General features: G+C 44.0%; 1 protein-coding gene and 1 non-coding gene across 2 annotated transcripts; both read right to left on the bottom strand.

The window, feature by feature from the left end:
• Window positions 1–35357: 35357 nt before the first annotated feature.
• On the bottom strand, window positions 35358–109862 carry BARX2 (BARX homeobox 2). The gene is made up of 4 exons (XM_032868920.1): window positions 109407–109862; window positions 50322–50622; window positions 45661–45745; window positions 35358–36100 (listed from the first exon to the last, which is right to left on the bottom strand). The coding sequence occupies exons 1-4, from the start codon at window positions 109591–109593 to the stop codon at window positions 35834–35836; spliced, it is 840 nt and encodes a 279-aa protein (XP_032724811.1). The 5' UTR covers window positions 109594–109862; the 3' UTR covers window positions 35358–35833.
• On the bottom strand, window positions 40288–40394 carry LOC116874419. Its single transcript, XR_004383992.1, has one exon. It is a non-coding gene; the product is annotated as a U6 spliceosomal RNA (small nuclear RNA).
• Window positions 109863–144179: the final 34317 nt, after the last annotated feature.

The following is a 144179-nucleotide window of genomic DNA, read 5'->3' as shown; positions in this document are numbered from 1 at the left end:
CATATCGTACTAGTTCAGAATAGGCTCTGAACACTGAAGATATATGACAGGAGAGGCAGGGGACTGATAACCAAGAATAGCCTTGAATACTGTAACTAGGGAGTTTGGAGATTATTCTGAAAGCAGAAGGGAGCCACTGAAGCCGAAGAGAAACATGATCCGGTTGTGTAGTACAAAGAAAATCCTGGCTGTGCTTTGCAAGTGAGAGTGAAGAACAACAATGTATTAGAAGAGATAAATGAAGAACATTCTTATAATGCAGGCAAGAGAGGATGGGGCCTAGATCATTGGCTGTGGAGGTTTAGTCGACAAGCAAAAGGAATTAGTGACGTTCTCCCAAGTGTCTGGCTTGAACAATTAAGTGAATGGTGGTGCCATTTGCTTACATAAATAATAATGGGAGTATCTTCCCATTTTCCAATTGGCTTTAAATTGCTCTTCCCACTTCCCATCCAGCCACCTCTGTTCTTCCTCTCTCTTCCCACTTCCAGACAATGAAGACCAGCAGAGCAAAGCCTTTCCTATCTTCATTGCATAGGAGTCTAGACAAAAAGAGCTCAGAAAGGATCTTCTAACTTCAAGACTTCTCATTTCTTAATCCTTAAAATGGTGACTTGATGGAAATAGAGAAAAGGTGGGGCATAATGGGATATGGAGAAAGATCTACCCGTGGGGTAAAGAGTGATTTGGATGGCAGGTGAGAGATAACTGCAGTCCTCCCCTTTTCCTTGGTAACTCAAATTCTGGGATGCCAACTTCCTTGCTGTTCCCAGTTTCTCCATGTCAAAGCCTTCCTGGTGATGGCTCACCTTGGCCATGGTTGCCTCATCTTCTTCTTCTTCTTCTTTTTTTTTTTTTTTTTAAGATTTTATTTATTTTTTTGACAGACAGAGATCACAAGTAGGCAGAGAGGCAGGGAGAGAGAGAAGGAAGCAGGCTCCCTGCTGAGCAGAGAGCCCAATGTGGGGCTCAATCTCAGGACCCTGAGACCATGACCTGAGCCAAAGGCAGAGGCTCAACCCACTGAGCCACCCAGGCACCTGATGGTTGCCTCATCTTACTCAGAGTGTCAAAGGTCTATTTCACCTGACAGGAGACTGCCACACAAAGAGCCATTGAGAAAAGGGAATCTAACACGTGAAACCTTGAACATGATGGATTCCTCCTGACCCTTCCCTTTTTGGTTATAGACCAAAGGGCATACATGAATCCCAGGTTTTAGGATTAAGAGATTACCTTTAAAAAAAGAAAGAAAAATAGATAGTGTTAATTAATTTTTATTTGAGGCCTCCACCCTTTTTCTGCTCTCTATTCCTCTTTTGTCTAGTCCCAGGGAAAACCTGTGGGAGAGGCCCAGCCCGTCATCAGAATTTGCTCTTTGGCAGCAGGGGTACTAACTGTGGCCACTGTGAGCCACCCTGCCCCAGCCACTCCTCTTCCCCTTCCAGCTCTTACACAACAGCCGAGCAGACAGATGGGGAGTCCAGTTTGTGCTTTTCCTTCTGGGCTCCCAGGCTCTTCAAAGAATCCCTTTGTTAGTTAATGTCAACCTTTCCCCAAAGGCCTGAAGTGGGAGCCAAGGAGGCTGAGCCCAGGTGAGGTGGAGGCTTCTGTGAGGGGTGCCGGAAGGATGGGGATTTGCTGGTTGCCTCTGGGGTCACCTTGGCATCTGTGTGTTTTCCAGGGTGAGAGTGGACTAGGACTTTCGAAGTTGTTTATAATCTCACCTACTAAAGGAAGCCCTCCTAATTATTCCCATTCCTGCTCCAAGTGTCTCTTCGTTGGGTGTCCTCTCAGGCTGGTCTGCGTGTAATGCCTCTTCCTGAGGCATTTCAAAGACCACTGAACACACACGAAAAGGTAAATGCTTGGGTCAGAGACAAATTCAAAGCCAAGACTCAATCAAAAGTCTGTGCTCTTTCTACCTCACTAAGTTCTCTGGCCCATTCAATACTCTAGAATCAATTACATAGTTTCAGGTGCCCAGTGGGGAGAGGCCGAGTCCTCTTGTAGGACATATACCACTCTATTGCGATGCTCAGTGTCCACTCATGACCTGAAGTTGCTTAAATACAGTGAACTCTTTCTTTCTGGAATCCTGAGCAGTTTAAGAGTATTTAAAAGGAGACCCTCTCTCCTCTAGGCCATAGCATGCCTCTTTTCCAAGCAGACCCTCTCAAGGACTCCTGACATGGTGACGTTCGGGTTAGGGTGCAAAACCACTGGCCCCAAGAAAGACAGTGGGATGGGAAGCTAACATAACTTATATTATATTTTCCATCTTTGATGCATTCTCACCGACAGGAGTAAAGAAAGAGGCAGCTAATGTTGGAGAGACTGCACAGAGGAGCATTTCAGAGAATGAACTTGAAACTAGATGGCGCAAGTGGACCTAAATGCTGGTGCTATTCATTCGTTGGATGAACTTGGAAAAATTTACTTCTCTCTCTCTCAACTTTATTTCTTCCTCTTTAAAATGGGATTTATAATATATTTACCTAAGTAAGTTGTCGTGAGGATTAAATGCAGTAGTGTAATTAGAAAGTACTTAGCATATAGTGCTTCTTCAATAAGTGGTAGGTGGTATAATGAAAGAATTCTGTACTGACCAGCGCCGGATTAAACCTGAATTCTGTCTCATTTGGTTCTTTGACCTTGAGCAAGTCACTTAAGCTCTTTGGAACTTAGTATCCTCTCTTTTAATGAAAGATTGGACTGAGGACCTCCAGGTTCCCTCCCAGCTATTTCAATTCCTTCCAGAATTTTGAAAAATCAAAATTCTTTGATTTTGTGTGTCTACCTGCCTCATACCCATGTCTGACTCCCAACTCACCAGTAAGCTTCTCAATGGCAGGGACCATTTCACTTTTAACCCTAGAGCCAACAGCAAAAGCAAGGTTTAGTGGACATTTGTGTTTTTTCTAGTAGGAAAAACCTAGTGCTAGGTGTTGGGATTCTCTTTCTTGGTGCCTTAGGGATCCACTGAGGGAGGCTTATCAGCTGCCCTGAGCTTAGAGGCCACAGAGACATCCTGTCAAGGCCAAATTATCAAACATGCTGGGGAAAGGCTGGCTGAGGGCTGGTGACTTGGTGCCTGGTGGGCCCCAGCTCATCTAACTGGGCTTGAATCCAGCCAGAATGAAGGAATACCAGGCCATATTATGCTGGAAGCCTGACAATCTGCTCCCTCCTCCTTTTACTTTCCAGACAGGGCTAAGCAGGACAAATCTCTGACCTGGTTATTCTGTCATGCAGGAGGCACAAAAAAGTTAAACGCTCACCCTGTTCTCTCTCCTCAGTTCTTTTTCAAAAACAGACAAACAAATTCACAAAACCCAGAAACTCCTCCAAATTCAGATCTACTGGAATTCTAATTCATCCCTTCTTTCTAACTTTTTCTGACCGGGTGATTTTAGTTATACTACCTCTGTTGGCTTCAGAAGAAAAGATTTATCTTCAGTTTGATTCCCGAGTATGTCTCCTTAGGGAAGATGGGTGGACAGATGCGGGATTAGTAGATTATAACAGGAGCCAGCAAGAAGATTTGATTCTGGATATGAGACCAACTCAGGGCTTTTAAAAAGGGACAACAAGTGACAACTCAAGATGCCTAAAAGCCTGGTACGCTGACAGACATGACCACTAATCATGGGACACACTTCACGTGTGTGCAGTGTAGACACAGCTTTGAGATCTTCAGTTTTGTGGGATAATAGGAACATTCAATTAGTCACGAAGACTTGTGGGTCTCACCTTCATAATTTCCTTCGCCACGTTCCATTCCTTCCTGCTGCTCCCCCAGTGACCTGCCCCAAGAGGGGGAGAGAGTCCTACGCACATTGGTACATTCAATCAAGAACCTGGGGTAGGCAGGAGAGGTCTAATGTTATTTCTCAGAAGCATCCAAGTCCACTGTGGCCAACCAAAGATGTCCCATTAGAGCAGCTGAACCACCATTATCTTCTGTTTGAATTATTGATTACCAAATTCTTCCTGGTTATCAGTCTCTCTTTTTTCTAGTATACCGCCCACACTGCTTCTAGAGTGTGGAAGCTTCTAATCCGGCAACAATTGACCATTGTTCACAGAACAAAGAGTATGTTTTTCAAGGACCTGCCAAATCTAATGATTGGCAATGCCACCAATACTACCGCCAATACCACCTCCTCTGCACCCCAGAATCCAGCCACTCGGTTCTCTTTCCAATTTCCTAAATAAGCCAGGTGTTGTTGTTTCTTGATCTTTCATTGACTCTATTTTTCACTTGAACTCCTCTCCCAGCTAACTATCCATACACTCTCTAGTTGATTAAATCTTACTGAAATCTCAAAGCCCAGCTTATATAGCATTATGAAGAAACTCCAGCTTCCTCTTTCCCCGAGAACCAAAATTCTTAGAAATGTTTGGGGCTTGGAATTGGGGAATCCCATGTTCACATCCCAGTTCTTCTGTTTTGTAGCTATGTGAAATATTTAGCAAGTTATAAACTCTATAGGCTTCAACTTTCTCATCTGCAAAATGAGGATAATAACCTTTTTTCCTGGGAATATTTTACAGATTAAATATATATGTGAGATACATGAGATAATATATGTGAAGTGCCTGGCAGAAATTCTTGTGACTATCATTTATGAGTTACCTTCTCCAAGCTTCAGTTCCTCATCAACTAAAGTGACTAAAATACCAAAAGTGAATGTATTTTTTTTTAAAGTGATCTATCAAGTGCTAAATGCAATTCACTAATTTCAGTATTTTTGACTTACAGCTATAGGTGTTTTATCCTTACCTGCCTGTATTCTTGTGGTTTGCTGAATGATGCAATACTTGGTTCTGCAGTTAAGTGTTGTCCCTGGGTTTTTCATTTGTGTTCTACAGTTTTGTCTACTTTGGGGGGAAGATCAGAAGATATTCAAACTATGGTGTCACTACTGCCATTTTCCCATTACAACGACACTCCATTTTTTTTTTTTGCAGCTTTATTGAGGTGTAATTGACAAATAAAATTATAAGAATTTAAAACATACATCATGATGATAGGCTATACATATACATTGTGAAAAATTTCCACCCTCCCACATTCATCCCCTCACTTATTTGATCTTTTTTCTTTTTATGCTTTTTTGTGAGAACATTTAACATTTGTGTCCTACTTTCTCTGCAAATTATAATTAAAATGCAGTGTTATTAACTTCAGTCAACATATTTTACATTAGATCTTCAGACCTTATTCACCTTCTAAGTGGAAGATTGTACCCTCCCTTTTACTAACCTCTACCCACTCCACCAGCTCTCAGCCCCTGGAAACCACTTTCCTACTCTGTTGCTACAACTTCAACTCTTTGAAATTCCACATTGAAGTGATAACAGGCAGTATTTGTCTTTCTCTCTCTGGCTTATTTCACTTAGCAAAATGCCCTGACGTTCCATCCATGTTGTCACAAATGGCAAGATTTCCTTCTTTCTTATGCCTGAGTAATATTCCGTTGTGTCTATCTTCTTTATCCATTCATTGATCGATCGATTCTTAGCTAATGTAAAATGCAAATAATGCTGCAATAAACATGGGAGTGCAACTATCTCTTTGATATCCGATTTTAGTTTCTTTTAGATATATACACAGAAATGGGATTGCTGAATCTTTTTTAAAAATATTTTATTTATTTATTCATCAGAGAGAAGGAGAGAGAGAGAGAGAGCACACAAGCAGGCCGAGAGGCAGGCAGAGGTGGAGAGAGAAGCAGGCTCCTGCCGAGCAAGGAGCCCATGCGGGACTCGATCCCAGGACCCTGGGATCATGACCTGAGCCGAAGCCAGCAGCTTAACCCACTGAGCCACACAGGCATCCCCTGAATCTTATGGTAGTTCTATTTTTGCATCACATCACATGCCCTCCTTAATGCCCATCCCCCACTTACCCTATCCCCTTCCCTGGTAGTTCTATTTTTAATGTTTTCAGGAACTGTTACACTGTTTTCCATAGTGGTTGCACCGATTTACATTCCCACCAACAATGCACAAGTGTTCCCTTTGCTCCACATTAACACTTGTTAGATCTTGTCTTTTTGATGACAGCCATTCTAAGAGGTGTGAGGTAATATCTCATTGTGGTTTTGATTTGCATTTCCCTGATGATTAGTGATGCTGAGCACCTTTTTGTATAGCTGTTGGCCATCTATATGTTTTCCTTTGGAAAAACATCTATTCAGATCCTCTGTCCATCTTTTAACAGATCATTTGCTTGCTAAAAGTTGTTTGAGTTCCTTATGTATTTTAGATATTAACCCCTTATCAGATACATGATTTGCAAGTATTTTCTTTCATTTAGTGAATTGCCTGTTCCTTTTGTTGATATTGACCCACTACTAATATCACACTTAATGGCAAAATATTAAACACTTTGCCCTTAAGATTAAACAAGAGGAGGATGCCTACTTGTATCACTTCTATTCAACACTGTATTGGAAATCCTACCCAATGTAATAAGGTGAGGAAAAAAAAACAGGCAAAGATTAGAAAATAAGAAATAAGATAGTATCTATTTGCAAATGATAATTATTTATTATTATATTATATTATTATTATAATATATATAATATAATTATATGTTATAATTATATAATTATATATTATTATAATTATTTATACAGAAAATTCTAACAAATCTAGCAAAAAAAAAAAGAACCTTAGTAGAAAAAGTAAATTTCCTCAATTTGCAGGATACAAGAAAAATATAAAGAGCCAATGTGTTTTTATGTTACAAGCAAAAACTGGACAATGAATTTTTAAAATACCATTTATAGTTATGTAAAAAAAATGAAATATTTAGGCATAAATCTAGCAAAGAGCATTCCAAACCTATTAATGAAAATTACATAACACTGCTGAGAGAAATTTTGAAAGACCTATACAAATGGAGAGATACACTATGTTTGCAGGCTGGTGGATGCAGTATTGTTGAAACAGCAATTCTCTCTAGATTGATCTGCAGATTTAATGCGAAAACAATTGATGCAGGGCCTTTGTATACACTGAGCAACTGCTACTAAAACTAATGTGATAATGCAGTAGACCTAGAACATCCAAAAGAAGCCTATAAAACAATGACCCTGGAGAAACGAAAATGTGTTCACACCAGAACCTTTATTTTCTAGCAGCTATATTTATAATTGTCCCTGAAATGGAAATAATCCAAATGCTCTTTAATGCATTGGTGGTATAGTGGTGAGCATAGCTGCCTTCCAAATGCTCTTTAATGAGTGAGTGGATAAACAAACTGCATTGGGTTCATAAAATGGAATATTACCCAACAAATAAAAGAAATGTTATTGATACATACAACACCTTGGCTGAATTTCAGAGACATCTTACTGGATGAAAGGAGCCTGTCTCAAACGTTTACACATACTATCTGATTCCATTTAGATGACATTTTCTAAAAGACAAAGCTATAATGACAAAAACTAGATCAGTGGTTATCAGGGTTTAAGAGCAGGGAAAAGGTGTCAGTGTTCTGAATTCTGAGTGTGGTAATGGTTACAGATTTACATATGTGTTAAAATTAATATAATGATACAGTTTTAAATTTGTTTTTCCTAGATGTTCATTTTAAAAATCAAATCTTAAAGAGGAACAAATTTAAAAGTCAAAATATCTAACTTCAGAACATATTATAAGTTGTAATGATCAAGACTAGTGCTACTGGCATGAGAATCAATAAAATAGGTCAATAAAATGGTACAGAGACCCACATTTATATAGCAATCTGCTTTTCCAAAAAGACATAAAGTCAAGCCAATGGGAAAGGACAATCTTTTCTACAAGGATGTTGGAACAACTACATACAGAAAATGATAAACTCTGACTGCATTTCCTACACAGCAATTAATTCAAAACAAATTAGAGATCTAAACATAAAAATAATTAGAGATCTAAACATAGAAACTATAAAACTAACAGAAGAAAACTTCAGAGGCTATCTCTATGACCAAAAGGTAGGTGGAGATTTCTTCAGCAAGATTCAGGAAGAATAACCATAAAAGAAATAATTAATAAATTAGAATTCACAGAAATTAAACACTTCCCTCAACAAAAGAAACCATGAAGAAAATGAATAATCCAGACACAGGCCAGGAGGAAATGTTTGTAAGGCACATACATCTGCTTAAGGAATTACACCCAGGATTTCCCTTTAATGGTGGAGGATCTTTCAGAGACCCAGTGAATGTTCCCACTATAAGCCCAGTTTGTATAGACAGCCCAAAAAATGGTGTGAAGTGTCTATAGAACTCAGAACATATCCTGAAAGTTCCTTCTTGCCTAACCTCTACTGTGTTTTTGTTTTCTGATAATCAGAATCTCTCTCTCTTTTTTTCTTACTGGGAAAGACACAAATGCTAAACCCCTCCATGGAAGGCCTGATTTAAATGCATACCAGAAGCTTTGTTGCATCAGTCAGGTCTGTGTTTGCAAACAACAGCGACCAGCCTGGCTAGTTCATTAAAAAAAAAGAATGTGCGGAATTGTTAAGGGATATTATGAGCTCACCTATTTTCCAGGGGAGCCAAAGAGGCAGAATCTGGGGCTGGGCAGCAATCACACTTAAGGCCTTCTCTAGCAAAAACATCTCCACAGATGCTGCTGGGCATCTGTAATGCCTGGAACCAGATGCCAGAAATTCCACCAGTGTCACCGTGAAGACTCAGCCTTCTTCCCCAGCATGCTCCCACACATATAGACACCTCCTCACATGGCCTATTGTGGAATTCCAGCAGAATCTATATGATTGACAAAACCTTGATTGCATTTTTGCACTTTAGCTGGCTTCTTTCTAGAATAGGAGGTCTTAAAATATAGGAAATTAGGGGATGCCTAGCTGGCTTCGTGGGAAGAGCATGCAACTCTTGATCTCATGGTCATAAGTTCAAGCCCTACATTGGGCCTGGAGCCTACAATTAATTAATTGGGGGACATGATAGGAATCACCATATCTGCATCTTTTAAGTCTTTAAAGTTAAACAAATCTTTGTAATTTCCCTAGGACTGTAGAATTTCTTGTGTTTCCAACTGTGAGAACTGGGAATTTGGTGAGCGCCCAGACCCTCTATTGTAGTTGCTAGAGATACACCTCTGTTTATCAGACCTAGGAATTTTTTTTAAATCTCTTCTAGAGTTGAAATAAAACACTAATGAACTGACCAACTATTTCAGTCCTTGAGAATGTATGAGCAATTAGTAGTGCTAATGATCATTCTAGTTACCATGTTAGGCCTGCTAAATTATGGTGGTTATTATGATGGTTATCCCTTTCACCCTCCTTCCTGTACAACAAAGGCTGGAAAACTGAAGGCTACATTTCTTGGACACCTTTATAGCTGGACTCTGGATGGAATTTAGGTTCCATCAAATGATGTTTTTTGCATAAAACTTGGAAGGCCTAATTGAGGAAGAAACCATGCTTTTGCTGCTTCTATTGGTTCTCCTAGCATAGTTACATAGCTTGTGTATGGCTGTATTGAGTTTTTCTTTGTCAGGGTTGTCTGGATTCCCAATATTCAATCCTTAAATTTATGGATTTTAAGAGGTGGGACAGGGGAGCATTTTGTTTTGCTAGTATGGGCCTAGTGGGCATCATTTCATTCTGGAGTTAGCTATTACATGATGGTGGCTTATTATTCTATGGATGGTGGGTATGGTGGTATATTTCTAGAGCTATCACTTACAGTGGTGACTTTTGATTCTCTATCTTCCTGATTCTTGAAAATGTAGGAGCTCAACTGACTGGCAGTATTTCTCTAAATGTCAATCCCTCAACTCTTCTAAGGATTTTTGTAAACACTAAATCGCTATACTTAATCTCTTTCTGGCAGAGTGCTTTCTGTGACTTCTCATTGAGCCTTTTCTAATATAGATGTTAGATGAAGTTCCCTTTACACACTGCGTTAGCTGCATCCACTAAATTTGATACATTGTGTTTTTATTCAGTTCAAAATACTTTCTGACTTTTCTTGTACTTTGTTTTTATATCCTATGGGTTATTTAGTTGTGGTTAGTTTCTAAATATTTGGAAATCCTCCTAGTATGTTTTTGCTATTGATATCTAATTTAATTCCATTGTAGAGAGAGAACAAATTTGACTTGAATCCTTTAAAATTTATTGAGATTTGTTTTATAGCCTAGAATATGCTTTATCTTGGTAAAGGAGTGTTGTATACCTTTACTGATTTTCTATCTCCGCTTTTACTTTTAACTTAGTTGTTTCTTTGTATTTTAAGTGGGTTTCTTGAGGCAGCATATAGTTGGATCTTGGTATTTTAACCAGTTTTAGAATCTCTGCTTTCTAATTGGAGTGTTGTGATCATTTACATTTAATTGAGTCTTTCATCTTACTATTTGTTTTCTATTTGTTCCACCTGTACTCTGGTTCATTTTTCCTCTCTTGATGACAATTTTAGATTGAGTATCTTTATAATTTCATTTGAGAGTCATCTCATAATGACAAAGCGATCAATTCATCAGAAGACATGAGAATCCTACATGTTTATGTGCCTAGCAACATAGCTGCTCTCTCTCTCTACCAATCTCTCTCTCTTTCTCTCTCTCTATATAGACAGATATTGATCTATAAAATCCTTTAATGTATACACATACATAGATAGATATAGATATCTATATAATATATATGTATATATACATCTGTAACTATTAACTATCTTAGAGGTTGCTTTCAGGTTTATAGCACATATCTTTAAGTTAACACAGTCTATCTTTAAATAATATTATACTACTTCACATAAAGTATAGGAGCCTTATGATGATATACTTCTATTTCTTTCCTCTTGGCCCTTGTACTATTGTTGTCATACATTTTTCCTCTTCCATATGTTGTAAATTCCACAATGCATTGTTATTATTTTTACTTAGTCAGTTATTTTTATTTATTTAAAAAAAATTGTTAAAGATTTTATTTATTTATTTTGAGAGGGAGAGAGAGTGTGAGAAGGGGGGAGAGGTGGAGGCAGAGGGAATGAGAGACTCTCAAGCAGACTCCACACTGAGTGCAGAGCCCCACAAAGGGCTGGATCTTATGACCCTGAGATGATGACCTGAGCAGAAATCAAGAGTTGGACGCTTAACCTACTGAGCCACCCAGGTGCCCCAATTAGTTACTTTTAAAAAAGGTTTTTTTAAAAAATGAAAAAAGTCTTGTATATTTATCTACGTAGTTACCATTTCTAGTCCTCTTTAATCATTTGTGTAGATTCAAATTTTCACCTGGTATCCATATTTTTATTTATACACATACAATAAACTCCATAATACATTGTGATTAATTTTATTGGCACTGTCAATTTTCTTTTTAGAAGGTTAAATAATAGACAGAAATATTTGTTCTTGATCCATGTAGTTATCATTTCACTCATTTGTATAGATCCTCATTTCCAACAGGCTTCATTTTCCTTCTGCTTGGAGGACTTCCTTTAACATTTATTGTAAAATAGGTCTCTATCTTAGAATGATAAATTGCGATAAATTCTTTCAGCTTTTGGATGTCAGAAAAAGTCTATTTCACTTTCATTTTTGGACAATTGCTGGTTACAGAATTCTAGAATGATTTTTTTTTTCCTTTCAGTATTTTAATAATGTTACTCCACTGTCTTTGGCTTGCATTGTTCATGACAAGAAATTTACAGTCATTGTTATTTTGTTCTTCTGTACATGATTTTCTCTATCACATTTTAAGTAAGTGATTAACTATGATATGCCTTGGTGTAGTTTTCTTCATGTATCTTGTGTTTAAGATTTATTAAATTTGGAGCACCTGGGTGGCTCAGTCATTTGGGTGTCCAACTCTTGATTTTGGCTCAGGTCATGATCTCAGGGTTGTGAAACTTAGCCTTATGATGTGTGTGGAGCCTGCTTTGGATTCTCTCTCCCCCTCTCCCTCTACCCCTCCCCCGCCTCTCTCTCTCTCTCATAAATAAATTTATTGAACTTGCTGGATCTGCGGACTTAAGGATTTCATCAAATTTGAAAAATATCCAGCCACTATTTCCTCAAATATTTTTTTCTGCCACCCACCCTTTCTTTCCTTCTGGGGCTCTAATTACATGTATATTGTGCTGCTTGACATTTTCCTACACCTCACTGAGGTGCTGTGCGTTTGTTTAATCTTTTTCCTCTAAATGTTTCATTTTAGATAGTTTCTATTCTAAATGTTTACTATCTTTTCTTCTGTAATACCTAATCTGTTGTTAATCTGTCCAGCAAATTTTTCATCTCAGACATTATAACTGTTATAACGATTGTTTTAATAACTCTGTTTTCTAGGGGTGGCTCAATCGGTTAAGCAGCTGAGTCTTGAGTCAACTCAGGTCATGATCTCAGGGTTGTGAGATTGAGTCCTATGTCAGGCTCCAGGCCTAGCACAGAGTCTGCTTGACATTCCCATTCTCTCCCTTTGCCCCTTCCCCTGCTTGTGCTCTCTCTCTCTCTCAAATAAATAAATAAAATCTTAAAGAAAAAAAACCCTTGTTTTCAAATTCCATCATCTGTGTCAGTTCTGAGTCAGTTTCATTCAATTAACTCACCTTTCCTCATTATAGGCTATATTTTTCTGCTTATCTGTATGTCTATAAATTTTGATTGGATGCTAGACATTTTATATTTTACTATGTTTGCTGCTGAATATTTTATACTTCTATAAATATTCTGCAGCTTTGTTTTGCAATCCAGTTAAATTGCTTGGAAACAGTCTGATACTCTCTAGTCTTATGTTTATGTTTACTTTGTTGGTGTCAGAGCAGCATTTAGGACAAACACTTCCCCATTACTCAAGCAAAAACCTTCTGTAGACTCCATCGGATGCCTCATGAATTATGAAGGTTTGCGCTCGGACAGGTAAGAACAGGAACTATTCTCAGCCCTGTGTGAACTCCAACCTTTCTTCATTCTAAATCTTTAATGCGGTTCTTTCCCTGGCCTAGGGTAGTTTCTTCACAGGCATTCGTTAATCTTTACTCTTATTTACCCTCCAGGGGGATCTTCTACAGTCCTGCAGTACTCTCTCTCCATGTAATTGTTTCCTCTTGGTCCTTTGCTCTGCAAACTCTATTTTGTACTTCCTACCCTCCCAGCTTTGTCTCCTTGATTCAAGGACATTACAAATTCTGCCTTGGTCTCCCTCCCTGCATCAAAGGAGAGTTCCCCAGAAACTGTCTCCAGAATGTATATTAGTATCATCATAAAAATTCCTTGATTTTTTCTTATTTCTCAGGGATAATTTGCCTTTATTACCTGATTTTTAATTTTTAAACCATTGTTTCTTATATTTTCTTCTCATTTTTTGATATTTTAGGTGGGAAAGCAAATCTGGTTCTGACTCTTTCATCTTGGCCAGGAGCCAAAGTTCTTGTTATGTACCATTGAACCTTCACTCATATATACACCAACCTTGCCTTGCCACTTTTTGGGTAAATTCTGCTACCTCTGCTCCTATACTACTCCATAATTTTCATTCAATCAAAGTGACGATTTCAATAGAAATATCTCCTGTATATATCCCCAGCCTGAAGATAGCAATGACAATAAACACTGATCCATTGGTGTTCTCTTCACTAATGTTATATCTCAGGGCCTTAGAGAATGGAGTACCTTCTGGGTTCTTTCAAGGACATAGTTAAGGGCTAGTGAGTGGGTCATATATGATAAATCCACTCCAAGATTCTTTCTGTAATCTTGGGAATTCTTCCTCCCTACATTTTCCCAGTGATGTCAAATATCTCAAGTTTTATTTGGCATAAATCCTTGCTGACTAAATTTTAACCAACTAAATGAGAAACCACTAAAGTTACTCTCAACCATTTGAACTAACACATTCAATTCAAAATCTCCACTAAGTAAAACCATATTAACCAGCTTATCCCTATCTAAGTTTACATTTCTACTCTTATCTCACCCAGCCTCTTATATCTATTTCCATATATATTTCCCAGTTTTTTTTTTTTGAGGAAACACTTTTGTATTTCTTAACCAACACTTATTTTTTTTTAAATTAATATATAATGTATTGTTTTACGGGTACAGGTCTGTGAATCATCAGTCTTACACAATTCACAACACTCACCATATCACACACCCTCCCCAATGTCCATCACCCAGACACCCCTCCCACCCTCCTCCCCTCCAGCAACTGTTGGTTTGTTTCCTGAGATTAAGAGTCTCTTATGGTTTATCTCCCTCTCTGGTTTCCTCTTCTTTCATTTTTCCTTCCCTTCCCCTATGATCTTCTGTCTTGTTTCTCAAATTCCTCATATCAGTGAGATCATATGATAATTGTCTTTCTCTGATTGACTTATTTTGCTTAACATAACACCCTCTAGTTCAATCCATGTCATTGCAAATGGCAAGATTTCGTTTCTTTTGATGGCTGCATAGCATTCCATTGTGTATATGTGTGTGTATATACACACACATATATATATGTGTATATATATATATGTGTATATATATATACACACACACCACATCTTCTTTATCCATTCTTCTGTTGATGGACATCTAAGCTCTTTCCATAATTTGGCTATTGTGGACATTGCTGCTCCAAACATTGGTATTTTCCAGTTTTTAACCATAGAAATTAGGAAAATCTTATTACTATTTGTGTCACTTCCACAGATTAACTTTGTAATTGCCTCCCTGGCATATCCAAGGATTTGACTTTAGTTCTAGATCTGAAGGAAGTGCGAGGTGGTTAGCATAGCCCATGAAGACAAAATATTACTTCTATTATAACATCATGCAGAAACAATAGACTGAATGAGAAAGAGAGAAAGTCCTCTCCTCCTGAGACTTTGGGAATTGTGATAATTCAAACTTCCCCATACCAACTCTTCCTGCCTTACTCTTCCCCAGTCAGTGTTCTGACTTCCACGTAAGAATCTTCTTAAAGCAATGAATTCAACCTATTTTAGACATTGGTGTTCCACTGTGAATTTTATTTTCAGTTACTTCAGCCCTGTGACTTTAAGAGAGAGCATAGAAGCTACTTGATTACAAGATAGTCTCCTGTGCTACAAATTTTAACTTTTGACTTAACATTTTCTTTCTTTAAAAGTTTCTTTCTTTAACTTTCAGCAAAGTTAAAAGCGCCAAGCTCAGCCCAAAGTACTTGCATTCCTCAAGCCCTCCAACCTGAAGGCCATCAAAGCCTTGGGTTGTAGGTAGGTCATAGGTTGTATGGTAATTTATGTAATTGTTTCCTCACTGTCCCTGAGGGGCTACCTGAATCCTCAAACACCAGCTAAACAATCATTGCCTTGCCATCAAATCCAACCACTTCAGACAACCAACCATTAGGTTCCCATTTCCTTGAGCATTTATCGCTGGTAACCATTCCAACTACCGATCGTGCATCTGGCAGGGTCTTTATTCTTTATTCTGGCACTTTAAGCTAAAAAAAATTTTTTTTAAGACTGTTAGATAACTCATCAAATCTCCTGGAGGCCAAGAGACTGAGACTCTGAAGGTAAGCAGTCAAAGCAATGTCCATCCATGTAGTCTCACAGCAGTTAGTCTCACAACAGTTCACAACCAGAAACTCCACCACTCCCAAAGATCTGGAGACTTCTGCTACTACACCTGCTTGAGGATTGATCACTCATGTGTGGCTCTCTCCTCATATTTCTGACTTCTGAATCCAAGCCTCAAGAGGGTGTGCCTGATTTCCAGAACCTAGATCATATGACTGCATCATAGTTGGGTGAGGTCTGTAGTTGTGAATTTTCTGGCTTCCACCTTGGGAAGAAGGGCTTCATAATATGGTAACTTACCAAAACACAAGGCAGAATTGAGAGCTGCAGGATGGCCACAAGTAATTAATGTCCTTTTTATAATATTGTAATTTATAATCATTGGTGCCCATAGTGAACAATTATGAGTCAATATACACAGATATGCAATTTTAGTTGCCCAAAGATCTCTGAGATTTAGGGATCAGTCAAAGCCTCAATCTAGATTGTGTATCCATGAACTACTTTCCTCCACTAAAATGGAAGCGTGGGTGATACAGAAAGCAGCCAAATCAGCCCACAGTGCAGTCTTGCTTAAGACAAGCAGTCTAACTCCTAGAAATCCCATCCCTCTATCACCATGCAATATGCTTCAGTGACCCTTGCTGCAATCTTGCACACGGGTTCCTCTATTTATAGGATTTTTGGGTAGAAGAGCCTTGGCGAACGTCAGGTTGCCTCTGTGCCAAGATGGGATTAGGGTTCTCTGCATCTTGGTCACACCAATGGCTCCCAGAAGACACATAGGCAGGCTGTAGCTAAAATTAAGTGTTCAGCCCCACCTGACCCCCAGTAGCCAGCCCATCATGCCCACTTTTGGAACAGCTAATGTTCCCTGTCTCTTCTGGGGATCAGGTGGCTGGGGGACGGCGGCCAGGGCTCTTCTGTATGGTAATGCGGACTCCAAGGTTTCCCGTGGAGGCAATAGCACCTGGGATTAAAGGATTGCTGCCTCTTTAAATCTGATCTCTCTCAGGATTATTTGTAGGCTGCTCTTTAGACCTATTTCTCGATCAGCATTCATTTGGGACAATAATTGGATCCAGAGAAAGAGATCTCTGGGTTCAGGGGGATCTTTTCAAGCCAGACGGCTGTTTGGGAAGATCACCATTAAGTAGACACATTCATCAAAAACCTGATTTCCGGGGCGCCTGGGTGGCTCAGTGGGTTAAGGCCTCTGCCTTCGGCTCGGGTCATGATCTCAGGGTCCTGGGATCGAGCCCCGCATGGGGCTCTCTGCTCAGCAGGGAGCCTGCTTCTTCCCTCTCTCTCTGCCTGCCTCTCTGCCTACTTGTGATCTCTCTCTATCAAATGAATAAATAAAATATTAAAAAAAAAACCACACCTGATTTCCAGCTGCTCTCTTGGACTCTGCAGAAAAAGAAGAGAAACATCCCCTGCTTTGGGGGCAATGAAACTCAGCACAGATACGGGGGCTCAGACAGCTCTGTAAAGGGTGGACACGTGACAAAAAAGAGCAGGGAGCCTCTGACTCATAGCCAGACCACAAACTATGGGGCTGACATCAGAACCACGGCTGTTCACCTCCGTGCAGCTCCTCAGGACCTCAGCCCGGAGCTTTGTGAGCAGCTTCCTCACTGGCTCCTCTCAGTCCAACAACTCCCTTCCTCCACCCACTCTGAGCTCCCGGAAGTCTTCTCAGAAGCCTCTGGGGGCGCCCCTTCTCCCACAAGCCCTTCTCAATCATTCTGCCAAAGAAATTTACAGCTTTCCCCATCCTGGAAGTTGTACCATACGATCTGCTGAAAATAGCCCAAAGCCACTTCCTATTCGGGAAGTCTTTCATATTAAGTTATAGTTTATCAGCCCAAACAACATCACACTTGCTTCTCCATGTCTTCACCTTTGCTCATGCTTTTCTTGTTCTGAAGGCTGTTTCCTACTCCTCTCCTTCCACCATCATCTGCTCAAACTGTCTCAATTGTGTGAGGCATGATTTGAATGCCACCCACTATGAGAATCATCTGCATGTCTTTTTTTTTAAAAACATGGATTCCCCAAGGCCCTCATTTTCTATTTCCTTACTTCTGGGACAAAGCCCAGGGATCTATTTTTTATTTCCCCAAACGATTTTTACATCCCCACATTTAGGAACCACCTACTAGGACCATGGATCCTAAACTTTTGGATTTCAAGAACAACAAGATTTACACATGCATGTGCACACGTATGCACAAATGCAATCGAAGGACTCAAGGTAGGCTGCCAACTTTATGTTTTGTTCAATAAGGATATTATAAAATATCAGGAGAAAAGCCCATTGTTTTTTACGTCTCCAGAATAAAACCATCAGCTCAGAAGCACTAGTTGGTGGGACCTGAGCATGGGCTCAGCCCTAGCCCCAGGTACTGGAGGTTTGGGGACACTGGAGGATGGTTCCTGACTGAGGGGCCTACAACCTGGGGGGTGTGGGGGGCACAGAATAAGAATCATCAACTGAAAAACGATTCCAGTCCATCTCAATCAGTACTAGAGAAGGTGGGAGGGGGAGCTGACTCCCTGGGGCCAGGACCTTAGGAGAGGTCTTGGCGGGGAGGGAAGGTAGAAGCCAAAATCCCATGAATGGGAACCCAAGGGAGGGGAGAGGAGGGCTGTGATGGTGAGGGGGCAGACTGCATGAGAATTACCATCCGAAAAGAACTTTGTTTCCTCAAGACAGGACTTCAGTAGCCTCGTCCCAAAAAAGAACTTAACCCAATGAGGAGGGAAATAGAGGCAAATATCAGTGTTATCAGCTGAGCTTTAAAATCGGGCTCTACAACTCTGCTAGGTCTCTATAATTTAGCAACCTGTGTATGGGTTGTAGAAGTGTAATGGAGCAGAAAGGGTAGGGAGCTTGGATTCAACTCCCAACTCTGCTTGGAAAACAAGTCATGTGACTACACCAAGCCTCAGCATCTTCATCTGAATGGTGGAAATAACATGTGCCTGCCTGGGATGTTGTCATTAGCTAAGAGGAGTGATGTGTCTCAACTATTATGCTTTCTGTGAAACTTCTCTCTTCTCAGCCTCCTGATCCCAAAGTTGGAAACAATCACTTCGTGTTTTATGCCCTATTGTGCTTTATAGAGATTTCCAACACATCTTCCTCCATGCTTACATCCTTCTACCAGACTAAGAGTTCCTGGAGAAAAGAACTATATCTTACTCATGTGCCTTATGCATTCTTAATACAACTAAAAACTCAATCAATATCCATTTGATGACAGACAAAAATGAATGTGTTTTATAACATAAATAGATATTAAGTATATATATATATGTTACATATATATATATGTTACATATATATATATATATATATATATATATATATATATATATATAGTGTAAAACACTATAAAAATGGTAGTAACTACTTCCATTCCTTTTAGGAACTTCCTACATTTGCAGTATTTTCTTGTGCTTGTAACGGCCGAGTGGTCATATGACAAAGGTAGTTAGCTAAAAGAGAATTCAGCTTTAAGAACTGTAACAATAAGGCCTTCCTGTAAAGAAAACAGCCCCCCTGAATTCTTGGAGTGGTGAATGATCATCTTTTTATGAGACCCCTGACATTTTGTCACTATGGGTCAAAGACTGCTATACTAAGGCAGCTCCCACTCATGGCGTGTTGTTAACAACATGGCTAAGGGTTCAACAGAGGCTGGTAATTAGTAAATGTATTCACTGTGCTTTTGTTTATATTTTCATTCCCAGAGGCAATTGTTGAGTAAATATTTTGACCTGATTATAGATAAAAATAAACCAAAGGGCACTCACATTTCCTCAAGTATGTCTGAAATTCACAGGTCTAGCCAGGATCACTAGACATTTATTATCACCTCTAATCACATTAAGAACCTTATGTAAACAGCTAATTGGCCTTCAGAATAGAAGGGCAAATGGGACTGTGATTTTTTGAAGATATTAATTTATCTTTTTTTGTTGTTGCTATTAGTTGACTTTGAGTCTTCCTCTCTGATCACAAAGCTGGTAGACACCTCCAAGATCATCTGGTCCAACTTGCTCCAAACATATAATTGCCTTTCCTCTACTGGAGAAATGGTTATCTGCCTCGAGAACTTTCAGTAACAATGTGCTCTCATTTTTAGGTATTTGTAATAATTATGAAAATTGTTCTTGATTTGGCAGATTCTGGCTAAATGCTCAGTAAACCAATTTCCTCTTCTTCCTAGGAACACAGCAAGACTGTATCTCCTGGGTTTCCTTCAGTGAGATGTGGCATGTGACTAAGTTCCAGCTACTCTTGGTGGAAGCATGTATCCCACCTCCGGGCCTGGGCCACTGAAACCTCTACTGTGTTGCCTGCCACTCATCCACCAGCTGGAGGCAGAGGATTCAGAGAGGCATTAAGAGAGGGAGGGCCCCAAGGGAAAGGAGCAGACAGTTCTCCAAAGAAAACATCCAGAGGACCAACAGACACAGGGAAAGGTGCTCAACATCATTCATCACCAGGGAAATGCAAATCAAACCTACAAGGAGATGTCAGCTCATACCTTTCAGAATGGCTAAAATCAACAATGCAAGAAACAACAGGTGTTGGTGAGGATGTGGTGGAAAAAGGAACCCTCCTGTGCTGTTGGAGACAATGCAAACTGGAGAAGCCACTCTGGAAAACAGTGTGAAGATTTCTCAAGAAGTTAAAGATAGAATGCCCTGTGATGCAGTAATCACACTACTGGGTATTTACCCCAAAATACATAAAAACACTAATTCAAAGGGATACAGGCACAGTTTCATCTGTTTATTGCAACATTATTTACAATAGCCAAGCTAGAGAAACTGCCCAAGTGTCTATCGACAGACGAATGGATAAAGAAGATACGGTGTGTATATATATGAAGGAATATTACTCGGCCATCAAAAAGAATGAAATCTTGCCATTTGCAATGACATGCATGGAGCCAGAGAGTATAATGCTAAATGAAATGAGTCAATCAGAGAAAGACAAACATCATATGATCTCACTCACGTGAAATTTAAGAAACAAAACAAAGAAGCAAAGGGGGGCACCTGGGTGGCTTAGTCAGTTAGGTGTCTGTCTTCAGCTCAGGTCATGATCTCAGGGTCCTGGGATCGAGCCCTGCCTCTGGCTCCTTGTTCAGCAGAAAGCAAGCTTCTCCCTCTCCCTCTGCTATTCCCCATGCTTATGCTCTCTCTCTCTGTGTGTGTCAAATAATTAAATAAATAAATAAATCTTCAAATGACAACAACAGCAAAGGAGCAAAGGCAAAAAGACAAATCAAGAAATAGACTGTTACCTTAGAAACAAACTGATGGCTACCAGAGGGGAGGTAGGTGGGAGGATGGGTGAAATAGGTGATAGGGGTTAAAGAGTACACTTACTATGATGAAAAAAAATTTTTTTAATCGATTCAAATAAGACAATAAAACCATGGGAAAGATCAAAAGAGAGAGAGAGATGGCTGAGCCCCTAGAGTGAGGTCTCTGATGCTCAGTTTGGAAGAAAGCCATGTGGGAAAAGCATGGGACTGGGAATATACGGATTGGACCACTGCAGGAACAAGTGAGTTTCCCTGTGCTATGTGATAGAAACTGGGGACTGTCTTGTAAAGCAATTAGCATACCTTGACTTTCACAACACTTTGTACCTTGAAATAGAGCTCTGCCATTTCAAAACCCACAAAAGGGCTCCTGGGTGGCTCAGTCATTGGACGTCTGCCTTCGGCTCAGGTGATGATCCTGGGGTCCTGGGATCGAGTCCCAAATCGGTCTTCCCTGCTCAGTGGGGAGCCTGCTTCTCCCACTTTTACTACCTCTGCTTGTGTTCCCTCTCTCTCTCTCTTTCTCTGTCAAATGAATAGATAAAATCTTAAAAAAAAAATACTCCCCCCCCAAAACTCCATGATGACATGACATTGACTTAGCAGCATGATGACAAGAGAACTGGTAATGAGGACTGGGAAAGGTTTATATAATGGCAAACTCTTTGGTACTAATTTGCCTGTGCTAACTCAGAAGGCAGCCCCATGGGTACCGAGTGTACAGCTCCAAGGGTGATGGCTGGAAAGAACCCAAGCATTAGCGTATGTCAGTTACTACGGGCTGCCTTTAACAAATACTCCAAGAAAGAGATATGCTACGAAAAGAAATTGACCTTTAGTAAAGATGAGATTAAGTGTTGTGGCCTCTTCACCTAAGCCAATGAGCACAGCTAGCTTCAAAGGAACAAATAAAGTTGGTGAGGAAGCAAAGTAACTAATCAAGGTTGAGAATTATGCTCAGGGAAGAAATTTAGGTATAGTTACTGGCACAGGGCGCTGACTAGAAGCACACAGAATGGAAACCCTGTGAACTTTTAAGGATATTATATTACCAAAGAAGCCACAAAACCATACTAAAAAAAATCCTTCACTGTTCCAACTCAAAACTATCCTTGGGCCTCAGAACTTCTACAGGCATGAATGAGGTACCAAGGAGATACAGGGAGTGACGTCACAATTTCTTTGTCACTTAAGTAAAAGGAATTATTTGCCTTCCACTCATCTCCTTCGCTTATATACAAAATTTGTGTTCTGTACAGTAGCCCCCCCTTTTCTGTGGGGGATGTATTTCAAGACCTCCAGTGGATTCCTGAAACCACAGATGGAGCAAAACCCTCTATATATATATACTGTGTTTTTTCTCAGACATCCATACCTACCTATGGTAAAATTCAATTTGTAAATTAGGCACTGTAAGAGATTAAACAACAATAAATAGGAAAAATAGTAATTATAATAATAATGCTATAATAAAAATTATATAAATGTGGTTTCTTTCTTTCCCTCAAAATATATTACTTTGTTGTTATATTATTTTTAAACCCCATCGAATCAAACATCCCCTGGGAGACATAGCAAAATTAACCTCAGTAATGGGTCAGAATAATTATCTAATAGGAAACGGTAGTTTGCCACAAAGTGCTAGGATAGAAGCAATATATGAAATACGGAGCATGACGGGGTGGAAAGGGTCAAGAATACTTTCGGGTTTCTGACCTGTCTAACCAGATGGGTGATGATGCCAAAGGGACGCAGCATAATCTACTTTTGCTGCCTTTGATTTTCAAGAAGGAAGGAAGGCCAAGTTTGGGAGGATATCATGAGTTCAATTTTCATACGCTGAGTTTACGATGCATTTTTTTAGCAGCTAAGTGTAGATGTTGAGTAGGCAACTAAATTATATTTGAAGTTGTGGATTGTTATGAGATGGACTGTAGCCAGGTGCAGGAACCCACCTGATTCTGGGGTCCCAGACGCAGGTTCCGCCACTCCCTGCTGACAAAATCCACAGGCAGAGAAACGAGCAGTGGTAAAACAAGAAAGGGATTTATTTTGGTGAGTCCTACACGGGGAAAGACAGCTGATTAGTATTTCAAAGACTGTCTCCAACGTGCCCCAAATACTTCCCGGTTTCAATAAGGAAAATATGGGGCAAAGGTGGGTGGGTACGCACAGGTGGGCAGGAAAGGTCAAGTCAATCATTGTCTTGGAGTCAGTCACACAGGGTATTGTGCCTTGCTGGCTCGGGTCTGTCCTTATTGCTTGAGGGGGTAGTTTCAGTTCCCATCAAGGTATGCTTTCCCTGAAGGGTCTTCGCCTGAGCCAAGAGAATTGCCGGAAAGAAGAACCCATCTAGAAAGTTTAAGGTCCAAATGGAGATTGCCAAAGTCTTCTTTAAAGACAAGGGAGCTAATATAGATTATGGAGAAAATAGGGGCTCTGTGTAGAACCTAGAGAGATGCAAGGATTTACTGGCCTTGATAGATGAGGATAAGCCTACAAAAGAGATATCAACCTGAAAAATTAAGTGTTCCTTAACACCCATGTAAACATTTCTGGAGATTCATATGAAAAATAAATTCTAGGCTCAAAAAAAAAAAAAAAAAAGAGATATCAAAAGACAGACAGTGAAAGAGCATGGTATCATCAAATCCAGACTGAGAGGATCCAAGAATGAGAGATTGGTCAAACAAGAAGAAAGACCAAGTTAGACGAAGGCTGAGAATTGTCCACCAGCTTTAGAGACATAAAAATCTTAGCTCTTAATTTAAAAGGTGCTTCAGGACACTTGGCTGGCTCAGTGGGAAGAGCGTGTTGCTCCGGATCTCAGGGTTGAGAGTTCGAGTCCCGAGTTGGGTGTTGAGATTGCTTAAATAAACTTAAAAACAAAACAAAACAAAAACCTTCAGTGAGGGGAGAGCAGAAGCTAGATTGGAGTCAATGGAACAAAGACATGGAATATAGACAATTCTTCCAGAAAAATGTGGCTAGAGGAAGAAAAAGATCAGTAGCTGAAGATTAAGATATATTTTTAAATGCTGGTTGTTTTTTAAGATGGGAGAGTTGATATTTAAATATGTATGAGATAGATTTCTGCTTCTGCCCAGGATGGAGTCACAGTGACCAGATCGACCCTCTGCCTGAAATAACAGTCACCGGATAAAGTATACAAAACAAATTATAGGAAATAAGGACAGAGCTTGCCCTGAGAGAAGGGCAAACAATGAGCCAAGCCATAAGACTGCCTCAGTTTACTGCCTTGAGAGAGTTTCCAGGCTGTGGTTCATGGATGGGAAATTCAGGCAACATCTGGTAGACCCCGTCTCCCTTTAAACAGGCAAAGCCAAGGGTTCGGGGATACCAAGAGAGCTAGAGTTGGCAGGCCAGAGTACCAAAAAAGGAGAACATGTCCCACAGGGAGAATCCTGGAAAGCTGAAGATTGTTCCCTTGAGTGTTTAGCAGAAACTGACTATTAACAATAATATCAGATTATAAAATACTTAGGGATAAAATTTGCTAACAATAGGACAGACTTGCACAACCAAAATGACAAAACCTTGCTGAAAGAAATGAAAGAAGACCTAAATAAATGGACAGGTGGGCCTTAGTCATGGGTGGGGAGATTAAATATTGTTAAATTGGCGAGTCTACCCAAGTTAAATGCATTTCTGATCAAAATCTCAGCAGGCTTTTCTGTAGAAATTAACAAGGTGATTCTAACAGTCATATGGAAATGCAAGGAACCTAAAACAGCAAAATGAATTTTTCAAAGGAAGAAAAAACTTGGAGGGTGAATGCTAGCTGATTTCCAGAATTATTATAAAGCTGCTGTAATTAATATAGTCTGGTATTGGTTTAAAGATAGAAAATAGATCAGTGAAACAGAATAGTGAGTTCAGACTTACGTGAATGAATCTAGATATGTATAGACAAATATTTTGAGAAAAAAATATAAAGCAGAAATCTACCTCACTTATAATTTTCTCAATATAGTTATGAAAATACTGGCTGTCCATATGCAAAGTGAGAGAAAGAAAGATTAAAGTAATGATGAAGAACTTTGATCCATTCTTCACATTTTTCACAAAAAATGATCTAAAATGGATCATAAACCTAAAGACAAAAATCTGAAATGAGGGGCACCTGTGTGGCTCAGTCAGTTAAGCATCTGCCTTTGGCTCAGGTCATGATCCCAGAGTCCTGGGATTGAGTCCCTCATCGGGCTGCTTGCTCAGCAGAGAGCCTGCTTCTCTTTCTGCCTGCTCTCTCTCTCTCTCTCTGACAAATAAATAAATAAAATCTTTAAAAAAACAAAAACAAAAAACAAGTATGCTGAATGAATACCAGGCAAAAGTATGTGAGTTGATACCATCAGTATGAGTGGATATGAGATGATACCATCTATCTAAATCTTCAGAAGACACCTAGTAATGTCCAGCAACAGAAGGTAGGTCAGTGTTTGCCTGGGGACGAGGGGCAGGAGGAGATTAGCAAGAGGCATGTGGCAATCTTCTTGGTGGTGGACATGGTTACTATCTTGATTGTGATAATGGTTTTACATGTATATTCACACGTCAAACTTGTCAAATGACACACTTTATGTGAAGTGTATTGCATGCCAATTGTGCCTCAATAAAATTATTTAAAATAATACTTATGTGATAAATACAGAGATTGAAGAGTTGAGAAATGAGAAGGTGTAACCGATGTGATAAAGTACCAAAATTTGGAGGTGGGCATCCAATACACAGGTCAGAGATGTAATTGTGCATAAATGTAGGGACACTTCTTCAGTAGCAAGAGGCAGGAAAGAGAGACTGGGGACGGAAGTATAGGTTTAAGGCTTAGGTAGCAGGGTGTTGAGGGAGTCCCATCTACTGGCTGCTTTTTTTATTGGGAAGTTGGAGGCATCATTGCAGATGCAACACAGTGTGTCTTGTAAAAAGAAGAATGGGGGATACCTGGCTGGAGTGCCTGTGTCATGATTTAAGCTCAGGTCATGAGTTCAGGGTCGTGAGATTGATCCCTGCATCTGGCTCTGTGTTCAGCGAGGAGCTATTTCAGATTCTCTCTCCCCCAGGCCCTCCTGATCATGCGCGCTCTCTCTCTCTCTCAAATAATACATAAATACATCTGTAAGAAAGAAGAATGGAAGTCGCCATTTGAGAATAGTTGTAGGGGGAAAGGCTGAACTAGGAATGGGAAGCATTAAAAGTCATGATCAAGAAGCAGAGAGTAAAACGTTTCAATTAGTCATTTTCCAGGTAGGTAAGTGTGGGGTAGTGACAGGGTTCACAGTGTGACTGTTGAGGTAGGACATTGAGGGTGACCCAGTGGGGGACGTTAAGAAAGCCCACTTGAATGCATTATTGGGGAAATCATCTGGATTTTGCTGATTGAATGTTTCACTGGAACATCGTTTAACATTTCCCTGTCCATTTTTTCCCTATAAAATTGGTATCTTCAGGTAGGAGCTCAATCAGGTTCAGATCCAACTTGTTTTTTCCTTTGCAAGATTCCCTCATAGGTAGTGGTGTGTACTTTAATCAGGATACAGAAAATGTCTGCTTGTGGCTCTTTCTGTAATACTAGCATGCATCAGTGATCTTCACCCAGATTCATTCATTCCACGAGGTTCTGAATGGTGACATTAGAAATCAGTCATTCCTTGCTCACTTACTGTTTTTTCTAAAAAGAAACTTCCCTCAATTACTTCACTACCTGGGGGCATAGTTCATGTAGGGTAAATGCTTGATGCTTTCCCTCTTATTCACCAGTTTTCAAAATCATAAATGGGTTTTCTAGAATCCCTTCAAAGGTGATGAATTCATTTTATTTTTAAAATTCTGGACACATGAATTTATATATATTTTATATACTCCATTGCAATTATTATTCTTACTGACATTCCCATGGCCCCACTTTTAGTCTGGGAAAGCTTGTTCAAGTTAGCCCCTATGGCCCCTCTATCCTTTTGACGTGACCCAGCCATGCTTGATAGCTTCACTGCCTTCTAGAACAAGACATTCCAAACCAACCTAGTGCAGTTTCTGCCCTTGACCTGGAATGAGTCGTTTCCAAGGAGTCCCTGTTCCTTTTAGTGGAAAGTAAGGTTTTGAGATCATCATCTAGGTGACAGACATTTCCACTGCCACTGGGCTAACCGCTGTTTCTGGTCTTTTCCAAAGGCAGAGCTAGAAAACACTCTTTAAAAAGAAAGTAAAGATACTATACTTCATGAATTCATACTGATGGCAATATCTTTAAAATTCATGGAAACAATATGTCCAATATTTAGGCAATAAATTGGAGGTGAGGAAAAAAGAAAAGGGGAACCTATAGACAAAAAAAAGAGACTTAGGGACCCACCAGCTCTTAAGCTCAGACTCCTATTTATACCCTAGAAAGGTGAAGAACTGGGCATTTCCCTTCCTATAGTCCCATTTACCAAAAGAGAGTCAGATTCTTATAGTTACAAGATGACCCCAAATAACTTTAAACTAGAACCTTCCTTCAGCGTATGTAAAATAATATGTAAAAATGAAGAAGATCCATTTTGAGCATGTATTTATAAATGTTGTAAGATGTAAAACTATAAGGTGAATTGAACACTGGAGACTCAGGTGAGCTAAACTCACAAAAATTCTCTTACATTATTTCCATAAATACTTTTTTCTTCACTGTTAGGAATTAAAACTAGTTGCTTCGGGAGCACATTCTGTATCAGCCAGTGTTTGAAATAGTTAGAATCTGACTAAAAAAAATCAGTCTAAAGCCAGTCTGATTCTGGAAAGTAAGTCTCGTACAGCTGCCTGTATGCAGAAGCCTTTTTTTCCCGCCAGGAATAAACACTCATTGAATTGATTGTCATGACCCCACATGTGTTCCAGGGTCCAAATAGGCACAATGGCCTTGATTATTTAATAAAAGCCAATGTTTGCCATCCTTAGAAAGCACCACAAAACAACCAGCTCCAACACATCTCCAGCTTTGGTATGTGTGGATGAACCCTGCTTCTTGCTTCATATTTGCATGTTGAACATCTGCTTTGATTGTACATGGTATCTGGGTAACTATGCTGTGATTCAGAGTGACTTTCTCATATGGAATTTCTTTGCATAGTGCACAAACTTCAACTAAAAAAAAAACAAAACAAAACTGGCTGAAAGGGAAGCCAAGAAGAAGAAGAAGGAGAGGGCGATGGCAAGGAACAGGAAAAGGAAGACTGGCTCTAGGGTGTCTGAGGGGCAGAAGCATGATGAGGTGTGTCCAGAGCCAGGCTCCAAGGCTGGCTTTGGCCTCAGAGGTCGCTGCGAGAGCTCCTGGGAAAGAGCAGCCTCTGCGATCCGAGCTAGAACAGAGGACGTGGCATTCTCAGAAGCTTCTACCCAGCATCCTCAAGCTTCTAAGGAGGCCGCTCCCCTTCTGGGATGGAAGGCAACATCCTCTAGCAGTGCTTGCCGTTCCGAAGTGAGAATGCCGTCCTCAGAGTATGTTCCTTCCTGGGGCCAGCGTTCCCTTCCAAAGTCACTGCAAAGGACAACACTATGCAAGGACTATTCCCAAGCCCCTGGATCCACAATAGAAAAGTTGGGAGGGGCCTGGACTGCTTGCTGACGCGAGTGGGTAGAGGGAGGGGCAGACGGAGGACTAGGGTCTGCAGGCCAAACAGGAGGTCGTGCTGTGAAAGATGCCCCGGCTACAACAGCATGAGAATGGGGGGCAGAGCCCCCTGCAGGGGAAGCTGAGGGACAAAGGGGTCTAACCTACCTCCCTGCTCTGCCCTGAGATCTGCCTCAGTCCACTCAGCCTGGGGAGAAGTAAGACTAGCCCAGTTCGGGGACAAGCAGTCCTCCTAGCCGTGTCGGGCAATTTTGTGTTGGTGACTTATGTCATCACACGTTGTCTCAGCTTCCCTGTGTCTGAAGTGGGGCTGGTGACAGCACCTCCTTCACAGGGCTGCTGAGATGAGGCAGTGTGATGATGTGACGAGCTCTTGTGACCAGGCCGCGTGCACGGTCAGGGTGCATGAAGACAGCACCCCAGAGTCTGGCAGCTTCCAGCAGAGCTGTGTGTGTGTGTGTGTGTGGTGAGGTGCTTGGGAAGAAATGCCACCTGAGGAAGGGACGCCCTGGCAGAACCAGGAAGGCTCTCAGACCAAGGACGTTATCTACGGATCCCAAAGCGGCAGGGACTCGGCCTGACGTGCCTGCTGGTTCTTGGCAACCATTTTAAGCAGGTGCACCGCCGCCTCTCAGCCCTGCCCCAAGCCGTGTCCTCTCAGGCAGCCGAGACAAAGGAATGAACTCTAGACCCCAGAGTCCTGCGGGAGAGATGACACACGTCTTGACGGGCAGGGTGAAGTCAAGGCTGCTTGGAGGGCCCGGGCGCGTCCTCGAGCTGCAGGAGAGGCCGTGGTTTAGGTTTTGGTTGTTCTTGGCCTCCTCGCTGACCTGGGGCACTATTTCCTCCTCCTCTCCCCCGTGCCTCCCCACCTGCTTTTTAAAAAATGTTTAAAGGGTTTTGTCAGTGAATGATCTTATTCATAAAGCAGGCGCGATGACAGTTTGCAGAGCTAAATGGGCACTTAACTGCGTGTCTAATAAATCTGCAACAAAAATAAACAGAAGGGAAGAGGCTTTGGGGAAGAAAGGAGGTCAGGTATGAAAGGAGCCTGTCACAGTGATTTACCACCGCCCCCCTCAGCAGGCCGTGTCTGCCCGGTCCCCGCCTGGCCACCGTCGACCTGGAGATCCAAGAGGCTGACGACAGACAGCCCCAGGTGGAGGCTTCTCCAGAGCTCGGCGGGTGGACAGGGCCTGGGCGTGGGGTGGGAGAGGACACAGGCAAGGCCACTGCGGCTGCTGCCCATCGGTGAGGCGAGCACAGAACGCATGGAGCCAAACGTGAGCTGGAGTCAAACCTCCCTCCTTCGGGCATCCAAGCACAGGTCACAGATGTACGATCAGCATCTTTCTGCCTGCCCCAACCCACCCAGGATTTGGGTGACAATCTCTGGGATTAGAGGCATATATATTCAGGTGAAACTAGCAAACACCTGTTGTTCCAGTATTAATTGCCCTTCCAGGCGAACAAGGGGCCTACTTAAAGCATTAGCCCTTCCCTAGTGGGACTAGCCTGGTGAATGACAAGCACAGGGACGTATTGTCCATAAATCACCTTCCTGGCTCTGAAAGAACTATCTCGCAGGGAAGGGCAGGCGTAAATACCTCACAGACCTAGCTGGAATCCGTGCCGCTCCTCCAAACGCACTCAAGTAGCAGTTTCTCCGATGAGATGTCAGCTTCTGTGAGGACGGGGCCGTATTGCATTCACCCCTCCTCCCCCCAGCCTTCCCCACCCCCACGCTAGCACAGTGCTAGGCACAAGGGTTTGAACAGTGGCTAATGCTGCTTCTGGGGGTAGAAGCCCGGAGCGCTCGGCTTCCTGAGGGCCGGCTGGGGGCCCTCTCTCCGTTTCCCCCTCTGTGGGTGGAAAGGACGTTTCTGGCTCCTGCCCACCCCAAGGTTTTAGACTTGCTGCATTCCTCAAAGCTGAGCCCTGGGGTCCACTGTGACCTTCGGGCTGCAGCCTCCCAGCCATCCTTGAGGATGAGTTCACCTCCCTCCAGCCCTTTTATATCACCTCTTGAATCAGGTCAAACAAATTCACCAACCCACCACCAGCTACCGACCATGATTCGGATATAGACAGGATGTTAATTTTCGTTTTAGACAGATGTCTCAGGAGGCAATCATCTTCCTCCCAGCCTGCCCCTGGCAACACTGCCTGTGATCTTGGGGAGAAATCGTCTGAGGGCATCTTCTTCAGAACCCTGTCAGCAGTTTTTCCAAAAGGAATTAGCAGAATGGAGGGGGTGGAGTGGGGAAGGATTGGTCCTTGGCCATGAGGGTCTTCAAGTCTGGGCTCCTCTTCCTCCTTTGCCTTCTTTGGCCCTGGGGAAATGGGCCCAGCATTACTTCCCTTGGGTGACGGGAATGTTTCCGCAGACAACCAAGATCTTTTGCTCTGCCTTCCCTCTTGTCTCTGAAAAGTGCTGGCAGCCCCAAGCCCTGTAGCCAAAGAGTGTGGCTCTGACAATGGCCAATGCCCAGGAGAGTTGCTTCATGATTTGGGGCCTCAAGGCTTCATGACAGTGGGCTGTACCCACCATACTGCTGAGAACTCAAAACCTCTGGGCCTCCAAGAAAGATGTCAGCAGGAGACCAGGAGCATCCAGGTCCTCTCATTACCCACCCGTGGGCCTTCGGAGCTCTGAGCACCGGAAAAGGACGTCAGAACCCGTGAACTGAAAAACAGCCTCAAGGAATTTAGGCTCTATTTAATAGGGAAACAAAATTAATCCATCGCCTCTTTGGAAAGATGGCAGGCCCACGGTGTTAATGACAAAAGGTGCATTAAGAGGAAGAGGTGGAGAGGAATTAACAGGTTAGATTGGAGAGGAGGTGAGGTGAATAAGGAACAGGAAGATGTGGCTGAGAAGGGTAAACGAGAGGGGAGCCAAGGCAGGTAGGAGAGAGGACGTTGTCTCTGCGGCACAGAGCAGGCTGGGGGGCAGCCCCTCGGAGCGGAGTGTGACTGGAAGAGAGAGGATCTCTCGTGGAAGGCGCGATGCAAGGCAACACAGTGGAGAAGAGAGTAGTGAAGGGGCTGAGGCGGTGCCTGTCCACACAAGGAGCCACAGCAGCTCCTCAGAGCTTTAGGCAAACATAAGCAACTCAGTGCACAGAAATCCTGAGAAACAAGTTTGCTTTTTTTTTTTTTTCCTACAAGACTCATTTCAACCCTCTAACCCAATACTTCCTGCCCTTCAAAGATCCTTCAGACCTTCAGATACAGTCCAGGGCGAGACTGAGGCGGCAGCTACAAAAAATGGCCAGAGGATCAGGCAGTGACCTAGTGGCTAACCCAGGCCAGGGAGAGATGGGGGAGCAGCCCTTGGGACACGCTTTAATCTGGTCCTGCGGAGTCCCTGCTCCTTTTCTCTTGAGTGGACACCACGTGACCAGGGTGACAAAGCACAGCCTACTGAGGAAAGCGTTTCATTTCCAGCAGCAGAGCTCCAGCCCAGCCCAGCCCAGGGTGTGGGGCGGGTGGTGTCAAGTTGAAAGGTCGTGAGGAGGACAGGGAACTCGAAGCGCCTGGGGAAGGGAAGAGGGGCTCACAGAGGTCCCCACAACCCCTTCTCTAAGGCAGCTTTATAACTGACTCGTCTCTGAGAAAAACCTGAAAGCAGCCTAGTGAGGGTTGGTGTCTGATGGATCTGTTCAGACTGGTTTGAAGACTCCAGGCTCCCAGCAAGAGACCCATTTGGTTGTTGTTCTGAGTCAAGCTTGGGCTGAGCGTTGGGTCTCAACCAGCCCTCGTAGACTCTGGAGAAGCAAATCTGGGTACAGTGACTGAGAACACAGACCCGTTGTTAGACACTTGGATGCTTACTGAGGGTCTAGAACTTGCTCCAGGAATCCTTGCGAACATAGAAGATGCAGGGGGCGGCCTGAGGGGGTTATGTTTGTCTTGGGGGTGGGGGTGGGCCCCAGGGCGGCTCAGTTGGTTAAGTGGCTGCCTGCAGCTCAGGTCATGACCCTGGGTTCCTGGGATAGAGTCCCGCATTGGGCTCTCTGCTCTGCAGGGAGTCTACTACTCCCTTGCTCAGCCGCTCCCCCTGCTTGTGCTCTCTCTGTCAAATAAATAAATAAAATCTTTAAATAGATAGATAGATGGTAGATAGAAGATTCAAGGGGTGGGAGCACAGGCGGTGGCTCCTGGTGGCCTCACCTACTATAGCCTGGAAAGCCCCCATCCCCTCCTGATCCCTGCCTAGGACAAAGCACTCATGCTCTCCGGGCAGACCGTTGCTGAAAGCCCCCTATGTCCCCATCCCGCTGCAGCCTCAGGAGGGACAGCAGGCTAGCACTCACCTTGAAGGTCCCCACAGGGAACCTGCCCCGGGCTCGGTTCTCAGCATGGCTCCTGACCAGCTACCTGACCTGGGGAGAGTCAAATTAACCTCTCCCCGGTTAACAGGCTTCCTATAAAACTGGAAGAAATAGCCCATTTCACAGCCTGATGGGGCGGCATCAGCTCAAAGAGCTCATAAAAGCATTCTCCAATGCTCAGAGCAGAGACACTACAAACAAACAAACAAACAAACAAAACGGTGGGTGGGGGGAGGGCGGTGGGAGGGCGATGTCTCAGTGGTTGGCTTCCTGTTTGGGCAGTTGGCTTTGGCTTGCTCCCTTCCTCTGGAAAACATCAGAAATCATCAAGTGACCAGAACCGACAGTAAGACCCTGAACCCTCATGGGGTCACCATCCTGGATGTCAGACAAGGGAGGGAATGCTTTTGTTTAGTGAGGCCCACAAAGGTGAGTGAAGGCCCAGAGAGAGGCCTCCTAGAAAGCAGCTGAGAAAGCGAGCAGACTGGGCTTGGTGCAGGAGAAACCCTGGGGTCTGGGGTCCCTGAACGGCTCCGCTCCAGACGTGCGCTGAATGCCACCTCCTAGTCACAACTCAGAGACACCCTGTGGAGCTGGGTTTCTGGGTGCCATCACATGTCTCGGGAAGTAGAGGGTAAATGGGAAGACTGGAGGGGAAAAAGGGAAGGTGAAGGATGAGCAGGGCTTGGTGTGGAATCGATGCCCACTCACATGCCCGCAGCCCAGCCCTGACCCGTCTTGCAGTTCCAGAGCAAGGCTACACAGAGCTGAGGCCCCAGGACAAGCCCAGGGCTCCCAAGCGGAGTTGACCTTGAGCTCAGGGCTTCCAGAACGCAGGAAAGATCAGGGGAGGTCTGAGACCAGGCACTGAAATACCTCCAACCCCTAGAGACACTATAGATGACAGGCCACGGACAGGGTCACAAGTCAGAAACAGTGCCCGGAAGCCTAGCTCAGGATTAATTGTGCGTGACAACAGTCAGTGTCAGACCCCTCAGAAGGGGACGTTGTGAAAGCCCATGACAAGAGACCGAAAACCACCACAGGAAAACAGCATCCTAATGCAGTCTTTCCAGGATGGGGCTGGACAGGACAGAGCAGTTCCTTAGGACTGAACCCCGATTGGCACAGACCCACCTGCTTCCTGTGGCCAGGGGTACACGCCAGCTCACTGGGTCCCCCCTTGGCAGGCAGATCATAAACCTGTCCTGGGGGGGGAGTGGGCTCGAGGTGCGGGAGGCAGCGCCCCACGTGCACAGCCTCAGAAACCTCCAGAAACCTCACCTGCAGCTGGGTGTGGTCTGCACAAACCGGTTCTCAGAGGCCAAATCCTCAGCTCCTTTGTTCGCAAGAGGCAGGGAAATGACTGGCTTTTTGCTGATCTTGAAAGCAAAGGGAAAGGAGGCGCTGCCTAGCCAAGTCGAAATCGCAGTCACTCTGATTGGCGGTGTTAACGGGGGCAAGCCAGCAGCCTGATGGTTGAAAACAAGCAGGTCATCCCTGTGTGACTTTCCAAAAAATGACATGAGTTGTTTTACAGAACCAGCAGCAGGTTCTGCTCCCTAGTTGCGGCCATTACGAAAGCGGGTAGATGGCTCCGGAGCCCACAACTGGGCAGAGTTACCGTGTGATCAAGAATTGCTAGTCAACAAGCCTGGCGCTCTGCCCCGCAGGCCGTCTGTGGGCTCAGGGGCCCCCCGGCACGACAATCAGACAAGAAAGGGTCAGAGTTTTCCTCCTTCAGCGAGTCCGGGGCTTCCCTCTTTCCTGGTCTTCCTGAAAGTGGGACATCGTTTTAAATTTAAAATTGCAGAGCACCTCTAGCCAAGAAGCTCTCAAATCTTCTTTTGCTAAAAGCTGCGGAGCCCATCACCCAAATGGATACTTAATAAGGATAAACAAGAAACCCATAAAAATGGTTACCTGTGCAGGATGGGGGGGAGGGGGGTGCGGGAGTTGGGGGCGGGGAGAAGCAAGACTTCTTTTTGTTTGACTTCGGAAGCATGTACATTTATTATGTGTTCTTCAAAAGAGTGAAGCCGTTTTTAAAGCTGGAAGCCCACGGTGGAAAGTGGCTGATGGCAGAGCGGCTCTGGCAGAAGGCGGTGGGAGGGGTGATGGGCAGAGACCCATCTTCTATTTTATAGTGGGCAAAATGAAAGCCTGCGGAGCTGGGCTATCTCTCTGGGTCTTACCACAAGCCGTATCCAGACAGGGCTAAATATACTCCCCAGAAGACACAAAACACCCGATCCTTTTGAAAGATTTATTTTTGATTAAAAAATAGAAGTTATCTTAACAGAATCTGCTTGGCAGCTTCAGGGAGGGCAACTCAATAAAGCGAGAAAACCAGGGCTTCTCTGCTCTTGGGTCACCTGACTTAGAATGGGTACAAAGGCACACGGGTCTTCAAACGAACTTTATTCAGAAACAATTCTAATAACTCAGAACTTGCTTCCCCCACCCTTTTTTGCCCACCCTCACCAGCCTGGCCCCACGCCCCCGCCCCCACCCCCAAAAAACAACCAAAAACATTAAATTCTCTTTTAAAACGACAGAAATAAGTGCTGAGTTAGCAAGGAGGCCAGGCTTGCGGCCCGGGCTCCACCATGATCTCTCTGCTTTGATGACGGGCTGTGCAGGGGCTGGAGGGAGAGAGCCGGGGCAGCCCCCCACCGTGCCAGCCCCGGGGTGGGCTCTGGTAACCCAGCCCTGCAGCCCTCGCCCCAGCAGGGGCAGGCAGTTCCAAGGCACTGTCTCCCTTCATCAAGGGCATCCCGTGGCTAAAACGGCCTTTCAGGAAGAGAAAGGCCTAAGGCAAGCTGGTCTTCATCAAATGCTTGTGATGAAAACCACTGAGACCCGTGGGGGCTGGGAGACGTGGATCTCTTCTCGCCAAGTTTACCAGGCTTTGGGGAGCGTATCTCTCTCTATTCTCCCTGACTTCCCTCTTTCCATTCCTCCCCATCTTCCCCTTCCCCCAATTGAGTTTTTATTTTAGCTTGATGGTGGGGGTTCCGAAGAGGCTACTGGCAACTCCTGGGGCTGGCCGGGGGGCTCTGCCACCTCTACAGAGACATCGCATGCTTCCAATTCCTGTGGGTCACAGAGCTCTTCCTGTCCCTGGGAGGGTGCAAGGCGCTCCTGGCTCTGGGCCTGGCTGTGCATTTTCTCTTCAGCTTCAATCTCTTCTGATGTGGGGATGGAGTTCTTCTTGGGACGACCTTTGGGTTTTGTAGGTGCTTCCTGTCCACCTTTAAGAACCTTCATGGGAGAAAAAAAACAGTCATTAAATCTAATAACTCCCTCCCTCCACTTTCCCACTCAACAGGGTCTATAGGGTTCCTTCCCAGCAGTGATGGCCTGGCAAAAGGTATTTTCAACCCATCAACTCTAGAGTATAAAGACATCTTCATTTTTTTTTATTATTGTCATTATTATTATTTTAGAGTGACTTTTTTTTTATATTTTAAAAGATTTATTGATTTATTTCAAAGACAAAGAGGGAGAAAGAGAGCAAGAAGGGGGAAACTTAGAAGGGAGAGAGAGAAAATCTCAAGGAGACTCCCCACTGAGCACAGAGTCCAACATGGGACTTGATCCCAGGCCCTGAGATCACCACCTGAGCCAAAACCAAGAGTCAGACATTCAACCATCTGAGCCACCCAGGTGCCCCTATGAATTTTTTTTTTTATAATTTTATTTTTTATAAACATATATTTTTTTTCCCCCCAGGGGTACAGGTCTGTGAATCTCCACGTTTACACACTTCACTAGAGTGACATTTTAAAGAGGATTTTTTAAAAAGATTTTATTTATTTATTTGACAGAGGGAGAAAGAGCACAAGTAGGCAATGGGAGGAGGGGAAGCAGTCTCCCCATTGAGCAGGGAGCCTGATGCGGGACTCGATTCCAGGACCCTGGGATCATGACCTGAGCTGAAGGCAGTCGCTTGACCAACTGAGCCACCCAGGCACCCCTTTTAAAAGGATTTTATTTACTTATTTGAAAGAGAGAAAGAGAGAGAGAACATGTGCTAGCAGGAGAGGGAGGTTAGCAGAGGGACTCCCCACTGATCAGGGAGCCCGACATGGGGCTTGACCCCAGGACCCCAAGATCATGACCAAAGGAACACACTTAACTGACTGAGCCACCCAGGCGCCCCAAGATACGTCCATTCTTTAAATGTTCAATGTACTTTCAGTGAGTATCGCATATTTTGGCTTTAAATAAAATGATCACAAACACATTAAATAAGCCAACTTCAACAGTAAGGAAAGAAATAACAAAATATTAAAGCAGTACCTATCAAGTTGACAAGTTAAAAAGCCAATATTTATAGCAAGCAGGAAAATAAATACTCCAGTGTGGAAGTGGCATTGGTATAACCTTCTCAAAAGGGAAACTGAGAATTCAAATCAAGTCTTGTGCATACTCGGACAAGAAATTTCACTTCTCATAATTTAGCCTAAGTAAGTCATCAAAGACTGAGATGAAGACTGATCTGTAGAAACGTTCATCAAAAAGTTGGTTATAACAGCAAAAATTGGGGGGGAGGATACTTAAGTTTAGTTATATGATTGAGTAGATAATTATAGCATATCCCAGAGAGAGAATACTTGATAAACATTACAATCATTTGTGTAGAATGTTTAATGACATGGGAAATATCATTAACGTACTTTTGTGGAAAACAGGTTATAAACCAGCATAACCCAATCTGGAGGACGGATGACCTGTTTTCAGTGTCAAGATCATGAAGAATTTTTAATTTTTCTTTCTTTCTTTCTCTCTCTCTTTTTTGTAGTCTCTATTTTTTTGGTACAATGATCACGTGTAAGTATTTCTGTAAGAAAAAATGTTACAAGAGATATACAACTGAATGGCTCAAAGACGGAGTAGAGAATAATAGTAAGTTCCAGCCAGTTTCGAAAGTCGAATCACTACGGTAGTTGAATTCTTACTCTGCTCCTTAGCAGCTGCGTCTTTGGGAGAGTTCCTGAAAGACTGAGCCTCAGCTTCCTAGTCTACAATACTGACATGATCCCACCTCCTCTCACAGGGGGATGACGAGGGTGACCAACAGATACAACGTATGCAAGAGAGCAAGAACTCTTCCTGCTCTGCAGAACCCGACTCCCCACCCTCTTCTCCTGAGGAACTCAGCTTGGATGGTGCTCCTGTGGGGAGCCTTCCCTGACCTCCCAGGTCCATGCCAGAGGCCCTCCACCAGGCGCAAGATGAGCTCTTCCCCTTCCTCTGTTAGAGCACCTTTCACAAACCACTGTCCCTGCACACTGACTTGCCTGCTCCTCCCACTCTGCCGCTGCAGGGAGCAGGCATTCAACAACTGGAGGGGAAGAAAGATACAGAGCAAGAAATGTAACAGCGCGCCAAACAGCTTTGGCTGATGGCAATGGACTTGCACATTTATTGTCCCAAGGTGTGATGTCGAGAATACTGTAACTTACAAAGACAGAACTTTAAAAATATGTGTATGTTACTTTAGAATATCACAGACAGTCCCTTCTTCCATTGGTTCTGAGCTCTGACTTGGTGTCCTTGTGGCTTTCCTGGGCAGCTAGTGCCACGCACTGCAGGAGGACCTGGATTAGCACGGATAATTAGGAGTGAAATGTATTGTGCTACTTACATAACCCACTTAATCTTATCTTCTGCAGTTGAACAGAGGTTCCTTGAAGGTAAATCCTGCAACTTTCCCTTGCTTTGTGCTCCAGACAAATCACTTTCAACTAACTCTACACAGTTACTAAATACTTATCAATCGATGACACCTCTTTCTTTCAAGAGAAGCACAGGACCTCCGGGTGCTGAACTATAAGAATGAAGGCAGCAACTCAATAAGCCAGAAATTCTTGTTTTAAACAGCTTTATTGAGATAAAAATCACATACCATACACTTTCTAGTGACAATTAAGTGATCTTTTAGATAGTCAGAACTGTACGACTATCACCAGAATCCAATTTTATTTTGTTATTTTTTAAAGATTTTATTTATTTATTTGACAGAGAGATCACAAGTAGGCAGAGAGGCAGGCGGAGAGAAAGGGAGGAGGAAGCAGGCTCCCCGCAGAGCAGAGAGCCCGATGCGGGACTCGATCCCAGGACCCCTGAGATCATGACCTGAGCCGAAGGCAGGGGCTTAACCCACTGAGCCACCCAGGCACCCCAGAATCCAATTTTAGAACATTCTTAGCACCCCCCAAAAGAAACCCCATACCCATTAACAGTCACCTGTATTTTGCCCCAGGCCCTGCCCCCCCAACCCTAGGCAACCACTCATCTGCCTTTTGTCCCTACAGATTTGCCTGTTCTTGCTATTTGATATGAATTGAGTTACACAATATGTCATCCTTTGCCATTGGCTTCTTTTCACTCAGCATGAGATGCTTTCAAGGGTCATCCATGCTGTAGCCTAGATCAATACTTCAATTCCTTTTTATGGCCAACTAATAGCCATTGTGGGAACAGATCACATTCCATTTACCCATTCATCAGTGGAGAGACGCGCAGGTTGCTACTACCTTTTGGCTGTTGTGAACAGTGCTGCTGTAAAGAGGGTACAGAAACATCTGTTCACTTCTTTTGGGTGTATCCGTACAACTGGGATTGCTGCATCATATGGTAACTCTGTTTTTTTGTTTTTTGTTTTTTGGACCTTCCGGACTGTTTGCCAAAGCAATTGCACCATGTTCCAATCAGCAGTCTACGAGGGATCCAATTCTCCATATCCTCACCAGTATGTGATGGTATGTCTTTCTGATTCCAGCCACGCCAGAGGGAAGGCCATGGTACCCATGCTTGTGAGTTACATTTCCCTGAGGACTGATGAAGAGGAGCATCTTTTCCTGTGCTTATGGGCCAACCATATGTTTTCTTGAGACAGAGGTCTATCCAAATCCTTCACTCATGTGAAATTCGGTCACATTATTATTGAGGTGTAAGGTTTCTTTTTTTTTTTTTTTTAAGATTTTATTTATTTACTTGACAGAGAGCACAAGCAGGTGGAAAGGCAGGCAGAGAGAGAGGAAGCAGGCCCCTTGCTGAGCAGAGAGCCCGACTCAGGGCTCGATCCCAGGACTCTGGGATCATGACCCAAGCCAAAGGCAGAAGCTTTAACCCACTGAACCACCCAGGCGCCCCGAGGTGTAAGGGTTTTTTATACACATTCAGGATACAAGTCCATCATCAGATACAAGATTTGCAAAGGCCCTCTCCTGTTCCGTGTGTTGTCTCTTCCCTCTCTTGGCAATGTCCTTCAGAGCATATAGGCTTTTAGTTCTGATGAAGTTCAATTTATTTTCTCTTTCGTTGCTTGGGCTTTGGTGTGCTCAGGAGATTTTGCCTAATCCAAGGCTGTGAATATTTACTCTTAAATTTTCTTTTTTCAACTTTCCTCTGGCTATTCGAGGTCTTTTCTGGATCCATAAAAAAATATGGAGCGCTTCACGAATTTGCGTGTCATCCTTGTGCAGGGGCCATGCTAATCTTCTCTGTATCGTTCCAATTTTACTATATGTGCAGCAGAAGCGAGCACTACTCTAAATTTTCTTTTAAGAGTTTTACAGTTTTAGCTTTTACCTTTAGGTCTATGGTTCACTTTGAGTTATTTTTTGTATATGGTGTGAGGAAACCCAGAGGCTCTCAATGAACACCTCTTTCTAGCTGGGGATCTGCTCAGCCACTGCACTTTCCACAGCAAACACACAAATAGGAAGGGGACTTCTAACAAGGTAGAGACGCTGACAGAATGCACCTCTGGGGAGAAGGCGTCCCTATATTCCTTTTCACATAAGTCAGCATCTGATTTTTATTTCAGTCTGAGTGCAGGCTGTTGAAAGTGCCCAGATGTGCCAAGATGGAATTTATGTGTTGAAAGCAGCTCCACTTGGTATGAAAGAGGTTATACAAAATTAAGTTGCCCCATATAGTAATCAAGTTATAAAAGGGCAGGTCTAAGGAAGCCACCTAATTGGCAAAAGAAAGTCCAGCCCAGCAATTAGAGAACACCACCCACACAGCTTGGATAGACCCCACCTGGCTGTTTTCCTACTGCACAGAGGAAAAAAAAAATCAAAACAATCAAGCCATTTTCTAAATGGGATAAAACATTCCAGCGCAAGCAATAATTAGGAGATAACTACCCTCTTGGCTGCTTCCCGCACTCGACCTCTGGCCCCTTGCCTCCCAGCACACCTGAGACAAGCAATTATCTCATAACCGCCCCATGCCAGGAGCTGTTCGTTCTCATGCACCCTGTGGCCCTCCTCCCCGGGGTCCCTTCTGCCCAATTATTCCTAAAGCCAATTTAGTCCCCTTGGTCGGGGGAGTCCAGACAACACACCGCACCCGAGGTCACATGCCTCTTTGAGAAACAGCTAGACACCATATACCTCCATTAGTCGTGTTTGCTGCTAGCCGCAGCTCCCCTCACCCCCCCCAAAACCCTTCAACTAGATATTCAAATATGTTGTGGCTGAAGATGTCAGGACAGGCCTGTTTCCTTTCCAAGGCACTTGGGTGGGAGACATGCAGTTAGATGGCAGAGCACGGACCATGAGCGCAGGGAGGGGCCCTCTATCTCCCCCATTACTCAGACAGGAAACTGAGCAGGCACAGTAATCTGCCATGGGCCAAGAGCAAGCCAAGGGCAGGGCTGGGATTTGAACACAGCAGCCCTGCCCACTTGACTCTAACGCTCTTACCAATATCTCATTGTGCATAATGAGCGAGGGATATGTCAAATGTGCCTCTGTGGTTTCTGATTCTAATACCGCTCTGCAGTTTCCCACTCTCCCGCCAGACCCTGGGTCACGGGCGCCTTCCCCAGGGGTGCTTTCTGCACCTTTTTCTGTCTTCATCTGCGGCTCTCTGGAGCAGGGAGAGTCAGATCAACTGATGGCTATTTCCATGAAGCTGAGAAGTTGGGATTCCCTGGCACAAATCTTTTTCCTGCACCCTGCTCAACAGCCTTTCCCTGCCGGAAGACGCCATGCCCCACATGCTAGAGCACTGAGCCGGAGCAGGCCCAGCGAGAAAGGACAGCCAGCATGGTTCTCATCCAGAAGACAGTTTCGGGGCCCCAGAAACCTGTAGAATTCAGTTTCTGCTTATATGTTCTCTGGCCTCCCCAACTGGATTCTCTGAAGATGTGAATTACATGGCTAAGTAAATAATAATAATAATAAAGGAGGAGGAGGAAGAGGAGGATGGTGGTTAACACTTCTCAGCTGCGTTCTATGCAGGAAGCCCTGCTAGAAAGCGCTCACAGGTATGAGCTTATTTAGCACCACAGCCCTATAAGGTGTTTATGTATGAGGCATTTTACTAACGGGAAAACAGGACCCCAGAGGTTAAGGAACCTGCTCAAGATCACATAGAGAGTAGCCATTTCACGGAATTGTTAACTATCTGGAGATATGCAGCGCCCCAAGATGAGGACGGCATCTGCTCTGTGGCCCACCCAATCCTGTGACCAGGGCAGGAGGCTGGTGTCCATTCGGATCCTCTCACTGAACTGGGTTTTAGAGCTGAGAGAGATCCCTGAATGATGAGGCACTTTTGGCCCGTTGCAAAACTCTGGGTCCTCCTGGAACTCGAGCCAAACAGAAATGGAATAGAGGGTGAGCGTCCCATCTCGTGTGCTAGATGAAATTTACCCAACCCGCTAGAAGTTACCAATGCTGACCGGTAGGAACTAGTCTGAGATGCTATCTGGCCTCTGGCAGCGCTCTCCTTGGCCGCCCTGTGAGTAACTCTTGAGAACCGAGTGCTAATCTTTTTCCAGTTCCAATTAGGTGACTAGCCTTGAGACATCTTTATTACCCAATTAGCTTTTTCTTTTCCTCCCAGTACTTGAAGAGATAGCCTTGAAAGAGTTCTACCAGGAAAACATATGAGGCAATCTGGATCCCAACAATGCCTCGCTGTTGAGGGGGAGTCAGAATTCAGACCCGCAATGGAACTACCACCCTCCCCTTTGTAGCTCTGGCCATTCTGAAGTCGTTCAAAGAGCCCCGGGTGCTCTGGCTCCTTCCTTGTGACCGTGACACCCTCCCCACCTTTGCCTGGCCCTCTTCTATTTGTCTGCTAAAACCATTTTAGACGACACCTCTTCCCTGATGCCCTCCCTTTCTCTATCCTGATTTCAAACCCAGTAAAGTTTGTGGACTGTGGACCTGATCCCTCTGAATAATTACTAGTTTCACAGGTCAGTCCCCTCCCACCTGACGGGGTACTCTTTCCTCATTTTATTTTGAAATGGACATGTTCGTGACTTATTTTGGCATCTCCGTTGCCCCGGTGCTCCATTCCTACGCTCAACATTTAACTGCTAGAGCGGACACAGCGCTTGGCACTCCTGCCTCTCCTAAAGGGACCTGGATTCAGCTGGCCCGTGGAATGCTCTCTGAGGTTAAATCTGCTGAGTGACTTCCATTTTGCTTTTGGTGACAGGGCTGACCCCCTCACTAACCAGCTCGCACTTGTGCCAGCAGCCCAGTGGCTGGTGAACAACAGGTGACGTCAGAGGCAAAGGCACACGCTCGTCCCACGGGCAGCGGGCGGAGCTGGCGGGGATGGCAGGCTGTCAATTCCTTAATCGTCTGACTCATGAAGAGATCGCTGATAACTGATTTCAACAATGCCTCTGCCACTCAGGAGACATTGATTTCGATGATGATGATTGACGAGGAAGGAGGTGGGTGGCGGACTTGCCCGAAATCAGCCGGGGAGGGACAGGCATGGGAACTCGGCCCAGAGTTTCTAACTCCCAGATCTGGTTCTTTCCGAGATCAGTTCCCCGGGAGGTTTCCGTCATTATTTTCTTCTTTCTTTCTTTCTTTTTTTTCCCCCCTAGATTTTATTTATTTGTCATGGAGAAAGAGAGCAAGAGCGTACACGTGCGAGCGCACACACAAGCAGGCAGAGAGGCAGGCAGAAGAGAAGCAGGCTCCCCGCTGAGAAAGGAGCCCCATGCGGGGCTCAACCCCAGGACCCCAAGATCACGACCTTAGCGGAAGGCAGAGGCTTGACCCATTGAGCCACCCAGGTGCCCCTCAGCCATCATCCTCATGTACCTGTAGCATTCTTAAGGTTTTGGAACAACATATTTCACCAAATCCCATTTATCCTTCAGCTTTTCCTTACACCCTTCTCAAATACCCAACCCCTGAACACTTCTGGTTCATATACCTACAAGAATTCTAATTCACCATCACATGCTCCCTGGATGCTTTCTGGATCTTGACTCTCCAATGGGGTCACAAATGCCATGAAGGCAGGCTTACATCTTATTTCATTACTTCCTACCGTGCCTAGGATAAGGCATGGTTCATAAGAGATGTGAAGACACACAAGTGGAGTCATTCAGGATATGTGTGTTTGTACTGACATCTTGGCCTCTCTTTGCAAGCTCTCCGGGGGCCATGCCGCCTCCCCCTGAACATCCTTCCCTGGCAGGCTCAGGTCCCCCCAGAGGAAATGATGAGATTTGCCCAGGAATTCCCTTCCAGGAATATAATAAATGCTGCCTGGCTGGCTTTTTTTCCTGTTAAGAATTAATTTACAATGTATTTCTTTTTCTCAGATGACAGCAAGGACTAATGTTTTCAGAAAAAAATTATTAGACAAAAGCACAAAATTGAGAAAATGTCTCCGTATCTAGTAGCTATTAAAAATAGCTATTGACTCACCTGTTTCCCCGAAAACTAGGGGCCAGAGAAGGACCTCAGTTTTAGTAACTGTAAAAAAAAAAACCCATCATATTCTAGCTCTTGAACACCAGGAAAGATGGCTTGTGGCCAGATGGGTTAGCAAATTAGAGTGTCGTCCACGCAGGTCTGGACCACCTGGTCCGCACCAGAGGAGAAAGGGCCAGTAAGTTTCAGTGAGGGTGTGATGAAGGCCCACGTCACAGGCCATGGTTGTACCTGGTCTTTCCAGAAAACAGGCTGCTTCCCACCCTCTCGTCCCAGCTCACCTCTTGTCTCTGGGCTTTGACCTTTTCCCTTGTGGTTTACAGAACTAGCAATGAAACACGCAACCACTTTGGAAAATCCAGATTTAACAGATTTTTCATAGTTGCTCTTTTTTAAGAAAAAGTGAACTATGATGAAGCTGAATCCTTTAAAATATGGAGATGTCTATTTGGTGTTTTTGTTTGTTTGTTTTTAGCAAGGGGTGTTTATGCTAATAGGTCCATTTAGAAACCAAAGATGGAATGCTTGATTAGCAAGGTAATAAAACAACGTTAGGGAAACCACCAGGGGAACCTGGGAGCTTGCGATCACGTGAACCCCCAGCCCTGTCACAGACCTCTGCACTCAGGATCTGGGAAGAGCCTCGACTTCTGTATTTGTACCTGCAATCCAGGTTCCTCTGATACCCACTGAAGCCTGACAATGCCTACATTTCAGCCCATGTAGCCCAGGAACAGATGTGCCCTATATGTCATCATAAACAAAGAGTCCTGACTTCTAATCTTAGCACCTGGTGGGAGGGGGAAGGAAGTTCTTTGAAAAGGCCAGCAGGTGGGGTGAAAACTAGCAACTGAGAAGCTTGTGAGCTTTCTTTTATTTCCAAGGAAACTATGGAAAGGAATATCCTTCTGGTCAGGAAATCCAGGTCAGAAGGAATGGCTTATCTGACCGTTCCAACGGCCTCCCTCCCAGCCAGCATCATAAAAGGCCTTCCACTCTCCAACACCCAAACCACCAGTGGTCCCTCCTGTCTTCTTCCCAGCTCTGTGGTAAGAATTTTCCCCATCATGGTGGGCACGCGGTGAGACTCACTCTCTTCCTTACCATTTTCTTCCACTTCATTCTGCGGTTCTGATACCAAGTCTTCACCTGCAGTTGAGTGAGTCCCAGAGACTGGGCCAAGTCCAACCTAGAAGGTGTGAGATGCAAAGGAAGGATGAGGAAGGAGGAAAGGGGCAGAAGGGATGGTGTCCCGCGGACTAGCTCCAAGCACCGCTATCAGAGTGTGGACGTCCCCCATTGAAGCAGTACTTCCCCAAAAAGCTTTACTTTCCTTCCAAGTATCTCATGGATGAAACTCTGGGAACCTGAGAAATGGATGCCTACAACCCAAGGGCACCTGGGGCCATCGTCCTGGAAACATCCACTGTCTGCTCTGGACCTGAAAAGGATTTCTCAGCCTTGATTACAAAGTTCTCTTTCTGACCTGACGGAGTCTTTACGTGGATCCCATATAAAATGAGGACGCTGTCCCCAAATCCAAACTGGAAAGGAAAAGTAAAGACCTGTCATCCTTGTCAAAATCCTCATTAACCCAGATGCAGCACAAGCCCCCCTCCTGCAGGGGGACCATCCCACCCCCACGACACCTCCCACAGCTTCTGCCCTCTGGACCTTCCCACCAGTCAGCCATCACCTGGGGGCGCTCCACATTGTCAAGGGTTCCCTGTTTCCCACAAGTACTTTCTGTCTCCCTGATTCAACAGCAAGGGCCTCTTTTCTGTCCACAGATGTGCCTATCAGGTACTCAGTCCAGACCAAGGGCTCAAAAATACTTTCTGATAGATTCATTCATCGTAGCTGCCCTGAACTATTAAAATTTGGGTTCCAGAAGACACATTCAATCTGTAACCCCTCCTGCTTCCCATTCGATCGATAACCATGGTTCTGCATTTCTCTGTAGCCTTCTGTGAATCCCTGAATGTCAAAGCCATTCCTGGGAAGTGTGAGGTTGGGAGCTACTTCCAAAGATCCAGCAACCCTTTCCAGGGAACTGCGGTGGGATCCCAGCCCCTAGCTCAGCCCCCAACAACCCATGCTGTCTTATTTATTCCTTTCTACGATGCTGTGAAGTAGGTATAATTATTCCCATTTTACGGATGAGAGATCTGAAGTTTGGAAAGATTAGAATCTCTCGGTAACCACGGTCAAATCCTGTCTGCTGCCTGTTTTTGTAAATAAAGTTTTTATTGGCATATGGACACGCATTTGTCTGCCTATGTCCATGGCTGCTTTCCTGCTCCAGGCTTGGAGGCGAGCAGCTGTGACAGAGACTGAAATGACTTTCTTTCTGGTCCCATACAAGAAAAACTTTGCTGAGCCCTGGGAGATGATCCTAGAGTGAGAGGTGCAGCTATGACGTGAACCTACTTAAGTCTGGCTTGTCTGCCTTCTCCTGTATGAGGCTCCCCTCCACCCACCATGTTTTTACACAAGTTCGATTTATCCAAGGGAAGCTCTTGCTCAAAGCTTTTGAAGAGAAAATGCAAACAACCCAACTGGAGTATATTGAATGTGAAAGAGAGCCAGGTTTCCAAACTCAATCCTCAAGACTACAACTATGGACCAATGTTGAAAAGAACCCCGAGTCTACTACCTGAGCACCAACAGGAAGGACCCCCTCCTTGAGCTAACATGAGGGGTCTCCCTGTGACTTCTAGAGTGACAACCTGGGCCAAGCACCCTTGCTACAGGGAGTGATGGTCACCACTTTCAAAGTCCAAGGTTTCTGAAGATTACAGTCTGTGGCTCTGAGGATCCTCCTGTCACACAAACCTTCCCACCCACAAGCCTGAGCCACGGGGATGCCCGAGAACGCGTTCTCGGCCACAACTTTCCTTCCCCAACATCTGACCGTGAGCAAGACCAGCGGGTATTGGCAATGAAGGTTCCAGGTGCCCCTTGCTGGCACTGCAGCTGCCCAGCTCCCCTGCTCTGACCAGAGGGCACGATTACAATCTCCAATAATAAAAACAGTCTTCCTTCCCCGAAAACCTCAGAACCTGTCTCACATCGGCAATTCACATATCTCCGGTTGTCCCAGGGAAAGGGCGACTGGAAGCTAACAGTTTTATTGAAAGTGATTAACAGACCGAAGCTAGTAAATTCCCTGTGCTGAGAGCACTCAGCCCTCCCCACTAATGAAGCATTGCTTCCCAAGCAGCCGTTCATTAGGAACCAAAACTCCAGGGGGTTGTCCCACAGGCTTCTGGTCTCCCCGGCTCCCACCGCGCCTGGCAGCCCGGTTCACCTGAGGCCATCAGGTGCATGAGTCAATGGCAGGCTCACTTCACGGCTCCGCATTAGCAACTGGTGTTAGCTCACTTGGGAAAAATGCACCCCTGACTCACTCTGGCTACAGAAAGGCACTTCACTGTCATCGGCTTTCTCTCATTACCTGCCACCGTTACAAATTCTCACTTCCCTGTGTATTCGCTCAAATGGGGTCACCTAGGAAACTGGAGAAACAAACAAAAGGGAAGAGGGAGAAAGCTGTGGGAGGAGGGAGTGCTCATGGCCCTGGTCACGTAGGGAGGTGAGGAACACGGGAGAGGGCGGGTGAAGGCGGCAGCTCCTATGCCAGCCAGATGGTGTCCTTCTCCCCAGGCAAGTGAATCAGTCCTGCGTAGGTCACCTGAGAGGTGCCTGAGCAGGTATCAGGAAGTCCCAGGAGCTTGATGAGGAACGTACAGTTCTGTTAAAACATTCTCTGACTTCCAGAAAATAAGCCAAACGTTTTACCCATGCTTGTTGAAGCCCTTTGGGTGTTACTACCACACAAGTCATAAACAATGGCGCCCACCTCCACTGGCTGCCCAGCTCCCTGAGGCCCTCCTTTACCTGCTGGGGCCACCAAAACACCAGCTGATAACTGGGCATCCCTTCTGTCACTCCCCAATTCACAGCCGTGTCTCCACTGTGTGGCCAAAGCCTTCCCCAGAGGCTCACGTCCCAACAGGACTCCCACCTTCCCCCACCAAACCCATTTTGTCCTCTGCCGTGCAACTTCGGTCGTTGTATCCCTGTCTATGCGGTGACCCAACCCAGGAGGAACAGGCTTCCCAGCTCTCTCTTCCCTTCCCCATGCCGGTGTCAAGCCTGGCCATGCCACCTTCAAAACTGTTCTTCAATCTATTCCCTTTGCTCGGTGCCCACTGTCACCGCCTTAATTCAGGTCTTCAGGGACTATCCCTGGGCTTCCTCCCACTCCCCTGCTCCATCACTTCCATCTCAGATCAGACACTGAGGATGCCACCAGGACAAGGAGTCTAAAAGGTAAATCTGGCCACATCCCTCCCCACTCTTAGAGGCTGCCAATGAAATCTAAATCAGCAGTCTTTAACCAGGCACATGAGCCTTCCCACCTCTGGCCTCCTCTCCTGCCACACTCCCATTTGCACTGTCGGGAGCCTGCAGTTCCCTCAGCGTGCCCAGCGAGCCGTGCCTCAGTGACCCTGTGGGCCATTCCCTCTGGGCCATAAGAGTCAAAGCTCTTCTGAAATGTTGCCTCCTCTGAGATGCCTTCCTGAACCCCATCTCTCACATACTCCACGATGTCTCTGGGCTCCTCCAGCCCTTGGTAACATACCGGCACCAGGACCCGTGCCTTGGGTCGTGGGTACTTGTTGTCCTGCCCTCCCCTAGCATCTCCTGCACAGCAGAACTCTTTTCTCCTACTTTCTGGATGCACACTCGGACACAATGCCCGGCCCCCAGCAAACGCCCAGCACCCAGCTGATGGGGGCTCGATTAAGTGAATCGGTAGCCAGATGCTCTTTAGTGAGGGATTTGTACACACCTTTCTCACTTAAATTTGTGTCAAATAGCTACTAACTAGCTTAAGAGATGCATGACAGTTTCCTTCCCTTTCTCTTCAATAGGACTAGGATCAAACCTAATACAGACAAGGAAGTGAGCAAAAGAACAGAAAAAGGACCTGGAAAATCCTCCCAGTAAAGAGGATCACATATTAGCTCAGCCCTCTCCAGAGCGCCTGAGTGAGTTTGAAAGAATAAGGTAAAACATACATTCTTACATATTCTACAGTTAAGATACTAAATTAAAGAAAGGAGGTGAGAGATGAAGGTCTTTGAGTAAATCAGGGGTCACAGTCCCCTCACCTGGATTTCAAAAGGGTTTAAAGAAGGAACCCACATCTGGGTCCTGCTCGTCTCTTAGCCAAGTGGTTCTGACTTAATATCCATCAAATCTACCCCAACATCTAGCGGCTCCTGAACCAAATCCGCCCAGGCCTTCCCAGTCAAGGGCCAGGCCTGCAGCCTGAGTCAGCTGGGAATTGCAGGGTGGGGAGAAGCCTGAGAAGGTCCCGGGTCCCCATCCCACAGCTAACCCCACTGCGGCTAAGCCTACGTGTAAGCGGCTTTAAAAACCAAACCTGTTTGCCAGCTCAGAGCCTGGGCAACCTATTCACTAAACTTGACTTTGATTCTCACACTGGAGTAGTTAAGTCAAATATGGGGATACAGCTGGGGCTTAAGGATGATGAGCACCAGTGGGCTGGGTGCTGTCGAACAGGCTGTGACGTGCGCCAAGGGTGAGACTCCTGCCATCGTGTAGAACCTAAAACAGTCCTTGACCCTCTCTCTAAAGGAGTCCCTGTGGCTCTCCATCCCGGACCGAGAGCAAAAGGTGTCACCCCTTCCCGAAGGCCTTCCCCATGGACAGTCCCTTCCCCGGGTTCTCACCTGTCCGGGGTGGACAAGTACTTCTGCTTCTGGAACTTCTTCTCCAGGCCCATGAGCTGCAGCTCGGTGAAGATGGTACGGCTCCGGCGGGGCTTCTTCTGCCTCGGCGTGGGCTGCTCCGTCTCCGACTCGCTGCTGCCCAAAGCCTCACCCCCTGGGGCCTCATTGGAAGAGGCCTCGGAGGCCGGGTGGCAGGACAAGGCCTGGGCAGCTCCCGGGGGGGCGGGGACCAGGTGGGAGATGACCGCGGGCTGCCGGGTGATCACTGAGAGGAGAGGGTATGCCCGAAGGGAAGCAGGGCCTGGAAGACAAATAGAGCGCCAGGTCATGAAAGGAGCCGGGGTGGAAGAGAGACAGGGCCCCTCAGAGGACCACTGGCCCACGCCCGTCTGCGGGTAGGGCCTCCTGATCATAAGGCGGTAGAATGGAAGAAGGGGAAGAGGACCTAGAACTGCTTGGGGGCGGGCAGGTGAGCGTTGCTCAGTCTGGGGTGTAAGAACATTTAAGTTCCCCGAAGGTAAGAGGAGGTTCCTGCAATTCGTCTGGTTTTGAGCGGGCATGTCCCCGCCTCCTCTCCTTGAAACCCCTAAATTCTGGTTTCAGAGATATAGGTCAATGGTCTGAGCTAATGAAAAGAAAAAGCTCAAAAAGTCATCAGAAAAAGCTACAAACACATAAGGAAGGATACAGAATAGCTTTGTAATATACAAACTGCCTAAAATCCCCCTGGGTCTTTATAAAAATACATAGTTGCAACTATGAATTCCTCCTGAGAGGTCTCTAGACATTGAATCATGACATTTTTCAGAGCTGGAAGGAAGCTTAAAGGTGATTTAATTCAACTTCTTCATTTCAGAGACAAGACTGAATGAAAGGCTAAGTGACTTGCCCAAGATCACAGAGCCAGGAGCAAGAAAATCCAGCAGTCAAACCACGTTCTTCTGGCTTAATGTCCAGAGGTCTTATCACATCAGGAATCACAGGGATACACCAATCATTAGAGGGGAGGTGCAAACAGAAACAGATTTTAACTCACATGAAAACTCAGATCCTTTCTGACCTGCTGCCTCCAGCGCTGTGTGAAGGAGGATTGTCCGGCTGGGTCAGGGCTTGGTTGAGGAAAGAGAGCTGGGGTTGACTGCCGACATCTGCTGTGGGCATTTGCGGGGGTGTATGGTGGCACGGAGGCCAGTTATGTGCCACTCCTGCCTTAGGAATTTCTAGGCAGAAGTACCATTCCACCAAGAATCTGTTATGTCTTTAAAGTTCAAGTACAAGAGCTCTTCTTTTTCATTATTCAATAGGATCGTGCTTAAAACATGATGATCCTTACCCATCTAAGTCATTTTATCTCACTGGGCCTCAGTCTTGCCATCTATATAGCGAATAAAAGCAGGTAATTTTAAGGAATTCTTCAAACCCTAATATACTGATGCCATAAAAGTGCCTCTCATCCCAAGCCCATCTTGACACCTGATGAAAGATAGAGAAGACTCAGGGGTTGCCGTTTGGGACCCATCCCAGCCCTGGCAGCTCACTACCAGGGCAAAGGCAAGCCTGTGAGCTAACCAACGATCCCACTAGCTCTGGATTAAAACCAACCCAAGTCACAGAAACACCCGGGTGCTACTTGGGCTGTACCTCCCTCCCCTGGGTTGGCATCTGTCTTCGTAGTCATGCCTGTGCTTCTGTTTTGGGCCCCAGTCATAGTTATTAAAAAGGATAACTGCTCTTGTTCTTTGAGTCCTTCTCATAAGGCCCAGTACAAACCACAGACTTGTTAAATAGTAAATCACCAATGGCTATGTCTTTCATTAACTCTCCAGCCAATGCCAACATTTGAGGTTTTGTGCTGTGGATTCTTTCTCAGGGGGGAAAAATCATCCAGGAATGAATTACAGCAAGAAAATGAGGAAACCTGGGCCTGTGGTTTTGGATCTCCCAGGACACATTATGAAATATGTCTTCTCGTGAAAACAGTATCTGAAAGTTTTTTTACAGGTACAACGTACTTCTCATCTTGAATCACTTTATTCCTTTAATTCTGACATTTCTTTTTAAAAGGAACTATCTTTACGAAACAGGCTAACCTAGAATCCAGAAGCTTAGGAGCTTACCAGGAAGTGGCTGGTTATCTACCGGCCTGTAAGATTTTCAATCACCAGAGTTTAGGCTTTCTCTTTTGTAAGAGAGTAAAACTTTTTTCCCCCAACATTAAAAAATATTTGGGATGTGGGGTAATACCTGGTGTTGGCCAGGATATGGGGAAATGGGCCCTCATATATTGTTGGCGAGATTGTAAATCAGTATAATGTTTTAGAAGGACAAATTAAGCAATACCTCTCAAGTACTGATCCAGGCGGTTCTATAATTTGAGACCAATTTTCCCATATGCACCAAGATTTAAGGACAAGCATATTCACTGCAGCCTTGATTATAATAAGGAAACAGGGAAAACAACCCACATATCAACAGGAAAATGATTAAATAAATTATGTATCTATAGTATGAACTACAATGTAAGCACTAAAAAGACCTATATAAATACATAGATTACATGAAAAAATAAACTAAAATGGAAAAAATTCTGAAGTAAATTACTGAGCGAAAATAAAGGTATGGAACAGTTTGCATTCCATTAAAAAAAACTGGATGTGTGTCTGCATTCATAAATGCGTTGTTTTTAAGCCCAGGAAGTTAGTCACCAAGCTATTAACAGTGATTAGCTCCAGAGAAGATGTGGGAGTGAAGTAGGTCGAAAAGTAGTGTACATGTATGACTCTAATCCTGTATTTAATCCTGCCATAAATGTTTACTGAACATCTACTATGGGCTGTACTCTGTTCTTGAAGTTGGGGATAGAGCTGTGACCCACATCAAGTCCCACCTTCAGGAAGCTTACATTTCAGTCGGGAAGGCAGACAGCAAACAAACAAATATATGATGCCAGGTAGTGGTAAATTCTCTGAAGAAAAACACAGCAGACTGAGAAGATGGGGGAGGGAAGGAGTGGGCAGGTATTTCTGAGAGGGGAGGCAAGGCAAGGCAAGGAACAAATAACAGTTCTAGTAAATGGGTGACTCAGGGGAGAGGAGAACATTGGGAAGGGCACCCCGGGGGCAGAGAACCAGCTCAAGCAAAGCCCTAAAGTGGGAATAGGCTTGTGTTCAAACAGTAGCAAAAAGGCAGAGTGAACCATGTGGGGGCGGGGGGAGGGGGAAATAAAGGTTCCAGGAAATAAAAATTTGGAGAAATAGGCTGTAGCCAGATCACATACGGTCTTGAAGGCCAGGGCAAAGATTTTCTTCAGAATGTGATAAAAGCATTAGCGAGATCTGAGCTGGAGAAGGACATGATGTGCTTTGTGTCCTGAAGAGCCCCATGGCTGCTGTGCGGGGGGCCTGACTATGGCAGTGAGTGTGGAAGCAGAGAAGTAAGATGGGAGGCAAGGCCACCTTCTAGACCAGGCACCACTGTGGCAGGAGCCGACAGGGAGCAGCTGCGTAGTGAGAGGGGGGTCTGCGCAGCGTGTTATTTACAGTGAGGGGTGGAAGAGCCGACAGGATGCTGAGTGGTCATGTCCAAGCTACTGAGAGCTGCCATCTCAGGTCTGGGTTTCTGGCCTTGGTATATAAAGGAATGACGGTGCCATTTGCTAAGGAGGGAAAGACGGGGCAAAGAAGAGACCAAGATTTCTGTTTTATTTTTTATTTTTTAAGGATTTTACTTATTTATTTGGAGAGAGATTTCGAGAGAGCACAAGTAGAGGGAGGGGCAGAGGAAGAGGGAGAAGCAGGCTCCCTGCTGAGCAAGGAGCCCAACATGGGACTCGATTCCAGGACCCTGGGATTGTGACCTGAGCCAAAGGCAGATGCTTGACCGACTGAACCACCCAGGTGCCCCAAGATTTCTGTGTCAGACAAGCTGCTGTTACACGTGGTAGATGTTCTGAAGAGGCAGCTACCCGTACTGGTCTGGAGTTTGGAGAAGAGCTTAGGCTGGAGACACAGCCTTGACTCCTGGGAGCACATGTGGTGCGCAGAACCACAGGATTAAACGACATCACCTAGAGAGCTAGTAAAATAAAGAAATAAAGAGATCCAAAGATGGAGCCCTGGGGTATGCCAACATCTGAGGTCATAAAAAGGGAGAGAAGCCCATCAAAAGGACCAAGGAAAGGGAACCGAGAAGCAATAGGAAACCACTATGCCATGTATCCCAATTTCTAGATGATTCTTCTGTAGTACAGCTGACCTTTGAGCAATGGGGGGTTAGGGCACTGACACAGCAGTTGAAAATCCATGTATAAATTCTGACTCTCCATAAACGTAACTGCTAATAGCTTGCCAGTGATCAGGGGCCTTACCAATAAACAGTGAACACATATTTTTTATGTTATTGTATTTCAGTATACCATATTCTTACAGTGAAGTAAGCTAGAGAAAAGAAATGTTATTAAGAAAACTATAAGAAAAAGGAAATACATTTGCAGTATTGTACTCTATTTATTGAAAAAAATCTGTAGCTAAGGGGACCATGCAGTTGAAATTCGTATTATTCAAGGGTCACCTGTATTTAGATTTTACGTTAAGCATGTATTATTTTTCTAATTCAAAAAAGGAAAAGTTAGACTAAACAAACTTCAGTTTTGTTCTCATTGTTAAGTTTTAGTATACATCCAATTTGTCAAAAAAAGAATTTTTGTGCCCATAAATGGTTAAAATTTCTTCTAAAAGCTGGGCCAAACAAACAAAAACCCTCAACAACCTAGAAATCCCAGCAATGGAGTATAAATTATGTTTGATTTTATGACACTGCTAGTAAAACAAATATTGTCTGTTCGGAGCAAAGGGGACTCTCTCTCAGCCACCCCTGAGCCAGTGGGTCCAAGGAATTTTCTCCTTTCATGATAGAAGATGTTTGAGTTCTCATGCTAGACAGAATCACATTCTTTCTTTTAAAATAAAAACTGTATAATGTGGAGAAATGACGGTCTTTAACAAGTGGTCCTGGAATGACTAGATATCCATATGCAAAAAAAAGAAAAGTAACCTAGAACTCAGAACTTACTTTAAAAACTGAAAATGGATCATAGATCCAAGTAAATACAAACTTGTAAAACTTTCAGAAGAAAACACAGGAGAACAATCTTTGCAACTTTGGGTTAGGCAGGGAGTTCTTAGCTATGACACCCAAAGAATGTCACAGTAAGGAAAAAGGTCAAAAGCTGGTCTCCATCAAACATAACAACTTTTACTTGGCAGAAGATACTACCAAGAAAACAGAAATATAAGCTACAGACTGGGAGAAAATATTTGCAAATCATACACCTGGCAAATGATGTGTATCCAAAATATACTAAAAAAAAAACAAAAAAAAACTTCTCAAAGTTTAGCAATTTAAAAAATCACTCCATAAGAAAATGAACACTTTTCTTTTTAAAGATTCTACTTATTTATTTATTTGTCAGAGAGAGAAAGGGAAAGCACAGGCAGGACGAGCAGCAGGCTCTCCACCAAGCAAGGAGCCCAGGGTGGGACTTGATCCTAGGATCTTGGGATCATGACCTGAGCCAAAGGCAGATGCTGAACTGATTGAGCCACCCAGGCTTCCCTGAACAAAGATTTCGAGCAGATACTTTACCAAAGTGGATACACAGACAGTATATAAGTACATGGAGAGCTGCTTAGCATGATTAGCCATTAAGGAAACGTATATTAAAACTATGACAAAGGGCAACTGGGTGACTTCGTTGGTTAAGCGGCCGGCTCTTGATGTGGGCTCAGGTCATGATCTCAGGGACCTGGGATCAAGCCCCGGTTGGGGCTCCACACTCAGTGTGGAGTCTGCTTGGGATTCTCTCTCTCTCTCTCTGCCCCTCCCCTCACATAAAAGCCTAGGTCCAAATGTTTATAGTGGCATTATTAGTCATTATCAGAAATGAAACAATCCAACAGCCCGCCACTGGGATGGAGGGACAAACTCCAATGGAATCATGGAATACTATTCAGGAATAATAAGGGAAGAAAGTGTTGATACACACAGCATCAAGGATGAATTTCAAATGCATTACGCTAAGTGAAGGAAGCCAGACTCCAAAGCTATAGAAATCCATTTATAAGACATTCTGGAGAAGGCAAGACTCGAGATGGAGAAGACACCTAGAAATCAGTGGCTTCCAGAGATTAAGCGCAGAGAAAGACTTTGACTATAAGGAGGCAATACAAGACAATTGGGGGTGACAAGGCTGGGTTTTTTTTTTTTTTATATTATTATTATTGAAGTGCAGTTGACATACAATGTGACATCAGTTTCAGGTGTACAACAGAGTGACTGGGCGACTTTTCATCTTACACTACGCTCACCACAAGTGTAGCTCCCATCCGGTGACGAAGCTGGTTTGTATCTTGACTGTGGCTCTGGGTTAGACAATTTGATGCATTTGTCAGAACTTGTAACTGTATACTAAAATAGTGAACTTTTACTGAATATAAGGTAAAAATAAATTTAAAACCCCCAAAGGGTAATTAAGTACTTTGATTGCTATTTTGTTTTGGGGTGCTTTTTTTTTTAAGATTTTATTTATTTATTTGACAGAGAGAGAAAGATCACAAGTAGGCAGAGAGGCAGGCAGGGGTGGGGGAAGCAGGCTCCCTGCTGAGCAGAGAGCCCGATGTGGGGCTCGATCCCAGGACCCTGAGACCATGACCTGAGCGGAAGGCAGAGGCTTAACCCACTGAGCCACCCAGGCGCCCCAAGTTTTGGGGTGCTTAAACACTTTTTTTTTTTTTTTAATTTGAGCATAGTTGAAACACTGTTAGATGAGTTTCAGGCGTACCACATGGTGATTCAAAATACATTATGCTAGCTTGTAGTGTTGTCACCGTGCAATGCTATGACAGTTCCATGGACTGTATTCCCTATGCTGTGCCTTTTATTCCCATGACTTATTCCTTCCATAACTAGAAGCCTGTACCTCCCACATTCTCCCCTCTGGCAACCAAAGGTTTGTTCTCTATTTATAGATCTGATTCTGCAATTTGTTTGTTTGCACATTTGCTTTAAGGTTTTTCTTTCTTTCTTTTTTTTCTTTTTGGTTCAACATATAAGTGCAACTACATGGTATTTGTCTTTCTCATTCTGACTTATTTCACTTAGCATAATACCCTCTAGATCCATCTATGCTATCTCGAATGGCAAGATCCCACTCTTTTTTTTTAAAGATTTTTATTTATTTATTTGATAGACAGAGATCACAAGTAGGCAGAGAGGCAGGCAGAGAGAGAGGGGAGGAAGCAGGCTCCCCGCTGAGCAGAGAGCCCAATACGGGGCTCGATCCCAGAACCCTGGGATCATGACCTGAGCTGAAGGCAGAGGCTTTAACCCACTGAGCCACCCAGGTGCCCCAATCCCACTCTTTTTTAAGGCTGAGTAATACTCCATTGCGAGTGTGTCTGTCTGTCTGCATCTGTGTATATATATGTCACATCTTCTTTCAACAGGAAATGCTAGAATCAAAAAGACATGAAATAACAAGTGGTGGCAAGGATGTGGGAAAAGGGAACCCTCGTGCACTACTGCTGGAGGTGTCAACCCATACAGCCACTGTGGAAAACAGGATGGAGGGTCCCCCAAAAAATTAAAAATAGAACTACCCAGATACGACCCAATAATTCCATTACCAGGCATTTACCTAAAGAAAATGAAAATGCTCTTTCATTTTTATTATTAAAGTAACACAATCTGTTATAAAAGAAATTTAAAACAATTTGGAACTATATAAAGTCAAAGTCTCCTCTCACCACTGTCAACCCTAGGCCTTAGAGCTAAACTTCCATCACTATCCCCATGTATTAGCAGAAACGTACAGATGCTCCAAATCTAATCTCTTGAGACCCGTAGTTCCCAAGTGTTCTTTTGGGGAAGTATAAATGCGTCACTTTTTTTCTCTAAAGGGGTAGCCAACAATGTCAACACCACCTACTGACCAGTCTAGTGACTTCAAATGCTACCTTTAAGATTCACTAAGTTCCTAAAGAAATGAGACTGGGAAGTTTTGTTCATTCTGGGAATTCTGGGAGTCTGCTAAGGACTTCTAGTCACCAGAGTTCTGAGACTCTCCTGCTCTCTAGAAAAGCAGCACTACCGTTCCCCCAAGGGCTGCCTTCTGGGGAGGTGATCGCCCACTGCTACATGAAGGTAGTGGGTGTGAGGGGACGATGGGAGACGGGGAGACAAGGGTTAGGAAATCAGAGAAAGGGATACATTTCTAGAGACTGCTGTGAGTCTGCAACTTTGGGGAGAGGAGTGGCTATTAGAGAAGATTTCTGAAAACCATTTAGGGTGTATACTGTGTATAATCCATGAATATACCCTTTCAGAAGATCTAAAGAACTTCATGCTCCAGGCTTCTGTGGCCAGATTTTTATTGTCTTTGAATATGATTCTGGACATACACTGGGTCATATGGGGCCCTAAAAATAATTAGGTTATATGATGTACTGGATTCTTCTAACCTACTGAACTAATATACAGGCTGACCACTCCACTTTAATTATCGTGGTTTTTAAAGGGAGTTTTGTTATCTGGGAGAACAAGTCCCCTTCTCTATTCTTTTTTACAGAATTTTCTTGGCTATTGTCATTACTTTATTTTTCCAGCTGAATTTTAGCACCAACTTGTTAGTCTCGAAAAAACCAAATCCCACTAAAGTTTTGGTTCAAATTACCTAACCTTATAGATCAATTCATGGAAAACTGTTCTTTTGAGGATCCTACCCTCTGGTAGGTTGGAATCAATAGCTGTTATTTAAAAATGGCTTTGGAGGAACACTCATGCACCACTGATGGGAATGCAAATTAGCACAGCCATTGTAAAAGTAGTATGGAGGCTCCTCCAAAAATTAAAAATAGAAATACCATATGATCTAGTAATTCCACTATTAGGTATAAAATATCAATTCAAAAAGATACATGTCACCCTATATTTACTGTAGCATTATTTAAAACAGCCAACATATGGAAGCAACCTAAGTGTCCATCAATAAATGAGCAGATAAGGAAGATGTGGGCTATATAAATACATATACACAATGGAATATTATGCAGCCATTAAAAAGGATGAGATCATGCTTTTTGAGACAACACAGATGAACCTAGAGAGGATTATGTTAAGTGAAATAAATCAGACTGAGGAAAAAAAACCCACACGACTACATTTATGAGTAAAATCTAAAAAAAAATTTAATAAAAATTAGAATCAGACCTAGAAATAGAACAAACCAAGGGTGGCCATAGGGTGGGGGATTGGAGAATGCACAGAATGGGTGCAGGAGAGTGGGAGGTAGAGGCTTCTAGTTATGGAATGAATAAGTCATGGGATCAAAGGCACAGCATGGGGAAGAGAGTCAATGATACCGTAATAGCTATGTATGGGGACAGAGGGTGGTTCTCCTTGTGGTGAATACAGTATAATGTGCAACCTTGTCAAATCACAATGTTGTACACCAGAAACTAACATAACATTGTGTGTTGACCACATTCAGACAACAGATAAATGGTTTTTGGACATTGACGCAATTTGGTTCTGATGCTTAAACCCAGCAAAAAACCTTCATCAAAACAAAGCAAACAAGGGCACCTGGCGGGCTCAATCAGTAGAGCACATGACTCTTGATCTCGGGGTCATGAATTCAAGCCCCATGTTGGGCGTAGAGCTTACCTAAAGAAGAAAAACACAAAGTTCTAAGGAATGACAGTGATCTAAGGCACTGTCCTTTACAGAAACCTATAGTTGCAGGCATCCTGACTTGACCTCTGAGGCAAGTTCAAGGACAAAGCTGCACTTTACTTGCTGGCTGGGAGCACCACATGATATTGGAGGTGCACACAGGACTGCTGGGATGAGCATACATGTTTGGGGGTTTTCAGGAGGACCTCCCTTGTTAGTAAGTATAGGATCACAGTGGAGCAATGTGTTGAGTTGTGCGTCCTTGGAAGGAAGGAGCTTGGCTGCACCAGAAGTCAGGGTAGGAAATGTGCATGCTTTGGACCACTGAGTCTCCCAAAAGGCAAACCCACAGGGAGCAGAAAAGTGAGCTAAAATGCATTTCAGCCAGCTGTTTGCCATCTTTTATTTTATTATATGGCCCAATTCCCAACAAAACAACACCAGCCCCGAGCTTTAATGTCTCAAAGCACTGGCAACTCCCATTTCATATTCCCCCAAAAGTACTATGTGATTGTCCAGCCACATTTTTATATTTTGGCTAAAAACCCAATGTAGGTTTTTAAAATAGTAGGGAAAAGCTTGCAATTAACACATTCGCTGGGGGGGGCACTGCAGTCGCTGAGAAGGCGGATGGTGTATAGTGCTGTGTATTAAGGAGGTCTTTCCCTTTCCCTGAGAATCATCACTATGTGAAAATGTTAACTGAAGACAGCTGCCCTGCTAGGCTAGATCATTTACATACACTTGTGAAATTCAAGCACGGTATCTGCCACCGAGGAATGACTGCCCTAAACCAAGGACATTGTTTAAACAAACACATTTTTTAGTTGACAAACAGAGAGTAAACATAACCACAATGAATGCGTTTTCTAATCATTGTTTTCCTTCAACCAGTTGCCCTCACCAATGCTTTGCTGCAGGACGGATATCACATTAACTGTGTGTATTGTGTACCTACAAGTGGTTCCCTGCCACGTGACTGGCTGTTTTGAGAATCGGGTTTTGGATTCGAAAATCTGAGCACATCAGCAGTCGGTGTGCCCTGGGACAACCCAGGGTGTGTGGGATGATACAGAACATTCGGCAGGCTCAACAGAACGTTTTCCGGCTATGCTGATTCTGGAAACTGTAACCTTGTGCATGTGACTGTGTCTCGGCCAAGGAGAGGCACAGTCCAGGCACATCTCCTCTGTATAAATCCTCCTTCGTGGCAGAAGCCTGTCCCTTCCAACTACAGCTTGACTTGAACTTCAGGGCCAAATCCCCGAAGAACAGTGTCTGTTCCTACGCATCTCCTGTGGGCTTCTCTTCCATTCTTCCAACATACCCAGTCCCCAAATTGACTCTCCACACTCACATTTCCTGTGGACACGGGCGAGGGCCAAAGGTCTGAGTGGATAAGAATCTCTAAGCTGCTTGCTTGACTGATTTATGTTCCAGGAATGTGTGACCTATATATCCGCTGAGAGCTTCAAAGGATCGAACGCAACACATACAGAAACACGGAGCAGAAGTACTCAGATAACCTAGCAGACTCCACGGGACAACTGGGTGGTTTTAGCTGAGTTTCCTGGGAAAAATCGTAAAATCACTCATGCCCCAGAGATTCCCATAGGCTCACATTCCTGCCACTTGGCTGGTAATCTGGAGTAGGGGAAAGAAGAGGCTCTCTACCATTGACTTGTGGAGCTATCTCGAACAGGTTACCAACACTTTCCTCGTTTCAATTTCCTCTTCCATGAAGCGGGGCTAGGAAGAGTTCGCCCCTGAAGATTTCTGTGAGGATGAAGTGCGTTACCATTTGTGGAATGCCCAGCAGGTTTTCGTTGCTGTTCCCTCCCTTTCCTTTCCTGGCTTCACTGGAGTTGCCTGATGCTCTCTGAGTAAGCCAAAGGAAAGCAGGTAACATTTTCTTAGGGAGAAAGCAGAATGTACCCGCACGTACTCAGGAATTAGGCACATGGGTCTCCTTATCCTCTGGGCCTTCATATGCAAAGCAAGACCGCCCAATCAGAGTCCACCAGTTTCTCCTCACCACATGGTGGGGGGGGGTCTTCAAATGCCCTTACAAGCTGTGTAGTGACACTGACAGCAGCAAGGGGTCTAAAGGAAATTGGTGGGAAGGCTGACCTGGTGGGACATGGAACATCCCCTAAAATTATCAAGACTCTAGAAATCATATGCAGGTTTTGCAGACCTGTAAAAAAAAAAAACTCCGTAGAAACACTTAAGAAGCCCAAAGCTCAGCTCTTCCCAAGGGGAAGAAGGATGGAGGCAAAGATGGCTGCAGCTGGGACAGACCAGAGTCCATTTCTGACAACTGTGGAGAAAGGAGATGCGGGGGTTAGAATTCATTTGCCCTGTCTCATGCTGAAAGAGGGAGGAGGTGAGCCGAGGGTAAGTGGTCAGCAGAGAGGACGATTCGGTCACCATGTGTAGATGGCTAATCTGTAAACATGAGACAGAAGGGGAAGAGGAATGAAAGCAATCATAAAGACGCTCCAAGGGGCCTTTTAACTTTGGCACACGCCAAGTTTCTAGAATGGTTTCGCACAACTAACGAAAAGAGAAAATGTTTTAAAGAGGCCAACTCAAAAGCTGACAAAAATGCCTTAGCCAGGGGCGCCTGGGTGGCTCGGTGCGTTAAAGCCTCTGCCTTCAGCTCAGGTCATGATCCCAGGGTCCTGGAATTGAGCCCCGCATCTGGCTCTCTGCTCTGCGGGGAACCTGTTTCCTCCTCTCTCTCTCTCTCTGCCTGCCTCTCTGCCTACTTGTGATCTCTGTCTGTCAAATAAATAAAATCTTTTTAAAAAATGCCTTAGCCATTAACTACTTCACTAAAAAGGGGGGGGCATTTTGATGGGTTACGTGTAAATGAATTAAAAACACACAGAATAAACCTATTCCAAAATCCACACAAGACTGTCATACTGTCAACTCTGGAATAAGCATCAGCTAAATAAAAACTTAAGAAGGTTCACAACGGTTGAAAAGTAAAGGAGGTAGGGAGAACACATTTGGGAGAAGTATTTAGAAAATTGTAGGAAGCTCAAAAAATAAGCAGAGGACATTGGAGCAAGGCTGGTAGGCTGACGGCATGGCACCATCTTTCCAGATTCTTGAGCTTTGCACAGAGACAAGTTCAGTCTTCTCACAGTCAGCCTGCAATGTCGTCAAAGCTGCAGCTGCCCACAGGAACACTAGGCTACACCAAGAGCTCGATGAAATCAATAAAGCCAGTTGGGGCAGAAAGGTTTAGGGATCTTCCCCTCCTGCCTAGAATGTTGAGCTACCCAAAGTGGTCACCATCCACCCTCCGCCTTTGCCACTCCCTGGCTCCTGCTGCCAAAGAACATACGGAGATGGTACTGGCTCTCTCCTCCCGGCCATTCTGTTTTCTACAGACGCCCACACCTGCTTTCATCCACACCTCATAACCACTCACTGACGGAAAGCTTCCCAGAGCAGCTGTTGCTCAGCACAAAGACTGAATTAATCACTCCTACCTTCATGTGCCCACACCATTGTGTTTGTGTCCTTATTCACCCTTAACTTAATTCAGACCTTGGAGTTAATTTGTTTACTCCTCTACTTCTCACAAAAATGCAAACTTCTTTAGGACAAGAGCGGGAAGTACATCTTCCTGGTGTTTAACTCAGTGTCCTTACTTGAGCTGATTTTTAACTGGAACCAGAAGATCGGGGCTGGAGATGTGCTTCTGCCACCTTGGGGATCTACAGCCTCAGGTCAAACCAGATTCCCAAGTTTCTGTTTTCTCTCCTATAAAATGGCAATATGATACGTCTCCACGGCTTGCTGAAGGTTCACATGAGATAATGAGCAGGAAAAAAAAATTTCCAACAATGAAGAACGATACCAAAGGAGGCACTGATTTTTTTTTTTCTCCCCAGTGCTCAAAAGGAACTCATGTTCCATATTTTGGAGTTGCCTCTATTCATTGGAAGTTACAACACTGCTCTCTTGGGCTAACCTAATCCCCCCTCTGCTTCATATCTTGTGCTTTGCCATTTCTAGTTAAGTTCCTGGTGTCCCATGGGTGCAGTCTACACAAAGCTGACCAAGAGGAGTCCTCTGATTCACTGTCACTGTCATCAGTGAACTTGACCCACAGCGACGCAGCTCTATGCCAATTGCTAGAGACAGGAAGACAAACCATTCCTCATCTCTGCCCTCAAGAAGCTAATTACTTATTGGGAAAATGAGACATGAAAATTTAAAAAACCAAACAGGAAAACAAAGAAGAATGTGGCAATGCTGGGCACCATAAGAACCCTTGGAATTCAGGACACATGGCTGGGTTCTAGAGAGTACAGGGCCCTGGTGCAAAAAGAGGAGCTGGGTTGTGGGGAGAAAGGAAGGAATGGATGCCAGAGCCACTGTCAAGGAAAAACCAATAGGATCTGGAAAACCATGAGGCTGGGGTAGGAGGTAGGTGCAGACACAGGCAAGGCACAGGGAGACTCAAAGATTCGAGTGGTCCGTGATGGAAATGTGGCACCCTTGCCAGGTTAGAATGTCCTGGTAGAAAACACAAGGCTTACAGAGGCTTATTTGTTTGTGGTGACAATTAGATACCCAAGTGATGATACCTAACAGGCGGGGACAGTAACAGATGGTTCTGCCCAGAAACACTCGGAGATGGATATGGAGATTGTCCCCAGAACCAGAGTTGAAGGGCTGAAAGTCAAATCCATCTCCTAGAAAGAAATACTTACAAACAACAGAGGATCAAGGACTGGGTCCTGGGGTACAACTTTGTTGATGGGCCTGGAAAAGGAAAAAGCAACAACGAGCAAGACACACTTCCCTAAGAAGGAAGTAGCACAAGGGGAACGAGTACAGGCTCAATGAAAATGGCTAGAGAATGACAAACTTCTAGTAAGTTTACTCACTCGGAAATCTTCTGCCTTAAGTTCTGAAACTTTCCCCCCTTCTCTGCTACGTCCAGACCGATCTTCATAATATCTCTTCCAGGCAAGCTGGGAAAATGTGCCTCATGCCTCATGCCAAGGCACTGGGCAAAGTTTCTAGAAAAAACCACAGGAGGTTACTTTTCTGCAAATGGCCCTGTGGGTCCATAGGCAAGCTCCTGATTACCCAGAAGGAAAATCATTTGCCAAACTTAGAACCTATCTCATGCCAAAATGTAATTTTCCAAATTCAAGTTCATTTCCTCCTTCTCCCTGTGCGTTCTAATCCTGGTTTAAATGTATTCTCTCTAGCTTGTCTTTGGTTGCAAAGAATAGAAACAAAGTGGGATAAAAGAGAATAAAATTCAATTTAATTTAACAAATTATGGAATACCTCGTGTAGACACTGTGCCAAGAACTGAGGATAAAACAGTATGCAAGACAGACCAGGTCCTTGCCCAGCTTATGTTCTGGACAGATGGCAGACACTTAAGAAAGCAGTAATTCAGGGTGCTATAAAGAGCATTCAGCAAGAGGATTTAACCAAATATAGGTGGTCAGGATGCCCCCACAAGAGTGTCATTTAAATGGAGACATGAAGGATGAGATTAGTGGAGATTCTAACCAGAGAGTAACAGGAAAAAAAAAGAAACAGGTAAAAGTATACAAATTTGCCAAATACGGACTGTAAAAAAAAAAAAAAAAATTAAGAAAAACAAGAAACCCAGGATGGAATGGCACTTGGGCCTTACCAGAGAACACCTAAAGAGCTTCTAAGGTGGAAGCTGGGTCTGCTGAGTGGGGCCAGTGGGAAGAGTTCTCTGCTGGAACACGAAGGCAAGTTGCTAGACCAGAGTGCTCTCAAACAAACCAGTGTCCAGTAAGGCCCCCCAGGTATAGGCAGGGATTGGAAGATTTCCCTTTGCCGTAACGATCGGCAATATACGGGCATTTTCTACGAGCTGCCTCAATGTCACGCACTTATATCGTTTCTGCAGAATCCCCTTGTTTTCTGATGCAACGTGCCTCCTTAAAGGTTATACAGTGAATGAGCTCAGGGAACACAGAACCACGTGGCAGAAAGGGCTCAAACTCTGGGGAGATGCACCCCTTGAAAGAGAGGAGGAAAGAGCAGCTCCGTGTTCGGCAGAAGGGTCTTGCTGGATGGAATGGACGAGTTCCTCTCCTTTTCTGTTCTACGCAAGCCAGTAAGGTCAAGTGGCAGACAAACAGCAGTCAGACAATTTTACAGCAGAAATATCAGTATGTACTCATGCTTGAGTCTTGCTCTTATAGGTAGTAAAAGGCAAGAGTAACGAAGGATCATTGTAGGAACAACGGTAATAAGATTCTGCAAAACAGTGAATGTGAATCATGGGGACCATGGTTACCCAACTGACCGACTGGGACCAAGGATAGTTGCTCCCTACAGCAAGAAGGCTTTCCCCTTCCCTGCGTGGAGCCAAACCTTGTCAGTTAAGATGCAGCTCTCCCCTCAACAATGCCAACATTAAGCTTACGGGGGTCTCCTTTAGTCCATGATGAGATCTTCATCTGTACCCGGGGGAGTTAGAGGGTTTTAAGGTCCCTTTTGGTACCGAGATGCAATGATTTTATGAGCAATCATCACACTCAGAGCCAATGTGTCTCTCTTCCATTTCTCAACCCGACTATACAGTCTTTGCCTTAGATTTCTATTTCCCATGCTGTACCTCCCGTGCTTTGCCAGGACACCAACCGAATACATATTAGCTGAATGAAGCAAGTGTGCTGAGAACAAGAGTGTTACTGCATGCAGGTAAACTTCTCCAGCATGACTACCTTTCTGTTCACAAGGAAGTGATGAATTGTGTACTCATCCGATATCTCCACAAGTGATCCAGATCATAACTACTCAAGGCCAAAGACTATCTTTGCATTCAATCTAACCATGTACAATTAAAACTTTGAGGCTATGTGATTTATAGCTAATGACACAGTGAGTAACACAATACAGACATTACTTTTTCTAGCCCGGCCTTTGATGTATGAGGCAGATGGTATTTGACAAACGGACAAAGAAAGTCGATGTCTGAACTAGGACCAGAGCTCAAACCCCTAGAGGGAAGCACAAAGGTTCTGTTTATGTCACGTATTGCCTTTCTAGGTGGGAACGACCAAAATGCTGAGTAGTGGCTGGCCCCAGACATTTCTTTTCTTCCTTAGTGTGGTGTGGTTTTTTTTTTTAAATCATTAACTGATTCTGCACCCAGTGTTACAAACACTGTGATTTTAATAATGAGAGGCCATGGTAAATACCACTTTGGAAGTTTCTGGGCCTTTGCAATTTCCTTTCATACACTGCCCCTCCCCCACCCCCAGCTATACTGAAGCATAATTGAGAAATAAAAATTATATATACATATAAAGTATACAACGTGATGATTTGATATAGGTATACATTGTGAAATGATTATCACAATCAACTTAATTAACATAGCCATCAGCTCACATAATTGCCTTTTTTGTGTGTGGCAAGAACACACTTGGCAAATTTCAAGGATATGATACATTATTATTAACTATGGTCACCGCCTGCTGTGTTTTAGGTCTCCAGAACATATCTGTCCCATAAATGGATGTTTGTCCTCTCTGACCAACAATTTCCCAATTTCTCGAACCACCAGCTCTCTGTAACTCTTTTCTTCTCTGTTTCTAGAAGTTTCTAGACTGCACACATGAGTGAGACCATGTAGTATTTCTCTTTCTAAGTCTTATTTCACTCCACATTAATGTCCTCCAGGTTCATCTATGTTGTCACAGATGGCACGATTTTTTTCAGGCTGAATAATACTCTATTATATGTATACTCTACATTTTCTTTATCCATTCATCTGCTAATGGACACTTGGGTTGTTTCCATGTCATGGCTAGTGTGAATAATGGTGCAATAAACATAATAATGCAGAAATCTCTTTGCAAAAATGATTTTATTTCCTCTGGAAGTAAACCCAGAAGTGGGACTGCTGGATTCTATGGTAGTCCTATTTTTCATTTCTTGAGGAACCCTCAGTACTGTTTTCCACAGTGGCTGTAATCATGTGGCCCATTTTTAAGTTTCCTTAGCTTAAGTGTTTTAGAGATGAACAGCTAACAATCTGATATGTCACAAACCATTGAAAGACTTCTGCTTAGAAATTTCTCCTAAATCAGGCAAATACACATTTAGGAAGAGTGGAGGAATGTAAGGGCAGCCCTCTGATTTATGTATTACAACTTGATGGCCTACAACATTGGCATTGATTTGCTCACTTAAAAAAAAATGATAATAATAATTCACCCTGTGTTAAGGACAGTAGGAAGGGTCAATCTCTAAAAGAAGAAAGGCTCCCTCAACAAAACACCGCGTTAGTCTCATGCCTCTTAAATTCTACCCATATTCGAATGCAATGGGCAGACAGAGGGGACAAAAGAGGAAACGCTTATCGAGCACAATCCTGGGCTAGATTCTGTGCTAGATTCTAAGTCTGAGCAAAAATTACCAGTGATGTGGGCACATATCTGGAATCTGAACAGGTATCTGTCTGATTCATGGCATGCTCTTTTAATTATACCACACTACCTTCCAGAATTCTAAAATACAATTTACCAGGGAACTTCCCTTCTGATATTTCTAGTGTTCCAGGTAATCAGTGTACGTGCATGCATAGCTAAAGCCTTCTGCTTCTTCCAGGGGTTGCTTATGAGTTATGCACTGGTGTTGGCTCATATTGCCTGAGCAGAGTCCATCCTTATCTCAAGGCCTCCATAATTTTCATGATGCGGTGCCCAACTCCCAAAAGAAAAAAGCAGGCAAGGAGATATTTTGAATTCTTCCTAAATCACATTAATTCTTTCCTAGTAGGAAGCAACATGTTTCAATGTATAAAATTTAAATCTACAGAAATATAGACACCAAAAAAAGTATATTCCCACATACAGAAAAACCAGTGAAGTTCACAGATTTCTGCAAGATAAAGGGGTTCCTATTTGGAGACACTCTGCTTGGAAGAAAGATGGCACCGCAGTTTTAGCCCAGGCCAGAAAAGAGAACAAACAGTCGTGTTTCCTGGGGAGCAGCCTGGGTTGAAACAACATATGACATTCTGAAATCCATCTAACACAGAAATAATGGCCCTATTACCAAGACGTAAGAAGTGAGCCAACCCATACACATGGGCGAAGAATTCAGATCTGTAGCCAGATGCCCAGGTACTTTCTCATTTTCCATGAGCCTTTTCCCCATTGACCCTGTGAGAGGTAGAGAGGCATTTTTTATAGAACTTGCAACCATTATTAACAGAGATATGTATCAACATTGCTTTGGGTTTCCCTTAATTACTCAAATACATTTCCCCTCTGTTAATAACAAGTTAGCAAATGCTGGAGAAAAGTAAGGGGAAAAACAAATGCTCCCTTTCTTCATTAGATTCTGAGCTCAGGATTATAGGCTCGGACACCTGGGTGGCTCAGTGGGTAAGCCTCTGCCTTCGGCTCAGGTCATGATCCCAGGGTCCCGGGATAGAGCCCCATATCGGGCTCTCTGCTCAGCAGGGAGCCTGCTTCCTCCTCTCTCTCTCTCTCTCTCTCTCTCTGCCTGCCTCTCTGCCTACTTGTGATCTCTGTCTGCCAAATAAATAAAATCTTTAAAAAAAAGGATTATAAGCTCAAAAATGGTCATTCTGTCAACAGAAAAAAAAATAAGGTCAATAAACTGCAGTGTAGAATTGTGCCAAGATTTACGTCAAAGGGATGGATTTTTAAAATAAGTACAGGTTGTTAAATTTTAGGATGTCTTGGGTCAACTGAATAAGATGGATGTTAGGACAAGGTTTTGAAACGTAGAAATATTAATGCCATGGTCAGCATATTTCACTTTCTAGGTACTATTCTCAGCTGAAAGGGGCAATATAAACGTGAGCTATACTTATCTTATGACAGGGACTTCTGGGCTAGCACAGTCTTTCCTAGAATATCTCCCTTCTTGTTGTCAACACTACAGAACCCACTTCCCATGCCAAGTATAACCACCAATGCAGATATGACTTGGTTCTGCCACAGGCCCTGGTCCCCCCCACACCTGTGATGTGTATTCCTCTCCACTCTTCAGATGCAGCACAAAAAAGAGGCTTTTTGACAATAGCAACTCACAGGCCCTCAAATGTGCCCTGCCGGCTTGTGCTCCTTGAATTGGGCCATGACAGTCTTCCCTGACCCACCTCTACCGGCTCTCCGTCCAGCTGCCCATTCAGGCCTTTTCGGGCCAGACCCTGCCTTCCCTCTGTCATCACACAGCTGACAGCAAGAGATGAGAGCTACTCTGGGGCCAGTGCCTTCCCCGCCCTGGGGGATGGGACAGAGATTGAGTCGGAACACCAAGGTGTTCCTCTCTGATCCAGCTATGTCCACATTACGACCCCACCACTCGGAGAAGGACTGGCAGAAGGCAGGAGTGCCACATACAAATAAAACCATTGGACAGACAGACTCCCAGGACACTCTAAAAGTCTCCAAAAGTAGCCTCAGGCAGCAACCAAATTATACCATACCAACATCTGAATAGAAACCAGCCATTCGCAGAGGAGAGGAAGAAACCATAGTTGATCTTTTACATTTTTAGGGCTATAATGAAGTTATGAGAGTCAGGTTCAGGTCGTCGCTTTTTTGTATGCGGTAATTAAATGCAAACTAGTGGTGACAACTTGTTAACCCACTCACCTACTGATGAAGACTTCTGGCTGGTCACAGTTCAAGGGGGAAATGATTGGTCCCGATATACCAACTCCGAGTACAGCTGATGGACTCTGCCGTTTCTGCTTGTTCTTAACTAGCAAGGCTCTGCACGACCCTTAGCTTCACATCTTTGCACATTACTCAAAGACAGTCAGAGACACTGAGCCAGCTCCTTTCCCCTAAGCCGTCTCTGAGAAAGTTTCTGTAGGAAAAGAGTGTCCTGCCGGACGTCTCCATTCCCTGGCACTGCTCCTCCTTCTTTTCAACACACTAACATTTGCTGGTTTTTCTTTTTCTTTTCTTCTCTTTTTTTTTTTAAGATTTTATTTTTTTATTTGACAGACAGAGATCACAAGTAAGCAGAGAGGCAGGCAGAGAGAAAGGGGGAAGCAGGCTCCCCGCCGAGCAGAGAGCCGGATGCGGGGCTCGATCCCAGGACCCTGAGATCATGACCCGAGCTGAAGGCAGAGGCTTAACCCACTGAGCCCCCCAGGCGCCCCTTGCTAGTCTTTTTTAACCAACATGCCCACCTCCACCTCTAGCCACAACAACCACTGAGCATCACCCATCTGTCAAGGCTCGGTAAACAATCTAGGACCAAGACACAGGTCTGATTCCCAAACATTGAGAAATGAAGCAGCAGAACTCACAGGGACACAGAGTGAGATTTAAAAATAAAAAGCACATTCAACCTCACCTTCTGTACCGACCCCTGACCCTGGACGCACCTGCAGACCACGGGAAGGCCCACAGAGAGAAGAGCCAGCCCGTCTAATTCAATCTTTCCCATACGAGAGGCAGATAAAGGGAAGGGCAGGAGAGTCTTAAGAAATCCACAGCTCTGAAACCGGATGGGTCTTTCTGGACACGGACTCCGAAAAGGGAACTAAAAGCCCAGGGGACACCCAACCCCCAAAAAAGAAGTCTCAAGAAACAGTATCATGGGAGGTCTGGGGACATCGGGGGGACATTATGTTAGGCCATCTGTTCACTTCAAAAACACGTAGGGTCACTACTTTTTTTTTTCAGGAGGAAGGGTAGAAGGGAAAGTTGGCATAGGAGGAGAGGAGTTTGTTATACCAAATCTTGATAAATGTTTTAACACATCCTGTGCAATGGATACTCTCATTCCTCAGCTTATGACTCTTTGAGCGATTTAGTTCTAAGAAAGAGTCAAAAGGTCCCAGGTCAAAGAAAGAGTCAAAAGCTTAGCTGTCCAAACTTTGGGGCGCCTGGGTAGCTCACTCAGTTAAGCGTCTGCCTTCAGCTCAGGTCATGGTCTCAGGGTCCGGGGACTCGGTCCCGCATTGGGCTCCCGATGCCTGCTCCTCCCTCTCCCTCTGCCCCGCCCCACGGCTTGTTTTCTCTCTCTCTCTTAATAAAGAAATAAAATCTCTAAAAAAGGAAAAAGAGGTTCCAAGATCGAATGCTCCATGATCTGGGAAATGATTTGTAAACATGTGGTCTTCTCTGAGGAAAAGAGAGAGGTGCTGAAGGTGACGGCTGATGCATTTAATATACATATTGTAATAAATGGGTTCATCAGGGCAACTGCTGTTGCTTAGCCAAAATCTCTAGACAGAAGTAGGAAGGAAAGCTTGCTGTATGCAATAGTTATGTGAAGGCATTCCCCACGATATCCTGCAGGCTTTGTTTAAAAAAAAAAAAAAAAAAAAAAATAAAAAAAAATAAAAAATAAAAAAAAAAATAAATAAATAAATAAATAAAATAATAGGTAATAATAATAATAATGAGGTGAAAGTCTTCTCCTGATGCTTCTGGACCTAAAAGGGGAAAGAAAAGGGCCATGAGGAGAACTGGCCAGCCTAGCCCCACATAATGATGTCATGGAAAACATCTGAGAGTCTTGCCTTAGTAGGCAACACCAGCACACTTAAAACTCATCATTGTCATGATTAATACCATCAAAACACTTATTAAGAGCCTAATTATGAGGCCTATCAAAGTAGGGAGTGAACTGAGATCACCAAAGCCACACTTGCTCATAGGTTTATAATGGGGTTGAGGTGAGGGGAATCATCTTATTTTTAAATTAAGATTGGATATTAAATTATAAATAAAAGTAAAATCAATTAACATTAAACTGACCATTTTAAACAAAGGTATAAATGAATTGTACTACTTACCATGACTTGAAATGAAATACTTAATGGCCTGGAGCCAAGAAGAACAATGAGTCCATTCATTAATTGCTATCTCATTATTTGGGAGCTCTGTTGACAGCTCTATTGTTCACCCTAATTATTTTTGGCCTAAACTCTCTAGCCCTTATGATAATCATTAGTAATGATGCATCTGAATTTCTCAGCCCTAGCTCAGGTAGTATTTTCACATACCTAGGATACGTGCAGCTGAGGCCCTGGGTCTTTCTTAAGCCAATGCATGACAAAGATCACAAGACAGCTGACTGGAATTCACTCCCACCTTCCTAGCGCTGGCATTCCCACAGAGAGCTAACATAGGATTTGAGCATACAGGTATCAAGAGAGCATTACGGAGGCCTACGAGAAGGATCTCTGGAAGCTTCCCATCCCAGATCTGGAGATCTCATTCGGTGGAGAAAGGTCTCTGGTCATTAAAGACCGATCAGTCCCTAGTAGCTGTAATTAATACTCAAGGGAAGACAGCAGGGGAATGAGAAAGGAGGTTGATGGGAGAGCTGAGAAATATTGCCAGAGCCCTCCATTAGAATCAAAGATGGTACTCCTTGTAATTCCTTTGTCTCAGAACCTCTTCGAGAAGCCAGATAAAGTAGCTTAGTCACAAGGCCTAAATTAAATAACAGCCAGAACTGAACTGGGTCAAAGGTCATATTATCCTCACAATCCTAGCACACTCAGAGCTTAATTTCAGAAAAAAATCACCCCTTCCTTTCTCTTAATATTCACACCAAAAAGTACACTTTTTACTCCAAAATCTCTCTACCTTACTCATGTAAGGAAATTCAAACTAACACCACCCCCAAATTACCCCTGACGTAATTCTTGTCCCATCCCACATACCCCGCCATCTCTGGACAGAAGGAAGGGCCATCCTTCTCCAAAGTGCCCCACACCGTTCCCACCCTTTCCCATCCCACTGACTGACTCTTTTAGGCTTCCTGCAGTGACCACTGACACATCTTTTTAATTGGTGTTCCTGTCTTCAGGCTTGAAGCTTTTCCCGAAAACAACTTTTCATCACTACACCCCTTCCCCCAAAAACCTTCAAGGAGTCTCCAGTGTGCAGAAGATAAAGGTAAATTCCACGAAATGGCAGTCAAAACCCACGATGAATGGAACTGGTCTCCAAGTTACCTTTGCAATAATCACACAGTTACCCAACCTAACCCGCTACTTAGTCAATGCACAAAAAAATCCACTTTGCTCACTCTGGCCTCCCTCCTCTGCTCACGCTGGTCCTACAGATGGCGGTCACAAGCTCAGCTCAGGAGCCAACACCACTTAATAACTTGTGTGACCTTGGACACATTTCTTTGGCCTTCAGAAGCCTTGGCCTCCCCACCTGCAGCACAGAGAATGATGGCCCGCAGCTCTGAAGCACTCTTCGAGAACTTGATCCATGCACGGTGCTCCATGGGGTGCATGTCATCATTGTCTGCTTTATAAATTATAAAATTAAATGAATTTTTTGCAATTCTTGAAGGTGACACCCAAAGTTCACCTGCAACACTAGAAACTCTTCCCAACTACATCCGAGGCTGCCTCTTGGAATTCTTAATGTGCTTAAATTTCCAGGCATAACATAGCAGCAAATAACCCCGGTTTTCTTCGGGTTTGTTGGTTTTTTGTGCTCCTCTACCCAAAATAGAAGTGTCTTGTGTGTTCGTTTCCTGTGTGTCTCCAGCAGAACTTCCTTCGGGGCCCGGCGCAGAACTGGCACTTAGTCCCCGGCTATCCCCTAAACAAAACTAATCTCCCTATTCCAAACTCACCTCCGCCCATTTTATCCATTACTTCTTTGGCATACCTTATATTATCACTTTACGTTTTCAGCATTAAATTTCAAGCTCCAATCAAGCACCTGAAGGACAGGAGCCCGATTTTACACCTGATTATCTTCCGAAGAGACTCTTTCCTAGCAGTGTCAATTTCAGCTGCAACCTAAAATGACCTTGGGAGCTTTAAAAAAAAAAAAAAAAGGAGTAATTCCCAGGCCCTATCCCCAGGGGTTCTGGCCTAATTGGTCTTTGGCCATGCCTGGGGATTCTACCGTGCAGCCAGGGTTAGGAGTAACTCGCAACCAAATACAAACTACAAGCCAACAGATTCTTGCTGCTTTATTGATCAGCAGGCCTGCTGGACTCTAAGGAAGCCTCCCAGTCTTCCTGTCCTCCAAGTTAGCCAACCCATTTTCTGTGTTCTTTGCCCTACATGAGCCTCATGCCAGTTCCTACTGTTGTCCTGATTCCGCCCAGCCCGTTAGCCTAAAATTCAGTTACAGAATTTCCATCTAAGCCCAGCTCCCTGAAGATTTAAAGGGCTACCGACTGAGCATAACTTCATGTGTCCCTAATATTCTCACTGATATCCACTCTCTGCCTTACTTTATAGACTCTCAGCTTCAGTGGAGGGTTACCAGAGCACAACCAGAGAAACCATGAAATCCGCTGTATTACAGACCTATTTCAAGCCCGTCCAAGAATGTCCTTGGAAGGAATCCTGTTACAGTGCAGGCTTGTCTGATACGGCCATTACTCTGGATTCGGGGTAAGTGTATTAGACTCCCCTTTAAGTAGCTAAGGGCAGCAAAGGTCATTGCCCATCTCTTAGGGTTCATGGTCAACCATACTCAAGTAGTATTCCCATAGAAACTTCTCTTTTAATACCGCCTAAATATTTCCTGAGCTCCCGCAGTAGACCAAATAGATAGGGTCTCCCTCCTTGGAGAGTTTACAGTCTAGAGAGAGAGCAAGCGTAAATAATAATACAATACACAAGTAAACAAAGAGATAACCCTAACTCATGACAAGTGCTATGAAAGAGAGAAACAGGTTGAGTGACGGAGCATGGCTGGGTGTGGCTTGGGGGACCGAGGAGGTGGATCTAGAAGATATCTCAAGGTTAAGAACCAGCTGCAGAAAATGTTCCAGGTAGTGGAACAGCATAAGAAAGGGACCAGAAATAGAGAAGAGCTTAGTGTGTTCCAGGAACAGCGTAGAAGGTGTAGATGAAGCACAGCAGGACCTGAGAGGGACAGGTTGGGCCAGGCCGGGCAGGTTGATGTGGGCTTTGCTAGGCCTACGGACTGTCTGCTGACCTGTCCTGTTCAGCGTTCACAGCTCCCTTCCAAGGCGGGTTGAGGTGCTCAGTCCTTCTTTTATTATCCCTTTTCGGTGCTTTTATCCAAAATTTGTCTGGAAGCAGACAAGGTGTGCTTATCAAATCCTCTCGTGTCACAAAAAAGTAGTATGTTGCATGAAATAACCAGGATTTTTAGCGCTTGGTATGGACTAAGTTCAGCAGGGATGAACCCATCCTTCAGTGGCTTTCAGGACAGAACCCAATCTCTTCGGCCAGGCGTGCAAAGCCCTGCCCACCCCCTCCGCTTCCGCCCTCATCAGGGAGCCCATTGTTCAGCCAGTCCTGCAAGTACCCTAGGGCCTTTTCATGCCCCTTGGTCTTGCAAAGTTTACTCTATCTGCCTGGTTCTCCTCCACCTCCTTAACTTCTATTTGTCTTCGAAGAGGTGACAGAGATACCAGATCCTCCCAGGATCCTTCTCTGGCCCTCTCCCCACACTTTTTCATTCCGACAGAGTTAGACAGCCCTCCTTTGTGACCGCCTCGCACCCTGTATACACTCCTATCTGAGCGCTTGGCCCATATCGGGAATTTCCATTTAATTATGTGTCTTTCCTACAAGACTGAACTTGGTGCCAGAACTGCATCTGAGAAACAGTATCCAGTAGAGGCCCAAATGGTACTCAAAGTTTACTGAATGAATGAGTGAATGAATGAAATACAGGCTGGAAACCACCTGACTTAACGGTTGTTTGTGGAGTGCAGATGGGTGAAAAGTGAGATTCAAGTTGATCACAGTTCCAAGAGCCCAGCCAAGCCTTCACTAGTGGAAGTACACAGCACAGACTGTGCAAAGGGCGTTGGGTCCAACTGCTGAAACCGTCCTTTAAATGCAACTCGGCTCTCCAGAATAGGGTGATGGAAACAATACCATGTCTGGATTTCTAGATGAACCAGACAACGAGCTCCTAGAGGGGGGGGGAAAGCTGTGTCTTATCAACTTTGTGTCCCTAGCAAGTAGCATTACACACAGAGTAAGGGCTCCGTGGAATATACGCCCACTGCATATATTAAATGAAGGTGGAGGGAGTTTAGTCCAATGTGACTTAGCAGAACTAGAAGAGCCTTTGGGTATCTGAGGGTCCCACACCTGGACAATTAGATTCCTACTGCGTGGCTCCAGAGTCTGAAATGAAGACTCTTGAGTAGGTGGGTTTCGCTTCATGAACACCCACAAAGGAATGGGCTGCCTAGCACAGCGGCGAGTGTCTCCTTCCCCGCCGGACGTGCAGGCAGAGGCTCGGACAACCTGTGGGTTCTGCGGAGGAAGTGCCCTCCGGCACGTGGGAGGAGAACCAGGTGGCCTCTCGGGTCCCGTCCAAAGAGCTCTAAGACTTGGAGACTCCACACTTGAACATGAAAAAGGTGTGTCTGCTTCAAACATTCTTTTGGTAGACCACGGTCAGCGTTTCTCATCAGATACCCACTCAGTGCTCCCTGGGTTTTCCTCCAGCGTGGATTTTTGAAAACAACAGAAAATCACAGTGGCGTTTTTTTTTTTAAACTGATTTTTAAAGGTTTTGGTTTTGTTTTGTTTTACAAACACGTGTTTTATTTTATTTTTTTATTGAAGTTTTCGGTGTACGACATACTTCTTCAACATTTGTATGTGAAGTGATATGGCTTGAGCCACCATTTGTCACCATACAAAGTTGTTACATATTATTAACTGTATTCCCTGTGCTGTACATTGTATCCCCACGTCTTCTTTATCTCATAACTGCAGATCTGTACTTTTTAATCCCTTTCTCCTATTTTTGCCCATTTACCTGCTCTTTAAAACAAATTCCTGTGGTCTCTCCAGTAGTCTCTCTCTTCATCTATTTTATGCGCTTTATTTATTTTTTAAATTTTATCCATTTTATAGGCTTACCTATTACCTCAGAAGCCATAAAAATCCAAAAACTTGAGGGTAACTTTCACTGTTACCAGAAAATGCATGCTGGGCTGAACAGAAACCCTAAGGAACAGAGAAACCCTTAAGCCTTGTTGAGTCTGGTTCATCCAGCACAGAGAAAACCCATATGTCCATGCTCCTCACAGGCCCCTCAAAGACACAGTCCACTGCTTCTTGTGACACGCCCTGACCATTGTCCCTCCCACCCCATCCCTACAGTGCCTGACCACAGGCGCCTCTCCTCTGGCAGCCTGCACCTTCGTCTCCCCACCAGCCTGCCAGCCCCTGGCCAGCAACTGTGCATTACGTACCCTGTCTCGACACAGGACACCTGAGGGACAACATGGCCCCGAAGTGTAAATGCAGGTTTGGGGAGTCAGGCCTGAATTTGAGTCCAGACAAATTGTGGGGGTCCTGACAGAATTATTCATCTCTCTGAGTTACACTTTTCTAAACTGTGAAACGAGGACAAAAGTAATAATTATGCCATAGGATTATTGTGGGAATTAAATGACACTTTTATGAGTTTTATTAATGAGGAGTTCCTTAAACACTTGCTTCAAATACTCGACACAAAGGCAGAGAAAGTCAAATACTGGCTGGTGTCTCATACATGGCGTCTAAACGAAAGTCTGACTCATAGGAACAGAGTAAGAAAGTGGTTGCTAGGGGCTGGAAGATGGGGGGAAATAGGACAGGTTGGTAAAAGGGTACCAGATGAGTAAGTCCTGAAGATCTAATGGATAACACCATGTTGTATAATTAAAATCTGCTACAGGAGTAGAACTTACAAATGCTCTCTCACACAAAGAGAAAGAAAGAAAGAAAGAAAGAAAGAAAGAAAGAAAGAAAGAAAGAAAGAGAGAGAGAAAGAGGGAGGAAAGAAGGGGAAAGGGAAAAGAAAAGGAAAGGAAAAAAAAAAGGAGGAAGGGAGGGAGGAAGAAAGGAAAGTATGTGAGGTGATGGGTATGTTAATTAAGTCCATGGAGAAAAATCCTTTCACATGTATATGTATCACAGTGGATACATATACAAAATTATCATATATACTTGAAAAATCTTAAAATTGTATTTATCAATCATACCTCAATAAAGCTGGAAACAGAGAAAGGGCACTAGGGATATTAGGTGAATGTGCAGTTATCATGGTTTAAGAAGGTCCATTTATGTTTTAAAGAATTTATTTAGGAGTTAACCTTATGCAATGGGCTACGCTTTGCTCTGTAGTAACAAATCCATGTAAGGGAAAAAAAGAAGCCATTTGTCCAGGAATTCATAATCTAGTACAACAATAGATAAGTAATACACACAGATATTCATAAAGCAAGGCATCCAATTACATATAGAATAAAAAATAGAAGGCCTGTAGAAATTAGGAAGAGGGAGTGAAAACTTCTGCCCGCCATGTTCGGGGAAGGGAGTGAAAACTTCTGCCCGCCATGTTCGGGGAAGGGAATGGCAGTGAGCTGCGCTCAGAGTAATGGGATTTTGATTAACAGAAGGAACAAAGACAAGCACTGTAGGCAGCAGGAACATCATGACCGAGATAAAAAGACAAAAACATGCAAGACAGGCTAGGGAGAAAAAGTCACAGAAGAGAACCAGAAGACCAGCACTCAGATGTGAAACAGTTTCTGTTCTTTGAAGCTCTCTTGTCCATTGAAAGTCGCTGTTTCTTCCAAGTTCTCCTGGGAGCCAACATGGTATGTCTGAGCTTTTCCTTCCACCATATGGATTACTAAAATGATTTTAATTTATCTTTAAATGTAAGGACATGTTATCAGTGAGGAAACTGTTACATTAGTCCAGGTAATAATGGCCTGAACTATGAGTATCAGTGAAGAGAGAGGCATAAAAGAAAAACTCCACACTTTCTGGAGACGGATCAAAGGTGGAGGGTAACAGAGAAATCAGGGACACTCGTTCCCGAGCTTGCTGCCTGGGACCAGGCAAATGGTGATCCCATTAAATAACAGAGAGATGTCGAAAGCAAGACCTCCTTGGAAGGAAGGGGCACAGGAAGAAAGATGAATTTATCAGACTTGCAGACTCTATTGTATGAGGGTAAATTGGTCACCTCCGTGAGACAGTCCACTCGAATTACCTACCCTCTGGAGGGTGAGCGGCACAGAAAATTCCCTCAGTTTTATGATACTATTGTTGGAATGTCTCAGAACTGTCAGGTCCAGAGGAAAGAAATGCTTCTGCCCAAATGCTTGGAGGCCTTCAACACCTCAGAGCATTAAGGGGCTGGATTTCACTGTATCCGATGGAAATCTCTCTCAGATCATGCCATGGTCACAAGGAAGCAAAACACGGATCAAGAGGATATATGCATGAATGTATATATAACCCACATATTTTTTGCATACTTCCAAATTGCATTGTTTATGCAGCTGTTCACAAACTCAGCTTCTCTGTTTATTTTTGTCCTTAGAGGAAACAGAGCAGAGGGTTCTGCCTATTAGGCGAAGGGAGATCAAAGAGTCCCCTTCCCGGCCCGGAGAGGGTATTCCTCTAAAGCCTTCCATCTGAGCGGAGATCAAAACAAGCCTGCTGCCTTCCGAACAGCTCCTCCGCCAGCAAGCTTACAATGGCACCTGTTCGAAGCCTCCTTTCACTGCTCCCACCAAATGCACAGGCTTTGTGCTTTCCTGGGAAGGAAATGTGAAATAATAGCCAGGCTCCCCAAAGAGAAAAGCACTTCCCACCAGGTTTATTTGGACAACATTCCTCTCCCAGAGCAGGTAGCGTGGTTGTTGTTCTATGAACCAAGGAGGGACAAGAGCCCAGAAAGGTCAACCAGCAATGGAAAGGTATCCAGCCATTAGTGCATGGACTTGGGAAGCAGGCAGATGGCAGACACTTGCTTTCTCTCTTGGGCCAGTGGCGGGTGTGTGTGTGTGTGTAATCAACGCCCTCTGTTTTCTCTTCCCGTCCCTACGATGTGTCACCCTCTTAATTGGTTCTAGTCACCTGAAGCAAGATGACAGAGTGACATCTCTTCCCGGCACCATTTTGGTTGGCACATGAGACAGGCCTACCCTTGTAACCTGTGAATAGAGCATTGTTCACCATGTGAGCCTGTGGCCTCCTGTGAAACCCTCTCCAGTCTGACTGGGGTTTACTTCAGAACTGCAATGTGGCTGGCTGGGTGGTGGGGTGCGTGACTCTGGCCTCTGATGCTTCTCCTTCTGGGAACTTTCAGGGCAGAATGGCCACTAGACATACCATCTCTCTCGGAAACTTGGATAAGATGATTATTTAGGATGGGACGACTAGTTCCATACCCCAACCCCTGTTCTGGGGCTGCCCTTACCCCTACTGACCTTCCTGTGCCTTCAGAAAAACACAAGTTGCCATTTGATCCCAAATCAACTTGGAGTGGGAGCCATGAAGAACTTGCTCTGCAGAAAACGGGGTGGGGACTTTGGTTACTGCTTTCATGTCTAGGTACCCACAATCCGCTATCAAGTCTGCAGCAAAAGGTGCAAGTGGGTCGTACGGCTGACATAAAGTGGACAGTCATGCGCGGTAGAGGGATATGCCTTGCGTAATCCCACTGGCCCGGGGCCAAGGGCAGCAGGGCGTGCGGGGATGGAGGTTGCTATCAGAAGGCTGAAGGTGGAGATGCCAACAGGAGCCTCCTAGAGGAACTGCGAAGAACAACCACAGACAGATCTGGACTTCACGCTGCCTTTAAATAGGACTCCGTCCAAGAAGGAGTGCAAGGATCACCCAGTTTCCATGATAAAAATTACATTTGCAACACAGCTGGGCTATACCCACTTCTAGGCACGGAGTAATGGAAGGGAAGAAAGAATTTACAAGTACACGGCTGACAGCAATGACCATCCCAAACAGCCAACTGCTGACGGAAAACCCTTAAGGAGGCTGAGAAAACCAGTGGAGTTCAGAGCTCTAGAAAGCTGTGGAACTGCCCGGCATGCCGGTTCAACCCAAGGACTGCAACATTTCATTGCAAGGACACCATCAGCATTCCACCTCTTGTCTTGCTATGTGCCAACGTCTCCAAATGCTACACATGCGCGTAAAAGAAGTGATTTGCTACCGCCCTCTTCCTCCTTGAGGCAACTTCTTTGGATGTCCTGTTGGAGCACCTCCCTTGGCCTGAACCACTTCCCTCCTTGACTGTCTTCTCCTTGGACAGACCTCATGCTCCTCCTGGTTTCTACTGCTGTTGTCTGTCTGTTTTGGATCACCCTCAGGTCCAGAATGTTCTCTCACATACTTGAGACGTTCAATTTGCAGTTGTTGCCTGATTTGTTAACTGACTGATTTCTTCACAAGACGGTCTACTAGGAACCCGTCATAAGAGGAGTCAGCCAACCAGGTAATCGGACCACTGAAGTCCCAGGATTTACAAACATAGTGAAATGCTTCCTTTAACTTCTGAAATGTTAACATATCATGAAAGCATTTCATAAATAGCTCGTTTGTCTCTTTGTACAACCCTGTACACAATGAAGGCGTTATTATTCGCCCTTCTTCACAGATAAGGAAATTGCAACATTCCTGTCTTAAGCAGCCTGCCTAGTCACGCACTGATTTTCACATCAGTGCAGTGAACTCAATCATTCAGTTGTCAAGAGCTGATCAGATCTATACCAGTAGGTGACACCTGAGAGTTTACATACATACTTTCTCATTTAATCACCATAACAATCCTACATTATGGGTATCATTATGCCTTTTTTTTTTAAAGATGAGGAAACATGCTCAGAGTGTCTAAATAATTTGCCCACATTTACACACCTGATGGGGACAGATGGAGAATTTAAACAAAAGTCTGTTCCTTAAAAAGCTGTAGGCTATGATTCATACACAATGATGCTTCTCAGGGAAACCTGGAAAAACAGAACCAGCACTGAGAGCCAAGCCTCACCACTCCAGGGCACCAATCACCCCCACTGCATCCCACACAACAATGGCTTACATTTGTTCAGACACTTCTACGTAAAGGTATGGATGTCTTCGACATATTTGTTTTTAATGTTACCCACCTTCCTTATCATAAACCGCAATCTTTCTAGTTTCCTGTAAGCCAAACAGCAGGCACTTACGTCTCTGCCATGCTAAGAATGTGGTTTCTTGACTTGTCCCCATCTCTGATAATTTCTTCCTATCCTACTTTAGCTGAGTTCCTTCTCGTTATACAGTCACATCCAAATTCACCGTGATGGTGGTTCTGTCCCAACCATCTGAATGAAAATGATACGTCAAGGTCATCGACAACCAAGTGTGGATCATGACTCTGCATCTCCAGCCAGCTCTCAGACACTGCTGGTGCCGCTGGCCCAGGAACCATACCTTGTCTGATGCTGCTCTTGACACTTCTCAGTCTTGAGTTCATCAGACCCCTCAACTGCACTGAACACCCTGATCACTTACTCCTTTCGAAATTCTCTTCTGGACCCTCTTTTCTGATTTTTCTTTCATCTCTCTGACAGGGGAGGGGGGCTGTTTTGCTCAGACTCCTAGTTCTCTGCTGTTCATTAAATGCTGGGATTCCCCAGGGCTCCCTCCTCGTCCCATTCCGACCACTGCCCCAGTTCACCGTCTTTGCCTGGATAATGACAAGAGCCTCCTAACTGCTTCTCCTGCCCTCAGTCTTCTGCCTGTCAAAGCCATCCTCCAAAATGACTCTCCCCCCAAACCAGACCCAAGCGTTAGTCCCTTGCTTAGAACCATGATGTGATTCCCCAGGGCCTCCAGAATAAAAGCCCTGCTGGCATGGGACCCTTCCTTGCCAACCTCTCCGTGACTCTAGCACATTCAAACTGACCCGCCTGTAGGTCCCAGACACGTGCTATGCTGTCTCAAGCCACATCATCCTTGGTCCTACTCTCCCTCTTCTCAGCATGTCCCCAGCTTCACCCCAAGGAGTCTCATTCCCCTGGCTAATTCCTATTCATCCTTTAAGTTTCAGCTTGGGCTTTCTCATCCATAAACCCTTCCCCAGCCTTTTCCTGCTGCCTCCTACACAGACTGAGCTAAATCCCTTCCTTTGTGCTCCCACGGTGCCGCCATGCTTACCTTTTCCAGAGCGCTCCACAGAGTACTTAATTGACTTATAATATGTTTGTATCCCTTTACCACTCACTGAGCTCTGCGGGGATAATTCATCTTTGTAGCTGCTCCCTCAACCTTTGGCAAGGAGTGGGAGTTCAATGAATGTTTTCTGAGCTGACTTAAATCTCTATTGCTCCTGTGCCAGATGGAGGTGCTCAGCTGGTGAGCCGCCACGTAAGGGTCTGTGGTTCTAATCAGAGGACTGTCTTTCTAGATTCAAGAGAAGTGGCCACCGACTTCTGGCTGAATTTGTTCTCTCGTCCTCCCACTTTGCCCCCTCAGTCAATCTGAAAGTCTTCCCATGAGAACAGGAATCCAAATGGGAAGCTGTCTCCAGCACTGCACCCCTGGAAAGACGACAATGCTGGCGCTCCGTGTGTTACCAAGTAATACTGATGGACTTGTCTAGGGGGTGGACTGGAGCTGGTCCAGTGGCCATCACATCGGTACACGGACCATCATACAGGGAGCCTGCCATGATGTTCCTTGAGCAGCTATTGACAAATGTCCTTATGCCGTTTCTCTTTCTGAAAATCCTCAAATGGTTAGCTTAAGGAGGTAAAGTAGTCTGGCACGATTTTCTCTGAGCCAGTCATCACTAAGGAACAACACAGCCCCACCATTCTGAGAACAAGGAAACTCAGATCTACCCAGGCCCCTTCTCTCCCAAACCCCATCACAGGCATCCCACTCTCTCAAGGTTTTATAAGTCATGTATTTAGAACTGGATTCAAACATGGCTTTTGCCACTAGTGCCCCACTGTGTTCTGAACAAGGTGAACGAACACATTTGCTGGGCTCCCATGCCAATTCTGATGAACCCAGTCAACCAAATGATCAATGAACCAGAATTAAAATACTCATACGTGAAGCTCGGAAATTCCAATGGGAACAGCAATAATACTCTTTTTTTTTTTAATTCACTTGTTGCAACTATGATTCTAATGCTTTGCAATGAACTGTGAATGATTAAACTCTCAGTTAAATTTACTTCTGCAAACATTTATTGAGCATCTGCTTGAAACAGGGAAATGTGTACACCATGTAATTACATTGTGCATTTTCCTAAGCTTCCTAGTTGATACTGAAGAAGCTCCAAGTATGCCACCAATGAACATGATATCTGTGTTCAGAAGAAAAGTCCAAAAGAAGTGAAATGACTTACTCTAGGAATGTAAGTCACTCTAGGAGCTCATTACAAAATTAAAAGTAAACTCAGTAAATAAATGAGCCTCCATTCCTGGTAAAACAAAGCCCTAATTTTGTCAAGAGACACAGATGCTATCCTGACCTCTTAAGACAGTAATGATGAAAAGGAGGGATTTTTGAGGCAACAGTGACTCATGATTCGAAAACACACAACTCACCCCAATGGTTTGCATTGTCCTTCTGCTACACAAGTCGTAGGTTGAGTTTACGTGGGCTTATTTTTACTTTTATTTATTTATTTTTAAAGATCTTATTTACTTATTTGAGAGACAGAGAGGATAAGAGTGCGGGAGGAGAGGCAGAGGGAGAGGGACTAGCAGACTCTACATTGAGCACAGAGCCCCACACAGGGCTTGATCCCAGGATCCTGAGACAGTGACCTGAGCCCAAATTAAGAGTCAGTCACTTAACCAGCTAAGCCACCCAGGTGCCCTTATATGGGCTTATTTTTAAAGATTTCATTTTTATTTATTTGACAAACAGAGAGACAGTATGAGCTGGGAGAGGGGCAGAGGCAGAGGGAGAAACAGACTCCTCTGCTGAGCTGGGAGCCCGACGTCGGGCTTGACCCCAGAACCCGAGATCATGACCTGAGCCAAATGAAGGCAGATACTTAACCGACTGAGCTACCCCAGCAACCCTGTGGGCTTATTTTTTTTTTAAAAAACACAACTTCCAAAGAGGCATTTCAGGCAGTATTATCATTAATAGTCTACTAATATTTTATACAACTACACTTACAACACTACATAAAGACTGGTGGTAAAAATAATTTCCCTAAGGTCACAAGATCATCAACCATCAAAGTAATGTTCAACCCCATTTGCTATAACATTCAAGAAACAGAACTTATTTTAGCAATGTCTGCCTCTGCCTATTCATCCTGGAGACCTCAGCTTAGAGGCTGCCTTCCCTGGACCTTCCCTCACTGCTGCCCCAAGTTCTTGTCTGGGTTAGGTGGTCCTTGGCACACCTACCCACCCCCGTCATGGAATCTGTCATTTGATATTGTACCGGTGAGCTCGTATTTCCTCCTCTACCTCTCCCACAAGAATGAGGGCAGAAACTTTGATGCTCTGTCATCACACCTGGGAGATAAGTGCTTGAGAGTTTTTTCTTAATGAACTCTAGTTGAAACAATGAGGGCTGTTTTCTAAGGTTGTTTTTTAAAAAATATCTATTTATTTACTTGAGAGAGAGAGAAGGCACGCATGTGAGCCGGGAGAGAGGCAAAGGGAAAGGGAGAGGGAGAGACAGACTCCTCCAGCAAGCTCCCTGCTGAGCATGGAGCCTGATGCGGGTTTGGTCCCAGGACCCTAAGGTCACAACTGGACCCAAAATCAAGAGTCAGCTGCTCAACTGACCAAGCCACCTAGGCACTCCGCCATTTCTTTGTTTTAGTCAGAAAGTTCAGTGTGGATCACTCCATCATTTAAGAGTTAAATTGAATTCACTAGGTTTTTAAAAATTAATATAATGAATGTACAGTGTTATACTTTCAGGGGTACAATATAGTGATTCAACAATTCTATACATTACTCAGTGCTCTTCGAAATAAATGTACTCTTAATTCCCTTCACCTATTTCATCCATCCCACCCACCCACCTGTCCTTTGGCAACTACCAGTTTATTCTCTGTATTTAAGAGTCTATGTTTTTTTTGTTTTCTTTTTTTATTTGTTCACTTGTTTTGTTTCTTAAATTCCACATACAAGTGAAATCATACATTACTTGTCCTTCTCTGGCAGACTTATTTCACTTGGCATTATACCCTCTAGATCCATCCATGTTTTTGCAAATGACAAGATTTCATTCTTTTTATGGCTGAGTCATATTCCATTTTAAACACACACACACACATGTGCACCCCACATCTTCTTTATCTGTTGATCTACTGATGGACACCTGGGCTGCTTCCGTAATTTAACTGTTGTGATGAATGCTGCAATAAACATAGGAGTGTATGTATCCCTCTGAATTAATTTTTTTAATATTCTTTAGGTAAATACCCAGTAGTGGAATTACTGGATCACATAGTAGTTCTACTTTTAGTTTTTTGAGGAGCCTCCATAACTGCTTTCCACAGGGGCTGCAGCAGTTGGCATTCCCACCAAAGGTGCACGAGGGTTCCTCTTTCTCCACATCCTCACCAACACTTGCTGTTTCTTGTGTTTTTGATTTTAGCCATTCTGACAAGTGTGAGGTAACATCTCACTGTTAACTCACTAAAGTTTCTAATGCAGACACTGTAAATTTTTGATAAGTTTGTATAGAATCCGGGGCACCTAGGTGGCTCAGTCAGTTAAGCATCTGCCTTTGGCTCAGGTCATGATCCCAGGATCCTAGGATTGAGCCCCATGTCGGGCTCCCCGCTCAGCAAGGAGTCTGTTTCTCCCTCACCTTGCCACCCCTGCTCCTTGTGCGCTCTCTCTCTCCCTATCTGAAAAATAAATAAATTAAATCGTTTTTTAAAAAAGCTTGTTTAGAATCTGATTTGTATAAAATCTGAAAAAAATCACAGCCATCTGTACAATTTCCTGAGCACAAAAATAGGGTAGTGACTTCATTAATAATTTATTATTAATTGTATTAATATTAATAATCCTATATATTTAAATAATTATTTAATAATTTAATCTAATTTAAATAATTAATATTAATAATTTTATTTCCAAATGGGTTACACTCTGAAATGATGCTATGACCAATTTAGGGCATCTTTCAGTAACTGCCAGCAGGGGATGGATTCTTTCATGTGAAGATGTTTAATACCAGTTTTATATATCAGGTGACTTAATTCTTGCAATTTCTTCATGCTTTTCACACCTCAAAGTCCTAAGAGGTTTTGCAATTATTCTGATCACCAACTTTATGGGACACGAAGGTGGCAAGAACTCTGTCTCTATTATACAGAGGTTTAACTAAGGAAGAGGGGAACGGATGTTGTGTAACAACAGAGTGTAAAGCTCCCTGAGCTACACTGGAACTGGCTGATGATTCCACCAGCCTTTCTTCTGGGGCGTTGTGGGGCTAAAGGTTCAGGGGCTCTGGTCTTATGAGACGTAGTCATCGTCTACAACTGCAAGTTCCAATCCCGTGTTCTCTAGCACGCGGTGTCCTCATCAAATTCCAGCATATTCTATTACTCCCATTCCCTTTTCATGTTTAAGCCGTTGTGAGGAGTTGCTATGCACTGTTTAACAGCTGCCATTGAGCTCCTATCCCCCCGCCCCAGTAGGTTACACTTTAGTCTTGTAGATTAACTTGAAATGAACCATCATCCCTCCTGGGGAAGTACAGTCAGTATGAATTTAGAGAATTAAAACAACCGCAGACACTTAAATATAAATAATAAGGGTTTAATTTAAGGATTCGCACACCAGAGTGGACAATTCCACATAATAAAGTCTATTAGCCAAGTGTGACAAGTTGCATATTATAAATTCTTGGGCCAAAAAAAAGGGGGGGTCCGGGGAGGAGCAGCAACATCTGACAACTGGAGGTGTGTGATCAAGATGATCCCTTGATAGGAGAAAGAGCAACTGAGTGGAAAACAGGGGGAGAAGGTGAACAAGAGAAAAATATATTGCCTAGAGTAAGACGAGTGCTGAAAGGAGACACCAGACTAATCTCAGCGGGTTCAGTAAGTTATAGTAAGGTTCAAAACCACTCTGTTGGGGCGCCTGGGTGGCTCAGTGGATTAAAGCCTCTGCCTTCGGCTAGGATCATTGTCCCAGGGTGCTGGGATCGAGCCCTGCATCAGACTCTCTGCTCAGCAGGGAGCCTGCTTCCTCCTCTCTCTCTGCCTGCCTCTCTGCCTACTTGTGATCTCTGTCTGTCAAATAAGTAAATAAAATCTTTAAAAACAAAACAAAACCACACTGTTTTCTGGACCTATTAAGCACCCAAAATATGCTAGGTGCCAGGGGCACAAGGATGAATGAGGCACATTTCTTGCCCGACGGAAGCTCACAGCCCCACAGGGCAGACAGTGAAATAAATATGAAATTTCAGAACAGTATATGGGCTAAGCCAGGTACTGCTGGAGCAGGGTGCAAGGGAAGGGGGCAGCTGGTGTGTGACAGGCTATGCATCTAGCCATCTTGGTGACCTCTCTCTGCAGATGTATTCCCCGGCTCCCTGATGCAGAAACCTAAGGACATATAGGTATACACACACACACACACACACACACACTTTAAATTTATTTCAGAGGTGAATTCCTTTGTCCCATGAGATTCAGGAGATCTAGCTCAGTCAGTCTCTACAGCAAACCCAGGGGCACCCGGCACTATGACACACCCATTTCCCAGCCCAGGAGGGAGAGGCTGAGAAAAAGCAGGATAGCTTGCCCAGTCACCCACTGCATGCGCACGCTCTGTCTCCAGGACCCATTGCGTTGCCGCGCCATTCTTTTTTTTTTTTTTTAAGATTTTATTTATTTATTTGACAGAGATCACAAGTGGGCAGAGAGGCAGGCAGAGAGAGAGGAGGAAGCAGGCTCCCCGCCGAGCAGAGAGCCCGACGCGGGGCTCGATCCCAGGACCCGGAATCATGACCCGAGCCGATGGCAGCGGCTCAACCCACCGAGCCACCCAGGCGCCCCGCCGCGCCATTCTTAAAACAGACTGCAAACTTTCGGAGACTGTCATTCCGACGAACCGAGTCAAAACCCAACCCATCCCCGCCACGCCCCCGTTGGCCCATCCCCCTGGCAAATGCAGAGTCACCAGCCCATGGAAATTAGAGGAGCACTGAATGTCTTCTGTGCTGAACCCTGGCTATTTCAGGACGGGGGCAGAGGGAAAGGGCTGGACGGGTGCTGGCGAGGTGTGACGGGAGGGCCCGGGGAGATTCCAAGAACATGAAGAGCCTCACACCCACCCCTAAATGCACGGACCTCCCTGGCCCTTAGCCCAGTCTAATCCAAAGGACCTCATTAAGATCTCTCTTGCAAAGTCGCCGTTTCCTTCCGAGGGAAAACCCCAGGACAGCCTGCGGACAAGCTGAGGTCGAGGTGCCCTGTGCTGCTGCTGGGTGACCCAGCCACGGGATTCTCCAAGCTTAGTGCTTCTCCTCGAACGTGAGTGGCGGCAGCCGAGTCACGAGACCCTGGAAATACTGTCAGGGACAGAAGCCCGGCTCTGGGAACGAAGCACCATCTCTCTTAGGTCAACACAGTCGACCGGGTGGGGAAAAGCAATCGGACAAATCAAACCTTAGGCCGTCATGATCGATTTCATTGATGATTCCATTTTTTAAACGACGCTAAGTTAAGATGCACTGAAGCAAAAAGTAGGACTATGACAAGACACTGCTAGCTTCTAGTTTACAAGCGGAACTATAGGTTCCTAGAGCTATTTTAGAGAAGCTGTATTTAAAGGCGTGGTAAGACCTCACCGTGATCTTGGTTAAGTAACTTAGTCAGGGCTTTGGTTCTCTTTCTAGCAAAAAACAGCGCAGTGGACTATAAATTCTTTCCTGTTTTAAACCTCCGTGCTTTTGTATCTTTCTGCAGATAATTTCAGAAAGTTCTTAAAGACTATCTTTTTAAGTTGAAAAATGCCCAAATTAAACATTTCTTTTCTAGTCTCCAAATAAACAGGGGTTGGGGCAAAGACCATCTTACCTAAGTAACTGTACTGTTTACCACTTGTTGCTCTGGATGACAAAAGCTTATTTAATAGCTCCCTTACAGAACAAAGTATTTCACGTTCTGGTTAAAATTATTTAGTATTTTCAAACACCTATTTGATTAAAATATATATAAAACTTCTGTGGTAAAATGTGACTTATTTTCCAGTGATTTTTACAATAAATACTTCAATTTGTTTAGAAAATAATACTTACAAATCATTCTCAATTCTGGGAAAAAGTTAATCAAAAAATCAATTAAAAATAAATCCATTTAATATGCAGTCTGCATCCCCAAATAAAAACTACACCTATCTGTGCAAAAAATAAGTATTACCATTTTCACTAAACTGTAAGACTATCCTTTTCATCGGAAAACTATTTAAGGGAGTCCTCCTGATCACTGGTTTTAAGAAAAGGCATTTAACAGGGCCCCTGGGTGGCTCAGTGGGTTAAAGCCTCTACCTTTGGCTTAGGTCATGATCTCAGGGTCCTGGGATCGAGCCCCACATCGGGCTCTCTGCTCAGTGGGGAGCCTGCTTTCTCCCCTCTCTCTGCCTACTTGTGATCCCTCTCTGTCAAATAAATAAATAAAATCTTTCAAAAAAAAAAAAAAGATCAAGCAGAGAGAGTCAATTATCATATGGTTTCACTTATTTGTGGAATATAACAAATAGCATGGAGGACATGGGGAGTTAGGAGAAGGGAGTTGGGGGAAATTGGAAGGGGAGGTGAACAATGAGAGACTATGGACTCTGAAAAACAATCTGAAGGGTTTGAAGAAGTGGGGGGGGTGGGAGGTTGGGCGAACCAGGTGGTGGGTATTAGAGAGGGCACGGATTGCATGGAGCACTGGGTGTGGTACAAAAACAAGGAATACTGTTATGTTGAAAATAAATTTTAAAAAATGATAAAAAAAAAAAAAAAGAAAAGGCATTTAACAAGAATGCTCAAAGCAACAATATCCCTGGGGTGCCTGGCTGGCTTGGTGGGTAGAGCATGTGACTCTTGATCTCAGTGTTGTGAGTTCCAGCCCCATGTTGGGTATAGGGATTACTTAAAAACAAGATCTTAAAAAAAAAAAAAAAAAAGCAAGGCAACAGTATCTTTAATGAGAACTGGACACAACCCAAAAGTCCATGGACAGAATGGATAAATACATTGCATTATATCTCTACACTGGGGAGCACACAGCCATGAAAAACTGAACAAACAGCAGCTACATATAACATACACAAAGCTTGGGAAGGTAATGCTACATAAAGCACAAGTCATCAAAAATACACAGGGGACGCTTGCATTTCTATAAAGTTCAAAAATGAAGAAAGCCAAGCAATCTCTGGTTTAGGGACACAAACATATGGTGACACTACAGAGAAGAGCAGGGCAGAGAACTGAGACACTTGTTGCCTCTAGTGGAGGAAAAGAAGGGGACAGGGTCAGGGAGGGGCACAGGGTAACCGCAGGAGAAACGTCCTTCCCTTCAACTCAGTGGCAGGTACACAGGTGTTCAGTTTTATCGACTCACATTTAATTTTTTTTCTGATATTAACAATAAAATAAAATAGAGTTAAATTATACCCATCCTGGAACAGTACCTACGGCAGTAAAGCGTAATGAGTAAAACACGGAACTGCGTCCATCTTTAGCTCACTTCGCAAATATGGACACTAATAGGTTCCCTTAGACTTCAGCCATGGAAGAACTTCACTGTTCTTCGGGGGAAAATACATCCTAATCATTCTAGGGACAGTTGTGTAGCCTGGAAATAAAGGATTGGGTAAGGAAAGTCAAATGAGTCATAATAAAAGAAAATCAGAAAAATTTTAAAAAAATATATTGCTTACGATCTATTTTGCACCCAGCACCGCTTTTAAAAATATGGAATTCAGGGCATCTGGCTGGCTCAGGTCGAGAATGCGACTCTATTTTTTAAAAATTTTTATTTATTTAAATAACCTTTAACCTAATGTGGGGCTCAAACTCGCAACGCTGAGATCAAAAGTCGCTCACTCCTCCGACCGCGCCGGCCAGGTGCCTCAAGTGTGTGACTCTTGATCTCGGGGTTGTGAGTTCCGGCCCCCATGCAGGGTGTAGCGATTAGTTAAAAATAAAATCTTTAAAAATTCTTTTGAACTAAAAAATAAATAAAAAGAAAAGAAATTCTTCAGGAGTCTAAGCTCCCTATTAAGCAACGGAGCTCCCCATGTGTGACAAAGTTGTGATTTCTCTTCTCCTCCTCCAGCCATATTTTTTGAGTATCCCTGTTTGTCACACTCTGTGTGAACACTGTAGAAATCAGAGATTATCCCCTCCAGTACTTAATCTCTAACCACGTAAACTGTGATTTCCTCTCTTCTGCCACCCTATGCCACCCAAGCAGAGGTCTTTCTCTTCTCTGTTTCCTCATTTTTAAGTGCAAGGAATACTAGTCTCTCACATGAGTGTGGCAGGAATTAAATTCATTAATTCATGTAGGGCATTGAGAGCAGTGCCTGGCACACAGTAAGTGTTAAATAAATGTTTGCTGTTACATTTATTTTTGTCTTTATATTTATTTTGTTTTTCATTGTTATTATTGTCCCTTTGTCAAGTTCACCTCCACTTGGAGAAAGAAATCACAGGCAGCATGCCCCATGCATGCTTCTCTTTGAGGTCGGATTTTACCCACCAACATCAGTGACTGTTTCTTCTTGAGTTAACCTACCTTCCGGGTACACATCCTTCACCAAGGCCATTTTACGGGTAAGGCCAGTACCTGAGGGATTCTCAGCGGTGGTTGGATAAACACAACGAGGAGGAAGTTTTCACCAGTCAGCTTCATTTCACACCTCCTACTTCCCAATGGGCTTCCTCAGGCCAAAGGCTGCCTGGGACAGGGTAAGTCTTATCCCAACCCCAAGAACCTAAAACAAAGTAAGAGTGCACTGAGCACCAGGGGAATCATGCTTTGTCCTTCTTGAAAGGTCTGGGAGCCCTGAACCCGAAAGGTTGAAAATTCCAAAGGCACATACAGACGGGTGTGCATTTCCGCAGCAGAATGCGAGCCTACGGTCAAGTGCTTTACCCAGCCGTGCAAAGCCTCCTGGTTGGGGCTGTGGTATTGTAACTGCAGAACTTGTATTATTATTGCTATTATTTCCAGGGATGGGCAATAAGTTAAAGTCAAATAAGAAGCCTGTAAAATGTCACCCTCAATGTCAACCTCAATGTCAACCTCAAACAGATAAATGTCAGTCATTTGGATACTCCCAAGCTCTTGTAAGCTGTCATTCTCAGCTCTCCTCTGGGAAAATGAATTGAGAGTTGGGACAGCAAAGAAAATCTCCCAGAATTCAGCAGAATCTTGACCACTTTACTGTCAGTATTTCTAACCCCTCTCTTGGTGCAGAAAAATCTTGTGTTATTTCTAGAAAGGTTTAGAAATTCACCCTTAGTTCCAAGAGCCTTGTCTCAATTTAAGAGCGTCCCCGCAAAATTCCCATTAAACTCCCACTTCCAAGGTTGTTCACACGTCACAGGAGGACAACAGAACCTTGGTCTGTGGTGAATCAAAGGAGGGATTTTGTGGCCTAGAATAACTAGGATGACGTCATCTGTTATGGATCAGAAGTAACTTTATTAGCCAACTGCGGAACCCTGCTTCCAGTAGTCTAGTTCAAGGGCCTGCAAACCTTTCCTGTAAAGGGCCAGGTAGTAAAGAGTTCAGATTTTGGGGGCCGTACCATCTCTGCCAAAACTGCCCCTCTCTGCTGTCACCCCATGAAACCCACCAAACACAATATATTGGGGGGTGTGGCTTTGCCCCCATCAAACTTTATAGTCACGGACTTCACATAATTTTCACGGGTCACTAAATGTTCTTCTTTTGATTTCTTTTCTTCCATTTACAAATGTAAACACCAACAAATGTTAGCTCCAAGCCGTAGAAAAAACAGGTGGTGGGCCAAATGTGGCCTGCCTTTGGTCTCGCTGTCTTAAAAAAAACACAGTAATGCATGTTATTACCCTGAAACGGAGGCAGTGAAGGGCCCAAGAGAGGTTTTCTGACAGGATGTGCACCGTGAACTCTGCTCCCACTCGCCCTGTTTACAGCAGGGGACACGCGATTTCCTGCCTGGCACTGTATGCATACGGTTACTGTATTATCGTATAATAATGATCTTTTGTGACCCAGAATGATGAAACTCTTCAACGCATCATTAATATATATGCTAATGAGGCAACGTGCATGGCTGGGCAGGCTGCTGCCCAATCAGGGGTCATCAACTGCCCTCCGGGACCAGGAACGCCTCTGGTAATAAGCAGGTACTGACCGGGCAATTTCCATAATGAAATATTCCATTCCCATTTTTGAATCTGTTTTCCTGATGGGGACAGCACATCTGTGCACAGATGTCGAAGGACCCATGCTCCAAGCTTCAGTAGTATAACCTGTTTCCTGACCCCCAACTCTTCTTTCCTCGTTTGCCAACATTCTCTCCCACACCCCACCTCCCACCTTTCACCCATTTCTGCCTACTCCCCTCCTACTGGGTTACAAATGCAGGCACAGTACTTCTCTGAATTCATAGCTTTAACAGAATATTCTCAACAGGCTGCCCCAAATCCCTATCTCTCACTGAGTCCTATTTCAACAATGGTCCTGAGGAACTTAGGGAACAAGGTGAGTCCTCCCTACACAAATCAGCCTCACTCCATGGCAGCCATGATGACACACCAATGGGTCCTACTCCACCTGCTTTCACCTGCCCCTCCCCCTACCACTGAGCCTGGACGATGTCACTAGACACTGCTTGTAGGAATCATCACTGTAAATGGTGGGACAGATGTCCCGCCCTGTTCACCGGGCTTCCCTCACACCATTGAAAGGGAGAACTCAAGAGAATTTTTCTCACCCTATGGAGGGGATTAATCAATTAAAGTATTTCATTAGCAGATACTGGACCTCCTAAGATACCACTGACTAGTCAAGAAACAATTCCAGGAGAAACCCATGTTCAACTCCTGTCCACGCAGCTCCTTCAACACAACAGCCAGCATTACCACTTGGAATGCAATCTTAAACTAGCCCCATGAGCAATTTAAAAGCTGTAAACCAGGGCCTTTATTTGGAACTCCCTGTGAATCACAGACCCAATAATATACTGGGACAACAACTGTTTCCCAACCTGCTACCTTTTCCACATCGCCAATTAAAAAAGATCCCAACTGAATTTTTTTCTCTCAGTACGCTGAAATAAGAATATTTGGGCTCTCTTGCATAAGAAGGGACTATCCTGAACTGTACTTTTCAAAGAAGAAAAGAATGTAAACTTGCTGGGAAATCCTGCCACTTTTCTGAAACAGTTCTTGAGATACACAGCTGTATGATGAAATATTTCCTATGGGTAATTATTCCCAAGCAACTCTTGTAAAAGAATAAAGGAACAAAGCACATTTTGTGACTATGTCACATTGACCTGTTTGTGCCACTTGTTTAGGAATTTACAAAATTCTGAATTCATATTACCAAACAGGAAGGTGGGGAATCTAACGTACCTATTCATGAAGATTTGACCTCGGCTCATAGACCACCCGGGTTGCAAGCAGCCTTAAGAGGCAGTTGGTGCTGTGACATAACTCATAAGAACGCCCTGGAGTGAAGGGGTTGTTTTTATTTATTTATTTTTTTTTTTTTAAGATTTTATTTACTTATTTTACAGATAGAGATCACAAGTAGGCAGAGAGGCAGGCAGAGAGAGAGAGGAGGAAGCAGGCTCCCTGCTGAGCAGAGAGCCCGATGTGGGGCTCGATCCCAGGACCCTGGGACCATGACCCGAGCCGAAGGCAGAGGCTTTAACCCACCGAGCCACCCAGGCGCCCCGAAGGGGTTGTTTTTAAAGATATTTAGTTTTTCTTGAGTTTAATTCATCAAGAATAGTGACTTTTCTCTAAAGGGCTGTGCTTCAGTCAACCAAGATGCGGTTATGATTATAAGACTATTATTTTCAACAGAAGCTATCAGTTAGTGAGCATTTACAAGCCAGGAACTATGCTAAGAGCTTTGTATTCATTATCTCATTTAACCTACATGACTAACCCTATTAGGCAGATAATATTTTTTTCCTTTTGTAGATGAAGAAATTGAGTGTCAGGGAGGTTAAATGACTTGCTGAATGTCAAGCAAACAATAAAATGCACACAAACCCAGTACCCTCTGACTCAAAATCCATCCACTAGGATCACTCCACTAAACAGCTTCCTGCATTCGAGTTGTGGGGTACAAATTACATCAATCTCACCATTAAGCTGATATCTATACTACAGTGGTTCCCAAACTTGACCTTTCATTATAAAATCTTTTTAAAAACAGAGACTCCAAGGGGTGCCTGGGTGGCTCAGTGGGTTAAAGCCTCTGCCTTCGGCTCAGGTCATGATCTCAGGGTCCTGGGATTGAGCCCCGCATCGGGCTCTCTGCTCATCGGGGAGCCTGCTTCCTCCTCTCTCTCTCTGCCTGCCTCTCTCCCGTCTTGTGATCTCTGTCAAATAAATAAACAAAATCTTAAAAAAAAAAACAAAAACAAACGGAGACTCCCAGAACTCACCCCAAGCCCCACAACATATAATGTGAAACAAATTAGTCTCTTAACCTATGAAGTGATGCCAAATAAGAGGTCAGATTTTTTTCCCCACTAAACTTACTAGTGAGTATTTCATGAAAAATATTCCAAGCCTTCACTCTCCGGGCAACTGGTGGTCATCTAGTTCTTACGCATATTCTCTGGTTCACAAGAATGAATGGATGATGGATGGAGGGAGGGATGGATGGGAATTCCACCCTTGAGCTTTTCTCTGGGGCCTCAGCTCATGGAAGTAATGTGACCAAAGCTCATGGAAGGACCTCAGCTCATGGAAGTAATGTGACCAAAGAAGCCTCAGGCATGTCACATGGATCAGGACACCTGGAGAAAGGAGATGGGTTCAGAATCACGCCAGAAGGCAGTAGGTCTATGATCTCGCTTCCTCCAAAGGCAGTACCACTTCTTAGAATTTGTCTAGATGCATTTAGAGACCCAAATAATCACGGAAAAGGAAAGGCTGACTGGCACACAGTGATTGTAAATATGTGTAAAGGAGTTAACAGGTGCAAAATAAATTCCTTCACAAAGTTCATCAGACCTTGCTTTATATACAGTATGGACCCGCCCCTCCCCCATGGAAAGGAACAGGCTTGACTTATAACTTGCGTACTTCCCTATAATTACACATAGCATCGAGCTTTATACGAAAGAAACAGACCTGAATTCCAATCTCAATGGTGCCACCTACTCACGTGACCTTGCTGCCCTTTCTTCATCTCCCCGAGTTTCCCTTTTCCCATCCGAAAAGCAGTGCTTACAATAGCAACGATTTCATTAACGTAAACACCCTCATGTAGGCAAACACCTTATATCTGCCACAGGGTTACCATTTACACTTATTGTTATTGCTATTTTGCAGTTACTTAAAACGTGAAACGCACTCTGTTGGCACAGCAATTGTTCCAACTGCCAAGGCTCGAGATCCCAGTTTAAAACAAAACAAAACAAAACAAAACCCAAACCAGTACTCCAATAGAATGTTCCTTTATGCTCCGCTCAACATCGGGGATCGAAAACGTGCTTCCAAGTTACACAGCTGTCTAACGTGCTAAGAGCAATAATGAGTTACCATGATATGCAGGGATAACAAAATTAACAACACCCTCCAAACAGTCTCCTCTGGGGCGACTGACCAATTATTTCCATAAAATGCTCAGTCATGAGAAGAAAAGGACTTGGGCTGGAACCTAAGTCAAAGATATCCCTATCTGTCTCTTTGGGTGAAAACTTGCTAAAAAGCCACCGTAGCTATTCTAAGGCCTCGCCTGTTTTTTCCCAAGTAGTTGCAAACGGAAGATCCAAGGGGGCTCTTTCCAATTTGTTGCCAGTTACAGAGCCCATTGGTCACGAGAACAAGTCCTTCTGTGAGTTACTTACTCCGAGAGTCGCACGGCAGCTCTTTGGAACTTTTCTTCGTAATGCGTTCTCCATTTGCAGCCTCCAGCCCAGCCAGTCCCTTTTATGAGGAATAAGATTCCACAAAAAAGATCCAGAAGGTTGACTGAGCAAGACGCAGCGAAAAGTGCCGTCTGTCTGATTTCCTCCAGCCACAGCGTGCGTCCGCGCGGGTCAGATGAATTGTAGACTTGCTCCTGCAAACCATGAAAGTCCGCTCGCTGGTGACAAATCTGACAGATCCACCATCCCCTCGGCCGTGTCCAATTTGGCCACAGTCCTCTAGATGTGGTCATTAATTCCTGCCGACTGTGGCTGCCACTGCCGAGCACCGGTAAAAGCTCGGTGACACCGGCTGCGGATGATCTGGGTGGGACGCAGGCCCTAAAGTGCTTGGATTGATTTGCTTCTCCGTATGCACAGTGGACTCCTGGGCAATAAGGGGTTTGGGGCGCACTCAAAAAATCACCGTTGAGCTTCTGACTCCCCGCAAGACTGAACTACTAACAGCCTACTGCTGACCGGAAGCCTTACCGGCAACATAAACGGCTAACACGTGTTTTGTATTCTGCGAACACGTAAGCCAGAGGAAAGAAAATGTTACAAAGAAAATAGTAAGGAAGAAAAAAATGCATCTATAGTGCTGTATGGAATTTATTTTTAAAAAATTCATGCATAATTGGACCTGTGCAGTTCAAACCCGTGTTGTGCAAGGGTCCACTGTATTTAGGCAGAAAGGGATGGTCGAGGAAGAGGAACGCGTTGGCCAGCTCTTGACTCTACGAACTGTTTCACCTGCACTGAAGAGTATTTTTCCCTCTGAAGGGACACAGAAGGATAAAGCTCCCAAAGGCCACTTTTTGGTCAAAATGTCTTAAAGCAGTATTTCTAAACTGGAACAATGTTGCAGAGAAAAGAGAAATGTCCCGGCTGTTAAGACAGACTGAACAGATGTCACTGTAGAGTAACATGGTCTCCGTTACCTTCTCCAAACCGTAGGATGGCCATTTATTATACCTAACACACAGCTCTCTGTGGGATTTCCACGGTAACAGTTCTCATCCCTTCCTAACAAGCCCTGCTACCACACATCAATGCTTTCACAACAAATCATTGTTCCGAAACATAAGGAGAACTTACCCAGTTTACACGCCAACACCAACATCATTGGTCCCTGCTTATAATCTACATTTTAACATTTTTAGATTCTTTGGTATTCCTAGCTGTCCCTAGACAATTTTAAGTTAAATTGTCCATAGCAATGGACCACAGGTCAAAAGCCAAGGGTTGTATACCAGCTCAGCAAATACATACAAAAGCAAGACGCAATAAAATACAACTGATGTGATTTTAAATATCAACAACATTAAGAAGGGAAAACAACCTAATGACTCTTGCTCACATGATTATTGATGTGTATCTGAAATAAACAAACACTTCAAGGAGCAATTTCCTCCTAGTCCTAGTGACAGGCTCAGAGATGGTTTACTCATATGTAAAAGTATCACTTGGGGGAATGGCAGCTATCTTGGTGATAAATAGTATCCCCATCTAGCCAGGGGAGGAAAGTGAGATCCAAAAACCAATTACAGAAGCTACAGTGGTTGTTTTAGTGAGACTTGTACACATGTGTCTAATTATAAAGTGTTCTTATTTCCCTACTGTGAGACTGCCTACAAGTTCTGCATTTAAAAGCTTCTGTGTCAGGACAGAAAAGCTATTAAGAAAACCATCAAGCGTTCCACAAGATCAAGGGCTTTGTGAGTATGTGAGGTCTCCCATACTATCACTTTTCAGTGTTTATATTATGAAAAATTTCAAACATAGAGAAAAGTACAAAGAGTAATGTAATGAACATCTGTATACCCATGACCAGGCTTTGCTAAATCTGAATGCTTAGCCATATTTACATTAGGCCTTTTCTTTTCCTTAATAAATAATTACACAGGAAAATAAAGACCCGTGGGTAGTCCTCCTCGTCCCATACCCTGCCTCCCTCAATAATATAAACTATTAGTCTGCATGTTTTCAAGCAGTATATAAATAGTATCAATCTACAACTTGTTTTATTCTCAACACTGTCTTTCTAAAACTCACCCACATTCAGACACATAGAATATGGTTCTGGCTCATTCATTTTCATAACATAGAATTTCATTGCATGAATAGACATATTTTTTATCCTTTTTTCCTTCTGAAGAGTGGTTTATTTTAGATTTGTCACTCTCATAAGCAACACAGAAATGACCATTCTTAAACATGTGTCCCTTTGCACACGTGTACAGTTTTCTCACGGCATCACACCAGAGGTAGGGCTGCTGGGCTGTAGTTTTTCTGGGTGTTACCACACAGCTCTCCGAAGGAATTGTACCAAAAAAATATTCCCACCATCAGTGTATGAGAATGTCTATCACGCCACATCGCTGTCCTCAATCAAGAGTTTCAGATTCTTTAATTTTTCTCTATCTGATCGTGTGAAATGGTACCTCATTTTAATTTGTGTTTTCCTGATTCCCAGGGAGGCAGAACATGCTTTCATCTTTACTGTCTAGATATTCATCTCTAAGAACTGCAAATCTTTCTACTTGCCTTTTTACTGCTTTGTAAGTGATCTTTATGTGTCCATGTGACTTTGGGAAAGTTACTTAATTTCTCGGCTTCCCATCCATGGCAGTAATAATACCTACCTCCTAGGGATGACCTCTAGCTGATCTTGAAGCTCTTAGCCCAATGCCTATTATATGATAGGCACTCAAAAAGAAAAAAGTCACCCTTTCTAGTATGGTTACAAATGTGAAGAAGGGCATTCAGGGTATTTCTAGCATTTCTCCCAAGTTTGTAGCTGCCTTTGGGATAAATAAAACAGGACTCAAGAGGAGGAATCTCAGCAAATTTCTTTGCCCAGGCGGCTCCCCCACCACAGAAGAGGTAATATCAGGACTTGGTTGTTTGTAAACTACCACGACGGAAATGTACAAAGTTGATTCTCCTAGCCATCGCTTAAACTAAACTTCCACATTACACTTCCTTCAATATACAAGCAGTCGTGACCTTGTCTTTGAAATGACCGTAATCCTGAATTTCAACAAAGGTTAAGTTACACAGTGCAAGGAACTCTGAGAAGAGGGAAGTGAGTGCTGGAGGTTGGCAGGTGAATCAGTATTAGGGACATGCTGGGCATTCCTGGGGTGGAGATAAAGCTATGGCTTCCTAAGATTCCACCAAGCCCTACACCATTCCATCTTCCCACATCATAAGCAATCCTTGAATTAGAAAAGGGAAAAGAAAATCACATTGCTTATCACACACATAAGTTGTTTTTTTTTGTTTTTTGTTTTAAATAATGACACTGACATCACCAAGGCAGCAGGTAATCCTACATGACTCACACTGTGAGAATGCTTATGTGTCCCCCATACCCAGAAGAATATGTTCCTCGGGACATGCTGGTAAGCTAGAAGGATGCAATAAAAAGGAGCCACGTAAGCTTGTCTGCTTGGACTCTTAACATATTTAGTTTCGTGAGGAGATCCTCCCAGATTGGCTTCTATTCAGCCGTATCTTGAACTTTCCTTGGAGAAAGGCCATGTTCATCTTTCTGAGCTCTGCCAGTGGGAGTCAGGGAGCGTAGATCGCTGTCTTCCAGGCCTATCAAGTAGTCCTGACATCAGCTTCAACTGGTGACTGGCAGGGTCCCTTTTCAGATGTACTTGCACATCATCTAACGTTCAGAATTCTCTCCCTCCGTATTTAATTTCAACGGGCGCTGAAGAAACCAGAGACTTTGCTTTGTAGCTAAAGAAAGAGGCCCTCTATCCCCCTATCTTCTCCAGGGCAATCATGTGTCAGAGTCAACTCCAGCCCAAACATAATTAGACCATCTTCTGATACCTATCTAGCAGCACTGCTTTCTTCCTTAAACGTGTGCCAAGTTTCCACTTTCAAGAAGTTAAATTGCCATATAAAAATGCCCTGGTGATGATGAGTAATTAGACACTGTAATGGAAAATTAACTGTGTTTTTATTTAGAGCATTCATTTTAACAAGACTCTTTTTTTTCTTTCCTAACTGTTCTTAAGCCACAATGAAAATACATTAAATCCTGAGGGGTTGGGGAGGCTTTCTGGTTAAAAACAAACACACACACACACAAAACACACACATAAACTTCTTCCTAGAACCACTTACTTTGCGAATATCACCAAGTTTATCCAAGGTTCTGATCTGAACCACATTATTATTGCATTCTAAGGCCAATTCTCACCCTGTCATCTGTGCTGTGGAGGAAGAAATAGCCATTCCAACCCCACAGGCTGCTAATGCAGAAGTAGGCACTGGAGAGGTGGCACACAGGGGCTTGTCACACGTGGGGAGCCTTCCCCCTAATGCCCTACAGTCCCCTCTTCCCCTCTCTGTTCCTGTTGCTGCCAAGGGAAGCGGGGTGCTTGCAGCCGTGGCTCCAGATGGCTCTGTGAGCAGCCGGGGGCTCTGGGCAGCCCTCCGTGAGGAAGCTGTGAGACTGGGGTTCAGCTCTGGGGCCGCACTAAAAACGACCCCACGACATGGCACGTGCGACGGCCTTCCCCAAGGAAGAAGGGCGAATGAGGCTGAAATCTGGACATCTCATCCCAGTCCCCACGGCCCTCTAGTCCCACGTTCCAGTGATGAGTTCATCATGGGTTCAGCCACAGGACCTGAGTGCACTTCGATCTGGAGCTGGATGAGGGGCCAGCAGGGCAGTGTCCCACTGGCAGTGTCCCCACCCATACAAGTTCACGGGTGTCATACCAATGAGGGAGCCTCAGACCATGTGGCCTACCTAAGCTTTCCAACTTTGTTCCTGCGGGACCTCAAAAATAAAGTGCCAATGACACCTAAAAATGCTTCTGGCCTGATATTTATTCAGCCCTCCACAGTGAACACTGAATGCTGGGCAGTGCCCAGCCCTGGGTCTCTTGTTTCAAGGGGCTCCCTGAGTATCCAAGTAAAATCAATCTTCACCATTATCCAGGCACTGACAAGCATTTCAGAAGCCCCCTTAGGTTGGTCCCTGCAGTCCCATAGAAGGACACTGGGCTTCAGGCAAGGCTCCCTCGAGCAGCTACAGAAGTTTCAGGGAAACCTGCCCTTTTTCTTTTCCCCATCTCTTCCTTTTGTGAGTTTATTTTTTCCCAGTTTAATCTCTCCTTATAAATTTAATCTCTCCTTATAATTTAAACAACCTTTTCGTTACTGCTTTCCCTATAGATCCCTGGGACTTATTCGCCCTAACAATATTTTCACTTTGATTCCTCAGCTGGGTTACAACCAACAACTTTGTATAGTCCACGCTTATATCCAAATGTGGTTTCAATCTGGACACACAACCCACAAGAACCCTGGCAGACCAGCTTCAGCAAAGAAGTACCACAAACACCGTTTCATTCTGGCTGTATTTAACGAGGTTAATATGACATATTGGCTGGTAATGACACCCCTTAGGGGGAGTTCAAACAGAAAAAGCTATCTGGTGAGCAAAAGTATTTGTCACAATGCTCCCCGGTCCCAGTGCCAAACTGCCCAGTATGTTCCAGAGAACGACAAAGAAGGGTTTGGCAGTGGTTCTACGGATAGTTTAGAGGAATCTGTAAAGTATCCCAACTGTGAGTCAAGATTTAGAATAAACGGGAACGTAATGAACTCGTTAACAGTGCCATCACCAAGCAAGAATGAAGATGTGTTGAATGAAATTGCTGAATTCAATGATACTAAAGACTGCAGACATTTGGAGAGGCATTTTAACCTGTGGACTAAATTTCTAATCATTTTCCCCTTTGTTATTAGGGAAATCAGAACCAAAGAAGAAACCGCTGAGAAACTATATTCACCAGTTAAAACAGACTCCCTGGGGAGCCCCTCAGCCTCTGTTTCACAAAGGAGTTATAAAATTGAAGGAGTAAACGAGACAACAACTGAGGAGGCCCAAAGAGCTCAGCTCCAGATCCACTCTGACTCTGGATGAGTCCTATAGCCTCTGCATATCTCGATTTGTTTACCTTGAGATTGGGAACAGGAGGAGCAGTTACAAATAATCACTAATAAATGCCCATCTGCCTCTGGCAGAAATACACATGCCTGTTGATAATGGTCACCCTCCCAAACCCCAGTCTACCTTTTTCCATTCCAATGGAATTACATTCCAATCCCCAACCCTGAGACTAAAACCCTGAGGGTTTTAGTCTCAGACTGAAAGACCACACTGAGATTTGGGGAGTCCCGGGAGCCAACCCCATGAAGCAATGGCTGGCTGCCTAACTCCCAAGAAGTCATTACACGTGTCCCCACCTCATTTCATTTTTCACTGGGATGACACCCAATCTTTGTGATAAAATGAACCCAAAGACACCACCCCAAAGAATTTGTTTCTCTTGGATGCACCAAAGCATAAAATGTTCTCAATGCCACCTCTTCAGATAAACACCCTTCCCCAAGTGCCCCTCTCAATTGGCTGGTTGACTGTCCCTTGGGTGCGAGTGCCCAGACTTATCCCGGGTATGTGACCAGGTTGAAAAAGTCTTCCTGATTTCTGAGTACCCTAACAAGGACGGCTGTGCAGAGCGTGGACTAAAATGGTGTCTAAGCACTGATGCGACCCTAGTGCTTCACAAAAAAAAGGATACTGTGTTCCGGGAGATTGGTCTGTGATCTCTGTGACCCCTTCCAGCTCCGTACCTCACAGTTGGTTCTACAAGGCCAGCCAGTGAACAGAACCATTCCCCCAGGGAAGGAGAAAGAAATTCATCTGTAGGTTTCAGTGGGTTAATGAAAAGCCATGTGCCGGTCCCAGGCAGCACAGTGTCCAAATATCTACATTCACCTTCCCCTGCAAAACGCACATGGGCAAGTCTAGGGTGATTCTAGGTTCTAAGTTTAAATATCATAGAATTGTAAGTAATTAGCACAGCAGGCTTGCTTCTCAGTATCCTCAAGAAAACTCGTAGGATAAATTGTTATGTCTTTGTTTTCGTGAAGCAGGCCATTCATCTTTTCCACCCTCTGCCTGTCTCTAAATATCAAACTGAAAGACAGAGCCTTCAAAAATGACCCGCCGGCATCTCTGCCCTGTACTCCACCCCGAGAAGCCAGATTTCTTCCAGCAACTCTTCCACCAAGAAACAGTAATCACGACCAGAAAAATGAAATTATGCACTCAAGAGTTCAGCAGTATTTATGACAGCCTAAAAGACACCTCATTTTTAGCTTTTACTCACTGTCAAAGTTCTAATGTTTCTGAGAGATTGTTAACCGATTGCTAAATGGCAATATATTTCCATTCCAAATGGGGATGTCTGTTACCACATTTTAAAATAAAACCAACGTATTATATACTAAATAAATCCCAAACATATTTCACACCTCATCAGGGGTCCGAGCAACAAACTTTTCTTTCAAATGGAGGCTCTCCATTTTGTAAATTTTATTTTAAATCTAATGACAAATGCTCCTTTAGTTCGCCTTCAAAGGACAGGACCCCCTTTCTCACTGTCTAGTTCGTGATGTAGAACATCTCTTGGGAAACTTAAATAAATTTAGAGACAGCCTTCTAAGCCTAAAATTACTGTATTTGTAATAAGAAAGGGCCTGTTTAAATAAACAATTTTTTTTTTTTTTTGGAGGTGAGCATTCCATCAAGGTTAGCCTAATAATAAACTGCTTTCAGGTAATGATCTGCCTAATGAAAAATGTTTCCATTTCTCAATTTACTTGAAGACATGCTCTTCTGCCTGAGGAGTTTCAGTACCATAAATTGGCATTTGGATTACTAAATCTAAACAATGTGGACTGCTTAATTATGTAGAGGCTTCTTAAATGCTGTAGCTTTTTTTTTTCCACCCCAATTTTATATGCTTATTGTGCAGGGTGATAATATTTTTTTAATCTTATTTCATTATTTTACCTGGCAAAGTTCACTATTGGTAGTTATTTAAATCTTAAAAACAGCAAATCAATGGATGAGGACAAGTTCAGTAATTTCAACTCCATTGTATGCCTTCCACTGGATTTGAACTTTTTACATATCGGTTCTACCAAAAGTGCTAAATATTTATCTCTATCCAGAAAAAAAAATACACATATATATACATATATACATATGTATGTAGATACATATATAGTTGTATTGAATGTAGAAAGCCACTAACTTAATGCCATTTTTAATTAATAAAAAAGATTAAATTTATCCAGTCTAAGATTTTTGATTCTGAACATTTTGATCTTAACTGTTAAAAACAACAAAAATGCTTTGAAAGCATGGTATTTGCAAAACCCTTGAGAAGTCACTAATGGGATTCCCATGATCTAATACATGTAAGGCTTTAACTGTAATTGTAAACCCACTAAAGGCTTATGACCTGAAAGTATGGACTATTGTAGCCAGTTTTTATGGGTTTAATTCCACTGGCAAATCCCACTTTCTGTATTTTAAATTTCAATGAGCACAAAATCACAACGTTTTTCTTAAGAACCATCTAAAGGAAGTAAACACTGGAATGACAGGGCAAGAAAACCATTAGCAACAACCACCTTTCACACAAACCATCAATGAACTTAAAAGCCTAAGACCAAGCAAAACTTTTAGTTCATGATAACATGGGCAATTCACCCTTAACATTCTCAAAACTACCTATGAATCATCTTATTTTCCTCTGACTTATTTCCATACGAGGCTCAGTGAAACACAGAACTTAGCCCCTATTGATGACTGGATCACTGTTTTCTGAGACTATTTATTACTTTTTTTTTTTTAAAGCACGTTTTTACTATGATCCCATTCCGTGACTGCTGAAAGCCAGGAAAATCTGCCTTCGGGTCAATGCAGAAGACAAAGTCATTAAAAACTGTGCCAGCCCTGAACTAACCTCAAATATTCAGAATTGTTCTGTTTCCTCCTTAGGTCCTGCAGAAATGCAATTTGTAGCAGGGTGTACTGAAATTTGTGATTTAATCTTTTTTTTTTTTTTCCCCTCAAGGAGGTTTGACTTATTATAACAAGTGATGATTTATGCTCAACACAAGACTCAGCCTACCTCCCCTATCTAATATACAGGTAGACTACTCATTCAAGGGTATATATATGCATGGCAAGCACATAAATGTAAAAATATAAACATCAAGAATATCTACCTTATTTCCAAAGTTTCTTATTTGTTTCTTCTCTCATATACTTCTTGGTCCTTAAAATTTAATATTACAAGTCCTGTTATGGGCTATCAGGCCCAATTCTACCTTACAGATAAAATTTATTTTACAAAGGCATACCTTAATATTGTAATCATTTCATAACCAAATACATGTGGAAACAACTTGGTTTTCAAAGAACTTTGCTGTAAGTATTTACATACATGATTAACTGATGGTCCTACAGGGACAACCTATTAAATCAAAAGAAAATACAGGATTCTAAGCATTAGAATCTTCTAGAAGCTTCTGGCCTAGATGTTTAAAAAAAAAATCTTTTAAAAACACTGCTAGCTCTTCACTTTACTTTTTCAGTGGAAGTAACAATTTTTTTTCTTTCAGGGCATCCATGCAACAAACATAACCTCAAAGTTTCTTTTAGTTGGGAAATACTAAATTTTTACCTTTAGATGAAAGCACAGTCACTATTTTTGATAAAAAAAATTGCTTGAACTTCTCTCTTTTTTTTCTATATCTGCTTTTCCATAGCCTAAATCCTTATAAAGCCAGGGCACTTTGAAATTTGGATATTCTCTTAATGCACTCAAAGTTTTCAAAAGACCTTTGGATTTACTTTCCACATAAACCTACGACTTTTTCAAAGTATTTATAAAATGTTCTTTATCTTTCCTAGAGGTCTTGGTTAGGCTCTTGTGGTAGAGGAAACCAGACGTGAAGATTGTTTTTATTGTTATATTGTTATAACTGTTGTTTTTTTCAGTCCCTTAAAACCAAAAGGGGGTGATCTCCCCAGCTTGCACTGCAGGCAGAACTACTGCCCCAGAGGGAGAGCCTTGTAAGTGAAGTTCAATTTCAGGGTTTGGTTAAGAACCTCAGGACACTGATTTACTTGTAAAATCCCCAGTGGAGACAGGAGGAGGCTGGACAACTGAACTCAAGGCGAGCAGCAACACCACCACTTCCCGAAAAGAGTATTTAGGCGCTGAACCGGGTCAAGGGTTTGAACTTTCTGACCGAAAACCACAGCGGCGCCGGGGAGGAGGAAGCTTTCTCCCCAGAGCAGGATCGCCGGCGTGGCGCGAGCGGCCGCTGCTCTGGGCCCGCCGCCTCCGCTCTCCGGCCAGCCTTGCGATCGACACCTTGCCTGGCCCGTCCCAGGTCGCCGACGATCTACTCTGCGATGCCCGCCGCGGACAAGTCTAGTCCCTCCGGCACGGAATCCCCTCGCCCTCCGGTGGGAGGACGGAGGCGGGAAGGCGCCTGACGCCCGCGGGAGAGCCACCGCACCCGACTAATGCCCCCACCACCGGCAGGGCGTCTTACCGGTACAGGAATGCAGGGGCTTGGGTCGCACGATCAGCGACGGGCACACGGAGTAGAGGGAAAGTTTCTCAAAGTAATCGCAGGTCTCCTTGGAAAGGATCTCGTCAATCATGAAAGTCTTGTAGCGCCGCCTGGCTGCTTTGAGCTGGCCGGGCGAGCTCAGCCGCAGCTCCGCGTGGCAATGCATGGTGAGCCGGGGAGAGCGCCTGCCGGCCAGGGCCGCAGGAACTGGCGCGCGGGCGGGAGCCTGGGCCCCGCTCCTCGGCCGCCGGGGAGACGGCGGGCTCGGGAGGCGCGCAGAGGGGAGCGGGCACCGGGCGCGCCGGCCGCGCGTCTAGACCCACCCGCGAAGCAGCATCTTCGCGGAGCCTTTTTGGGACAGCGCAGCTGTCAATCAGCGCGCGCTTCCTGCGGGGCCCGGTGCCGAGCCGCGCCGAGGGGCGTCGGCGCCCACCCCGCCCAGCCCGCCCGTGCAAGTCGGCCGCGGACCTGCACGCCTCGTGCCCGCCTCTCTCGCTCGCCTCCTCCCGCCTCGCGGTGTCTCGCGCTCCTCTGCCAGCCTCTCTATTTTAAGACACTCGCTTTGGCTCTCCTCCCCGCCCCCCTCCTGGGACGAGCTCCAGGTGTGTGTGCAGGGTGTGCGCGCTCGGGTGTGCGCGCGGTGCGCGGTGCGCGGAGCGCGCGCCGCCCCCGCCCGCGGGCCGGGCCTGGGCCGCTCCTCCGCGATCCGACCCCGCGCACCTCCTGGACTGGGTCCGGTGCGCGCAACCCGCAACCGGGGGAGCAGGCGCGTCTAGGTCTCTTGCTAGTAAGAAGTCGAGTCCTTGCTGCGGGCCACAGAGCTGACGCCCCAAGGACCCGTGGGTCGTTCTTCTCGGTTTCCCAAGGACCCGCGGCCTCCTCTGCAGTTCTACGCTCTCGGCCCAAGCTGAACCGCACACTTCACCGCCCCCACGAGATCCCAAACCATAAATGACCCTTTCCCTGACCGTTATCCCAATAATAAATTGTAAAAATGGGAGGGTAATCCTCCAAAAGCATGCGATCTTTTTTATGTTTTAACGTTTATGAACTGTTTTCGCCGCCGCAAGGGCCAACGCAGCGCGATCCGGGTTGCTCGCGGGCCCTCCGGCGGTCAGCCCCACTCGAGGATTCTGGTCGCCCGATGCTCGGGGCAGCGCAGCTTTCGTTCCCGGGTCGCTCACAGCGCTTAAGGTTCGGGGAGCCCCCGAAGACACGCCATTATTGGGTGGCCTTCCTCCCTCCCCTTGGGGTCCTAACCTCCGAGTCTGTTCCAATCAGTATCTGTACGAACTTATGTGTTTGGAATTGGTGGGCGAGGGCGACCCCCCAACCAGTCTAGGCGCCCGGGACGACTCCCGATGCCTGCGTCCTGCCACCCCGCCCGGAGGTCGGCCACAACCGCCCGGTGGCACCGCTTTCCCACGATTTTGTCTCCGAACTGGTGTGTGCCCGGCCAGAAGGAAAACGCACAAGAGGGAGACAGAACTATAGACGCATGGCCTTCTCCGAAACCGAGTTTGGGGCTGGTGACATCTCGCGGGAAACCTGGAAGCGGCCCGGAGTCGCAGCGGGCTCGCGGCAGAGCTGCTCACCCAGGAGCCCGAGTCGCCGCTGTAGAAAGCGGACGCGCGCCCCTGGGTGGGTGGTTCAAGTCGGACGGAAGGGACACACCTGGAGGACTAATAAGTAGGCACTTAGAGAAAATAGCGATCAGCCAAATTAGAGTCTAGTATTAGACACGGATCGCAATGCGAATTTGAGGCTCTTCATTCTCGATGTGTTCACGTGTGCCGAGGTTCCCTACTCCTACCCTCCTCTCAGTTTAGAATTGTTTCGGTTCATTCCCCTCCACGCGTAGGCGGCTCGGACGCCCGCAAAGACTGCCGCTAGGTGTCCCGGCGGCGGCGGGCGTCCCGCCGTGGGGAAGCGAGGTCGCCGCGATGAACCCGGGAGCGCCCCGGGCTCTGGTGACCAGCATTCCCCGCCGTCTGTGCGCTATTCCCCAAGGGGTTTTCCAGGGCGCGGGAGCAGCGGGGACCAGCGGCGCCACGAGCTGGGGATGGTCCCAAGGGCGCGATGCTCCCTCCGAGGACAATGGGGGCGGGTGGTTATATTTTGCCCCTGGCAAGCGTAGAGTTGTTGACAGGCGCCGAGAAACGGTGTTTGGTGGGGGCGACCCCACCGGCAGCGCGGACCTCGAAGTGTGCTTGGGGCGCGGCACCTGAGCGACAGCCTTTCCTTTACACCTGGCGACCCTGGCGAGGGACTGAGCGTTAACCATGTGGACTGTTTGTCCGGTCCTGCCGGGCGCTGACTCCGAGTTACTCTTCTGCGCCTGCCCCCGCCCCCCTGCCACCCCGCAACCCCTTTTCTCCCTTTCCAGACTTATTCCATCTCCCCCACCCCGCCCCGCCCCGTCTCACCCTCTCTGTTCTTTAACTGCCTTGACTCCTTCCCCCTCTGCCTCCCATTCCTCCCTTTCCCCCTTTCTTACCTGCACTTGGGCCTCCCCTCCCCTGTGGGACGTCCCCCTTCTCTTTTCTCTTCCGCCCTCCCTTCTCTTCACCCATCTTCCATCCTGGTTTCTCTCTCTCTCTCTCTTTTTTTTTTCTGCCCTTCTCTTCCCTCCCTTGCCCCTTCTCCTCTTCCTCTCTTCCTTCGCTCTCTCCAAACGCGGATCTGCAGCCGCGCTCCCGGGTCCCCGCGTCGCGGCGCCGCCACACGAGAGGCTGCCGGCAGCTCGCGGCGGCGGGGTCAGCGCCGAGAGCCCCGGTCACCATGCCGGGCGGGAATCGGCCTCGCCTCTGCTCCCGGCTCGGGCTCTTGCCCACAGACACAGAATGTGCTCACACTCTTCCTCAGACTGTTCTTTGATTTGAAATCTGCAGTGTTTCAAATAGCTTAAGAATTTCGATTCAAGTCCTTGGATTTTCCACCTTCTCGATTTTCTGCCATGGAGGCAAGACCTCACGTCCCAGGTGTAGGGGAGAGAGAGATTCCGGCTCTCTGCCGCTTATAATCAAAGTTGAGCCTCAGTATTTTCATTTATAAGTGGAAGTCGTAATACCTACCTACTTCACAAGGTGGGCCCTTCATAATCCATGCCTTTACACAAGCTGCTCCCCTGGTGGGAATGCCCTCCACAGCTCAGTCCCTCCCTCCTTCACTGCCTGAAAAGCTAGTTCAGGACCCATCTCATATGTCACCTCCACTGAGGAATCTTTCCCCACTCCCCAAGGCTGTTGATTCCTACCCGGACGTGTTTATTTCACGCCCTGGGCAAGGAACTCCTGGTGTGTTCTCCAGCATAGAACCTGGCACAGAGTAGGTTTTCAGTAAGTGTGTCATAAATAAATGAATGTATGAAGGGAACCTGGGTGGCACAGTCCACTAAGCTTTGGGCTCTTGGTTTCCGCTCAGATCATGATCTCAGGGGTGAGATCAAGCCCCAGGTGGGGCACCACCCTCAGCAACCTGTCCACCTGAGACTCTCTCTCCAGCTCCCTCTGCCCCTCCCCACCTCTAAAATCAATCAATCAATCAATACATAAAATCTTTCAAAAAGAAATGAATGTGTGAAAGCTGGGATCGTTACACAATGTGTGTGAAAGACCCAAGCCCATGATAGGACTTCAAATCTTAATTTGTTGTACTGAATTTGTCTTTCTCCTCACTCGTGTCTCTGCCACTCTCTTTCCTCGATATTTTTGGGTTTTTAGCAATGGCATCTAGCCCAATTCCCATTTTGCTCCCATCTCTCTCTTTTCACTCCCTCTCTCCTTCTCTCAGACTGTGAAGGGCTTCTGTGGGAGGACGCACACCCTGGCTGTCAATCACAAAGGGGGGCTTTGGTCAGGAATAGTCAGGGGTTTAGTTTCCAACATTAATGAAGTGGCTGGAACAGCAAACATCTGCCAAAGAGACTCAAACCTTTTCCAGCTGCTGGAGACCCACAGACACTTCCCAGCCTCCGGTGGCTCCGCCCTGGCAGGGTCTGCCCGGTGCCCAGGGAGGGGAATACACAGAGGAAAGGGCCTGTCTGCACTGAGCCACACTTGGGCAGGCACAGAAGGGGCTAACAATTCACACCCTCCAAGAGGCTTCAGGAAATAAGCCTCCTGTTCTATCTGGCACCAGATTCCTGGGGATAGAGACCAGGCAGAAAGAAGGGGACGGGATATCTCTGCCAGGAGGCTCTGACAATCAGAAACCAAAAAATCGGTCTTTCCTACTTCAGCTCCTACCTGGTATCTCTGCTCAACTAGAACTCATAAAAGTGGTTTGTTTGTTTGTTTGTTTGTTTTTAAAGATGTATTTATTTATTTTCGAGGGTTGGGGGTTAGGGGCAGAGAGAGAAGGAATGACAGACTCTGATGCAGACACTGCACTGAGCATGGAGCCCCACCTGGGACGTGGAGCCCGACCCAGGTTGTGGAGCCCATTGTGGGGCTCCATCTCATGACCCTGAGATCATTATCTGAGCTGAAACCAAGATCCTGAAGCTTAACTGAGTGAACAACCCAGGTGTCCCTAAAACAAAATGGTTTTTAAAAATCCTAGGGCAAGGTTGCCTGGGTGGCTAGTTAGTTTAGCATCTGTCTTCAGCTCAGTCATGATCCCAGAGTCCCAGGATTGAGCCCCACATTGGGCTCCCTGCTCAGCAGGGAGTCTGCTTCTCTCTCTGCCCCTCACCCCACTCATGTTCTCTCTCTCTCTCAAATAAATAAATAAAATCTTTTTAAAAATTAAAATTAAAATAATAAAAATTAAAAAAAAATAAAAATCCAAGGGCAGCCTTTAAGTTGCATGGAGGCTCTAACCGTAGATTAACTCAGCTTCATGTCTAGTTAATTCTTTTTATGATCTTGGGCTATGTGTCCATGAAGATATTCAGAAGAGACATGCCCAGAGTCTTACAACCAGCTTTTCTCCAAAGAGGAGAAGGGGGACAAAAGAACTTTTTATATTCTAATAAAGTGTATTTAATAACTTGTATTTCAGTCACTAAGTTTTGAAATAGTTTCAGACATGTAAAAGCAAGAGAGCGATAGCCTTGTAAGTTAATATTCCCCTGGGCCCCAGGGCCAGGCCAAAACTGCTGTCTGTGGGGCCCAGTGCGGCTGCCTTGCACAACAAGAAGCTAAAGGAGGTATACAAGGAGGCTAGCTTATTTGTAATGATGATATTAATTTACCAAAACTCTCTCTCATACATTGTAAAGCATCTTTTTAAGAGAGGCACAAATGTAATCCACTTGACAAATGGGTTTAGGAAGGTCTGACTAAGTCCTTCTGTCCTTTCTCAAAACATCTTTCTGGAGGAAAAGTTTAAATTGAAAAAAAAAAATTAAAAAAAAAAAAGCAAATCAACTAAGACAATAGCTGTATCTATAGCACAGAATATTTTCGTCCTGAGTGGAAATACCACTGGTCCACCAAATGTTTCCAAAAGTCTTAGAGATTTGGTATACAGATTAAAATAATTTCTTTTTGCTAATCCTTTCTCTTCCCCCCACTTTTTTTTTTCCTGGTGCTATCCCGGCCTCAAGCAGCCCTATTTCTGCCAATAGGCTGTGTGCCTCAGTTATCCCAGCTGACTGACACAGCCCAGAAAGTAGAATGTAATCTCTCCTACCTTTCTCATAATGTGGTGAAAATGAACATGGAAGTTGAGAGCATCCCTGGCTTTGACATTAATTTTTAGCCCTTCACTAAGAAGAAAGCTACAATCAGAGAGAAAAGGCACTTCTCAGCATTCAGTGGAATGGTGCCCTCGCTGCCTGGGGTACAAGGAAAGGACTTCTGAGCTGGCAAATCTGAGTGCCATCCCCACCCAATCACCCAGTAGCTTCCCTCACCTCTGGTCTCCAACAGGAACATGGGGGTGATACAGCCAACTGCCAGGTTTGCTGGAGGGTTTCGTGGAAGAGCGTGTGCCCAGCACTCAGTTACGCTAGGCCAGTCTTCCCTTCACCTTCACCTTGAGTCCAATGCAATAAGCCATTGGCTACCTTCACAGAGGTGCCTGGGTGGCTCAGTTGGATAAGCATCTGCCTTCGGCTCAGGTCATGATCCCAGGGTCCTGGGATCTGGCCCAGGGCCCTGGGATCAATCCCTGCATGGGGCTCCTTACTCAGCAGGGAGCCTGCTTCTCCCTCTGCCTGCTCTTCTCTCTCTCTGACAATAAATACATTTTTTAAAAGATTTTTATTTATTTATTTGATGGAGAGAGAGAGAGCACAAATGGGCAGAGCAGCAGGTGGAGGGAGAGGTAGAAGCAGGCGCTCCGCTGACCAGGGAGCCCTAGCTGGGGCTCCATCCCAGGACCTTGGGATCATGACCTGAGCTGAAGGCAGCCGCCTAATAGACTGAGTCACCCAGGCGCCCTGTAAATAAAATCTTAAAAAAAAAAAAATCACAAAATAAAACTGCATTTTCAAAAGCATCAGAGCCTTTACTATTTCACATGTGTTTGGAGTTGGCGTTGACTCAACGTTCAAAAGCCAGGATCAACCATGAAATACAGAGTGGAAAGAGGAAGTGTCAGAGTTTGGGACTGCCGTTAACTATCAGGGAAATGGCCCGGCCACCAAGAGTCCCCGAAGTGCTGTTTAACATCTGGTACCTTGAGCCACAGACACCGAGCATCTGCAGGAGTCAATCATTCTAACCAGCACTTCACAAGGGACGGGCTCATTTATCGTTGTTACATTGTTTTGTCTGCCACCAAAAACCAAAACAAAACAAAACAAAAAAACCCCAAAACCCAGGGGGAAAAAAAACCCAACTATGATGTGCACCCACTGGGTGACATCCCATTGAAATTATCTCATAAAATATTTTTATGCTCTGTTTTGCCTCAAGTGGGCCTCAGCAAGGTTTCTCATGAATTCTTGGTAATCTTCCCTAACACTGGGCCAGTCAGTGACCCAGCAAGGCAGGATTTCAGAGAACAAGCAGTTACCAGTTGGACACTCACGTCGCCTGTTATCCAGGACAAGAAGTTTCCTGTGTCCGCCAGCACAGGGAAAGCCTCACGGGGCCAGTCGGCCTTCTGAACACAGGAAGCCAAAACAACATTCATGAAAGCTTTGGATGGTTAAAGAAATCTGCTGACGTGATTATTATCAGCTAATACAGAACAGCATTTACTAAGAACACAGGGTGCCGCGTGGCCATCAGAGAAGGTAATGTTCTTGGCGCTCCAGGTTCTTAAGAAAGGGAGACTGTAGAAACTCCGGGACAGAGGCGCTAAGCGCCTACTTTGGTCTAAGCACGGAGGGCATGCGTTTGCCCACACACCTGCCTGGGCCCAGAGTCTGTAAATTTTCTTTTTTTAAGAGGAATGAAGAGATGGAAAAGAAAGAGGAAGATCACAAGCAGGGTTGAGGAGAGACATTTCAATACCTTGTTGGTGAGGACACCTGGGTGGCTCAGTCGGTTAAGCGTGTCTTCACATCTGGTCATGATCCCAGAGTTTTGGGATCAAGTCCCACAACGGGCTCCTTGCTCAGCAGGGAGCCTGCCTCTCTCTTCGCCTGCTACTCCCCCTGCTTGTGCTCGCACTCTCTCTTTCTGATAAATAAATAAATAAAATCTCAAAAAAAAAAAAAAACAAACAACCTTTTTGGCTAAATAATTTCAAGAGAAAGCCTTAATTTCAGGAGAAAAAGGAAAATGGAGCTGAGTTACCCAGCCAGAGTTTCATATTTGTAGTGTCCTGTCCTGGGGCTCAGCAGAGATTAGCAGGCTTTGGGGCAGGGAACAGAATATAGACAGTTTCCTTCTCTTTCTTTCTTTCTTAATCCATGCACACTTTTTTTTTTTTTAAGATTTATTTATTTATTTGAGGTGGGGGAGGGGCAGAGGGCAAGGGAGAGAAATCTGTAAGCAGACTGTCGCAGAGCACCCAGTTGGGTGGGAGGCTTGATCCCAGGACCCCGAGATCCTGACCCTAGTGGACACTAAGAATCTGATGCTTAACTAACTGAGCAACCCAGCCGCCCCTAAACTGTTTCCTTTTCTAAGAAATAAACCCCAATTTGAAATATTCCTTACGATGATAGGTTTTTAAGAGAAAATCGAGCTCTGTGAGCTATTCGTAGTGAACATTTTTATTATCAGTAGAGATTCCAATACAGCAAATGTGTTCAAACAAAATGGAGCATCAAAAGATAATGTGGAAAGTTCTGGTATTAAACACTCTCATCTAAAACATCCAGAAACAAAGAAAAATGCAAACATATCATGTTTTAGATAATCTGAGTCAAATGAAATTTTGCTTCAATTTTTTCATCCAGAGACTTTTATGCAGAGAAGTATTTCATTTCACTCTGAGCAGACAGCCTCAAGGACAGTCTTTATAGATCTCTAATGCTCTCCCTTGCTTACTTTCAAAAGTTACAGGGGTGCTCAGGTCTAAATAGGCTATAAATTACTCAAGTATATGAATGAGGGCGGACCAGTCTCTGTGCCTTTCAATTACACAGGCAGCCTGCATTTTTAAAAGGGATTTGAAGTCATCACAGAACAGAGGATCCCTGATACTATTGCCAATCCACATCTCGATACGTTTACTTAAGTCAATTACTGAATCTCTTAGATTATGTCTACACAAGCTGCCAAAACATCTGGTCATTTCAATCAGTTCAATAAAAGGTTCTGCCAAGCCAGAGGAAAAAAATTAGTCAAACTAGTCCTTTGTAAAGGCAGAACAATGGATTGTTTTCTCAGGGAAGACGGTAAGTGGAGACAGCTCAGAAGGTTTTGGTTTTCTCTTCTGAAACCGAAATACAGTCCACAGTTCCTGAAGGAGGTTGTGATTTTTATCAAGTTAATGTTTGGGAGGTGTTCTGCCAGAATTTCAGTCCGAAATGTTACGGGTATGAAGATGACGTAGCCACGTTTCTGAGACAATTCTGGGCTCCTCTGAATTCTATGTTCTCAAGGTTGGGACCGTGCCAGAATTAAGCCAGACTGGTGTTTGCTAAATGTTGAAAAATAAAAGTAGCAAAACTAGAAATCATAGACTAGTATTTATTTTCCCTGGACCTTACTAGCGTTCCTGTGAGCATGTGACCTCACTTTGAGGAAATCTGACGCATGATTTAAATTACCAAACACAGGTACATATAGCTTTCATCTAAATCATTGTTGCAAAAGTGTTTCTCTGTAAAATAGAAATAATGCACTTCTTTTATGTCTTCAGATTTTTATGTGATATCTTCAGTGGATATTTGGAATTTTAAATCATTATCTTTTTGGGGCACGTAGAGACAGCTCCAAGAAGAAACAACTACTCAGAGGACAGTTTTCGGATCCCAGCCCAACTTTCTGCTCATATTACCCCATTTTCCATTCATATTAAGGTTCTCACTCAGGGACTAAAAAATCCTCTGATCTGAAATGTTCTAGGGAATGATTTGGTTCAGAAATCTATATTAGAATGCAAGCTCCTGCTTGAATAAATGCACTTGGATGAACACATTTTCATATGCATTTCAGGCAACATTAATTAAGTACAACTAATTTACCCATGTCCAATTTTATATGGCTTTTTTCCTGTGCACTTATTTGACGTTTCTTTAAAGCCATAGACAATTATAAATAATTATTGTTATAACTGAATAATGTAAACTTCATATTGTCTGAGATGATTCACCCTCCCACTGAATATTCCAGAGTACATGACCTCTTAGGCTGATGTCTGCATATAAACTTGCTAAATGTCTATAGCTTAACTGTTAAGGGTTGTCAGTGAATTAGTAAGAAGAAGAAGAAGGAGGAGGAGGGGGAGGAAAGAAAGTCAGTCAATCTGTCTCCTTTGGGTGAGAAAGCAGCTCTTTACTTCAAGGACAAAAAAATTAAAAGAAATCCAGTCTCCAGGTAGGAGGAAGATAATTTTTGAAAACGAGAAAAAGAGTTGTATTTAGAACTGCAATCTGAGCAAAATCTTGCTTTATAAAATCTGGGGTCTAGTTAAGGAATAATGCTCATGTGGCCAAGGGGGAGAATTTTAGTTTTGACATGGGGAGGCTGGAGGTTAGTAGGGTCAAGACTTTTTGGAAAATTAGGCAGAAAGATTCTGGAACTAAGAACAGGATAAAGGAGGAAGATTCAAGGGATAGAGGATAGATTGTAGTTGACTTCTTGTGGATAGAACCAGAATTTGTTTTCCATCTGTAAAGACTAATTATGCAGAATTTATGCCTTCATGTATCCAGCATAATTTTGGAAAAGTAGGTTTTATTGCCCTGAAGACGATGGCTTGGAGATCAGACAAGTAGCAGGGCATAAGGGAGGGTGCGGAAGCGATGAGAGACACAGACCGGGTATCAGGATCAGAATATGCAGATAGGGTCCTGAGAACCACAAAAGGATTAGCGAGTGCTTGAAGGAAAGTGCTAGACCTTGACTTCCAACTTTAGAATACTTACGTATGCATGCACACACACACACACAAAGTAGCCTTCAAGTAGGTTACTGTCCTGATGATCAACTAAGAAGTAATTTACAAGGTAATATTGTAGAAAACAGAGAGACCCAAACAGAAGAGACCAAATTAGTCAAACACTGTTTGTGGGAATGTAAACTGGTATGACATTTCTGGAAGGCAGTTTGGCATGGTGTCTCAAATTCAGAATCAATCCAGTAAGCCCAACCTAGGAATTTAAACCAAGGTTGTGGTTCTCAGACATGACTGTACACATAACAACCTGGTAGGAGAACTTGTTTAAAAATTCCCAGCTCCTGGGTCTCTTTCCCCGGAGATCTGTAGGTGTGACAACTGATATTTTTAAACAAGCGACCTTCTTAATTTTGCTACTGTCTAACAAACAGGTGCTTAAAGAGATAATAATAAAAGTGGGAAAAGCTGTAAGCAGAAGCAAATATGTTAACTGTAAAATTCCATAAAATTTCAGGAATGGGAAAAATCTCTTTCACATCTCTGAACCTCGGCTCCCTGTCTTTACAATAAAAATGCATACTCAATGCCATTGCTGTGAGATTAAGTAAGGATTCCACGTAAAAGCCTTAGACAATCCTTGACACGTTGTTAAAGATCAACGAATGCTAGCTACACCATGGAATGGTGGGGAAGTGGGGAAAAGGCATTTAAGTAATAGAACGTATAATTCGAATTAATTTTTGAAAAACTCTTTACATACATATGCATATAGAGATGCCTGAAGTCCTGTTCAGGTATTAACGGTAATAAGTTCTTGATGGTAGAATTTCAAGGGACTTACTTTCCTTTCTGAAGTTTTGAGTGTTGTTTGAATTGTTTTACAATTAACATTTATCATTCCCCCCCAAACATTCTATTAAGTTCAAAGAAATAAATTGTACTTCAGTAATATTTTACATTTGTATAACACTTCCATTTACAGAAAATTTCCAGGTGTGTGCCTTCATGCGAGCCTCACACAGTCCTGTGAGTGAAAAAGGACTTCTTGTTTCCAGTTTACAGATGAGGAAACAGAAAGGAGGTGGTTTATTTGACACTCACACAGCGCTAACATTGCAGATCCTAGGGTTTTGAGAAGACACGGGTCTTTTGAGCCTAGCAGCACACCTTCTACTGGACATTGCTTCCTCATTGATCCCAGTTTAATATCTTTTTAAAAAAGGGGGGTTGGAGGGGGATTACAGTTTTACTGATGTGTATTTTTCTTACCCTCTGCATTAAAAAAAAAAAAAAAAGGCGAAGCATTTGATAAACCTGAGATAAACTGAATACTAACAAGCGTGATTTTAATTTGATTTTATCAAAGTCAGGTGTTTGATGCCAACCTTCACCAATCACTTGCCAGGTAGCTTTGGGGGGCAAAAGCAGTCCTCCAAATACAGTCCCAGTCACCTGTTAAAAGTTAACAGAAGCGGGGCGCCTGGGTGGCTCAGCGGGTTAAAGCCTCTGCCTTCCGCTCAGGTCATGATCCCAGAATCCTGGGATCGAGCCCCACATCGGGCTCTCTGCTCGGCGGGGAGCCTGCTTCACCCTCTCTCTCTGCCTGTCTCTCTGCTTACTTGTGATCACTGTCTGTCAAATAAATAAATGAAATCTTTAAAAAAAAAAAAAAGTTAACAGAAGCTCCAGGAGCAAAGCAAATGAGTTGACCATGATGTAGAATGTGGCCCGTCAGCGGGGTTTCTTTGGGTTCTCACCGGTTTGTTCAGTTCCTAGCTGTCAGGCCCAGCGTCCAGAGCTTGACACCAAGCAAGTTCAGCTTTCCACCGTGCGTGGAACCGGGAGAGGATTCTCAGGGAGCAGCCGCGTCGGTGTGGCCGACACTGCCCTCTACCGGATGAAGAGGAAGTGCAGCGTCTGTGCTGTGGAATCCCGTCTCCCTCTACTGGTAGAAAAAATAACTACACGGAAGACTCGCTTTAGTGATGGAGAGTCAGGGCTCATCATCCTCCGTCCTCTCAACCTTGCTTCGGCACAGACGGGCTCACGTGGGCTTCGGCATGTATCGTTCTGTGGGTGCTCGGGGCAGACATTTAAATAAGTCTGCGATAGCTAACAGGTTCTCCTCTTCTCCGCTCTGGGGACTCCTTAACCCCAGTTCTGTGGCGGAGGTATCAAGAGTTGCTATTCTTTCTAACATAGTGAAGGAGATCAGGGGACACTCTTTATCCTTGCTGGTCCTAAACTCTAATCTTGGTCCTGACATTCTCACTCTCAGAGATTTAAATTCTCCACCTAAAATGGTTTTATACAATTTAATTCTACATCTGTTTAATAAAGGCATTTAACAAGGGAGGCTATGAGAAGAGCACATGATACAAGTGGAAAGTCTGTGGCACACAATTACAAGATCCGGGACTGCGCCCCATACCACCGATTAAGATAGAGTGCAGCTCTGGTCCCACGCAGGTTTGGGGGTCTCAACGGTAAGGAAAGCCTGGCTCTCCTAAGTTAGTCTCAGAGATCTAATTAGCGGATGTTGGTAGATCTCTCATGTATCCAGCAATATGTACATACTTTTACATTTTAATTATGGATCAGGTGCACCAACAGTACTCTGAATTCATACATGACACCTGGTCTTTCACTCAGGTTATAAACCCTTTTGAAAAAAAGAGGTGAAGGTTGGACAAGGGAAAGTGTAAGACATAAAATATTAATAACGAGATGAATATGAAAGAAGAGAAACAGGGAGAACTCAATATTTCCTACGGAGAGAAAGCCCTGACACTATAAACTGTAAATTCAAAGCTGCCAGTGACTTTGTTATTTTTCTTATAAAAGCAAAAAAACCAAAAACAAACAAACAAACAAATACCCCTAGTTCCTTAGCCTCTCTCTTTTTGCAATGGATCATCCTGAGCAAATAAGTCTTGCCAGGTATGAAAAACAAGTTCGTACAGAACTACAGCAACTCCCCACTCCCTCCACAAAGTTTTCAAAACAAAGCTTCAATTCACATGACCGCCTAACCGCAGGGGGACTCCATGGGCAGTGATTAAGAAGCTGGCTGAGGTGCTACGTTCTGAACGACTGTTCAGCCAATGAGATGACGGAGTTTGCGGACAGGATATTGTGATATTTCAATATATTTAATGCCACGTTCTTCTTTGCATTGCATTGTATTGTCTTAATGGTGGCCGTGCCTTGTGCTTTTGTTATATATCTAATGTATGCAAATTGAACAAAGAGATCATCTATCCTGTGAATATTCATTAAGCATCTACTTTGCCCCAGGCACGGTGTTTGTTCAAAGAAATACACACTGCCTGTTCTCAGAGATTAAAACACCATGTCTGTCCATAACAGACAGATACTCAAGAGTTGGTACTGGGAACTATGGGAGCACAAAAGAGAGGTACCTAGTGTCAAGAGGGATCAAGGACGGATTTGGAGAGGAAGAGATATCCCAGCTGAGACCTGAAGGTAGAGCAGGAGTTAGCAAGGGGTAAAGGAGCTGGGGACAGCATTCTAGGCAGATAGGAAAATCATCTAAGACCTAGAGCCAAGTGAAAGGGTCTTGTCCTGCCATCTGCAGTACTAAGTGTCATAGAAGCATAGGTTTAGAGGGTAAAGTGTTAAGAGGAATTGAGAGGAGAAAAGAAGGTCCGGATCATAGAGCATCTCTTAAGCTATTTTTTTAAAGATTTTATTTATTTAATTGACAGAGACACAGTGAGAGAGGGAACACAAGCAGAGAGAGCAGGCTTCCCGCCGAGCAAGGAGCCCGATGCAGAGCTCCATCCCAGGACCCTAAGATCATGACCTGAGCCGAAGGCAGACTGAGCCACCCAGGCACCCATTAAGGTATGTTTTTGGTTTACATTTTTATTCTGAAACAATGATAGGTGCTGAAGGGTTGATAGCAGGATGATGACATAACCCCAGTTGTGCTTCGGAAAGTTCCAGCCACAGCGTTTGCAGAGTACAGACCAGAGCAAGAACATCCACCTGGAGGCAGGAAAACCAGCTCAGGAGTGACTGGATTAACGCACATGAGAGCCAGTGGTCTTCAGAAGCAAAGGGGATGAGAAAAAAGGAGAGATTGAAGTGGTTTTCAGAAAATAGAATCTCATACTCAAGAATGATTTTGATGTGGGAAAATAAGGAAGTCGAAGTAAAGAATGAGATCCATTTAACAGCCAGAAGAAAAAGAACTCCCACAACAACAAGAACACTACTGACTCAATTAAAAAGTACGCAAGGGGCATGAATAGATATTTCTCCAAAGAAGAGATGCAAGCAGCTAATAAGCACATGAGAAAATGTTTCATGTCATCAGTTGCTAGGTAAATGCAAATCAAAACCACCCTGAGTTATCACTCCACACCTACAAGGATGGCGATAACCAAAGAACACAGAAAATAACCAGTGTTGGCAGGGAGGTGGAGAAATCAGACTGTCCATCATCGGTAGGAGTATACAACCGTACAGCTGCTGTGGAAAACAATGCCTCCCAAAGCTCAGTACAGTGTTCCCACATGGCCCAGTAGCTCCAATCCTAGGGACATACCATAAATAACTCAAAACGGGGTTTTAAAGAGAGTCTATTCCCAAGAGAATTGAAAATATATGATCAGGAGTGCCTGGGTGGCTCAGTCAGTTAATGGTCTGACTCTTGGTTTCAGTTCAGATCATGATCTCAGGGTCCTGGGATTAAGCCCCCCATTGGGCTCCATGCTCAGTGGGAGTCTGTTTGAGGATTCATTCTGTCTCTCTCTCTCCTCCTTTGCCCCTCCTCCCACTTGTGCTCACACTCTCTCTCTCTAAAATAAATAAATCAATTTTTTAAAAAAGCATATTATTCTCAAACATTTACTTTAAAAAAAAAGAAAATATACAATTATACCAAACTGTATATACAAATGTTCACAGGGCTAATATTTGTAATAGTTAAAAATTGGAAACTACCCAAATGTTCATCAACCAGAGATTGGATGAATGGTGTTATATTCATACAATGGAATACTACACAGCAATCACAAATAAATTACTGTTAGATACACAAGGTGCATGAATTCCATAGACAAAACTGAGTGTTACAGGCTGGGCACAATAGATTAATCAAATATGATTCGATGGTGATGATGATGATGATGGTTACACCTTCTCCATGCCAGGCAGAGATTTTTTTTTTTAATTCAACTAATGAACATATAGTGTATTATTAGTTTAAGGGGTAGAATTTAGTGATTCGTCAGTTGCATAGAACACCCAGTGCTCATTCCATCAAGTGCCCTCCATTTTATTTATTTATTTATTTTTATATTATACTTCTTTCCTAAAGGGGTATGTGAATTTTATTTTTTTTTTTTAAAGATTTTATTTATTTATTTTACAGACAGAGATCACAAGCAGGCAGAGAGACAGGCAGAGAGAGAAGGGGAAGCAGGCTCTTGGGTGAGCAGAAAGCCTGATGCGGGGCTCGATCTCAGGACCCTGGCATCATGACCTGAGCCGAAGGCAGAGGTTCAACTCATTAAGCCACCCAGGCGCCCCTAGCTCCAGGATTTTTTTAATAAAGATTTATTTATTTATTTATTTTTGAGAGAAAGAGCGAGCGAGCATGTGAGTGAGGAAGGGGCAGAGGGAGAGAGATTCTCAAGCGGACTCCCTACTGAGTGTGGAGCCCAATGCAGGGCTCAATCCCACAACCCTGAGATCATGATCTGAACCGAAACCAAGAGTCGGATGCTTAACTGACTAAGCTACCCAAGAGTCCCTCCAGGATTTTTTTTTTGTAAATAAAAGTACACATCTATGTAACTCACACCCAGTTCAGGCCATAGACATTCCCAGAACCTCAGAAGGCTCCCTCATACGCTGCCAGGGAACCACCATCTGCCAAGGGTAGACTCCATTCTCGTTTATTTCACTGCCAATCAGTTTGGCCTGCTCTTAAAAATAAGAGAAATGGGGGTGTGTGTGCTTTGGTGGCTTAGCCAGTTGAGCTTCTGCCCTCAGCTCAGGTCATGATCCTGGGGTCCTGGGATTGAGCGCCAAGTCAGGCTCCCTGCTCAGCATCTCTCTCCCTCTGTCCTTCCCCCTGCTCATTCTCTCTCTCTCTCTTGCTCTCTCTAAGTAAATGAATAAAATATTTTTTAAAAATTCACATACCCCTGGGGTGCCTGGGTGGCTCAGTGGTTAAAGCCTCTGCCTTCGGCTCAGGTCATGGTCCCAGGGTCCTGGGATCTCTGTCAAATAAATAAATAAAATCTTAAAAAAAAAAAAAAAGTCCTGGAGCTATAGACACAAGAGCTATGTCCTTTTATGTATTTTATCTCAATATTTAAAAATATTTTTAAATGCCCTTAAAAGTTAATGACTGGCTCACTTAGACAAATACAGAATGAGCACACCATCCTAGAAAGGGAAGTCAGCTTCAGTTTTGTCACTGTTGACCTTACTGATGCTCACTGTAATGTTGTTTCAGCTCAGGCTGCCATCACAACACAATACCATAGACTGGGTAACTTAAATAATAGGAATTTATTTCTCACAGTTTTAGAGACTGGAAGTGCAACACCATGGTACCAGCAGGGGCTGTGCAGGAGGTGAGAACATTGGCCTTTGGGTCCAGACGATGCCTGCACCCTATGTCCTCACATGGTCCTTCCTCGATGTGTGTCCCATGGAGAGAGAGAGGAAGCAAGCTGTCTGGTGGTGCCTCTTATAAGGACACTAATTCATCACGAGGGCCCCACCCTTATGACTCCATCTAAAACTAATTTCCAATCTCCAAATATGAACACATTGGTGTTAGGGCTCCAACAGATGAATCTGGAGGGAATACAGTTTAGTTCTTGGCAGTAGTGCTAGGTTCCTAATTTAGAGAAATCTAAAAACAGCCCGAAGAAAAATGAAAAAAAACCAAATGATCCATTTCAGATAAATTCAGGGATATTGATGAGATGACATAAACAAGTAAAATAATGCTTAGCAGTTGTGAGAGACTTCAGAGACGTCCCCAAGTTCCCTGCCCCCTGGTATGCATGATCTGTATAGTGCCTGGCACTGTGATGATGACAGTGTATCACTCCTGGGAGTGTATGGCAAAAGGACTTTTGCAGAGGAGGAGATGATATGGGTGGGTCTGGCTTAATCACATGAGCCTTTAGATTGGAGCGTAGACATCAGACACAGATCTAAAGCACAAAAAAGATTCAGTGTACCATGGCTGGCTTCAAGATCGAAAGGACCACGAGGTGAGGAATGGGGGCAGGCTTGGTAGGCTGAGAGGAGCCCCTGTCCGAGGCCCAGCCAGGAGTCCGGAGCTCCAACTAAACCTGTCAATTCTGGCAATGACAAGATTGGGCTTGGAAGCAAAACTTTCTCCAGTGCTTCCAGAGAAGGGTTCAGCTGCCACCTTTCACTTCAGCCTTGAGTAGGTCTATCCATCCTTGACACGCTGGAACTATGAGCTGACCCACAGAACCAGGAGCCGCTAACACATGAACGCTGTTTTTGGTGATTTGTTTCATAGCACAAGAAAACTAATTAGCAGAGCTGTCATAGGTTTAGAAATTATAGACATAAAATGTCATTACAGTGAAGTTTCTCCACCAGTCATGGCTGTTATCACTGTGTAAACTAACAATTACATGATAATGACTGTAATGAAGATGTTTCTACCAGGTGCACTGCGAAAAGGCAATCCTAAGTCTTTCTGAGGGATTCGAGCAAAGTTCCCCTGAGAAAGTAGACTCTGACTTAGAGATTGATGAATGAGTGAGTTTGTAAGCTACCTCAGCCTGAGCTGTCAATGAGAAACAGAACTGCTGGTACCTCATTCATGGAGCGTCAAGTGAAAAGTGTTGTCTGTGAAGAGAAAGGAGGAGATAAAGATGATCAGGCCTTCCGAGTCTAGTTCTTCCCTGCTTACAACCCTCTATATGGAGGGGGAAGGGGAGGGGGAGCTCCTGGCTGGCTCAGTCAGTAGAACATACAACTCTTGATCTTGGGGTCAAAAGTTCCAGCCCCACATTGGGTACAAAGATTACCTTAAAAATTTTTTTTTTAAATGATGGTAAGCTACCAATGTTGGAGACAAGACAATGACAGTATGGGTCCCCTGGAGACCCTAGCATCTCATTAGGACACTGTTAGTATTATGTATGGAAAGCCATCTTCTTTGTGTTTTTGTGCTTGTTTGAATTTTCCAGATTCTCTGCAATAAATATATTTATTACTATATAAAATTATATATTACAGGTTATATATATAACAATTATTATTTATATAATTGGAAAAATGTTATTTAGAAAGGGTAAAATAAAACACAAGAATCTAATCCTCAAAAAAAATTTTTAAGGTAAACTGAGGCATATTAAAATTTTTTTAAACCCTCCATATGGAATAAAATTCAAATTTCTTAGGAACTACAAGAACTGGTTTCTACCTACATCTTCCACCTCACATTCCATCACTACTCTTCAAGTGCTGTTGTAAATTGCATTATTTACTCCAATTCTTCACCCTTCCCTGTAGCCATCCATTTGTCATGCAACTTTTCAGCACCTTGTCATCACACTTGGCTATGTGACTCATTGGGCCAATGGAACAAAGCAGAGGTGATGTGTCTATTTGGACTCAAGACCCTGTCCATTCCTACTTAAACTCTTTCACTTCTGAAATCACCATGAAAACAATATACCTGGCTAGGTCACTGTCCCCAGAAGGCTGAGGAGAGACATGTAAAGGCGAACCAAATTAACCTCACCAGGTTCACCCCAGTCAGTCAGCCCTCAGCCAACCTGCCAGTCCAAGAGAAGAAACCATTGCGGATTTGAGCTTCATAGTTTTGTTTGTTTGTTTGTTTGTTTAAGCTAACTGTGGCAATAGCTGATGATAAAAAACAAAACAAAACATGGGAATCTGAGATACCTGTTCATATAATTTACTTGCTGGAGTGGCTACAATTCTATGCTGTTTCTCTCCTCAGGAAGTAGAGTCTATTTCTTTTCTCCCATGAGTGCGACTTGGCCTTCTGACTGACTTTGACCAATAGAATGCAGCTGCAGGGACACCTTTCTGGGCCCGGTACTGAGGAGAACTGGCAGTCCCTCTTCTCTTTTGGGAGTTAGCTGGCACGTAAGAAGTCCAGCTACCCTGACAGATCATGGTGCTGTGCAGAAACCCAAACCAGCCATGTGGCAAGATGGTCACCATGGAGGGGAATCCCATAAAGCCAGGCATGTGAGTGAGAACCTTTTGAACTATCCAGCCCAACCAAGTTGGTCACCTCACAACATGGAACACAACAGGGGGCAGATGAGCTGCCCAGCCAAGTCCTTCCTGAATTCCTGACCCATAGAGTTATTAGAAATGATAAGTCATTGTTTTGACCCACTAAGTTATGGGGTGGTGCTTTGGACAGTGATACATAATGAAAATTCTCATGCCTTCTAGACATCTTCAGGCCTGCAATGACATACTGCTCTGTGGCCAATGTTACCATTTATTCAAGTAGTTAAGATTCAGTTCAAGGAGAGTGATTCAGGTGGCATAATTACTTGGTGTCCCAGAGTCAGACATTCTATCTTTGCTAGGGCAAAGTAGCGAGTAGGCAAATCAAGAATAGTTGTCCATAGAAGAGGGTATGGCCCTGCCCTGGGGTCTCCTACTGGAGCTTGTCAGAAGTTTCATAGCGTCTCTGTCTGCCACAGACACTTATAATAATTTTAGGTCTGCTGGGTTTTATAGTGCAATTGGTGGGGCAGTTGGAAATAAAGCCTGGACCTCCACCAAGACTTCTTGTACTTAAGCCCCACCCAAAATATGCAACCTTATGGGTTACCCAATGCGTGAGTCAGACCAGCCCAGCCAAACGTCATATAGGATACTTTGAAATCCAGAGGCCCACAGACTTCACCCTTCCTTTGTGGTGGGCAATGCAAGATACAGCAACTTGTATCATTTAGAAGCAAATATCCCAATGTGCCTCAGACTACAAGATCCTAGTAATTTCATTGATGTACCAAGCATGTTGGAACTCCCACCCTCTAGCATATAGGCATAGGCATCATATCAAGGGACCTAGAGTGCTTTCTAATGCCTCTTCCAGATGCAAACAGAAAAACAACACCAATGTCAAGAGCCAGCATGGTGTTCTGTGGGATAACAAAATGATCAAGCTCAAGCTCATTCTGATTATATATATATATATATATATATATATATATTTAAAGATTTTATTTATTTATTTGACAGACAGAGATCACAAGTAGGCAGAGAGGCAGGCAGATAGAGAGGAAGGGAAGCAGGCTCCCTGCTGAGCAGAGAGCCCGATTCGGGGCTCCATCCCAGAACCCTGGGATCATGATCTGAGCCGAAGTCAGAGGCTTTAACCCACTGAGCCACCCAGGTGCCCCCGACTATATTATATTAGAGAGCAGGAGACAGGACATGGCTCTGAGACAAGAAAGTCAGGTTAATGCTATTATTCCTGCCATGTGAAGGCAAACTTCTTCTGATTATCTTCTCGGATAGGAGTGGCAGGCAGGGAAATGGCCAAGAGTCGCACACCAGGAGCCAAAGGCCATGTTAATATGCTCCCATAAAGATGCTCTCTCCAGAAATGCAGCTGTGATTCGCATCACCGCCTGATTAAGTTGATCCTAATCTATAATCTTTGCAACTATTCATCTGGCTCTTGCACAAACTAAATAGGAAAATTTGAAAAGGATACAGAAACATGAAAAAGAATGTATAATGATGGCATAATTTTTTACTCTTTCCAATAGAATAAAGTAACTAACAGAAAAACCAAAAACCCGTGTATAATATTTACCGGGAAAACTAAAGGACAAGGTATCTCCATGAGCTGTAAAATGCAAGCAGTGAGGGCAACCCACCAATAGCACAAGAGCAGCAGGGCACTGTTACATGTGTGAGAGAATGCAGATGGAAGCAATGGGTTATCTGACAAGCCAACAGCAGGTGAACCCCAAAATAGCAACTGGTATTCCCTGGAAAGTGTGATGATCTCACTTAAGAACAGCAGCTGAAACTGAGAAGTTTTGCCTAACCCAATGGTAGGAAAGCCCAAGGAGTCCAAGGTAAAGACAGAAAGGTCTGGAACTCCTCGTCTCCATTAACTCTCAAAACTGACCCTCCAAGAATCCCTTCTGGAATAGGACCCACACTGAGGAGAAGGTCCCAAGAGTGAAATCAAAATTTTATAGGACAAGGATAATAAAGAAAAAGGAAGGGGCACCTGGGTGGCTCAGTGGCTTAAAGCCTCTGCCTTCAGCTCAGGTCATGGTCCCAGGGTCCTGGGATCGAGCCCCACATCGGGCTCTCTGCTCAGCCGGGAGCCTGCTTCCTCCTCTCTCTCTGCCTGCTTCTCTGCCTACTTGTGATCTCCATCTGTCAAATAAATAAATAAAATAAAGAGAAAGGAAAAAAAAGGCCCAGATAAAGTAGGGGGAAAGGAAATCTAAGAAAGCAAGCCACTATGATTTTTAACCCCACTCTGAATTATGCTTCTGTCTAAAATTTCAGGAAAACTAATTTCACATAAAAAACTAGCAATAAGAAAACATCAAGGTCAAATCTCATGGAAATTCTTATAAAAAAAGAAAAAATAAGGAGCAAAATAACATCTTTCCTGAGCCATAAACATGTCAAAATCTTAGTCACAGAAGAGAACTGAACTTCTATTTCAAAATAAGTTAAGAGACATTTTTATTTTTTATTTATTTATTTTTTTAAAAGACTTTATTTATTTATTTGACAGAGATCACAAGTAGGCAGAGAAGCGGGCAGAGAGAGATAGGAGGAAGCAGATTCTCTGCTGAGCAGAGAGCCCGATGCGGGGCTTGATCCCAGGACCCTGGGATCATGACCTGAGCTGAAGGCAGAGGCTTTAACCCACTGAGCCACCCAGGCGCCCCAGAGACATTTTTAAAATAATATAAGCTCTCTTGCTTCTGAATTAATTCAGTCAAAGAGCCATTAGACAGACCCAGGCAAAGAGGGAGATTGAGCAGAAAGGTGGCCTGTCAGGAGGTTGTAGACAGAGGGAGAGGTGGCCAAGTGAGATCCATGGATGGGGTCAAAAGACTGGTTACATAAGGAGATTGAGTAAATACGTAAAAATATTAAAGACAGGAGGGACCGGGTTTTTCACTGTCAGAGAAGAGAATCATACATTTTCACTGTCAGAGAAGGGAAAACTACAAGGAACAGTTGGTTGTTGGAAGAGAATTGGAGATGTTTTTATGAACTTACGGTTTTCCACATAAAAAGAATAATTAAATATAGATGCGTATATGTGCATGTGTACTAGTCTGTTCAAGCCTGTAACAAAATAACACAGACTAAGTCTCAATCAGAACACATTTATTTTTCATAGTTCTGGAACTGGGAAGTCCAAGATCAATGGCGGCCAATTCATTTCCTGCCTGCCAAAAGCCCTCTTCCTGGCTTGCAAGGAAGTCTTCTTGGTGAAGAAAGAGGTCCTCTTTCTCCTCCTTTTCTTATAAAACCATGAATCTCATCATGAGGGCCCACTCTCATGACTTCATCTAAGCCCAACTACCTCCCGAAGGCTCCATCTTCAGTTACTGACTTATTGAGGAGCAGAGCTCCAACATGTGAATTTGGGAGGGACACGGTTCAGTCCATAGGAGTGTGTGTGTAGATGTGTATGTAATTCCTAGCTCCGTCCACTGAATCTCCCTTGGAGCAGCAATATCCTTGATAGCAATGAGCATACCTTGCATACTTAGACCTTGGTTTCCGAATACTATTCTTCACTAAAAGGAGAAATGGCTAATTCTAGGGCTGGGGCAGAAAAAATACAAGACGAGCCTGGAACATTTTATTGTGGCCAAAAGTTAGGGAGTTAAAAGAATGATGGGGTGGGGGCGGGCATGCGCCTCGGGGGTGCAGTTGGTTAAGCACCCAGTTCTTGGTTTTGGCTCAGGTTGTAATCTCATGGGTGGTGAGATCAAGTGCTGCATCCAGCTCTGCACTCAGCTCAGAGTCCACTTGAGTGTCTCTGGCCACCTCCCTCTGCTACTTCCCCCAGCTCTCTCTCTCTCTCTCTCTGAAATAAATAAAAGTAAATATCAAAAAAAGAAAAGAAAGAATGATGGGGACATGTCAAAAGTGCAAAGGAACCCATATGAAGGGGCTTCCACCAGATATACCTGGGGCAAATTAAGAACTAAAATAATGATAATAAACAATTACATTCCACTGAATAAAAAAAGGATTCCATGAGCCAACACTGAAATAAATATAAATGAAGAAATAAATGAGGAGAGAGAAAAATAAAGAAAGAAAGAAATCAGGAGAGAGAGAAATAAACATTTTTCCTTATGGTAAAATGCTAAGTGGTAAATAAAGAAGAAATGATGAAATAAGAAAATCACTATTTAGGAACCATCGGAATAATAATTCAGGCAAGAAATATTAATATTCTTAAACTACTGGAATAAAGTCAGATAGGTAATGAAATATTTACATAGTTTCAGAAGATCTCACCACAAAATAAATATGAATTATAAAGGGGAAAAGCATAATTTTACAATGGAGATATTTCTCCACTTAACTGACCGAAGTAAGATCACCAGTGACTGAATAAATCGACAGCTGCTGAAATGCAGTGGATAGAGCCCAGTGCCATCATTTCCCATATTAACTCTCTAGAATGTCTGGAATACTGGCGCCACCACTGGGGAAAACTGTATGGAGGTTCCCCAAAAAATTAAAAATAGAATTACCATGTGAATATGGAATTATCCCATAATGGGTATTTACCCAAAGAAAACAAAAACATTAATTTGAAAAGAAAGATGCTAGGGCACCTGGGTGGCTCAGTCGGTTGAGCCTCTGGCTCTTGATTTCAGCTCAGGTCATGAGCTCAGGGGCCTGGGCTCCACACTCAATGGGGAGCCCACTTGAGGATTCTCTGTCTCCCTCTGCCCTTCACCCCAGTTGCTTTCTCTCTCTAAAATCAATCAATCTTAAAAAAAAAAAAACAACACACACAACTCTGTATATATTGCAGCATTATTTACAATAATAATTAAGACATGAATGAATAAAGATATGATTTATCTATACGATGTGATATTACTCAGCCATACAAGAGAACAAGCTCTTGCCATTGGCGACATGGATGGATCTAGAAAGTATTATGCTATGTGAAATAAGTCAGACAAGGAAAGATAAATACTGTATCATTACACTTATATGTGGAATCTAAAAAACAAAACAAACAAGTAGAAACAGACTCACAATTACAGAGAACAAACTGGTGATTGTCAGCAGGGTGGAGAGTGGGATACATCTAGAGGCTGACTGTGACCCCTGGGGGATGTTGAGGTCAGGAAATGCCATCACTGCATTCTCCCTCTGCTCTGCTCATGGATTCTGGGGCCTCCTGGGAAGAGGCTGTGCACACAGCTGGTGCCCCAGCTTCTGGGCTCCTGCCCAGGGTATGCCCTCCTTGATCACCCAGCACTGGTGGTCAGCAGTGTTATGTCTGTGAGTTCCACAGGACCTTAGCGAACACAGAAACAGTTCTTTTTTTTTTTTTTTTTAAGATTTTATTTATTTATTTGACAGAGACACACAGAGAGAGTGAACACAAGCAGGGAGAGTGGGAGAGGGAGAAGCAGACTCCCCACCTAGCAGGGAGCCCAATGTAGAGCTTGATCACAGGACCCCGGGATCATGACCTGACCTGAAGGCAGAAGCTTAATGACTGAGCCACCTAGATGAACCTAAAGAAACAGTAAACTGGTGGCTCCCAGAATTGCCCATCTCTTAGTCTTTCCTTGAAAAAGGCCTATTTGCATACTTTAAAAGCTGTTGCCTAAAAGGTCTGGCTTCATTCAGCCTGCCTCTAGGTGCTGACCGAGACCCTCCTCTTTGGGATGCTGACAGGTCTTGACACTCCCTCAACTCCTGGAAGCCACTGAGAACAAAGAGGACAATCACAAAGGTTTAAGAGAAAACAAAGAGCACCACCCCTCTGCCCCAGGCCAAGCTAAACAAAGTTTATCTCCTACTCCCAACCATTTCATCAGATTGAGAGAAGTGGCTGTAGTAGCTGAAGTACAGAAACCAGCACAGAGAATCTATCTGCAGATTTTTCTCATCAGAAATTTTGGAGGACTTAAGGGAGTATCGTGATATATTCTAAGTGCTGAAAGAGAAAAAATACCAACCAGAAGTCTACCTGGTTGGAAGACTGTCCTTCAGAATTGGAAGAGAAATGAAGAGTTTTGTTTTGTTTTTAAAGATTTATTTATTTGAGAGAAAGAGAGGGAAAGAGCAAACATGTGCCTGTGTATGCAAGAGCAGGGAGAGTGGCGGGGGAGAGAGAAAAGCAGACTCCCCTCTGAGAGCATAGAGCCTGGTAAGGGGCTTGATCCAAAAACCCTGAGATCATGACCCCAGCTGAAACCAAGAGTCAGAGGCCCAACCAACGGAACCATCCAGGCACCCTAAAAAGTTTTCTAGACAAGGAAACACCAAAGGAATTCAGCACTGGCATTACAAGAAATGTTAAAGAGACTCCAAACTGAAATAAAAGGACACTAATTAGTAACAGGAAAACATCTAAAAGTATAAATTTCACTGGTCTAGTTAAACATAGAGTTAAATTCAGAATACTCTATCAGTGTAACGCATTGGGTAAATCATTTATAAATCAAGTATGAAGGTTAAAAGGCAAAAGTATTAAAAATAACTATAACTCTAATAACTTGTTAGTGAATGAAGGGTAAAAAGATATAAATCGTGACATCAAAACCATAAAATGTCAGAGGAGGGAGTAAAATATGTGGAGCTTTAGTGTGTAGTCAAAGTTGTTGTTAGCTCAAAATAAACTGTTATAAATATAAGATGTTTTATGTAAGCCTCATAATCATGAACCTAAACACTTGTTAGATACACAAAAGATGAAGGAATCTAAGCATACCTCTGTGGAAAATCATCAACTCACAAAACAACAGAGCAACAGAAGAAGAAAAGAACAAAGGAATTCTCAAACTGCCAGAAAACAAGTAACAAAATGGCAATAGTAAGTCCATACCTATCAATAACTACTTTAAATATAAAGGGAGTAAATTCTCCAATCAAAAGACATAGAGTGGCTGAATGGATTAAAAAACAAAACCAGGGGCACCTGGGTGGCTCAGTGGGTTAAAGCCTCTGCCTTCGGCTCAGGTCATGATCCCAGGGTCCTGGGATCGAGTCCCGCATCCTGCTCCTTGCTCGGCGGGGAGCCTGCTTCTCTTTCCGCCTCTGCCTGCCACTCTGCCAGCTTGTGCTCCCTCTCTCTCTCTCTCTCCCTCTCTGACAAATAAATAAATAAAATGTAAAAAAAAAATTCTAATGGCATTTATCATAGAAGTAGAACAATCTTAAAATTATATAGAGCCACCAAAGACTCCAAATAGTTAAACAATCATAAGAAAGAGGAATAAAGCTAGAGGCATCATGCTCCCTGATTTCAAAGTATATGACAAAACTATAGCAATCAAAACAGCATGGTATTGGCATTAAAAACAGACACACAGAACAATGGAACAGAATAGAGAGGCCAGACATAAATCAATGCATATATGGTCAGTTAATTTGTGATGAAGGAACCAAGAACATACAACGGGAAAAGGATATTCTCTTCAACAGATGGTGTTGGGAAAACTGGACAGCCACCTCTACAAAAGAATGAAACTGACCTGGTATCTTACTACTGGGTATCCACAAAAATCAACTCAAAATGGACTAAAGGCTTGAATGTAAGACCTGAAACCATAAAATTCTTAGAAGAAAACACAGGTCAAAAGCTTCTTGACCTAACTCTTGGCAATGGTTTTTGGGTTTGATATCAAAAGTAAAAATAAATAAACAGGACTACATCAAACAGAAAACCTTCTGCACGGCAAAGGAAACCATCAACAAAATGACAAGGCAACTCACAGGATGGTAGAAAATATATGCAAATCACTTATCTGATAAGGAATTAATATGCAAAATATATAAAAACACAAATCAATAGCAAACAATCTGGTTTTAAAATAGGCAGAGGATGGGGCGCCTGGGTAGCTCAGTGGGTTAAAACCTTTGCATTTGGCTCAGATCCCAGGGTCCTGGGATCAAGCCCCGAATCCAGCTCCTTGCTCAGCGGGGAGCCTGCTTCCTCCTCTCTCTCTCTCTCTCTCTGCCTGCTTCTCTGCCTACTTGTGACCTCTGTCTGTCAAATAAATAAATAAAATCTTTAAAAAAAATAAAATAGGCAGAGGAACTAAATTGAAATTTTTCTGAAGAAGATCTACAGATGGCCAACAGGTATATATCAGGTGGTCTACATCACTAGTATTCAGAGAAATGCAAATCATATCCGTAATCAGATATCATCTCACACCTGTTAGTATGGTTATAATTAGAAACACGAGAGTTAAGTGTTGTTGAGGATGTGGAGAGAAGACTGTCCCATTGGCAGAAGGTAAATTGGTGCAGCCGCTATAGAAAACAGTACGCGGTTTCCTCAACAAATGTGTAAAAACCTACCATGGTCCAGCAATCTTGCTTCTGGGTTGATATACAAAGGAAATGAAAATAGGATATCAAGGAGATATGTGCACTCCCCTGTTTGCTCCGGCATTATTCACAATAGCCAAGATATGGAAATAATCTGAGTGTTCACCAGGGGATACATGGATAGAGATGTGGCATATATGTACAAAGGAGTATTCAGGCATGAGAAAGAGGGAAAACCTGCCATTTGTGACAATAGCGGTGGACCTTGAGGGCATTCTGGAAAGTGAAATACACCAGGCAGAAAAAGGCAAATACTGCATGGTATTAATTACATGTGGAATCTTTAAAAAAAAAAAAAAAGTCAAACTCATGGAAACAGATAGAAGGAAAGTGGTTGCCAGAGGCTGGAGAGGGAGAAGTGGTAGAAAATAGAGATTGGCTAAAGGGTACAAACCCTCAGCTATAAGATGAAAAAGTTGTGAGAATCTAATGTAAAACATGGTGACTCTAATTGCTAACACTGTATTGTATAATTGAACTTCAATATTCTCACAGCAAAAAAGGATACATATTTGAGGTATGGATGTGTTAATTAACTAAGGTGGGGGGTTCTTTCCACAATGTATGGGTGCATCAAACAACCATGATGTACCCTTTAATATCTTCCAACTTTGGGGTGCCTGAGGGGCTCAGTTGGTTAAGTGTCTGACTCTTGCTTTTGTCTCCGGTCACGAGATCCAGCCCTACATCAGGCTCTGCGTTCAGCATGGAGTCTGCTTGAGATTCTCTCCCTCTCCCTTTGCCCTCCCCCTGTTTGCACTGATGTACTCTCTCTCTCTCTCTCTCAAATAAATGGACTAAAACCTTCCAATTTTATATGTCAGTTACACCTCAATAAAACTGCAATAAAAATTAAAAATTAAAAAAAAATAGGGAAAGACATTTCTCTGAGGAAGATACACAAATGACAAACAAGCACATGAAAAGATGTTTGGTATCATTAGTCATCAGGCAAATGACAATTCAAATCACAGTGAGATACCGCTTCACACCCACCAGGAGGGTTCCCTGTCAGAAGTGCTTCTGGGAATTCTAACAGGGTCTCACAGGTGCTCCCAAATACACTGGTCACTTTAATTCTCTCCACAGAACTGGGCAGGCAAGAAATCCAAGTGACAGGTATTCTTTCAATCATTTTTTCCCTTCAGGAGAGTAAGTGGGACTCTCTTATGGGGTCAAGGGCATGTGGTTGTTTTCTTTTGCTTTAGGATGACTTCTTTTCCAGAACTCCTTATAAGTCCCCTGCATATAAGTCCCTGGAATAATGAATCTTGGGTGGGCCTTGCAACTGTTCACAAGCTACTCTCAGCACGTGTGAACCCTAGTGTTGGTCATAGCTCTGGTTCCCTCCCAGGCATTTCCTAAACCCACATACAATTAACTTCTGGCTTTCTAATTGTGTTCAATCAAACGTATTTCAATCCCATTTAGATACAAACTAACCCCCCCCACTCATCTTACTTGTGTTTGTGTAACTGACTAATTTTATTCCTGTCTTTTCTAGGGCTGCATTACGATTTTAGTGGGTCTGAGGTAATTTTGCCCTCTTGGACTTCTTCCTCCATAAAAATGCTAAAAATTATATTCTAAAAATAGTAAAATTATATCTAAAACTTGCATTGGCATAAAGATGGATATATGAATATTACCTGATAACATATTTTCTTCCACCTAAAAGTTAATTTTTATTTCTGATTATAAATAAATTAAAACACTTTCCTGGGTCCCTAAAAATATTGCAGACTCCAAACCTGGGTTTTTGTACCCATTGGACTTAGTTGGCCCTAGTCTTTCCATCTTTGTACCCCTGGTTCCCTGGCATGAGAACAACCAATATTCAATACATTTTTGTTGATTGTGGTTAATATTCCGCACCAGCCTACTTCAAAAAGTTGAGACTCAAATGAGAGAATAGTTTCAGAAGCAATTTCTAGGGCACCTGGGTGGCTCCGTCGCTTAAGCATCTGTGTTCAGCTCAGGTCATGATCCCGGAGTCCTGGGATCGAGTTCTGCATTGGGCTCCCTGCTCAGTTGGGAGTCTGATTTTCCCTCTGCCCCTTATCCCACTCTCATGCTCTCCCTCTCTCTCTCTCTCTCAAATAAATAAATACAATCTTTACAAAAAAAAAAAAAGAAAGAAACAATTTCTAAACTGTGACTTCTATGCAAATAAAAGGGATTTGGGAGAGAAAGAGAGATGTCAGTTTGGTGAATGGAATTCAAGATCTCATCCAGAAGAGAGGGAATCCCAGGCTGCTCGCATCATTGGAAGACAAAACAGGAGAAAATCAAAGACATTTTTGCCTCCTGCAATATTTTGTTAAGACCTGGGCCTGCGTAGTTCTCACCGCTGAATTTGGACAGCTGTCAAAAAAACCAGCAGGAAATGGGGAAAAACATATGTCAAGACACAGACAACATCAGACTGTGAAAGCCAAACCACAGGCCCCACTCCACCAGATGGCAGTATGTCAACAGGGAGTCGGAAGGAGCATTTCTAAGAGGCCCCAATTAAACGGACTTGGGTTGATGCCAAAGCAGGGGCACTGTTTGTTTGAATTATTGCTGATAATTTTTCTTCTCATCTAATGAGGATTTTTTTTCATCAACAGCAAGAATACAAAATGAAGACATTATTATCGTCAATGCCCACAGTAAGACTACAGTCAAAATAGTTAAGACCTGCAAATAAATCAGCACTATTTATTGAATGTCACCATATACAAATTAAATTATTATCACCATCATCATTATTATCAATTACAAAATACCACTGGTATCGACGTTTTACTGAGTTCACAGTGAAAGACCTTTGAGTACTGCAGGTGGAAATCAATTCTTTGGGTGAAGTTGTAAATCGTGTAGGCGCCGCCTGGGACAGTGTTCCTTCCAAGAGGAGGCAGAGGGCTGGAGCAGTGCTGTGGTGTCAGAGGCCTCCTCTCCCTGTGCCAGGCACAAGCCCCAACCCTCCATGAGCAGCTGAGAACTTGCAGAAAACTCCTGCTTGGCATCCGTGCGTCCTCTTACCAACTTGTGGAGGCAGGTACAAGAGCATGGGTCTTGCGGTTAGGACATCTGTAGTAGTCTGCTAGGGCTACCTTAACAACCTGCCGCAGACTAGGTGACTTCAACAACACAAATGTTATTTTCTCACAATTTGGGAGACGAAAAGTCCAAGATCAAGATGTCAACAGGTTGATTTCTTCTGAGATCTTTCACCTTGACCTATAGACGGCCATCTTCTCCATATACGTTCACGTGATCTTCCCCCCGCAGCCATCTGTGTCCAATCTCCCTTCTTCTAAGCCCATCCGTCAGACTGGATGAGCTCCCTACCCCCGGCCCCCAGTGACCTCGTTTTAATTTAATTACCTCCTTAATGACTCTGTCTGCAAATGTGGTCACATTCTGAGGTACTAGGGATTAGGACTTAAATATGTGAATTTGGGGGGCACACAACTCAGCCTGTCACACACCCAAATTTCTTTTCTTTTCTTTCCTTTTTTAATCAGAGAGAGAAAGTGAGCAGAAGCAGGAGGAGTGGCAGGCAGAGGGAGAAGCAGGCTCCCCGCTGAGCAAGGAGCCCAGTGTGGTACTCAATCCCAGAACTTTCGGATTATGACCTGAGCTAAGGGCAGCCAGTTAGTTAACCAGCTGAGCCACCCCGGCATTCCCCAAATTCTTATCTTGGTTTTCCCACTAACTGGGTGATGTAGTAACACTAAGTAAGTCCCTCTCTGAGCCTCAGGCTTATTGCTTATAAAATGAGGTTGTTAGATTATGTCATCTCTGTGGTCTAAAAGTCTGTGATCACTATAACAACCAATACAAGGTTGCGTTTTGCAAGACCAAGAGCAGGATGATTTCCAAACCAGCCACAAAGGACAATTGGTCTGCACGTGGAAATCAACATGTGTATGCACACAGGTGCGTCCATATACTCTTGTGAGTAAGAAAACTGATTTCATTAACTGATGGAGGCCACCTTCCACACACGCACATGTTCTCGGTGCTTTCAGGATGTCTCAGAACAAAACACAATGAGAATATATTTTCTCCAAGTTAGTTGGTAATTTCCCCTTTACTGCATCTTTAAAAGAAAAGAAAAATGTATTTAAGGGCCCTACAAGTAATCAGTCTACTGTTAGTTTTCCATTCATCCCATCCGCTTTCAAGTGTCCTTGTCCATACACGTGATGTTCTCTGTGTGTGGATTACACTCCCCTGCACCGATTCATATTTTTTTTTCTGCTGGGCAAACAACTATATCAAAGCTCAGCTCAGGGGAACCTGGATGGCTCAGTCAGTTGGGCGTCCAACTCTTGGTTTCAGTTCAGGTCATGGTCTCAGGGTCATGGGATCAAGCTCCGCACTGGGCTCTGTGCTCAGCATGGAATGTGCCTGAGATCCTGTTTCCCTCTTTCGCTACCCGCACCCCTGCTCTCAGTCTCTCTTTCAAATAAATGAAATCTTAAAAAAAAAAAAAAAAAAAAAGCTCAACTCAAATGTCCCCTCCTTGTCCGGACCTTCCCAGAGAGAGTCATCTGCTCCTTCCTCTGTGCCATGTAGCACATGGTGTAATTTTCTGTAATAATTATAATAAAAAAATAGTTGTCAACGTGTACATAACACTTATTTTTGTGCCAGGCAGAAGCCTACGTGCTTTATGTATAACAGCTCATTCAATCTTCACACCTACACTCTGAGGGAAAAAGATACTATTATTAGTCCCATTGAACAGATGAAGAAACTGAGGCGCAAAGAGTTCAATTAACATGTCCAAGCTTAGGAAGTGACAGAACAAGGCTGCAAAGCCACAGAGTCCTACTGCAGAGGTTTAGCCAAGCATTACACAGTAGATTCTATACTACGTTGTTTTGTAATTAGTATTTGTTTACATTTCTGTATCTTACGAGACGGCAAACTTCTCGGTGACAAGGACCCTTTCTTATCCACCTTGTTTCTTGTGACCTAACACAAGACCTGGTCCACAATAAATGTATTTGTCATTCAACCATTCTCTCATTGATCAAGCATATAATCCCTGGCAACTTCCCTTCTTGCAATGTCTCCCCCTTCCTCTTCCTCTGTTCACCGTTATATCCACCATGGCATCCCTTCACCAGCCTGTAGTCCTCAAGCCCAAACCAACTACCAAGTGCATCTATCTATGGCTGGGGTTCCCTATGGGACTCTGCAGGGGATAAGAGATTGGTCCAGATGACTTCTAACAATTACAGTAACTAACATGCATATCTCAGCTTCAAGGTTAGAGGTGCCCCTTCTCCCATGTTCTCTTTGGTCCTCCATCCACTCAGTTTCAGGAACTAGAAGAGGGGAACAGATAGATAAATGGGACACTTATCCCAGGAATCATTCCGCCAAAAGAACCCCATACAAAGGGAAGTTCTTATCCTATAGTCCTAAAAACACACATTTGAAACATGTGGTTTTGTTAAGAATCGAATGTTCTAATCTATACACACAGAATAAGACATGGCTTTGATCCTACATACTCTGTTTCTTTCACTATTAGTAAGTAGCTACCATTAACTCATGTCCAACCACTGTATTAAGGTCTTCACATGTAATATCTTCTTTAGTTTTCACAAAAACTAATGAGGCAGGCCCCTTTTTTGTCTTCATTTGACCAATGAAAAGCCATAAGCTGAGAGAATTTACATAGTTTGCTTAGGATTCCACAGGCAATAAATGTCAAAACCAGGATTTGAACCTCAGTCCAGAGCCAGAGTACTTAGCCCTCCACTCTATGGCTTCCTATATCATTCTCATTTTGCTCCTAATTTTTCTCCCTGTATCTCACCTAAAACAGAAAGCAGCAGAAAAAGAGGAAAAGGACAAATAGAATCAAAGAAAGAGTAGCGGATTTAGATGGAAGGGAAGAAGGGGACATAAGGAAAGGACATGGCAGTGAAAGAGGAGACAGAAAGTGGGTAATGGAGTTGGCTATTGCTGTACCCCATATTTGTAGTAAAGTTCAATGTCAAATATAAAGCCACTGGGCAAATCTTTTCCCGTTTGTTTTAGATAACAAAATTCTGGGGGTACCTGGCTGGCACCATTGGAAGAGTGTGCAACTCTTGATTTCAGGGTCATGAGTTCAAGCCCCACGTTGGGTACAGAGCTTACTTAGATAAATATAATGTTTTAAAAAGAAATAAAAAAGATTCTGTAAATGCACCTGTAAGACTGTGTCCCAGATGAGTCAGAGGTGTCCATCCAGACATGTCCTGTGGGCAGGTGAAAGACCTTAGACTCTTAGAGTACCAGATGGAGATACTAACCAGAAAAGTCGATTTAGTCATTCCTCCTAGATCTCCAGTATTCATTCATGTGGAGGGACCCCGACAGCCACTAGGCCCTAGGATGTCTAGGCCAATGTAATATATCCAATCAGGACCTGGCCTCAATAACAGAGAACTCGAAATTTTCACTCCAGGCTCTGTGCTCCCATTCTGTCCCAGAAGCTAGCCTTGTTTCACTTCAGAATGTGCCAAGGAGGTGACTTCGAAGGCAGGGAAATACTCCCAAACGCCCCCTCTCCAAAGAACACTGGTGGGTAGATGGAACCATACTACATTCTTTTTTTTTTTTTTAAGGTTTTATTTATTTATTTGACAAGCAAGGGGAGTGGGAAAAGGAGAAGTAGGCTTTCCACCGAGCAGGGAACCCAATTCGGGGCTCCATCCCGGGACTCTG

The sequence above is a fragment of the Lontra canadensis genome, unplaced genomic scaffold (genome assembly GCF_010015895.1).
Source record: "Lontra canadensis isolate GAN:19392208 unplaced genomic scaffold, GSC_riverotter_1.0 scaffold36, whole genome shotgun sequence".
NCBI lineage: Eukaryota > Metazoa > Chordata > Mammalia > Carnivora > Mustelidae > Lontra > Lontra canadensis.
The sequence above is the reverse complement of the archived record's forward strand: the minus strand, read 5'-3'. Positions and strand labels throughout refer to the sequence as shown.

Bases quoted from the DNA above. Each gene is read 5' to 3' on its own strand.
- BARX2 (XM_032868920.1), bottom strand. From the start codon at position 109,593: ATGCATTGCCACGCGGAGCTGCGGCTGAGCTCGCCCGGCCAGCTCAAA. The intron at 50,623-109,406 runs GTAAGACGCCCT...TTTGTCTTCCAG, and splicing joins GCCCCTGCATTCCTGTACCG to GCCCTGCTTCCCTTCGGGCA. The intron at 45,746-50,321 runs GTGAGAACCCGG...CACACCTTCTAG, and splicing joins TACTTGTCCACCCCGGACAG to GTTGGACTTGGCCCAGTCTC.